This window comes from Boleophthalmus pectinirostris, unplaced genomic scaffold (genome assembly GCF_026225935.1).
Source record: "Boleophthalmus pectinirostris isolate CB_2022bp ecotype Guang Dong unplaced genomic scaffold, ASM2622593v1 HiC_scaffold_14, whole genome shotgun sequence".
NCBI lineage: Eukaryota > Metazoa > Chordata > Actinopteri > Gobiiformes > Gobiidae > Boleophthalmus > Boleophthalmus pectinirostris.
In genome coordinates, this window is record NW_026571047.1 from 32,056,558 (window position 1) to 32,200,736 (window position 144,179).

At 41.1% G+C, this 144,179-nt stretch overlaps 4 protein-coding genes across 4 annotated transcripts; 2 read left to right on the forward strand and 2 right to left on the reverse strand.

Annotated features, from left to right (window-relative positions):
- Positions 1–6,471: 6,471 nt before the first annotated feature.
- LOC110169104 (cadherin-related family member 1) lies at positions 6,472–78,206 on the forward strand. Its single transcript, XM_055150244.1, has 17 exons — positions 6,472–6,532; positions 8,681–8,776; positions 11,118–11,263; positions 13,608–13,658; positions 15,495–15,584; positions 16,974–17,060; positions 36,409–36,525; positions 41,745–41,888; positions 45,033–45,111; positions 45,451–45,551; positions 48,216–48,419; positions 48,633–48,785; positions 49,980–50,144; positions 55,730–55,797; positions 64,253–64,481; positions 66,481–66,735; positions 77,643–78,206. The coding sequence occupies exons 1-17, from the start codon at positions 6,472–6,474 to the stop codon at positions 78,204–78,206; spliced, it is 2,610 nt and encodes an 869-aa protein (XP_055006219.1).
- Positions 24,052–26,525, forward strand: LOC129407863 (telomere-associated protein RIF1-like). Its single transcript, XM_055150245.1, has 8 exons — positions 24,052–24,120; positions 24,629–24,684; positions 25,404–25,540; positions 25,625–25,703; positions 25,781–25,877; positions 25,957–26,088; positions 26,169–26,263; positions 26,342–26,525. The coding sequence occupies exons 3-7, from the start codon at positions 25,425–25,427 to the stop codon at positions 26,240–26,242; spliced, it is 498 nt and encodes a 165-aa protein (XP_055006220.1). The 5' UTR covers positions 24,052–24,120; positions 24,629–24,684; positions 25,404–25,424; the 3' UTR covers positions 26,243–26,263; positions 26,342–26,525.
- A 20,139-nt stretch (positions 78,207–98,345) lies between the features above and the next one.
- On the reverse strand, positions 98,346–104,165 carry LOC110169108 (leucine-rich repeat, immunoglobulin-like domain and transmembrane domain-containing protein 2). Its single transcript, XM_020934623.2, is given in 4 exon segments — positions 98,346–98,773; positions 98,776–99,111; positions 100,586–101,367; positions 104,131–104,165. Coding segments are annotated over 3 exon segments (1,533 nt in total). The 5' UTR covers positions 101,355–101,367; positions 104,131–104,165.
- A 10,841-nt stretch (positions 104,166–115,006) lies between these two features.
- On the reverse strand, positions 115,007–130,237 carry lrit1b (leucine-rich repeat, immunoglobulin-like and transmembrane domains 1b). The gene is made up of 4 exons (XM_020934617.2): positions 130,119–130,237; positions 125,364–125,821; positions 117,399–117,704; positions 115,007–116,034 (listed from the first exon to the last, which is right to left on the reverse strand). The coding sequence occupies exons 1-4, from the start codon at positions 130,235–130,237 to the stop codon at positions 115,007–115,009; spliced, it is 1,911 nt and encodes a 636-aa protein (XP_020790276.2).
- Positions 130,238–144,179: the final 13,942 nt, after the last annotated feature.

The following is a 144,179-nucleotide window of genomic DNA, read 5'->3' on the forward strand; positions in this document are numbered from 1 at the left end:
GTGACCAGTTCACCAGGATGACCTTCGACCTTTGACCTTTGCGGAGATTACATAATGGACTGAACGAGAGCGTCTTCACCGCAGATCTGACGCTGTGGACTCAGCACGTGACATGTGACAACAAAAGTACTTATTAAATCAATGAATTACTCTAAAGTTTTCATGAATTTCTTTTTTGGTCTAAATCAGAAATGTCAAACTCAGGCCCAGGGACCAAATCTGCCCCACAAAATAATTATATTTGATCGTACGACTACTACTACTACTACTACTACTACTACTACTACTACTACTGCTACTGCTACTGCTACTGCTACTACTACTACTACTACTACTACTACTATTACTACTACTACTATTACTACTACTACTACTACTACTACTACTACTACTACTACTACTCCTACTGCTACTACTACTACTACTACTACTACTACTACTACTACTACTACTACTACTACTACTACTACTACTACTACTACTACTACTACTACTACTACTACTACTACTACTACTACTACTACACTACTACTGCTACTACTGCTACTGCTACTACTACTACTACTACTACTACTACTACTACTACTACTACTACTACTACTACTACTTGCTACTACTACTACTACTACTACTGCTGCTACTACTACTACTTACTGCTACTACTACTACTATACTACTACTACTATACTACTACTACTACTACTACTAACTACTACTACTACTACTACTGCTACTGCTACTGCTACTACTACTATACTACTACTACTACTACTACTACTACTACTACTACAACTACTACTCCTACTATTACTACTTACTACTACTACTACAATTCTACATCTGCTACTATACTACTCACTACTACTGCTACTACTTGCTACTTACTCCTCTGCTACTCCCCCACTGCTCCTACATAGAAACGCCTCCTCCCTCCTCCTCCTTACGCCAGAAAGTCCTCATCGCTGCACATAACTTTTAAACAACTAACTACAGTGTTGGTTAGGCAAGACGGAGAAGTGAGGAGCGGGGGAGGGGTGTGCGACATTTCGTGCGCAGAGAAGAAGTGAGGGCAGGAGAAGAGCGGAAAGGGAGCGAGGAGAGGAGCAGTAAGGGGTGCAGAGATTCAGTGCGAATGAAGCTACTACTACAACACACAGCAGCAAGCGGACTCTTTCTTTGCCTTGAAAATTACGTTTTCAGACATAGGATATCACATTTCGTGTCCTGAAAAAACATTTGTCTCTCTTGGAAATAAAGTACGTTTTCATAATAAGCAGAAGTTTCCTGTCCAGGAGTAATTTATGGACCAGTGCGTCAGTCTTTAGACCCTTCGTCTGCTTCAGTCGCGCCATCGCTGGAATGAATCTCCAAGAATCACCTTAGTTTGGCTTCGCTGCTTTTCCCCTTGTCTTCTTCTTTCCGCGACCTCAAAAACTGACTTTCTTTTGCGGCGAACTGCTCCTGGATTCTTGTCGCCATCTGCAACAAACTTTGTGTGAACTGCGAGGAAGATATAGGTCAAAAAAAAGCCGCTAAGAACTGTTGCGTTGGTGAGTAAACAGCGTCTGTGCGTCTTGCGTCTGTGGACTGCGTGACAGTCGTACGTAAACCACGTACCGGCGGCGCAGGCAAGTCAGTTACACTAGAAACGTAGGGAGTTTGATTGACAGCCTGTCAGCTCACAGATAACGAGGCAGTGTCGTTATCTATTGGCAAATGTTTAGCCCCACCACGTCCAGAGTTGATGAGTTTTTATTCTCTTTTTTTGGTCATCATAATTACAAGGCTACTGCATCTTTATAATCTATCACTGACAATTTGAAACAAAAAAAAATCCTCCATACAACCTTTAAGTGTTTAAATCAAGTGTTATTGGACGTGTGGCGTGTTTTTCGGTCACAGGTGAGATGACGTGTGTGTGTGAGTTGGTTTGTGGACCGGAGTCTCTGGTGTGAGTGTGAGGAGCTCTGATCCACTGACCTGATTCAGTCTCAGCGTGAATCAAACAACAGACGACTCGACTTTAATCCCAAAGACACAAAAAAAAAAAAAAACACTCAGAGGAATTTAGGACAACGAGGTCAGATTAAACTGCACCAGGAATGTCCCAGAGTGAACTTTTTACTACTACTACAAGTATCACTACTACTACTGCTACTGCTGCTACTACTATTACTATTACTATTACTATGACTGCTACTGCTACTACTACTACTACTACTACTACTACTGCTACTACTACTACTACTTACTACTACTACTACTACTACTACTACTGCTACTATTACTACTAAATACTACTACTGCTACTATACTATTACTAACTACTGCTACTATTACTACTACTACTACTACTACTACTACTACTACTATACTACTACATACTTACTACTACTATACTATACTACTACTACTACTGCTACTACTTACTACTCTACTACTACTACTACTACTACTTACTACTACTTCTACTACTACTACTACTACTACTACTACTACTACTACTGCTACTATTACTACTACTACTACTGCTACTAACTACTACTATATACTACTACTACTATACTACTACTACTACTGCTACTACTACTACTACTACTACTACTACTACTACTACTACTACTACTACTACTACTACTACTACTACTACTACTGCTGCTATGGCTACTACTACTGCTTCTACTACTGCTGCTATTACTACTATTGCTATTGCTACTACTACCAAAACTACTACTACTACTACTACTACTACTACTATTACTACTACTACTACTACTACTATTGCTACTACTACTACTACTACTACTACTACTACTACTACTACTACTACTACTACTCCAAAGCTCCTACTACCAAAATTACTACTACTACTGCTGATACACTGTGTCTACTACTAGTACTACTAACATTACCCCAGTCAGTGTTACTATTAGATTCACAAACTTGATTAATCCACAAGTAGTTACTTAGACATATACTACTACTACTACTACTACTACTACTACTACTACTACTACTACTACTACTACTACTACTACTCCCACTGTTACTACTGCATTTTAGATTAATCAGATTAAGTGTGACATAATCACATTTTGTCATGATTCATTTTCTGAACTGTTCAGACTAAAACTCGTGTCAAAGACTTTTATAGAACAAACACAGAGACATTTTTAAATCAAAATGTCAACATTTAATAAATAATTCTCAATTTCTACCAATAATTTACAGCAATACTTTAAAATATATTTAAATCTCACTGTACAATAGACATACTTGTCTGACTAGTGTACTAACTACTACAGTACTTCTACTCTATATTACTGCACTCCCTGTTGTTGTGCATCATTTGTATCAGACTGAAAAAACGTCACTGTGTATTTTTAAACGTGTGAAAACAGGAAGTGTCATCATCATCATCATCCTCATCGTATACTATGATACTACTACTGCCTGTGCAATCATAGACTTGATATGTACATTATGACTAATACTACTACTGCTATTAACAGTACTACTACTACTGCTACTACTACTCCTTTACTACTGCCTGTACAAACACAGACCTGTATGACTAATACTACTACTACTACTACTACTACTACTACTACTACTACTACTACTACTGCTACTACTATACTACTACTACTACTACTACTACTACTACTACTACTACTACTACTACTACTACTACTACTGCTACTATACTAACTGCTACTACTACTACTACTACTATACTACTACTATACTACTACTACTACTACTACTACTACTACTACTACTGCTACTACTACTACTACTACTACTATCTGCTACTGCTACTACTACTACTACTACTACTACTACTACTACTACTACTACTACTACTACTACTACTACTACTACTACTACTACTGCTACTACTACTACTACTACACTACTACTACTACTACTACTACTACTACTACTACTACTACTACTACTGCTACTACTACTACTACTGCTACTACTACTACTACTGCTACTATTACTACTACTACTACTACTACTACTACTACTACTACTACTACTACTGCTGCTATGGCTACTACTACTGCTTCTACTACTGCTGCTATTACTACTATTGCTATTGCTACTACTACCAAAACTACTACTACTACTACTACTACTACTATACTACTACTACTACTACTACTACTACTACTGCTACCTACTACTACTACTACTGCTACTACTACTACTACTACTACTACTCCAAAGCTCCTACTACCAAAATTACTACTACTACTGCTGATACACTGTGTCTACTACTAGTACTACTAACCTTATCCCCAGCCAGTGTTACTATTAGATTCACAAACTTGATTAATCCACAAGTAGTTACTTGGACATATACTACTACTACTACTACTACTACTACTACTACTACTACTACTACTACTACTACTACTACTCCCACTGTTACTACTGCGTTTTAGATTAATCAGATTAAGTGTGACATAATCACATTTTGTCATGATTCATTTTCTGAACTGTTCAGACTAAAACTCGTGTCAAAGACTTTTATAGAACAAACACAGAGACATTTTTAAATCAAAATGTCAAAATGTAATAAATAATTCTCAATTTCTACCAATAATTTACAGCAATACTTTAAAATATATTTAAATCTCACTGTACAATAGACATACTTGTTTGACTAGTGTACTAACTACTACAGTACTTCTACTCTGTATTACTGCACTCCTGTTGTTGTGCATCATTTGTATCAGACTGAAAAAACGTCACTGTGTATTTTTAAACGTGTGAAAACAGGAAGTGTCATCATCATCATCATCCTCATCGTAGACCGGATATGTATGACTAATACTACTACAACTAATACTACAAATACTTCTACTACTGCCTGTGCAATCATAGACTTGATATGTACATTATGACTAATACTACTACTGCTATTAACAGTACTACTACTACTGCTACTACTACTACTCCTTTACTACTGCCTGTACAAACACAGACCTGCTATGTATGACTAATACTACTACTACTACTACTACTATTACTACTACTATTACTACTATACTACTACTATTACTACTATTATTCCTATTCCTATTACTACTACTAACTCCTACTAATGCTACTACTACTGCTAAATACTACAGTACAAATACTCCTACTGCCTCTACAAAGATAGTTGTTTAGTCCCGGTTCAGTCCTGGTTTAGTCCTGGTTCAGTCCTGGTTCAGTCTGGTTTAGTCCTGGTTCAGTCCTGGTTCAGTCCTGGTTTAGTCCTGGTTCAGTCCTGTTCCTGGTTTAGTCCAGTTTGGTTCAGTCCTGGTTCAGTCCTGGTTTAGTCCTGGTTTAGTCCTGGTTCAGTCCTGGTTCAGTAGTCCTGGTTCAGTCTGGTTCAGTGGTTCAGTAGTCCTGGTTTAGTCCTGGTTCAGTCCTGGTTCAGTCCTCCTGGTTCAGTTCTGGTTCAGTCCTGGTTTAGTCCTGGTTTAGGTCCTGGTTCAGTCCTGGTTTAGTCAGTCCTGGTTTCAGTCCTGGTTCAGTCCTGGTTCAGTCCTGGTTAGTCCGGTTCAGTTCCTGGTTTAGTCCTGGTTTAGTCCTGGTTCAGTCCTGGTTCAGTCCCTGGTTCAGTAGTCCTGGTTCAGTAGTCCTGGTTTAGTCCTGGTTCAGTCCTGGTTCAGTTCTGGTTTAGTCCTGGTTTAGTCCTGGTTTAGTCCTCAGTCCTGGTTCAGTCCTGGTTCCTGGTTTAGTCCTGGTTCAGTCCTGGTTCAGTCCTGGTTCAGTCCTGGTTCAGTCCTGGTTTTCAGTCCTGGTTCAGTCCTGGTTCAGTCCTGGTTTCCTGGTTAGTCCTGGTTCAGTCTGGTTCAGTCCTGGTTCAGTCCTGGAGTCCTGGTTCAGTAGTCCTGGTTTAGTCCTGGTTTAGTCCTGGTTTCTGGTTCAGTCACAGTCAGTTTAAGTCACGGAAACGAGACACATTATCTGTTTTTTTTTTTTTCCATTATTCATCGAAAACTAAAAAAACGAAGGCGTTTGGAGTTTAAAAACACAGTGGAGCTCTTCCTGCATCACCACATGACATCACGAGGTGGAGCGGAGTGTTTGCGACGAGGAAACGTTTAAAAACAGCGTGAAATTGGCTCTTTAATATTTTCCCTCGTCTCTCTCTCCTGGTGGTGTGACTCTCCCTCTCTCCCTCTCTCTCTCTCTCTCTCCTAGCTCCTATTTCCTACCTCCTCGCCTCCTTTCCTTCCTTCAGAGACGCGGTGAAGTTCAGATCTCCCCCGCTCCTCGAACGCACCGCGCCCGAGTCTCCGAGGCTGCGTCATGGATTAGTCCTCGGAGCTCCTATCTCTATCTCTCTCTCTCGGCTCCTTCTCCAAACTCCTCGCAAAACAATTTTCATTTCAAATTTCAACTTTTTTTTTTAAAATTTTTCTTCTCAAATTTCTCAATGGTCTTCCTCGCCCTCCCTCCAGGATGAAGAAAGAGAAGAAAACGCGCGCTCTGTTGCTCATTTTGTTGGTTCATTTTGGCTCAGGTAAGACTGGAAGGACTTGGGTGGACTTAGACTAATCCCGTAGCGTGAGAATAAGGCGTCTCAGAGTGGCTTTATTTTTATTCACGTTTAAACATTTTAAAAGTGAAAAATTTGAGTTAATTGCCTTATTTTTTTTTATTTTTTTGGTTCTGTTCATGCCACTTCTGATGTCTTATCCTCCCCGTGTGGTGTGACCGAGAGTTTCTATTCTAGATGTGATTTTACAGAGAAATAAATGGTGTTTTTAAAAATCTAAATCAGGACTAAAACAAGACTAAACCAGGACTAAACAGGAATAAACCAGGACTAAAACGAGACTGAACCAAGACAGAATCAGGACTAAACCAGGAATAAACCAGGACTGAACCAGGGACTAAACCAGGACTAAAGCAAGACTGAAAGGACTAACCAGGAATAACCAGGACTAAACCAGGAATAAACCAGGACTAAAACGAGACTGAACCAGGACTAAATCAGGACTAAACCAGGACTAAACACATGAACAAACAGGACTAAACTAGACTAAACCAAACTAAACCAGGGACTAAACCAGGACTAAAGCAAGACTGAACCAGGACTGAACATGGACTAAACAGGACTAAACAACTACAGGACTAAAAGGAAACCAGGAATAAACCAGGACTAAAACAGACTAACAGAAACCAGGACTAAACCAGACTGAAACCAGGACTGAACCAGGACTAAAAACCAGGACTAAAACAAGACTGAACCAGGACTAAACAAGGACTGAAACAGGACTAAACGGACTAAAATGGAACCAGGACTAAAACCAAGGACTAACAAATAAAGAACTAAACCAAACTAAACCAGGACTAAACCAAAACTGAACAAGGACTAAACCAGGACTAAATTAGGACTGAACCAGGACTAAAACAAGACTGAACAAGGACTAAACCAGGACTGAATAGGGACTAAACCAGGACTAAACCAAGGACTAAACCAGGACTAAACCAGTGTTAAAATGAGACTGAACAGGAACTAAACCAGGACTAAAATGAGACTTAACAGGGACTAAACCAGAACTAAATCAAGACTAAACCAGTGTTAAAATGAGACTGAACAGGAACTAAACCAGGACTAAACCAGGTCTAAACCAGGACTGAACCAGGACTAAACCAGGACTAAAACGAGACTGAACAGCGACATGTAGTTGTTATGTTGTTTCCTCCTCAAAAACAGACCTGCAGTTGTGTTTTGTTTTAGTCTGTTTACATCTCCAGAGCTCAAAACGTTCTGTTCCACCTTGTGATGTCATGGAGTTGTAGTTTTCAAGTTCACAGCTCCTTTTACCTTTTGTTCAGTCGAGATTCCAGGCAATTCCAGGACTGAAATGATCCAAATGATTCTAGTGAAGGTGTGTGGAGTTTAAAAACACAGCGGAGCACTTCCTGTATCACCACATGACATCACAAGGTGGAACAGAGTGTCTTCAGTTTGAGAAAAGAACTCAGTCTAAATATGCAGGGTTTGTGTGTTAAACGTGTGAAAAAAAAAAAAAAAAAAACACACACAATTCCAGGTCTGTTTGTGATTTTAAACATAAATCATAAATAAATAATAAATAAATAAAAAAATATATGTAATAAAATTTAAATTATAAATAAAAAATAAAAACATAATAAATAAATATAAATAAACAAATAAAAATAAAATCCATAATAAATAAAATCATAAAATAAAATACAAAACAAATAAATATAAAAAAATTAAATCATAAAAAAATTAAAATAATAAATAAAATCGTAAATAAACAAATAATCATAAATAAATCATTCCCTTTAAATGTGCACTGTGTAACTTTTGGGGGTTTGTCTGCCGCCTGCTTGTCTCCACGGCGATATTACTGCTTTGCTTCGAATGTTCCACAGTACGGCATTTGCTCTATTACACGTATTTTGTTTGAGAAAATCAGAAAATCCCTCCACAGATCTGACCTGTAACTTGTCTTGTACCTGCGTGTATCTCCGCCGAGGAAACGAAACATTTGACGCCAAAGAAAGAAAGAAAGAAATGACATCATCTCCATGGAGACAAGCACAAGCAGAAAAGTTACATCTTTAAATGAAGTCGTGTTTTAAAATTCTGTCACTAATTATTGTTTTATTTATTTTCTTTTTTTTCCCAAAGGACAAACAGATTACGCTCCATATTTTTACGACAATGGACCGAGCAGCAACAACGGAAACATGGCTCTGTTCAGTATTTCAGAAGACACGCAAGTCGGTAAGAAAAAACAAAAAATTAAGTATTAATTTAGAGAATTTGAACACATTTTTATTGTATTTTCACAATATTTGGTAGTTACGATTAAAACTTTGTGTGTAACTTTTTTCTGATCTTGTTATTCCATCAAAAACCTGTGGAAAAAACGTGTCTTTACTGTGCGTTGGCTTGCCTCTCCACAGACCTGACTCTTATTTGGCCTGGAGGAGGTTATTTTCCTGCTTGTTTCCATGGAAATGTTGTTCTTTTGGCTGTAATGTTCCACAGTGTGACATAAAACTGAAAATCTGTCTCCGTGGACTTGTTCAGTCCTTCTTTGACACTGGTCCTAGTCCTGGTTTAGCCCTGGTTTAGTCCTGGTTTAGTCCTGGTTTAGTCCTGGTTTAATATTGGTTTAGTCCTGAGTGAGGTCTGGTTTAGTCCTGTTGTTGATCTGGTTTAGTCCATGTTCAGTCTTGTTTTAGTCCTGGTTTAGTCCTGGTTCAGTCTTGTTTAGTCCTGGTTTAGTTCTGGTTCAGTCCATGTTCGGTCTTGTTTTAATTCTGGTTTAGTCCTGGTTTAGTCCTGAGTGAAGTCTCCTTTAGTCCTGCTGTTGATCTGGTTTAGTCCTGGTTTAGTTCTGGTTTAGTCCCTGTTCAGTCTTGTTTTAATCCTGATTTAGTCCTGAGTGAGGTCTGCTTTAGTCCTGCTGTTGATCTGGTTTAGTCCTGGTTTAATCCTTGTTCAGTCTTGTTTTAATCCTGATTTAGTCCTGAGTGAGGTCTGCTTTAGTCCTGCTGTTGATCTGGTTTAGTCCTGGTTTAATCCTTGTTCAGTCTTGTTTTAGTCCTGGTTTAGTCTGGTTCAGTCCTGAGTGAGTCTTGTTTTAATTCTGGTTGAGTTCTTGTTTAGTCCCTGTTCAGTCTTGTTTTAGTCCTGGTTTAGTCCTTGTTCGGTCTTGTTTTAATTCTAGTTGATTTCTGGTTGAGTTCTGGTTTAGTTTTGGTTTAGTCCTGAGTGAGGTCTGCTTTAGTCCTGCTGTTGATCTGGTTTAGTCCTAGTTTAGTCCCTATTCAATTTTGTTTTAATATGGTTCAGTCTGGTTTAGTCAGTCCTGTTGTTTTAGTCCTGGTTTAGTCTGTTTAGTCTGGTTTAGTCCTGGTTTAGTCCTGGTTTCAGTCTGGTTTAGTTTAGTCCTGGTTTAGTCTGGTTTAGTCCTGGTTTAGTCTGTTTAGTCTGGTTTAGTCCTGGTTTAGTCCTGGTTTAGACCTGGTTTAGACCTGGTTTAGACCTGGTTTAGTCCTGGTTTAGACCTGGTTTAGACCTGGTTTAGACCTGGTTTACCTGTTTAGTCCTGTTTTAGTCCTGGTTTAGTCCTGGTTTAGACCTGGTTTAGTCCTGGTTTAGTCCTGGTTTAGACCTGGTTTAGTTTAGACCTGGTTTAGACCTGGTTTAGACCTGGTTTAGTCCTGGTTTAGACCTGGTTTAGACCTGGTTTAGACCTGGTTTAGACCTGGTTTAGTCCTGGTTTAGTCCTGGTTTAGACCTGGTTTAGACCTGGTTTAGTCCTGGTTTAGACTGGTTTAGTCCTGGTTTAGACCTGGTTTTAGACCTGGTTTAGTCCTGGTTTAGACCTGTTTTAGTCCTGGTTTAGACCTGGTTTAGACCTGGTTTAGACCTGGTTTAGACCTGGTTTAGACCTGGTTTAGTCCTGGTTTAGACCTGGTTTAGACCTGGTTTAGACCTGGTTTAGTCCTGGTTTAGACCTGGTTTAGAGTTTAGACCTGGTTTAGTCCTGGTTTAGACCTGGTTTAGACCTGGTTTAGACCTGGTTTAGACCTGGTTTAGTCCTGGTTTAGTCCTGTTTAGTCCTGTTTAGTCCTGGTTTAGTCCTGGTTTAGACCTGGTTTAGACCTGGTTTAGTCCTGGTTTAGTCCTGGTTTAGTCCTGGTTTAGACCTGGTTTAGACCTGGTTTAGACCTGGTTTAGACCTGGTTTAGTCCTGGTTCAGTCCTGGTTTAGTCCTGGTTTAGTCCTGGTTTAGACCTGGTTTAGTTCTGTTTTAGTCTTGGTTTAGACCTGGTTTAGACCTGGTTTAGACCTGGTTTAGACCTGGTTTAGTCCTGGTTTAGACCTGGTTTAGTCCTGGTTTAGACCTGGTTTAGACCTGGTTTAGACCTGGTTTAGACCTGGTTTAGACCTGGTTTAGTCCTGGTTTAGACTTGTCTTGGGGAATGTTCTGATGTTTCTTTTTCCGTGGATTCTTGCAGAAAGTTACAGAGTGTTGCTTTATTTTCACATTCAGTTCTTTGTGTTGAAAACTCTTCTTCTCTCAGTTCTTGTTTTTTTCGTGTGTTTTTAGGAGCTCTGATCTACGTGTTGAACGGCACAGACCCGGAGCAGGATCCCGTCAGGTTCGGTCTCTCCTTCGACAAAGGAACAAAAGAATATTTCAGAGTCGACCCCAAATCTGGAAACGTGACTCTGATTCAGGAGCTGGACAGAGAGGTACAGAAAACTCACTTTTACTCATTATTCAGCTCCAGTCAAATGAAGCTCATCGAGGCTCACAGTTAAAGGGGTAAATTTGGAGCCAGTTCTTTATTAGGAAGAGGGATTTATTTGCAGACAAAATAGCAAAATAAAAACCCCAGGATCATGAAGAACATACAACATTTTAAGACCAAAATAAGGATCATTCTGCTGTTTTTATCTTTTGTATGTGAAGCACTTTGTGACCTATGTTTGTGAAAAGTGCTGTATAAGTAAACTTTACTTAAGGCTTAGTCACAATAACCCACAAGGGCGATTGACCTGTACAGGTGCTGACATTATCTTGGCCCGTGGGGTTGTGTAGAGGAGAGAGAGTTTTCTAAGTGCTTCGTAGGGGTGGTGCTAGTGCGGCTTGTGGGATCCTGGGAGAAATTTCAGCAAAGTGGGGCATGCGAGTGTCGTGCAGGTCTTAAGACTGTCGTGAGGCAATAGTTCGCCAAACTTAAGGGCCAAACAAGGGTCACGTACAAGTCAAAATCTCGTACGGGCCACTTGCAACGCACTCTAGTCGTTTGTACGAGGAAAGTACAGGCCTCTCACGTGGCTCGTGTGAGAGTCTGAGGAGATGTGGCTCTTATCGCCGCGCTGTTTAATACTGGGCTCATCATCAACACTTCATCACATGGTTGGACCATGGCGATGCCAAGACGCTCTTACAACATGAGGGTCGTCTCCTTCCCTGTGGCCATCATGTTGTGGCCTCGTCTCTGATGCCTCCTCCTCCTCGGCCCGGGGACCTGCTGTGGCTCCTGCTCCTGCTGCAGTCTCCGGGCCCTCGGTGTCATGGCCCTTCCCCGTCCTCTTGTCCTTTTCCTTCCCTTTGGGCGGCATCTCATCGGCGAAAACTTGGTGCGTACAGTACGGCTGCTACGACTCGTGTGCGTCTGCACGGGCATCGCATCAGCTGTTATACAGGTTGTGTGACCCTGGCAGCTCGCACCAGGCATGTGACCCATAGGAACGACACAACTGGCCCGTCCGGGACCCGTGTGTGGGCCGCAGGAATTCAGGGCGTGAGAAAATGGAAAAACCTGTACGACACACCTGCGTGACGCACACTTGACCCGCACTTCCCCCGTGAGTGTGAGATACGTGTTTGCTACGAGCTGCCGCCCGTAGGCCGCACGCAGGAAAAAATGTGCATGAACATTTCCTCCCGATGAGCTCGGCGGGCGTCTACGAGCTCAGGGGGCGTCTACGAGCTCAGGGGGCGTCTACGAGCTCAGGGGCGTCTACGAGCTCAGGGGGCGTCTACGAGCTCAGGGGGCGTCTACGAGCTCAGGGGGCGTCTACGAGCTCAGGGGGCGTCTACGAGCTCAGGGGGCGTCTACGAGCTCCGTCTACGAGGGGGGCGTCTACGAGCTCAGGGGGCGTCTACGAGCTCAGGGGGCGTCTACGAGCCAGGCGGGCGTCTACGAGCTCAGGGGCGTCTACGAGCTCAGGGGGCGTCTACGAGCTCAGGGGGCGTCTACGAGCTCAGGGGGGCGTCTACGAGCTCAGGGGGCGTCTACGAGCTCACGAGCTCAGGGGGCGTCTACGAGCTCAGGGGGCGTCTACGAGCTCAGGGGGGCGTCTACGAGCTCAGGGGGGCGTCTACGAGCTCAGGGGCGTCTACGAGCTCAGGGGGCGTCTACGAGCTCAGGGGGCGTCTACGAGCGACGCTCAGGGGCGTCTACGAGCTCAGGGGCGTCTACGAGCTCAGGGGCGTCTACAGGCGTCTACGAGCTCAGGGGGGCGTCTACGAGCTCAGGGGGCGTCTACAAGCTCAGGGGGCGTCTACGAGCTCAGGGGGCGTCTACGAGCTCAGGGGCGTCTACGAGCTCAGGGGGCGTCTACGAGCTCAGGGGGCGTCTACGAAGTCTCGGCGGGCGTCTACGAGCTCAGGGGGTCTACGAGCTCAGGGGGCGTCTACGAGCTCAGGGGGCGTCTACGAGCTCAGGGGCGTCTACGAGCTCAGGGGGCGTCTACGAGCTCGGGGGCGTCTACGAGCTCAGGGGGCGTCTACGAGCTCGGAATCTTGTACGAGCCACTTGTGAGCCCCGTATGGATTTGGCCAAAACTCGCCCGTGAACTTCCTGTGGGGACCTGTGCCAGTTATTGTGACTAAGGCTTTACTTACTAATTGTTTTTTGTTTTGTTTTGTCTTATTTGGTTGTTTTTTGTTTTTGTTGTTGTTTTCTTACCAAAATCACGCAGCTCTTTAACTGTGCTTTACACTGGATTGAAACTGTAAAAGAGAATTTACATCTTCACTGAAACCATCTGTTTTACTGTGTTTTTGTGTTTTTGTGTTTTTCAGAGTCAGGATGAGATCTCTGTGTCTGTGAGCATCACAGACGGACGCAACAAGGTGAGATTCGTCATTAAACGTGTCATTCACAGATTAAAAAAAACAACAACACTTAATTAATTAAAGTCCTGGAGGAGCAGGAAACAAACATCCAAATGTTCTTAAACACAATCTACAGTATAACAGAGGGAGTTCAGTTTAGTCCTGGTTTAGTCCTGGTTTAGATCAAATTTAGTCTAAGTTTAGTCCTGGTTTAGTCCTGGTTTAGATCAAATTTAGTCTAAGTTTAGTCCTGGTTTAGTCCTGGTTTAGATCAAATTTAGTCTAAGTTTAGTCCTGGTTTAGTCCTGGTTTAGATCAAATTTAGTCTAAGTTTAGTCCTGGTTTAGTCCTGGTTTAGATCAAATTTAGTCTAAGTTTAGTCCTGGTTTAGTCCTGGTTTAGATCAAATTTAGTCTTGGATTAGTTCTGGTTTAGCCTCGCCCCAGTTCGCTCTTGTTTTAATACTGGGTTAGTCCTGGTTTAGTCCTGGTTTAGTCCTGTTGTTGACCTGGGTTAGTCCTGGTATAAATCGGGTTTAGTTTTGGTTTAGTTCTGGTATAGTCCTGATTTAGTCCTGGTTTAATCCTTGTGTTGATCTGGTTTAGTCCGGTTTAGTTCTGGTTTTTTCTCGCCCCAATTCACTCTTATTTAATACAGATTTATTCCTGGTTTGGTCCTGGTTTAGTCCTGGGTCAGGTCTGCTTTAGTCCTGGGTTAGTCCTGGTATAGATCGGGTTTAGTCCTGGTTTACTTCTGGTTTAGCCTCACCCCCAATTTGCTCCCAATTTAGTTCTGGTTTAGTCCTGGTATAGATCGGGTTTAGTCCTGGTCTTGACCTAGTTTAGACCTGGTTTAGTCCTAGTGTTGACCTGGTATAGTCTTGGTTTAGTCCTGGTTTAGTCCTGGTCTTGACCTAGTTTAGACCTGGTTTAGTCCTGGTATTTACCTGGTTTAGTCTTGGTTTTGTCCTGGTTTAGTCTTGGTGTTGTCCTGGTTTTAGTCCTGGTCTTGACCTAGATTAGTCCTGGTTTAGTCCTGGTCTTGACCTAGTTTAGACCTGGTTTAGTCCTGGTCTTGACCTAGTTTAGACCTGGTTTAGTCCTGGTATTTACCTGGTTTAGTCTTGGTTTTGTCCTGGTTTAGTCTTGGTGTTGTCCTGGTTTTAGTCCTGGTCTTGACCTAGATTAGTCAGTGGTTTAGTCTGGTCTTGACCTGGTTTAGTCCTGGTTTAGTCCTTGACCTAGTTTAGACCTGGTTTAGTCCTGGTATTTACCTGGTTTAGTCTTGGTTTTGTCCTGGTTTAGTCTTGGTGTTGTCCTGGTTTTAGTCCTGGTCTTGACCTAGATTAGTCCTGGTTTAGTTCTGGTCTTGACCTAGTTTAGTCCTGGTTTAGTCCTGGTCTTGACCTAGTTTAGTCCTGGTTTAGTCCTGGTCTTGACCTAGTTTAGACCTGGTTTAGTCCTGGTTTACCTGGTTTAGTCCTGGTTTAGTCCTGGTTTTTCTGGTCCTTGGTTTTGTCCTGGTTTAGTCCTGGTTTAGTCCTTGGTCAGGTCTGCTTTAGTCCTGGGTTAGACCTGGTGTTGATCTGGTTTAGTTTTTGTCCTGGTTAAGATCTTGTCTAGTTTTGGTTCTTCAGAATAAATTGCCTAAATAAAAGTCCAAAAATTCCTCAAGTAAGAGCGAAAAACTATTTAATTAAACTCGTCCTACTCAAACAGGAGTAAAAGTCTCGTGTCTGGCAACTCGTGGTACAACTTCTGGTCACGTAAATGTAAAATCTGAACACATTTTGTCTGAAGTTTTGTTCTTTTTCAGTTTGTAAAATCTAAAATGTTTTTGTCTGTTTATGTTGAGGTTGTGGAAACGGCCAGAATCTTTGTCACTGACGCCAACGACGAAGCTCCAGAGTTTCAGAACCTGCCCTTCATAATCAGCATCCCAGAGGTAAGACCGGGACTTTAGACCTGGTTTAGACCTGGTTTAGACCTGGTTTAGACCTGGTTTAGACCTGCACTGGTTAAGATGTGGTTTTACTTGGTACCAGATTTAGTCATGATTTTTGTGATTGATGTTTCGTTATGATCCTGGTTTAGTCCTTTAGTTTATTCTGGTTTAGGATAGACCGGTTTACTAGTGGTTTAGACCTGGTTTAGTCGTGATTTAGTCCTGCTTTAGTCCTGGTTCAGTCCTGGTTCAGTCCTGCTTTAGTTCAAGTTAAGTTCTGCTTTAGTCCTGGTTCAGTCCTGCTTTAGACCTGGTTTAGTTCTCATTTAGTTCTTGTTCTGTTCTGATTTAGTCCTGGTTTTGACTTAGTTTAGACGTGGTTTAGTTGTGATTTACAGTAGTCCTGCTTTAGTCCATTTTTAGTCCTGGTTTAGTCCTGGTTCAGTCCTAGTTCAGCTCTGGCTTAGACCTGGTTTAGACCTGGTTTAGACCTGATTTAAACCTGGTTTAGTCCTGGTTTAGTCCTGGTTCAGTCCTGCTTTAGTCCTGCTTTAAACCTGCCTTAGACCTGCTTTAGTCCTGGTTCAGTTCTGGTTTAGTCCTGCTTTAGTCCTGGTTCAGTCCTGGTTTAGTCTTGGTTCAGTCCTGGTTCAGTCCTGCTTTAGTCCTGGTTCAGTCCTGGTTCAGTCCTGGTTTAGTCCTGGTTCAGTCCTGGTTTAGTCCTTGTTCAGTCCTGGTTTAGTCCTTGTTCAGTCTGGTTTAGTCCTGTTCAGTCCTGGTTTAGTCCTGGTTCAGTCCTGGTTTAGTCCTGGTTTAGTCCTGGTTTAGTCCTGGTTTAGTCCTGGTTCAGTCCTGGTTTAGTCCTGGTTCAGTCCTGGTTTAGTCCTGGTTCAGTCCTGGTTTAGTCCTGGTTTAGTCCTGGTTTCAGTCCTGGTTTAGTCCTGGTTTAGTCCTGGTTCAGTCCTGGTTTAGTCCTGGTTTTAGTCCTGGTTTAGTCCTGGTTTAGTCCTGGTTCAGTCCTGGTTTAGTCTTGGTTTAGTCCTGGTTCAGTCCTGGTTCAGTCCTGGTTTAGTCCTGGTTCAGTCCTGGTTTAGTCCTGGTTTAGTCCCTGGTTTAGTCCTGGTTTAGTCCTGGTTTAGTCCTGGTTTAGTCCTGGTTCAGTCCTGGTTTAGTCCTGGTTCAGTCCTGGTTTTCAGTCCTGGTTTAGTCCTGGTTCCTGGTTCCTGAGTCCTGGTTCAGTCCTGGTTTAGTCCTGGTTTAGTCCTGGTTTAGTCCTGGTTTAGTCCTGGTTTAGTCCTGTGGTTTAGTCCTGGTTTAGTCCTGGTTTAGTCCTGGTTTAGTCCTGGTTTAGTCCTGGTTTAGTCTCATTGTTTTCCCTCTTGTTTCCAGGACGCGGCTGCAGGGACCAGTGTTTACAAGGTGGAGGCCACAGACAGAGACTTGGGCTCAGGAGGAAGTGTCTCTTATTTTCTACAGGTAACAAACAAATCATGTAGAAACATTTATATTTTCATCCATTTAAATTTACTTTTTGGAGCTTTCTACCCAAAAAAAAAAAAAAAAAAAAAAAAAATCAAAAACACATCTGAAGTGTCTTATTTGTCATCCATGCATGTTTGAGTAATCTAGCGATCTCTTATGGCCCCTATTCAAACCCTCTTTATAATATGATTGTAGTAGTTTCAGTAGGGTGATTGTGTTGTGATAGCGCTCTGAAGGGGGAGTGACTTAACACAGAGAGCGAGAGAAAAAGGGATTCAGAGCGTTGTTTTTGATTAATATAACGCACCGTCTTTAAAGGTGACGTATTCACTCACTCAGAGTTGGATGTACATTATGTTTGAGTTATCCTGTATTGTCCTAAAAAAATCAGTTTTCACCTACCACCTATCCCACCCTCTGCTCTGTACTTAGATGTGACTATTCCAGATTTACAGAGGACGATGAAATTCACAAGATTTCTTAAATATTTGATCTTTGATGTGATGTGTGTACAGTTGTTGGGCAAGTGACTTTAAAACTGTCATGTGTTATTTTTATTTCTGACGTGTTTCTGTCATTTCAAAGTGATTCGTTACATTTCAATATTTCTGAGTTTAACATGTAAAACATGACACGACTGTTACAGCACTTTTAATTTACTCAGCAAAATAACTGTGAAGATGCTGAACTTATGCACCGTATATGGACTGAACCAGGACTAAACCAGGACTAAACCAGGTCTAAACCAGGTCTAAACCAGGTCTAAACCAGGTCTAAACCAGGTCTAAACCAGGTCTAAACCAGGACTAAACCAGAAACCAGGACTAAACCAGGAACTAAACCAGGTCTTAAATTTAAAAAGGTCTAAACCAGGTTTAAATCAGGTCTAAACCAGGACTAAACCAGGACTAAACCAGGTCTAAACCAGGACTGAACCAGGACTAAACCAGGACTAAACCAGGACTAAACCAGGTCTAAACCAGGTCTAAACCAGGACTAAACCCGGACTAAACCAGGTCTAAACCAGGACTAAATCAGGTCTAAACCAGGTCTAAACCAGGTTTAAATCAGGACTAAACCAGGTCTAAACCAGGTTTAAATCAGGTCTAAACCAGAGCTGAACCAGGACTAAACCAGGACTAAACCAGGTCTAAACCAGAACTAAACCCGGACTGAACCAGGACTAAACCAGGTTTAAATCAGGTCTAAACCAGGTCTAAACCAGAGCTGAACCAGGACTAAACCAGGACTAAACCAGGTCTAAACCAGGTCTAAACCAGGTCTAAACCAGGACTAAACCAGGACTAAACCAGGTCTAAACCAGGACTAAACAAGGTCTAAACCAGGACTAAACCTGGACTGAACCAGGTTTAAATCAGGTCTAAACCAGGTCTAAACCAGAGCTGAACTGAGGTCTAAACCAGGACTAAACCAGGTCTAAACCAGGACTAAACCTGGACTGAACCAGGACTAAACCAGAACTAAACCAGGACTAAATCAGGATTAAAACAGGACTAAATCCGGACTGAACCAGTACTAAAACAGAACTGAACTAGGATTAACCAGGACTAAACCAGGTCTAAACCAGGACTAAACCAGAACTGAACCAAAACTAAACCAGGTCTAAACCAGGACTGAACCAGGACCAAACCAGGACTAATATTGGACTAGAACTTGCAAGGTGTGATCGGGCGTCACCTGCGTTAGCCCTTTGGAGCGTGGAGTTGTGCGTCGGTCCTTTCGCCCGCGGTCACCAGACGGTCTACACGGGCGCGTCTCCGGCGTTTCACCGCTGCTGATGTCGCCGTGATTTTAGCGAATTTGTATGAAGAAAAACGAAAAACCCTCCACTTCAATCCAGGTTAAAAAAGCTTTGTGACACGTGTTACTCACATTTGTACCGAGTAAAATATTACATGTTTTTTCCCTGTAATGACTTAAAGGTTGTATAGAGGATTTTCCAAGGAACGAGAAATCCAGCGACTGTTTGTCCTTTTTCAAATGTTGCGCATGTGTGAAACCCCCCCCCTCCCCCACAGCTCCTACGTAGAAACACCTCCTAACCTCCTCCTTACGTCAGAAACAGGTTTGTTTACAGCCGGTGCTGCACATGACTTGTAAACAACTAACTACAGTGTTGGTTAGACAAGACGGAGAAGTGAGGAGCAGGGGGAGAGCAGAGAAGAGTGCGTGAAGATTCCATGCGAATGAACTAGCTACAACACGCAGCAGCAAGCGGACTCTTTCTTTGCCTTGAAAATGACGTTTTCAGACATAGGATATCACTTTCGTGTCCTGAAAAACGTTTGTGTAGCTCTTGGAAATAAAGTACATTTTCATAATAAGCAGAAGTTTTCCTGTCCAGGAGTAATTTGTGGACCAGTGCTTCAGTCTTTAGACCCTTCGCGTCTGCTTCAGTCGCGCCATCACTGGAATGAATCTCCAAGAATCACCTTAGTTTGGCTTCGCTGCTTTTCCCCTTGTCTTCTTCTTTCAGCGACCTCAAAAACGGACTTTCTTTTGCGGCGAACTGCTCCTGGATTCTTGTCGCCATCGCAACAAACTTTGTGTGAACTGCGAGGAAGATATAGGTCAAAAAAAGCCGCTAAGAACTGTTGCGTTGGTGGAGTAAACAGCGTCTGTGCGTCTTGCGTCTGTGGACTGCGTGACAGTCGTACGTAAACCACGTACCGGTGGCGCAGGCAAGTCAGTTACACTAGAAACGTAGGGAGTTTGATTGACAGCCTGTCAGCTCACAGATAACGAGGCAGTGTCGTTATCTATTGGCAAATGTTTAGCCCCACCACGTCCAGAGTTGATGAATTTTTATTCTCTTTTTTTGGTCATCATAATTACAAGGCTACCTGCATCTTATAATCTATCATTGACAATTTGAAACAAAAAAAATCCTCCATACGACCTTTAAATTACTGCGTTACAGCAAAAAGCAACGCATCACAGTAATTTGTTACTTTTATAACGCGTTACTTTCAACACTGCGTCTGAGTAATTATGTCATTTTCTCCATGTTGTTTACACTATTTTAGTAATTACACCTCTGGCTTTAGGTGATAATAATAAAAATAATTGCATCCATTTCCAGCTTTAGTTTATACTTTCTAAAGCTGAAGGATTAAAGCGTCTAAAAACCGCGTGTTATTATTATTATTTGTTTCTGCACGTGCTCAGTGAGGCTCTGACCTCTGCCGTTAGCGGATTAGCCCTGACGGAGAACATGTGCCTCCCGGACCTTTTCAATTATAAAAGTAACCCGGGGTCAGAGGTCAGCGCATGAAACCACTCTGAGTTTGATGAAAATTGAAAATGCGGAATGTCGTCGGAGGATTAAGGGTCTGGGACAAAAGGGCAGGTGCATTTCTCTGTTTGTGTTTTTGTTCTTGTTTGTGTTTTTCATGTATCTGAGATCTCGGATCTCTCAAACTAAGTCCACTGTGTTCTTCAATACACATAACAGAGGTAGTTCAGTTCAGTCCTGGTTTAGTCCTGGTTTAGTCCTGGTTTAGTCCTGGTTTAGTCCTGGTGTTGACCTGGTTTGGTCCTGGTTTAGTCCTAGTTTAGTCCTGGTGTTGACCTGGTTTAGTCCTGGTTTAGTCCTGGTTTAGTCCTGGTGTTGACCTGGTTTAGTCCTGGTTTAGTCCTGGTGTTGACCTGGTTTAGTCCTGGTTTGTTGTTGACCTGGTTTAGTCCTGGTTTAGTCCTGGTGGTGTTGGCCTGGTTTAGTCCTGGTATAGATCGGGTTTAGTCTTAGTTTAGTCCTGGTTTAGGCCTCGCCCCAGTTCACTTTTGTTTAATACTGGTTTAGTCCTGGTTTAGTCCTGGTGTTGACCTCGTTTAGTCCTGGTTTAGTCCTGGTGTTGACCTGGGTTAGTCCTGGTTTAGTCCTGGTGTTGACCAGGTTTAGTCCTGGTATAGATTGGGATTTAGTCCTGCTTTAGTCCTAGTGTTGACCTGGTTTAGTCCTGGTTTAGTCCTGGTTTAGTCCTGGTTTAGTCCTGGTTTAGTCCTGGTGTTGAGTCCTGGTTTGACCTGGTTTAGTAGTTTAGTCCTGTGGTTTAGTCCTGGTGTTGACCTGGTTTAGTCCTGGTATAGATTGGGTTTTAGTCTTGGTTTAGTTCTGGTTTAACCTCGCCCAGTTCGCTCTTGGTTTAAATATTGGTTTGTCCAGGTCTTGAGCCTGGTTTAGTCCTGGTATAGATTGGATTTAGTCCTGGTTTAGTCCTGGTTTAGTCCTGGTTTAGTCCTGGTGTTGACCTGGTTTAGTCCTGGTTTAGTCCTGGTATAGATCGGGTTTAGTCTTAGTTTAGTCCTGGTTTAGGCCTCGCCCCAGTTCACTTTTGTTTAATACTGGTTTAGTCCTGGTTTAGTCCTGGTGTTGACCTGGTTTAGTCCTGGTTATAGATTGGGGATTTAGTCCTGCTTTAGTCTAGTGTTGACCTGGTTTAGTCCTGGTTTAGTCCTGGTGTTGACCTGGTTTAGTCCTGGTTTAGTCCTGGTGTTGACCTGGTTTAGTCCTGGTATAGATTGGGGTTTAGTCTTGGTTTAGTTCTGGTTTAACCTCGCCCCAGTTCGCTCTTGGTTTAATATTGGTTTAGTCCAGGTCTTGAGCTGGTTTAGTCCTGGTATAGATTGGATTTAGTCCTGGTTTANGTCAAGTTAGGTCAAAGGATCAACCTGCACTTCCTGGAGTTTGACGTGGAAGATGACACCGACTGCCTGGCTGACTATCTAGAAATCTACGACAGCTATGATGATGTGACTGGATTTGTCGGCAGGTTAGTTAGGAAAAATCATAGGCTTCTAAATACATTAAAAATACAATTTAAAAATATAATATACCTATAATAAAAAATAAAAATAAATATAAGACATTCAAATTTAAAGTTAGCCAATGTAATTTTTTTCTGATGAGAGTACATCCCTTGTTTGTCTCATGTTATTGCTTTGCTTGAAATGTTCCAAATTAGCATTAAGATTAAATGTCGCCATGGTAATGGCATTGTTTCATTTGTGGAGAGGTGACCACCTCACAGTGAGAATGTTTGTTTTTCAAGGTTTTTTTTTTTTTTTTAGCAATAAAACCCCCTATGATTGAATAAAGATAAATATATTTTTGGACATAATGTGGGACATTTCACCCACTGCAGTAATATCTGTGGAGACAAGCATGTGGCAAACCCTCCACCAGAAAAGTTACATAGTGGAACTATTAAGGAACTATTGCATTATGGTCTTTTCTGCTTTCAGATTCTGTGGTGACTATCTGCCATATGATATTTTAAGCACAGGTGAGTTTCCACTTTTACATAATTATTAGTATCATCACAGATAGAGTAGGTCTATGACATTATCATACACACAGCCGCATGTATTACACATTTAACATTTAATCTTGTTAATAATGTTAATAATAATGTTAATTTGTTAATTTCTTTTGTTTAGGATGACAAATCTTTATAAACTGGTAGTAGTAGTAATAATAAATAATAATAATACATCCAATAATAATAACTGAAATATGTATTGATTTTTGTAATTAAACTGTAATAAAGCATATTTTTCTCTATTTTTAGGAAACGTGATGACATTGAAGTTTTTGACTGACGCTTCAGTCACTGGAGGAGGCTTCCAGCTACGCTATAAAGCTTTCAATGCATCACTGGTTTAACACAACTGATATTGTATGAATATGTAACCTACGGTGGTACTATTTAACTTTTTGTAGTCTATTTAATGCAAATGCTTACCCCCACTGTGCAAAGATTTGGACTGTGCAGGTTCCTATGCTCTATTAATAAAGACTTATTTGCAAAATATGGCTTCCTTATTCTTAAATTATGTAGTTTATTTTGGCCTGTTAAACACGGGGTGTTGTAACTGGTGCAAGTTTACAAAGCAGCAAAGTCTGTTGGGGCATCCCAATAAAGTTGAACACTACATCACACAACAGAATAGGCAATTAAAATGACAGAAATGCTAAACTATATTAGCAAAAAATAGATGCTAAAAGAATGTCACAAGAGAACTTCTGCAGAAATGTATAGTGTTTCCATAGAACTATAATAAAATAAAAGTTTTTCATTATACACTACTCACAATAAGTTAGGGATATTGAGAGAGAGTGAGTGAATGTCATATATACAGTGTTTGTTTCACTTTAGAAACTTTTGGGATAGGGGGGCAATTGTTTTGGGGTGATAGACACACCTTATTTTGTGTTTTCCACATAATGGTCTCACTGTGTACAGACCCAGGAGTGGAACCCCACGAGTGACAGACTGCAACGATGACCAGTACCTAAGGACCTATGCACTCAGACATCGTTATGCAACTGCCACACAGCTGCAGGCCTATTTACGAGATGTGAGGGGTACTAGGGGTTCCAGACAAACCATTTGCAACCGACTCCACAGCTTTGGTTTGAATGCCAGACTCCACTGACACCAAGACACCGCCATGAATATTTGCAGTGGGCACAAGAACATGTGACCTGGACAATGCAGCAGTGGTCTACCATCCTGTTCACTGATGAGTGTCAGGTCATCTTGCACTTGGAGAAGGAAAGGTGAGCGATATGCCGAGGTCAACATGGTCCCCAGGGCTCACTTTGGTAGAGAAGGTGCAACAGTCTGGGCAGGCATCACCAGTCAGCGCAAAACAGATTTGGTTATTGTAGAAGGCTCAGTCACAGACATCATAGAACCCATCATTATCCCCCAATTCCACCAGCACACCTCCAACTTTCTGTTCATGGATGATAATGCTCCACCACATCGTGCCAGAAATGTCACAGCTCGACTTCAGGAAGTCAGAGTGCCTCATATGGTATGACCAGTACTGACCCTGACCTGAACCCCATAGAGCACGTCTGGGACCAGCTGAAGCAGAGACTGGATGATCGTACTCCACCCCCACGTGACCTGGCAGAAACCGCGTGTAGCACGTGTGGAAGAGTGGAACGTATTGCCTCAGAACAACATCATGAGGCTCGTGAGGAGCATGAGACTTCGCTGTCAAGCTGTCATTGCGGCAAATGGTGAAAACACTCACTACTGACATTGTGAATTTTTGTTACTTGGGGCTATTTTTGTTATTATCTAAATTTTTGGGGTAGTAAATATTAAACTAATGAAAATGGTGTTTCTTCTCATTCGTTATTAGTAATATCAAAGGGAACGTTTACTTATTTCATTAAAATTCAGACCAAATAGGAAAAGCACTCATGTAAATAACAATATCCCTAAATTATTGTGAGTAGTGTAGATCCATGACTGTTTCATACACAGCTATGTTTTCTTCCTGAACTGTCTTGAAACTCTCCATATAAGGTAAAGTGGGCGGGGCCGTTTTGACGCTCCGGGGTCAGAGGTAACTTCGTACGTCGGCGTGGTGCTTTGGCGCCAGAGGTTTCGCGGGGGATCAACAGAACGACACGAAACTGCTAAAGGAAGACGCAATAAACACCACCAAACTGTTATTTATTCAAAACGATATTTCTTCCGAGAGCTTATCAGAAGTGGTGTTGTGCTTCTTTCTGCTTTTAGACTAGCAACACAGCGGTGGATGTTGCGTCGCATGTAGTGTTCCCAAAACAGCTCCTGTAAGTACCATGCATGCCCTCTCGCCACCCTTTAGTGCTGTATGTCACTTGATCCAAACTTTGCACAAATAATCACGGTGCTTAAGCATTAAAAAACATTCAATGGGCAACTGTAGATGTGTGTTATAACCCTCACAGTGACAGTTTTGTTCGCTGAAGCCAGGCATGCAGCCTGCTAACGCTGCTAAACACAGGCAGAACGCACCATGTAAACGCTTTCAGAAACTTTTGCAGTTTTTCAGTCAGTTTTTTAGCAGCATATGTTACTTAAAGGTTTCATGTAGATGCAGCACGAGTTTTAAACCGCACTTTGCTCAGACACTAGAAGGAAACGGTTGATTGTGAGATTTGCATTAGCTTGCTCTTGGGCCACAGGTCTTGTTCGATGTGATGGCCTCTTTCTTCAGTGAACCCATGGTTATTTCACTTGCACCAGAGAAGTATTATTTAGTGGTTGTCGAAATTGTTGCAAAATGTAAACAAATGCCAAATCTTGTCACTCCTTAATCTCATCGAAATGGCTTGTTTACAAAATACTTTGAAGTAGGTTCCTGAATTGCATTGGCTTATTGACTATTGTTTTGTGATTTAGCTTACACCAGTATGCAGCCATTATTACTTGTTTCATCAAATAATGACTTTCCAGAATAGATATACTCCTAATTTTATTTTGTCTATTTAACCATACCATTTATTTCTCTCTCTCTCTGCATTTTCAGGGTTTGTGGAGAGTAGTCATAATGATGGCGACAGCGGTCCCGCCAGGTAACTCCAGTTTCCTGCCTCTGCTTGAGTCTCTGGAGGACAACACTGCGGGACAGTCTAGTCAGACCGATGCTTACCTCACCATTGCCAAGTATGACCCCACATTGGTTGGAAAATATTACAGTATTACAACTGCTTACCAAATGTTCCAACAATTTTTGACAATTTTTTTTAGTCGATTGAGTGGAGAAGAAGGGCGCCAGTTTCTGCCTGCAGTTGAAAAGCACTTTTCCCGTTTGGGTAAAATTATTTTGGTAAGCATTACATTTTATATACATATTTAAGCAAAAATGGATTTTGCATATTTCTAAATTGTTTGTCTGTTTTAAAGGCTCATATAAGTAGTACGAATGTGGAGTTAAGCCAAGCTGCCCTTCAAGCTTTGGGCTTCTGTGTCTATCATTCAAATGTCGTCTCAGGAGCGTCAGGTATTGTATATAAACATATTTGATCTATTAATGTACAAAATCTCAAATTTTCATTCACCTACATGTTTTTCATTTCCAGAAACCTTAGCAGAAGAAATACTATCAGCACTTTGCTCATTGGTGGTGAAGTCAACAGATAAGAATACATGTACCAGAGCATTATGGGGTGATCTCCAAGCAGAACTTTCCTTCAAAAATATTAGCAGCAAAAGTAAGTGTGTATTTTGATAAGTATAATATATTATTTTGTGTTTTGTATTTAACTCTTAGTGATGCAACTTTGCTACATAGGTACCTTCAGTGTTAAGTGCATTGGAAAGTGTGTGGAACAGAGAGGACATCCAGTCTGTTGTAATGGAACATGAAGCCCTAAATGTTGTGATCAGGTGAAGTGGGCTATATGTAAATGATTAGATTATTTTTATTATTTATTTTTTTTTGTTAAACATCATGTCATTATACAGGATGTTGGAGCAGGTACCCACACAGATGGGAGAAGGGGCAGTGCGGTGGGCCAAGCTGATTATCCCTCTGGTGGTGCACTCTGCCTCTAAAGTGCGCCTCAGGGCAGCAGCTGCACTGGAGATGGGCATGCCTCTACTACTAGAGAAACAGACACAAGTGGCTGCTATCATTGAACCACTGATGTCCACTGTATGTGTTTCCATATATGAGATGTACTTTATTTTGTCCTACTACCTCTATATTATGAGATGCATTTATTTATTTTTTTAACAGAAAATTGATCCCAGAGCTGCAGAAGCTTTTCATGACCAAGAATGAAACTAATGTTCTAAAGCTTTGGCCTTTATTTGTAAGATTACTTGGAAAGGTAAGACCTTGTTTTCTTTTGTAATGGTGTTAATTGGAGCTTTTAATTAAATCACATTTTTATTGTTTTCAGCTTTTACATAAAGGAGGTCCATTTATAAACTCATTGCTACATTTGGAGGAGCTTGGTTTCCGTAGTTCATCTCCAACAATTAAAAAAATAGCTTTTCTTGCCTGGAAGAGTTTGATAGACAACTTTGCACTTAATCCAGGTTGGAGATTGTTTTGATTGGACAAATTGTTGTTATACAAATTTTTCCAGCCTGGCTTTTAATCTATATTTCTCAAAATATGAAGATATTCTGTGCAGCTCTAAGCGTATGAAGCTGCTGATGCAGCCTCTCTCGTCCATCAATGTCAGGACAGAGCCTCTGCTGCTTACTAAAGTGGAAGTCTGGTGGTACCTGGTTGTTCAACTTGGTCCAAACTTGGCTCCTAACTTTGATGTGGTCAGTAATATCTGCATTACAATGGCTGTCTCTTTACTCAATTACATTTTGAATACATTTGCTCTTCATGTAAAATTGATTGTATCATTAATGTTGTACAATATATCGTACTTTCAATTTGTAGGTTTCAGTTCCTCTGCTCCAAAGCACAATTGGCTGTGAATTCGTCACAGTTCCTGGAACTCCATCTAGAGGTGGAATTCCAAATGGAGGACATGCACCTGGCACTCCCAAGAATGGTTTGTACTTTTCTAATGACACGTAATGACTTTTTAAAGCTGCGTTTATAAAAGACCATTAATCTGTAGTGTTTCATCAGACTAAGGTACAGTTTGTGTGCTGTTTTTAGCAGGTGCCATGGTGCTGAACACCTCACTGGGAACTCCACGGATAAACCTGAACTCCAGCGTCAGCGCTCCATTTACCTTCCCCGCCATCCAGCTCCTGGGTCTGGAGATGCTCCTGCACTATTTGATGGGCCCTGAGGTTGTAGCTGCTGCAGCAAAGAACAATCTTAACCTCAGCCTTGGTACAAGATCAAGTATACAACAGGATAAATACAATTACACCCTCTGTCTAAAATCCTGTCTTGACCAGTTTAGCCTGGTTTAGCCTGGTCTGACTAGTTTAACCTGGTTAGTCCTGGTCTTGACTAGTTTAGACCTGGTTTAGTCCTGGTATTTACCTGGTTTAGTCTTGGTTTTGTCCTGGTTTAGTCTTGGTGTTGTCCTGGTTTTAGTCCTGGTCTTGACCTAGATTAGTCCTGGTTTAGTCCTGGTCTTGACCTAGTTTAGTCCTGGTTTAGTCCTGGTCTTGACCTAGTTTAGACCTGGTTTAGTCCTGGTATTTACCTGGTTTAGTCTTGGTTTTGTCCTGGTTTAGTCTTAGTGTTGTCCTGGTTTTAGTCCTGGTCTTGACCTAGATTAGTCCTTTTAGTCTGGTTTAGTCCTGGTCTTGACCTAGTTTAGTCCTGGTTTAGTCCTGGTCTTGACCTAGTTTAGACCTGGTTTAGTCTGGTATTTACCTGGTTTAGTCTTGGTTTTGTCCTGTTTAGTCTTAGTGTTGTCCTGGTTTAGTCTAGTCCTGGTTTAGTCCTGGTCTTGACCTAGTTTAGTCCTGGTTTAGTCCTGGTCTTGACCTAGTTTAGACCTGGTTTAGTCCTGGTATTTACCTGGTTTAGTCTTGGTTTTGTCCTGGTTTAGTCTTGGTGTTGTCCTGGTTTTAGTCCTGGTCTTGACCTAGATTAGTCCTGGTTTAGTCCTGGTTTAGTCCTGGTCTTGACCTAGTTTAGACCTGGTTTAGTCCTGGTCTTGACCTAGTTTAGACCTGGTTTAGTCCTGGTATTTACCTGGTTTAGTCTTGGTTTTGTCCTGGTTTAGTCTTGGTGTTGTCCTGGTTTTAGTCCTGGTCTTGACCTAGATTAGTCCTGGTTTAGTCCTGGTTTAGTCTGGTCTGACCTAGTTTAGTCCTGGTTTAGTCCTGGTCTTGACCTAGTTTAGACCTGGTTTAGTCCTGGTATTTTCCTGGTTTAGTCTTGGTTTTGTCCTGGTTTAGTCCTGGTTTAGTCCTTGGTCAGGTCTGCTTTAGTCCTGGGTTAGACCTGGTGTTTATCTGGTTTAGTCCTGGTTTAGTCCTCGGTCAGGTCTGCTTTAGTCCTGGGTTAGACCTGGTGTTGATCTGGTTTAGTTTTTGTCCTGGTTAAGATCTTGTCTAGTTTTGGTTCTTCAAAATAAATTGCCTAAATAAAAGTCCAAAAATTCCTCAAGTAAGAGCGAAAAACTATTTAATTAAACTCGTCCTACTCAAACAGGAGTAAAAGTCTCGTGTCTGGCAACTCGTGGTACAACTTCTGGTCACGTAAATGTAAAATCTGAACACATTTTGTCTGAAGTTTTGTTCTTTTTCAGTTTGTAAAATCTAAAATGTTTTTGTCTGTTTATGTTGAGGTTGTGGAAACGGCCAGAATCTTTGTCACTGACGCCAACGACGAAGCTCCAGAGTTTCAGAACCTGCCCTTCATAATCAGCATCCCAGAGGTAAGACCGGACTTTTAGACCTGGTTTAGACCTGGTTAGACCTGGTTAGACCTGGTTTAGACCTGGTTTAGACCTGGTTTAGACCTGCACTGGTTAAGATGTGGTTTTACTTGGTACCAGATTTAGTCATGATTTTTGTGATTGATGTTTCGTTATGATCCTGGTTTAGTCCTTTAGTTTATTCTGGTTTAGGATAGACCGGTTTACTAGTGGTTTAGACCTGGTTTAGTCGTGATTTAGTCCTGCTTTAGTCCTGGTTCAGTCCTGGTTCAGTCCTGCTTTAGTCCAAGTTAAGTTCTGCTTTAGTCCTGGTTCAGTTCTGGTTTAGTCATTTTTCAAACCAGGTTTAGTCCCACTTTAGTCCTACTTTAACCCTGGTTCAGTCCTGCTTTAGTCCTGGTTCAGTCCTGCTTTAGTCCTGGTTCAGTCCTGGTTTAGTCCTGCTTTAGACCTGGTTTAGTTCTCATTTAGTTCTTGTTCTGTCCTGCTTTAGTCCTGGTTTTGACTTAGTTTAGCACTGGCTTATTCATGACTTAGTCCTTCTTTAGTCCTTTTTTTTTAGTCCTGATTTAGATCTGGTTTAGTACTGGTTTAGTCCTGGTTCAGTCCTGGTTTAGTCCTGATTTAGTCTTAGACTTAGACAGACTTTATTGATCCACACAGGAAGCTCACACATCATATAAAAAAAAATGTAATAAACTTCTAAATACATGACAGTAAAAAAAATAGCAAGTCCTGCTTCAGTCCTGGTTCTGTCCTGCTTTAGACCTGGTTTAGTCCTGGTTTGGTCATTTTTTTAAACCAGGTTTAGTCCCACTTTAGTCCTACTTTAACCCTGGTTCAGTCCTGCTTTAGTCCTGGTTCAGTCCTGGTTTAGTCCTGGTTCAGTCCTGGTTTAGTCCTGGTTCAGTCCTGGTTCAGTCCTGTTTAGTCCTGGTTCAGTCCTGGTTTAGTCCTTGTTCAGTCCTGGTTTAGTCCTGGTTCAGTCCTGGTTCAGTCCTGGTTTAGTCCTGGTTTAGTCCTGGTTTAGTCCTGGTTCAGTCCTGGTTCAGTCCTGCTTTAGTCCTGGTTTAGTCCTGGTTTAGTCCTGCTTTAGTCCTGTTTAGTCCTGGTTCAGTCCTGGTTCAGTCCTGCTTTAGTCCTGGTTTAGTCCTGGTTCAGTCCTGCTTTAGTCCTGCTTTAGTCCTGGTTTAGTCCTGGTTTAGTCCTGGTTTAGTCCTGGTTCAGTCCTAGTTCAGCTCTGGTTTAGACCTGGCTTAGACCTGGTTTAGACCTGGTTTAGACCTGGTTTAGTCCTGATTTAAACCTGGTTTAGTCCTGGTTTAGACCTGGTTTAGACCTGGTTTAGACCTGATTTAAACCTGGTTTAGACCTGGTTCAGTCCTGGTTTAGACCTGATTTAAACCTGGTTTAGACCTGGTTTAGACCTGGTTTAGTCCTGGTGTTGACCTGGTTTAGTCCTGGTTTAGTCCTAGTTTAGTCCTGTTTAGTCCCTGGTTTAGTCCTGGGTTAGTCCTGGTGTTGACCTGGTTTAGTCCTGGTTTAGTCCTGGGTTAGTCCTGGTAGTCGGGTTTAGTCTTGGTTTAGTCCTGGTTTAGGCCTCTCCCCAGTCCTTTTGTTTAGTACCTGTTTAGTCCTGGTTTGACCTGGTTAGTCCTGGTTTAGTCCTGTTTAGAGTCCTGGTTTAGTCCTGGTTCAGTCCTGGTTTAGTCCTGGTTTAGTCCTGGTTCAGTCCTGGTTTAGTCCTCTGGTTTAGTCCTGGTTTAGTCCTGGTTTAGTCCTGGTTTAGTCCTGGTTTAGTCCTGGTTTAGTCCTGGTTTAGTCCTGGTTTAGTCCTGGTTTAGTCCTGGTTTAGTCCTGGTTCAGTCCTGGTTTAGTCTCATTGTTTTCCTCTTTGTTCCAGGACGCGGCTGCAGGGACCAGTGTTTACAAGGTGGAGGCCACAGACAGAGACTTGGGCTCAGGAGGAAGTGTCTCTTATTTTCTACAGGTAACAAACAAATCATGTAGAAACATTTATATTTTCATCCATTTAAATTTACTTTTTGGAGCTTTCTACCCAAAAAAAAAAAAAAAAAAAAAAAAAATCAAAAACACATCTGAAGTGTCTTATTTGTCATCCATGCATGTTTGAGTAATCTAGCGATCTCTTATGGCCCCTATTCAAACCCTCTTTATAATATGATTGTAGTAGTTTCAGTAGGGGGATGCATGCTGATTGTGTTGTGATAGCGCTCTGAAGGGGGAGTGACTTAACACAGAGAGCGAGAGAAAAAGGGATCCAGAGCGTTGTTTTTGATTAATATAACACAGCGTCTTTAAAGGTGACGTATTCACTCACTCAGAGTTGGATGTACATTATGTTTGAGTTATCCTGTATTGTCCTAAAAAATCAGTTTTCACCTACCACCTATCTCCACCCTCTGCTCTGTACTTAGATGTGACTATTCCAGATTTACAGAGGACGATGAAATTCACAAGATTTCTTAAATATTTGATCTTTGATGTGATGTGTGTACAGTTGTTGGGCAAGTGACTTTAAAACTGTCATGTTTTTATTTCTGACGTGTTTCTGTCATTTCAAAGTGATTCGTTACATTTCAATATGACTGAGTTTAACATGTAAAACATGACACGACTGTTACAGCACTTTTAATTTACTCAGCAAAATAACTGCCAAGATGCTGAACTTATGCACCGTATATGGACTAAACCAGGACTAAACCAGGACTAAACCAGGTTTAAACTAAACCAGGTCTAAACCAGTCTAAACCAGGTTAAAACCAGGACTAAACCAGGCTAAACCAGGTCTAAACAGGACTAAACCAGGACTAAACCAGGTCTAAACTAAACCAGGTCTAAACCAGGACTAAACCAGGACTAAACCAGGTAAACCAGGTCTAAACCAGGTCTAAACCAGGTTTAAACCAGGACTAAACCAGGCTAACCAGGTCTAAACCAGGACTAAACAGGACTAAACCAGGTCTAAACCAGGTTTAAATCAGGTCTAAACCAGGTCTAAACTAAACCAGGCTGAACCAGGACTAAACCAGGACTAAACCAGGTCTAAAACCAGGTCTAAACCAGGACTAAACCAGGACTAAACCAGGTCTAAACCAGGTTTAAATCAGGTCTAAACCAGGTCTAAACCAGAGCTGAACCAGGACTAAACCAGGACTAAACCAGGTCTAAACCAGGTCTAAACCAGGACTAAACCAGGACTAAACCAGGACTAAACCAGGACTAAACCAGGTCTAAACCAGAGCTGAACCGAGGTCTAAACCAGGACTAAACCAGGTCTAAACCAGGACTAAACAAGGTCTAAACCAGGACTAAACCTGGACTGAACCAGGTTTAAATCAGGTCTAAACCAGGTCTAAACCAGAGCTGAACTGAGGTCTAAACCAGGACTAAACCAGGTCTAAACCAGGACTAAACCTGGACTGAACCAGGACTAAACCAGGACTAAATCAGGATTAAAACAGGAGTAAATCCGGACTGAACCAGTACTAAAACAGAACTGAACTAGGATTAACCAGGACTAAACCAGGACTAAACCAGGACTAAACCAGAACTGAACCAAAACTAAACCAGGTCTAAACCAGGACTGAACCAGGACCAAACCAGGACTAATATTGGACTAGAACTTGCAAGGTGCGATCGGGCGTCACCTGCGTTAGCCCCTTTGGAGCGTGGAGTTGTGCGTCGGTCCTTTCGCCCGCGGTCACCAGACGGTCTACACGGGCGCGTCTCCGGCGTTTCACCGCTGCTGATGTCGCCGTGATTTTAGCGAATTTGTATGAAGAAAAACGAAAAACCCTCCACTTCAATCCAGGTTAAAAAAGCTTTGTGACACGTGTTACTCACATTTGTACCGAGTAAAATATTACATGTTTTTTTCCCTGTAATGACTTAAAGGTTGTATAGAGGATTTTCCAAGGAACGAGAAATCCAGCGACTGTTTGTCCTTTTTCAAATGTTGCGCATGTGTGAAACCCCCCCCCTCCCCTACAGCCACAGCTCCTACGTAGAAACACCTCCTAACCTCCTCCTTACGTCAGAAACAGGTTTGTTTACAGCCGGTGCACATGACTTGTAAACAACTAACTACAGTGTTGGTTAGACAAGACGGAGAAGTGAGGAGCAGGGGGAGAGCAGAGAAGAGTGCGTGAAGATTCCATGCGAATGAACTAGCTACAACACGCAGCAGCAAGCGGACTCTTTCTTTGCCTTGAAAATGACGTTTTCAGACATAGGATATCACTTTCGTGTCCTGAAAAACGTTTGACTAGCTCTTGGAAATAAAGTACGTTTTCATAATAAGCAGAAGTTTTCCTGTCCAGGAGTAATTTGTGGACCAGTGCTTCAGTCTTTAGACTCTTCGTCTGCTTCATTCGCGCCATCACTGGAATGAATCTCCAAGAATCACCTTAGTTTGGCTTCGCTGCTTTTCCCCTTGTCTTCTTCTTTCAGCGACCTCAAAAACGGACTTTCTTTTGCGGCGAACTGCTCCTGGATTCTTGTCGCCATCACAACAAACTTTGTGTGAACTGCGAGGAAGATATAGGTCAAAAAAGCCGCTAAAAACTGTTGCGTTGGTGGAGTAAACAGCGTCTGTGCGTCTTGCGTCTGTGGACTGCGTGACAGTCGTACGTAAACCACGTAAACGGCGGCGCAGGCAAGTCAGTTACACTAGAAACGTAGGGAGTTTGATTGACAGCCTGTCAGCTCACAGATAACGAGGCAGTGTCGTTATCTATTGGCAAATGTTTAGCCCCACCACGTCCAGAGTTGATGAATTTTTATTCTCTTTTTTTTGGTCATCATAATTACAAGGCTACTGCATCTTATAATCTATCATTGACAATTTGAAACAAAAAAAATCCTCCATACAACCTTTAAATTACTGCGTTACAGCAAAAAGCAACGCATCACAGTAATTTGTTACTTTTATAACGCGTTACTTTCAACACTGCGTCTGAGTAATTATGTCATTTTCTCCATGTTGTTTACACTATTTTAGTAATTAAACCTCTGGCTTTAGGTGATAATAATAAAAATAATTGCATCCATTTCCAGCTTTAGTTTATACTTTCTAAAGCTGAAGGATTAAAGCGTCTAAAAACCGCGTGTTATTATTATTATTTGTTTCTGCACGTGCTCAGTGAGGCTCTGACCTCTGCCGTTAGCGGATTAGCCCTGACGGAGAACATGTGCCTCCCGGACCTTTTCAATTATAAAAGTAACCCGGGGTCAGAGGTCAGCGCATGAAACCACTCTGAGTTTGATGAAAATTGAAAATGCAGAATGTCGTCGGAGGATTAAGGGTCTGGGACAAAAGGGCAGGTGAATTTCTCTGTTTGTGTTTTTGTTCTTGTTTTTGTTTTTCATGTATCTGAGATCTCGGATCTCTCAAACTAAGTCCACTGTGTTTTTCAATACACATAACAGAGGTAGTTCAGTTCAGTCCTGGTTTAGTCCTGGTTTAGTCCTGGTGTTGACCTGGTTTAGTCCTGGTATAGATCGGGTTTAGTCTTGGTTTAGTCCTGCTTTAGTCCTAGTTTTTTGACCTGGTTTAGTCCTGGTTAGTCCTGGTATAGATCCTGGGTTTAGTCCTGGTTTAGTCCTGGTTTAGTTCTGGTTTAGTCCTGGTTTAGTTCGAGGTCAAACTAAGTCCACTGTGTTCTGTCTGAATCTGATTATAAAGCACTTTAATGTCTGGTAATCAGGAAATGCGCGTTAGCATGCTAGTTATTGTTAGCTTCATAGTCACAGAAAAAGTTCTCTTAAAGTCGTGAGAAGCTTTTATAAACTCATCATCGTGAGTCTTTAGGCTCTGGACGCAGAAGGAAAAGGTGAGGAGGAACTCTGACCACGACAAACTCTTTAAATGAACTGTGAAAATAAAGTACAGTGTTTTTAATTTGAAACGGTAGATGAAAAATAAATATTTAAACTGTTTAAATGTAACTGGTGAGGAGGAGGAGGAGATGGAGAGACTGAGGAGGCTGATGACTCTGCTGCTGTCACCATAGACTGTATAGAAATGGACATCGTTAACCCACTAGCCGCTGTGATCCAGACAGGAAGTGAGCATGGGGGCACTTCCGGCTCCAGTTGACTTTATATTGAAAAATATACCCCCCCCCCCCCCCCGTACCTGCTGCCGTGAGCCTCGTCATTTTGGTCTTAAAATGTTCATATTAACTTGCTCTACATCAGGCATGTCCAAACTACGGCCCGTGGGCCAAATGCGGCCCTCGGACAAATCCCTCAGGCTTCCAGGTGCTTTGGCCCAAATTACCTTGCATCAATTAAAAATGAATTTTTTACTGCAAGTTTTTTTTTGAAAATCTACTTTGATAAAGCCATTATTGAAGATTTAATGTGTAGGATTTTAGAATGACTGATGGCTCATTCTAACGTGTTAAACATGCACATGTTTCATTTATTCACTGTATTGAGTTCCAGTCTGTGGCCCTCGATCGGCCTCTGCTTCATCTGTGTTTAGAAATGTGGCCCTTGATGAAAAAAGTTTGGACACCCCTGTTCTACATGATCCTGCTGTTTTTATTTCACTATTTTGTCTGTTGATAAATTCAATAAATTCATATTCCTAATATGGAGCTTGACTCCAAATTCACTCCTGTAACTGCCAGCCTCGGTGAACTTCATTTGACTGGAGCCAAGCTCTATGTTATGAATATGATTTATTTTTATTATTATTTATTTTTTTAATGCAAAAAAACCCACCAGGGTCACGTGTCAAGGGTTAATACGAACATTTTAAGACCAAAATGAGGAGGTTCACAGCAGCAGGTACAGAGAGATCTGCAGCCAGAGTCAGAAGGAGCCAGAAGAGCCGTATCTGAACTGCCTATTTAACTTGCCCATTTCTTAATACAGTTTATGGCTGTAAAAGACGTAAAAGGCCACATGGATGATGGATCATTCTGGAACCTGCCTGTACGACAGAGGAATTACTCAGATATAAGAGCACCTCCTGATTTAAAAGCAAAACCTAAGTTGAAACTGGTATTTAAAAACACAATTAGTGTTTTTAATCATCATAGTCTATTTTTTAGTCTGGAAATGGACTTTGACATTTTAGTCTCATGATAACATCACAATAACAACACATCTGTGTGTGTGGAGACCAGTTAGAGTTTATTAGACACACAGGACAATATTTCAAGTCGTACGTGTTTGTTTCAGGCGTCGTCTTCTGTCCCGTTCACCATCGACCCTCACAGCGGGATCCTCCGAGTCCGACCGGGAGAAACTCTGGACTACGAGACCACGCCCACCCACTTCATCACCGTCATCGCCAAGGTAACCAACCAAACAGAAATATTACGGAAATGTACGTCAAATATTGAAGTATTTTTGCTCTGGTTTTAGTCTGATTTAGAATTGGTTTGTTCTTGGTTAAAGACTTTTCTAATCCTGGTACAAGCTTTGTTCTTGGTATTTTTTAGTGTTGGGTTAGATCTGGTTTAGACCTGTTTATATCCTGGTTTAGACCTGGTTTAGACCTGGTTAAGTCTTGGTTTAAACATAGTTTAGACCCGGGTTAGTCCTGGTTTATAGATGCCCTGATTAAAAGTCCAATCCTAGTTTAGTCCTGGTAGAGTCCATTGCTTGTCAAGTTCTGGTTTAGACTTTAGACCTTATTAAGTCCTGGTTTAGTCCTGGTTCAGTCCCAGTTTAGTCCCGGTTTAGACCTGGTTTAGTTCTATTTTAGTCCTGGTTTAGTCCTAGTTTAGTCCAGTTTTAGTCCTAGTTTAGTCCTGGTTTAGTCCTTGTTCAGTCCTAGTTTATTCCTGGTTCAGTCCTGGTTTAGTCCTGGTTTAGTCCCTGGTTTAGTCCTGGTTTAGTCCTAGTTTAGTCCTGCTTTAGACCTGGTTTGGTCCTGGTTTAGTCCTGCTTTAGACCTGGTTTAATCCTGGTTCAGTCCTGATTCAGTCCTGGTTCAGTCCCAGTTTAGTCCTGGTTTGGTCCTGGTTCGATCCTGGTTCAGTCCTGGTTCAGTCCTGGTTTCAGTCCTGGTTTAGTCCTGGTTTAGGTTCAGTCCTGGTTTAGTCCTGGTTTAGTCCTGGTTTAGTCCTGGTTCAGTCCTGTTTTTAGTCCTGGTTTAGTCCTGGTTCAGTCCTGGTTTTCCTGGTTTTGGTTTTAGTCCTGGTTTAGTCCTGGTTCAGTCCTGGTTTAGTCCTGGTTCAGTCCTGGTTTAGTCCTGGTTTAGACCTGGTTTAGTCCCGGTTTAGTCCTGGTTCAGTCCTGGTTCAGTCCTGGTTTAGTCCTGGTTTAGTCCTGGTTTAGTCCTGGTTCAGTCCTGGTTTAGTCCTGGTTTAGTCCTGGTTTAGTCCTGGTTTAGTCCTGGTTTAGTTCCTAGTCGTATTTCTCTTTCACCAAACCATCTGTCGGTGACACTTGTGCACCTGTGTAACCGGCGGCCATTTTGATCTTGTCACTTCCTGTTGTCCCTCGTCGCGTTTCCACGGCGACGCGGCCATGATGTCGTGAGGTGTAAAGTTGTGATGCACAGAGTGATTTTCACCTCACGACATCACACGAGGAAACAAAACACAAGCTACAAACGAGAAAAGTGTCATTCCCCCGTCTGGGTCGCTGCCGGATCTGCGTCGCTGCCGGATCTGCAGATCTGCGTCAGTCACACTCCACCTTCATTTCACTTTAATTTCACAATTTTACTCACCAGAAACGGTTAAATTTATTGATTCAAGTTAAAGGCGCACTGTGTAACCTGCTTGTTTCTATGGATACGTCATTGCTCTGCCTGGAGCGTTACACAGCAGTGGTCCCCAAACCTTTTTCTGCACCACGGACTAGTTTTACAGCAGACGATATTTCCTGCTTTTAGACCTTGTTTAGACCTGGTTTAGATCTGGTTTAGTCCTGGTTTAGACCTGTTTTAAACTTGATTTAGTCCTGGTTTAGTCCTGGTTTTGTTTTGGTTTTAGTTCAGGTTTAGACCTGGTTTGGACTTGATTTACTCCTGGTTTAGGCCTGTTTTAGACCTGATTTAGTCCTGGTTCAGTCCTGGTGTAGTCCTGGTTTAGACCTGGTTTAGTCCTGGTTTCATCATGGTTTTGTTTTGGTTTTAGTTCTGATTTAGACCTGGTTTAGACCTGTTTTAGACCTGGTTTAGACCTGGTTTAGTCCTAGTTTAGTCCTGGTTTAGTCCTGGTTTAGTTCTATTTTAGTCCTGGTTTAGTCCTAGTTTAGTCCTGGTTTAGTCCTGGTTTAGTCCCGGTTTAGTCCTGGTTTAGACTTGGTTTTGTCTTGGTTTAGACCTGATTTATTCCTGGTTTAGTCCTAGTTTGGTCCTGGTTTAGTCCTGGTTTAGACTTGGTTTTGTCTTGGTTTAGACCTGGTTCAGTCCTGGTTTAGTCCCAGTTTAGTCCTGGTTTAGTCCCGGTTTAGTCCCGGTTTAGTCCCGGTTTAGTCCTGGTTTAGTCCTGGTTTAGACCTGGTTTAGACCTGGTTTAGACCTGGTTTAGACCTGGTTCAGTCCTGGTTCAGTCCTGGTTTAGTCCTGGTTTAGACCTGGTTTAGACCTGGTTCAGTCCCGGTGTTTGGGGACATTAAACATTTCTACTTTATATTTATTCAAATACGTTTCATTTTAAAGCTTTAAAATACATTGAAAAACAAACATTCTGACTGTCAGTGGGGTCGCCTCTCCACAGATCTGACCTGTAACTTGGTCTGGTTTGATCTCCATGAAGATAGAAAGGTTTAATACCACACTGACACCTTTAAATAGAGTTCACGAAGAAAGTTTCATAAGGTTTATTTTTATTTCTGGTAAAATCCTGTATCGCTGTAATTACAAAACACTTGAAATATCACACTCAGATCAGGCAGCCTCGACGTTTCTCCGCGCTCGTCTCTTTGCTCGAGTTTTTTAGCTGTTAAATTTGGTGTTAACATGATTTACTCCTGGTTTAGGCCTGTTTTAGACCTGATTTAGTCCTAGTTCAGTCCTGGTTTAGACCTGGTTTAGTCCTGGTTTTATCATGGTTTTGTTTTGGTTTTAGTTCTGATTTAGACCTGGTTTAGTCCTGGTTTAGTCCTGGTTTTGTTTTGGTTTTAGTTCTGATTTAGACCTGGTTTAGTCCTGGTTTAGTCCTGTTTTGGTCCTGGTTTAGACCTGTTTAGACCTTTTTAGACTGGTTTAGTTTTCCTGGTTTAGTCCTGTTAGTTGTTTTGGTCCTGGTTTGGTCCTGGTTTAGACCTGGTTTAGACCTGGTTTAGTCCTGGTTTTATCATGGTTTTGTTTTGGTTTTAGTTCTGGTTTAGTCCTGGATTGGTCCTGGTTTTGTCTTGGTTTAAACCTGGTTTAGACCTGTTTTAGACCTGATTTAGTCCTGGTTTAGTCCTTGTTTGGTCCTGGTTTAGTCCTGGTTCAGTCCTGGTTTAGACCTGGTTTAGACCTGGTTTAGTCCTGGTTTTATCATGGTTTTGTTTTGGTTTTAGTTCTGGTTTAGTTCTGGTTCGGTCCTGGTTCAGTCCTGGTTTAGTCCTGGTTTAGACTTGGTTTTGTCTTGGTTTAGACCTGATTTATTCCTGGTTTAGTCCTTGTTTGGTCCTGGTTTAGTCCTGGTTTAGTCCTGGTTTAGACTTGGTTTTGTCTTGGTTTAGTCCTGGTTCAGTCCTGGTTTAGTCCTGGTTTAGTCCAGTCCTGGTTTAGTCCTGGTTTAGTCCTGGTTTAGACCTGGTTTAGTCCTGGTTTAGACCTGGTTTAGTCCTGGTTTAGACCTGGTTCAGTCCTGGTTTAGTCCTGGTTTAGGCCCGGGGGTTGGGGACATTAAACATTTCTACTTTATATTTATTCAAATACGTTTTATTTTAAAGCTTTAAAATACCTTGAAAAACAAACATTCTGACTGTGAGCGGGGTCGCCTCTCCACAGATCTGACCTGTAACTTGGTCTGGTTTGGTCTCCATGAAGATAGAAAGGTTTAATACCACACTGACCCGAAAAGTTACACAATGCACCTTTAACACCTTTAAATAGAGTTCACGAAGAAAGTTTCAGAAGGTTTATTTTTATTTCTGGTAAAATCCTGTATCGCTGTAATTACAAAACACTTGAAATATCACACTCAGATCAGGCAGCCTCGGCGTTTCTCCGCGCTCGTCTCTTTGCTCGAGTTTTTTAGCTGTTAAATTTGGTGTTAACACGAACTCTGGGCTCAGATTTAACGGAAATTAAACATATTTAATTAAAGATATAATAAAAACAGGCATTATCATTATCAAGTATTTTTAACAGAAAAACAACCGGTCGTCTAGATCAGTGGTGCTCAATACATCGATCTCAATCTACCAGTCGATCGCCAAGGTCGTGTGAGTAGATCGCCGTGTCTCGTCTCGGACTCGCGTTTGGACTCGGTCTTGTCTCTCACTCGAGGTCTGACACTCAACAAGTGTGATCATGTTTCATTCCGGCCGCTGCTGTTGGTAATAAACTTGTAGCGGGTGCAGGAGCGTGTGGGGCGTCTCAGTGCAGCCTGTGCGCTCATTTGAAACCCGCGGAGACTCTACGGCGCATCACAAACACACACGCTCCCTACGCACGGCTCGTCTGCGACAGCGTGTGCCCTCGTGTACCAGCGTGCATCACAGGGCAGGTTCAACTTCCTAAACATCCTACCTGTCCATCTGCCTCACGTCAGCACGCCGCCCCTCGCCTTTTCACGCTCTCGCTCCTTCCTGCGTACAGCCAACACAAGCCCCTCCCACAGTGCGGCTGATTAGAAGAGCAAGACCAAACGTGAAGCAAAAACCAGTCGAAATTTGTGTTCCAGTGTTGGCACAAAGCAGGTCTGGTCTACAGCATAGAGCGGATCTACAGAACAGACCTACTGCCACATTTGGCTGAAGTTTGTCTAACAAAAGTGACAAATGCATCTGTGTTTGTCACGATGTGCGTTTGGTTTGGTAAAACGTGCAGAGGCTGGTAAATATCAAGACTGCAAAACCAGAAAAGAATGAAACTCCAGTTTGGAACTTTAAAAAAAACAGGTTTAAAAAATCTTCCTTCACTTTTTTCACAGTTTTGTGTAAAGTGCCAGAGGAAGAGGTTCTCAAACTGTGGGGGAGGGTCCAAAAAAGGGGCACAGAGTGTTTCAGTGCAGTTTGTTTGACTTTGTATTAGGTCGATCATTTCGACTTGGTCATTTTGTAAGTAGCTCACATGTTGAAAAAGTGTGAACACCCCTGGTCGAGACTTTAATCATTTTAATTGTAACAGGATGTTTATTTTATATTTTACAATGAACTGACATGTGACAAATGATTCTACTGAAGATGTATGGAGTTCAAAAACACAGTGGAGCAGAGTGTTTTCAGTTTGACAGAAGAACTGCAGGATTTGTGTGTTAAATGTGTGAATGAAACAAAACACAACTCCAGGTCTGTTTGTGATGACGAAACTACATCCTGAAATAGATCAGTAAACAGTGAAATACTAGAATTCACCTTTAACCCCCTGATGTTTTGTTGTTGTTGTTGTTGTTTTTCAGGACGGAGGAGGGAAGTACAAAGGGAGACACCAGGTCCTGTCGTCCAGCGCCACGGTCACAGTCAATCTGCAGGACTCCCAGGACACGCCCCCTGTGTTTGTGGGCACGCCTTATTTTGGATACGTGTACGAAGTCTCTGTCCCGGTGAGACTTTGCACACTAATGCTTCATATGTGTAAATAATATGTGTATTTCCTGTAGTACTTTGTAGGGCTGCACAATATACTGAAGAAATACTGATGTGTGATACAATAATATAAAGGTTTTTTTAAATTCAGTGGTGGAAGAAGTGCTCGGTTTTGTTACTTAAAGGTTGTATAGAGGATTTTCCAAGGAACGAGAAATCCAGCGACTGTTTGTCCTTTTTCAAATGTTGCGCATGTGTGAAACCACCCCCCTCCCCTACAGCTCCTACGTAGAAACACCTCTCCTCCTCTCCTCCTTACGGAGGCTGTAAACAAACCTGTTTTGTGGAAACAGGTTTGTTTACAGCCGGTGCGCTGCACATGACTTGTAAACAACTAACTACAGTGTTGGTTAGGCAAGACGGAGAAAAGTGAGGAGCGGGGGGAGGGTGTGTGCGGAGATTCCGTGCGCGGAGAAGAAGTGAGGAGCAGCTGGAAGAGCGGGCAGCGGGGACAGGAGCAGGAAAGGGGTGCAGAGAAGGTTGCGCGGAGATTCAGTGCGAATGAACTAGCTACAACACGCAGCAGCAAGCGGACTCTTTCTTTGCCTTGAAAATTACGTTTTCAGACATAGGATATCGCACATTCGTGTCCTTGAAAAACGTTTGTGTAGCTCTTGGAAATAAAGTACGTTTTCATAATAAGCAGAAGTTTCCTGTCCAGGAGTAATTTGTGGACCAGTGCGTTCAGTCTTTAGACCCTTCGTCTGCTTCAGTCGCGCCATCGCTGGAATGAATCTACAAGAATCACCTTAGTTTGGCTTCGCTGCTTTTCCCCTTGTCTTCTTCTTTCAGCGACCTCAAAAACGGACTTTCTTTTGCGGCGAACTGCTCCTGGATTCTTGTCGCCATCGCAACAAACTTTGTGCGAACTGTGAGGAAGATATAGGTCAAAAAAAGCCGCTAAGAACTGTTGCGTTGGTGGAGTAAACAGCGTCTGTGCGTCTTGCGTCTGTGGACTGTGTGACAGTCGTACGTAAACCACGTACCGGCGGCGCAGGCAAGTCAGTTACACTAGAAACGTAGGGAGTTTGATTGACAGCCTGTCAGCTCACAGATAACGAGGCAGTGTCGTTATCTATTGGCAAATGTTTAGCCCCACCACGTCCAGAGTTGATGAATTTTTTTCTTTTTTTTGGTCATCATAATTACAAGGCTACTGCATCCTTTATAATCTATCATTGACAATTTGAAACAAAAAAAAATCCTCCATACAACCTTTAAGTGAAAGTACATACACCACAGCAAAAAAAAGTACTCAAGTAAAATTAAAAGTATGACATGAAATATCTACTTAAGTAAAAGTATTAAAGTACATGTTTAAAACTGAAGGGTAAAAAAGTAAAAAGATTCCACGCAGGTTTTTGGATCTAATAAAGCTTCAAATGTAGATATGTGCTAAAGAGAAAAAAATGAATTCATATTTCTTTTTTTCCTTGCAGTTTTAATTTGTCATTTGTGCTCGTTCAAACTACAAAGCTGTGTTAAAAACAAGAGATAGAAGTACTTTTTACTTTTCACTCCTGATCAAAAATGTAGTGGAGTAGAAAGTACAAATACCTGCTGAAGTAAAAGTTAAAAGTATCCAAGTATTCCATGTTTTAATATACAATGTGAAACAGGAAACTTTTTTGTCATATTTAGCCCCGTTTAAATAGCAGACAAAAGCAATAATATTAGGAGTGTGCAAAAATATTGAAATATCGATATATCGTACTGTTTAATGTGATGATACAGTATCGATATCATGGGCTGCTGTAGCGATATATCACCAAGAGTATTTTTTGGTTTATTTTACTAAATTATTTTCTTACAGCTATAGTTTTGTTGTTTGTTTAGATCCAGGAGGTGTCAAACTCATTTTCTGGTCCGGGGGTCGTGTCCAATCCGACTTTGATCCCAAAGAGGCCGGATCAGAAAAACTCATGGAATATAAACCTCAAAAATAACAATAAGTTCAAATATTTGTGCAGAGAAACACAAATCTATTACAGAAATCTTTTTAAACTTGATGAACTCTTTCTTTTACAAAAATATGATATTATTATGAAGAACCTGAAACTTTAAGAAAAATGTAATTTCAACACAATATTTTAACATGAACTTGTATGTAAACAGGAATAAGTCAATTTTTCTTGTAAAATTCTGCACTCGGCTCCACTTTTCTCATGTTGGACATTTTTCTGATGAGGGTGTCACGGTCAACAGTCAAAACGATCGTCCTTTAAGAGCGTTTGGAAAGAGACAAGTCTTCATTTGTGCTGCTCTGGTGGGAGGGGCCACGTACAGAGACGCTGGAGACCAATGTTTTAATTAAAATATTTAAGTTGAAAATCAACCAAGGGCCAGATTAAAAGGTCTTGCAGGGCCGGATCTGGTCCCCGGGCCTTATGTTTGACACCTGTGGTTTAGAGGAAGGAAACTCGTTGATGTGACACATTTGACATTTTCACTGTTTGAACTTTGCACAAGAAGTGATTTAACAAAGAATTTTATGGCCTGTTTACACGAGAAGACTTGCGGGTAAAAACAACAAAATATTTTATCAGAAGTGCCTTTCGTTTAGTCGGTGACGCCGTTTTTGGGGCTTAAAAACACAAAAATCTGAAACCTCCCTCCAGAGTGGAAAAGTTGAACTCGCTCCGCTGTAGTGTTTCTGTTTACACGGCCCAAGACGCAAAACTCTGGTCAGATCTGCTCACATCACATAATCATTTACATCACATACATACAGAACACAGAAATTTGGCATGTATAACCAATCGAATTCCACACACTTTTGCGTCACCGTTTCCTCCCGAAAACGCTTGTCTAAATGCGGAATGAAAAGTGAAGACGCCACTTTTGCGTCTTTTGTTCAGGCCGTCGTCATGTAAACGTAGCCTTTGTGTCACAGCCAGGATTTAGCCTTTATTTTTTATTGAACCGTATCGAATCGCCAGCTCATTGTATCGAGGTATGAATCGTATCAGCAACATCTGTATGATACCCAGCCCTAAACAATATATTTGAACTTCTTTATAATATATTATTTATAGCTCCTGTAACTTATGTATTAATCAATTAACAGATTTTGTCAATTAAACCTTTTGTTTTTCTTTCAGGGCTCAGAAGTGTTCACAGTCTCTGCCAGAGACGGAGACCAGGGCAACCCCAACCCAATGCACTACCAGATCCTCAACGGTGAGAAGCTCGTTTGAAACAGTCCAAATATTAGTCCAAATATTTCTGTGGTAAAGCTGCACTGTGTAACTTTTCAGATACACAGACAGACAGATTCCACCTGTAAATAAAAAAAAAAAAAAAAAACTAAACGGTGGCATCTCCTGCTTGCCTCTTTGGAGATCGATGGAGTTTAATGCCATACTTTGGAACACTGCTGCAAAGTAATAACATCTCCATGGAGACAAGTAACTGGCTTGAAAGAAAAGTTACACAGTGCACCTTTAAAGTCTGGCATCTTTAAAAAACCTTTAAAGTATGTACAGTTTTACCAGAGTAAGTCTTGTTGTTTGGTTTCAGGCAGTGACGGTGTTTTCGACATAAACAGCACGAGCGGGTGCATCACTCTGAACACTTTCCCCACCGCGCTGAAGAACGAGCTCTACGAGATCATCGTCAAGGTGAAAGAGACACTTTTTCACTTGTATTATTTTGAAAAACAAACCTTAAAAAATGTTAAACGTAGCCAAAAAAAAGTGATACTGATATAGGTTGTGAGTATTTCAGGAAGTCATCATTTCAGGTGGAGATTCACTATTTTTGAAAGAAATCTACAAACGTCTGACCCACCAATGTTCAACTTTAACCTTAAATATTTGTTTGGGATCAGCTTCACAAACTCTTCATATTAATCTGATCGTTTAAAGTCCATTTCACAACGCTCAAGTCTTTTGGGTTGAATAATGGGACCACTTTCTGAAGCAAAATAATATAAAATAAATCTCACTTTTATTCATTTACACTGGCAGAGAAGACTGTTAAAGAATCACTGGTCGGACCCAAATATGCAGTAACAAAAGTATTTATTAATGAAAAAAGTCATGGACGGGGGGGAATAGATTCCAGGGGAGGTAGGGTCCAGGTTGGCTGAAGTGCAACGGTGAAGAGGCTGACCAGAGGCTCGCGAAACAGGTGGTAACGGGATGAGGCTGGCTCCAAAACGGTTGAACTGGGGAACGGACAAAAGTAAACAGATAAGAGTCAAAAACACAAAAAGCCTGAGTAGTTCACCACTTGGTTGACGGAACGATCCGGCACTGGAGAGCAGGTCAGCAGGTCTTTTATTGCCGGAGATGATTACTGACGAGGATCAGGAGGTGAGATGATTTGGGGACCCGCCCAGGAAAAACCAAATAAGGTGAGAGAAGCGAAGAGGGAGCAGGGAAAGAACAGGGAAGGGAGGGGTAGGAGGGGCAGGATGAAACCCTCACAAAGACGCTGAACATTGAACCAGTACCTGGGGGCAGTGTTGGGAAGGTGACTTTTAAAATGTAATCCCCTACAGATTACAGATTACACACCCCAAAATGTAGTTTGTAACGTAATCCATTAAATTACTTAAAGTGAGTAACGTAATCTGAATACTTTGGATTACTTGATATTGTCATGTTTTTTTAAACGTAGCAACCACATCCTGAAAATTCTTGTTTGTTGTCTTCAAATTGTCTGAGCCCAAGTCTCCATGAATAAACAACTGTTTACTGTAGAGAAACAAAGACCACGAGATCTTAATATAAGAGGTTTTGTCTGTTAAAAGACAATAACAAGATCAGCCTTTCCTTAATATTAAAAAATATTATTGATAGAGAAATTATATGAGATCACCTTAAATTATGTCAACCTACTGTTAGGTGTCGTGTTGTTTAGTCCTGGTTTAGTCCTGGTTTAGTCCTGGTTTAGTCCTGATTTTTAGACCTGGTTTACTCTTGATTTTAGACCTGGTTTAGACCAGGTCTAGACCAGGTCTTTAGTTCTGGTTTAATCGTGGTTTAGTCCTAGTTTAAACCTGGTTCAGTCCTGCTTTAGTCCTGGTTTAGTCCTGGTTTAGTCCTGGATTAGTCCTGGTTTAGTCCTGGTTTAGTCCTGGATTAGTCCTGGTTTAGTCCTGGTTTAGTCCTGGATTAGTCCTGGTTTAGTCCTGGTTTAGTCCTGGTTTAGTCCTGGATTAGTCCTGGTTTAGTCCTGGTGTTAGTTCTGGTTTAGAGGTGCACAGGAGGAAGCTCAGTTTACGCGAGAAAACACAGTCCACTCGCGGCGCACGAGACGTCGGTGTCCACGCAGTAACTACGGAAGGAGACGTGGTCCGCGGGTTCTCAGGTTGATGACGATGATGAAGGTGTTTGTGTGTGTTTGTGTGTGTGTTGTGTGTGTGTTGTGTGTTGTGTGTGTGTGTGTTTGTGTGTTGTGTGTGTGTTGTGTTGTGTGTGTGTGTGTGTTTGTGTATATGACAGTAGTGCAGGTTGTTTTTCACCGGTGCCAGTAGCTCCTGTTTCACATTTAAGTTGTAGGTGATTTTATATTTGTTTATATATATATATATTTATCTCACATCGGGAGAAGAATTTCCAAGACACAAATGCGTTTTTACCAATGCACTGCTGCTTCCACTGTGTGACTGACACCGCCAACTTTAACATGACGTTTACATCGCTCTTATTGTCGCGTTCTGTTTGGGCTTCAGGCAATGAGTGGAATTACCGAAATAAAAAAATAAATAAATGGGATGTAGCACAAAATGTGAAAACAGGAAAATACCGCCTTGTAATCCACTTATTTCAGCAAAGTAACTGTAATCCAATTACCACTCATTGAAACAGTAACTGTAACGGAATACAGTTACTCATAATTTTGTACTCTGATTACGTAACGGCGGTACATGTAATCTGTTACTCCCCAACACTGCCCGGGGGGTATTGGAGGGTGGGGCAGAGAGGCGAGTTGAGGACCGCCGCGCGACGACCGTCATTTTGTGAGGATTCATGTGGTTCGGGGGGACATAGTCAAATCGGGGGTAAATTGTTGTGGAGGCGGCCTTCCTAACTATAAATCGCTGCGGGAAACACTGCCCCAGTCACGGACGAGTTCCCTCATGAATATTAAAGAGCCGAGTCTCCGTGTAGCTGCACATGTACTGGAATATAAACACACTTAAATTGCGTGAACTCACTCGTGCACAGCCCTGCACCGAACCGAACGTCCCGGACTGAAACAGTTCTGCACGAGTACATGTACCGTTACACTCCAAGTATCCGCCCTCATAACGTCCCCTGTCCCTCGTCTCTTAGGCCTCGGAGTTGGGCGCGGGGGGTCAGCTCCTGGAGTCTGACCTCACCGTCGTCACCGTGCGGGTGGTGGATCTGAACAACCATCCTCCCACCTTCTACGGCGAGAACGGACCTCAGAGCAGGTTTGAACTGACCATGACGGAGCACCCGCCTGCAGGAGAGATACTCAGAGGCTTCAAGATCACGGTCAACGACTCCGACCAGGTGAGGAGGCGTCTGGTACAAGTGTCTGGTGTCTCTGATTTGCTACAAACCCAAATACAAAGCAGAGGATGAAGAGAAGAGGGTCAGAGAAGCTGGATCACTAAGACTAACCAGACCTGGTCCTGTTTCTTCTGAGCTCAGACAGTAAATCCATATACATGCAGATATGAGGATGTTTTATTCTTCTGTCTTGTCTCCTCGTGTTTTCTGCAGGGAGCCAACGCAAAGTTCAAGCTGCGTCTGGTGGGGCCCAGTCACATCCTGAGGGTGGTTCCTCAGACGGTTCTGAACGAGGCTCAGGTCACCATCATCGTGGAGGACACCACCGGGATCGACTACGAGAAAGGACCCACGCTCTCCTTTAAGGTCAGGAAACTTTTACTCTACTGAAGTGAAGAGGAGAGAAAAGGAGAGGGTCAGAGGATGTGTTTATCATTCGATTTTCAAGATAAAACCAAAACACTTTTCTTCATTATTTGTCTCTAAAACCAAAATGAAAAAAACATTTTGTGTTTAAATGAATAATGGAAAAAAATGGATAACGACTGTTTCCCGTTTACTGACTTGACTTGTGACTTAAACTGAATCAGGACTAAACCAGGACTAAACTGGTCTCAGTCCTGGTCTGGTCCTGGTCTCAGTCCCCGTCTCAGTCTGGTCCTGTTATCGGTCTCAGTCCTGGTCTTAGTCCTGGTCTCAGTCCCAGTCTCGGTCTCGGTCGCGGTCCCGGTCTCAGTCCCGGTCCTGTTACTGGTCTCAGTCCTGGTCTCAGTCCCAGTCTAGTCTTACTCTCAATGCCGATCTAGTCCCGGTCTCAGTCTCGATCTAGTCCCAGTCTCAGTCCGATCTAGTCCCAGTCTCAGTCCCGATCTAGTCCCAGTCTCAGTCCCGATCTAGTCCCAGTCTCAGTCCCAATCTAGTCACGGTCTCAGTCCCGATCTAGTCCCGGTCTCAGTCTTGAGCTAGTCCCGGTCTCAGTCCCAATCTAGTCCCGGTCTCAGTCCTGATCTAGTCCAAGTCTCAGTCCCGATCTAGTTCTGGTCTCAGTCCCCGTCTCAGTCTGGTCCTGTCACCTGTCTCAGTCCTGGTCTCAGTTCAGTTCTAGTCTCGCTCTCTGTCGCAGTCTCAGTTCCCGTCCCAGTCCTGGTCCTGTTACTGGTCTCAGTCCTGGTCTGGTCCCAGTCTCAGTCTGGTCCTGTTACTGGTCTCAGTCCTGGTCTTAGTTCTGGTCTGGTCCCATTCTTAGTCCCGGACTGGTCTGGTCTTGGTCTCAGTCCTGGATTAGTCCTGGATTAGTCCTGGTTCAGTCCTGGTTCAGTCCGGCATCGCAGTTTAAGTCACGGAAACAGGAAACGGCCGTTATCCTTTTTTTCATTTTGGTTTTGGAGACAAATAATGAAAAAATGGGCTGTTTTTTTCATTTTCTTATTTTTGTTTTTTTCTTGAAAAACGAATGAACGAATGACACACAGATTTCAGAGCAGCAGAGGATGAAGAGGAGAGGAGCAGATACAGCAGAGGAAGCAGGAGATATATTTGAACACATATTTTCCTTTCCAGCTCTTGGCGGTGGAGATTGACACTCCGGAGAGGTTCAGTTCGACGGCGGACATCCTGATAAACCTTCTGGACACAAACGATAACACTCCAAAGTTCACCTCGGAGTATTACATCGCCCGAGTCCCGGAGAACTCTCCAGGAGGCTCCAGCGTGGTGTCTGTCAAGGTGAGAAGAACGAAATATTTACAAATCATGTTTATTTTAAAATCTTTATTTTGAATCAGAATCTTTATTAATGGGCACACAGACACTTTGGTTGTGTTTGGTTTTTGTACATTTGAAAAAGAAGCTCAAATCAACTGTGCATCACAAACAGGAAAAGCACAGTAGTGATGATGATGATGATGCTCATTATTATTATTATTACGTTATATTATTATTAGTGCTGTCATGCGATTAAATTAATTATGATCTGTAATTAATTAATCTAATTAATCTCATTTTAATCTCACCTAAAAATTGCTGAGAAAAGCTTCAATTTGAGGTATTTTCATTTAAATTCATTATTACATTATTGTGGCAGATCAAAAGACTGATATAGAACAAAAAAAGTGACTTTATAAAGTCATTTATTGTTTAACAAATCTCTCCAAATTGTCTGTTGAGCCCAAGTCTCCATGAATAAGAAACTGTTTGTTGTAAAGTAGCAAAGACGAGGAAATCTGAACATAATAACTTTTGTCGACTTAAAGACAATAAAAAGTCCAGTCTTTCCTTAACCATATTAAAAATATTATTGATAGAGAAATGCTTTATATATGAGATCACTGGTTTTAGTCCTGGTTTTAGTCCTGGTTTAGACCTGCTTTTTAGTCCTAGTTTAGTCCTGGAATGGATTAGTCCTGGTTATAGTCCTGGTGTTAGTTCTGGTTTAGTCCTGGTTTAGTCCTGGTTTAGACCTGGTTTTAGTTTTAGTTCCTGGTTTTTAGTTCTGGTTTTAGTTCTGGTTTTTTAGTTCTGGTTTTAGTTCTGGTTTAGTTCTGGTTTAGTTCTGGTTTAGTTCTGGTTTTAGTTCTGGTTTTAGTTCTGGTTTAGTCCTGGTTTTAGTTCTGGTTTTAGTTCTGGTTTTAGTGGTTTTAGTTCTGGTTTTAGGTTCTGGTTTTAGTTCCTGGTTTTAGTTCTGGTTTAGTTCTGGTTTAGTCTGGTTTTAGTTAGTCCTGGTTTTAGTTCTGGTTTAGTTCTGGTTTAGGGTTTTAGTTAGTTCTGGTTTAGTTTAGAGGTTCAGTCTGGTTTAGGAGTTCTGGTTTTAGTCAGTAGCTGGTTTTAGTTCTGGTTTTAGTCGCCAGCGGTAGCGAGAAAACACGGTTTATCCACACGCGGCTCACAGGGAGCACGTCGGTGTCCACGCAGTAACTACGGAAAGGAAACGTGGTCCACGCGTTCTCAGGTTAATGACGATGATGAAGGTGTTTGTTTGTGTGTGTGTGTGTGTTGTGTGTGTTTGTGTGTGTGTGTGTGTGTGTGTGTGTGTGTGTGTGTGTGTGTTGTGTGTGTTTGTGTGTGTGTGTGTGTTGTGTGTGTGTGTGTGTGTGTGTGTGTGTGTGTGTGTGTGTGTTGTGTGTGTGTGTGTGTGTTTGTGTGTGTGTGTGTGTGTGTGTTGTGTGTGTGTGTGTGTTTGTGTGTTGTGTGTGTGTGTGTGTGTGTGTGTGTGTGTTGTGTGTGTGTGTGTGTGTGTGTGTGTGTTTGTGTGTATAGGACAGTAGTGCAGACATCATGAGTCTATGCAGGTTGTTTTCAGGTGATATTATATTTGTTATTTTCTTTTATATTTCACGTCGGGAGAATAATTTCCAAGACACAAATGTGTTTTTACCTGTGCACTGCTGCTCTGTTACGTCGCTCTTACTGTGCGCGTTTTGTGTGGGTTTCCGGCAATGAGTGGAATTACCGAAATATAATGTATAAATGTGTTTTTTGTGTGTGTGTTGTTGTCCCAACAACACATAAAAACAGGTTTTATAATAAAGCAACTCGCATACAAAAACACTAAAGTTAGAGATTAAAAATGAGATTAACGCGATTAAAAAACATAACGCACTAAATATGACTGTAATTAATTAATCGCAATTAACGTGATAATTTGACACCCCTAATTATTATATATTTATTGTAATCATACAGGATATATTATTTGTTGTCTCCTGTCCCAGACTCTCCATTATAAATATTAAGACAACTCATCATTTTATAATCCGGCAACCAAAATTCTAGCCTGATTCATCAGCCGGTTTCACTTTGTAGAAACCGTCTGACCTCGCAGTGTTAGGATTCGTTTGTTCCACAGTAGGCGGGTACTTTTTTTATTTAATCAATCGCTGCTATTTGGTCGTGATGTTTGTAATGCGCCGCTAACGGGGCTAACTAGTATATTAAGCTTTTCCCAAATCCCGTACGTAGAAGGACACTAACGTCTTGATAAAATTCAGCAAACATTCTCTTTGTTCCGGTTTTAAATCCTCGATCTTGGGAATCGTTGCCAACACAGAATGTCTGACTCTTCTCCTACTCCTAGACCTTTGAACCAACTCACCTCCACTGCCAGGGCCAAAGTGTCAGACCTCAGCTAAACACAGAGCAACTGCTGTTTTCTGGTCATATTTAGATTTGTTTACAGCTCAGTTTGACACTTTGCAGGCAGGAGAGGGATAAAATATCACAGATGCACACGTGAGCGGGACTGAAGAACTGTTTTCATTGCGTCCAAACACAATGAAAACAGTTCATACTACCGTCATTTTCAGACTATAAGCTGCTCCAGCCAAAAAATGCACAATGAAGAAGAAAAAACATATATAAGTCACACTGGACTATAAGTATAAGGGTCCGGTCAAGTGGTAACGGAGGGAAACAGGCAGATTTTTTACATTCAAATGTCTCTTATTCAGAAACTAGAGGAACTATTGAAATAAGTAAAGTATCAGAATGTAGGAAAGAGTTACACTCCAACAGGGTCAAGTTAAACCTGTGAGATTCTTTCAAGTTGTTGACAAAAAATGAAAAAACTCATGTCGGTAACGGAGGGAATGAAATATGCAGCACTTTTTGGGCAATAAATCCAAACAGTGATAACTCTTGGTTCTCACTTACATATCCTTAACAAACTGGTTTGAATATTTGCTTCATATAGTTTTCTACCATATGGTACAAGATTAGGTTGAAAAACCTCTTACTTTTTGAGTCATGAGATTTTTTATTAAGAAAGTTCATGGTAACGGAGGGAAAAGTAACGGAGAGAAAATTGTGCAAACAAGTAGAAGGTGCAGGATTTTACATCATTTGTGACTTTTTTCTTCCGAATACTTTAATATTACTTCAAAATGAAAAGAAACTGTTTCTATAAAATATGTCAGTCCTTCCAAGCAAATTTTTATCTTTTTTTTTTTTTGAAAAATCATGTACCTTCATCAACAGTTCAAAGATGGAATAACACAAGATATGATGAAATACATCCATTTATTTACATGATTTTTGGGTCTTTGAAATTTGGGAAATAATTTTTGTTCCATGTTTCATACATACATAGAACCAAAAATGGTCCAGAAAAAAGGTCAACAGTTTCATAAACTAGAGTACATATGTATCTGTTCAATACATTTTTATATCAGATGAATTAACTTGAATTTTTGGTCTTGTTGTTTACTTCTGCTTGACCAGGCCATAAGTATATAGACTATACACTTTCTGGGGGAAAATGTATTGTATAAAATCAGGGACCAGGAACCGACATTTTATCTTGAAAGGCAAGTTCTCGTAATAACAATAGAATAAAGAACAACAGGCTGAATAGGTGTTAATTTGAACGTAACATATTAACAGTTATTGAGATAAATATAGAAGAAAATAGTTGTTTTTTTCATTTTCTTATTTTGGGTTTTATTTTGAAAAACGAAAGAACGAATGACACACGGATTGAACTCGACTGTTTTTGCATTTCTTTATGTGTACGTTTTACTTTCAGGAGATGCAGCGTCTCGGCTTTGCTCCGTTGTGTTTAAGTTTAATCTGCAAATCTCCTGTCACCTCACAGTATGGACCCCCCCCACCCATCTGTGTCTCTGTGTCTCTGTCCAATAAAAGGCTTTGTTTGGTCCAAGGATAATCCCGCTGACCTCTGTGTTGTCTTTATAATCCAATCCCACCCTCCTGTTTAAAGTAATGAGTGAATGGACATCACTGCTATAGACTCATGCTACAGAAGAGACGCACAAACAACAAACAAATCACTCACACACTGCACATTTCTCTGGTCTGGTCATGATTTTCAAACTTATATCAGGTTATTCATCTTGTTTTCAGATTTATTACTAGTTCTGAGATGATTAATTCTCGTCTAGAGGTTGTTTATTTTAAGATTACTCAAGTAAAATTATTTTGCTGCATGGACAGATCATTTCTAGTCAGTCTGGCGCCACCTAGTGCCTCCGCTCAATTTAATTTCTCTCCAGGAATCAGATACACTAGACCAGGGGTGTCAAACATACGGCCCGGGGGCCAGATCCGGCCCTCCAAGACCTTTAATCTGGCCCTCAACTGATTTTCTACTAAAATATTTTAATTATATTTTCTATTAAAATCTTGTTAATTTTCTGTGGTGTTTATCACAGCAGCGTCTCCAGCGTCTCTGTACGTGGCCCCTCCCACCAGAGCAGCACAAATGAAGACTTGTCTCTTTCCAAACGCTCTTAAAGGACGATCGTTTTGACTGTTGACCGTGACACCCTCATCAGAAAAATGTCCAACATGAGAAAAGTGGAGCCGAGTGCAGGATTTTACAAGAAAAATTGACTTATTCCTGTTTACATACAAGTTCATGTTAAAACTTTGTGTTGAAATTGTCTTTTTGTTAAAGTTTCAGGTTGTTCATAATATTATAATATTTTGTAAAGAAAGAGTTCATCAATTAAAAAAGATTTCTGTAATAGATTTGTGTTTTTCTGCACAAATATTTAAACTTATTGTTATTTTTGGGGTTTATATGACATGAGTTTTCTGATCCGGACACTTTGGGATCAAAGTCGGTTGGATACGACCCCCGGACCAAAATGAGTTTGACACTCCTGGTCTAGACGGTTCACAAAAACCCCAGAAGTGCGAGTTCGGGCACCACCCAATCAGAGAAGAGCCAAACATTTCCCGTTTACGTGACTTAAACTGCGATGTCAGACTGAACCAGGACTGAGCCAGGACTAAAACAGGTCTAAACCAGGTCTCAGTCCTGGTCTGGTCCTGGTCTCAGTTGTAAACTGACAAAATCAGGACTAAACCAGGACTGGTTTGCATAGATGGTCAGGTGATCAGAACAGACCGGGACCATATAAGGACTGAGACCAGGACTGAGGCTCAGACTGAGACTGATTTAGACCTGGTTTAGTCCTGATTTAGACCTGGTTTAGTCCTGGTTCAATGAAACAATGAAACAATGAACTGTTTTCATTGTGTTTGGACACAATGAAAACAGTTCTTCAGTCCCGCTCACGTTCGCATCTGTGATATTTTATCTCGCTCCTGCCTGCAAAGTATCAAACTGAGCTAAAACTTAAACAAATATTTGCAAAGCTGTGTGGATAGGGAAGGCTCGCGGACACAGAAACAACGTGTCTGGACGCAAATTGTTTCCAATACAGTGATTTGTTTCAGTGTAAACGTAACCTTAGATGGTCTGAAAGCTAAAGAACAAATACAAAATAGATGTGAAATTGAACAGAATGGTCGTGTTGTTGCCTGAAAAAATGAGCTGTTGTGTTTTTCAGGCTGAGGATCCAGACTCGGGGCCGTGGGGGGACGTCTCCTACACCATCTATGGATCAGGAGCAGATCTGTGAGTCAAACTACACTCTGAACTTTTGCTGCTGCTGTTGTTGACGTAACGCACTGAGTCTTGAAGGTGGAAATGCGTTGTACAAAAATGTGCGGCCGTTGTTGTCTCGCTCATTCCAAACTTTCTTTCTGCTGCTCGATTACCGTTTTTGGTTGAGTATTTCACGACTTGCAGCAAGACAGAGGCTCTTTCTGCAGGAGACATGCGCAGTAGAGCCAAGTGACAGTGGTACAGGAGGAACAGGAGCAGCAGATACTCACACACAAGACTAGAGCGCCCCCTCATGGTTGTGAGTGTGAAAATAAGTCCCACAGTATAGTTAGTTAATTAGTTATTTTATTTCAAACCTGCACATGGGTTCGGTCAAGTGGTAACGGAGGGAAACAGGGTCAGATTTTTGACATTCAAATGTCTCTTATTCAGAAACTAGAGGAACTATTGAAATAAGTAAAGTATCAGAATGTAGGAAAGAGTTACACTCCAACAGGGTCAAGTTAAACCTGTGAGATTCTTTCAAGTTGTTGACAAAAAATAAAAAAACTCATGTCGGTAACAGGAGGGAATGAAATATGCAGCACTTTTTGGGCAATAAATCCAAACAGTGAAAACTCTTGGTTCTCACTTACATATCCTTAACAAACTGGTTTGAATATTTGCTTCATATAGTTTTCTACCATATGGTACAAGATTAGGTTGAAAAACCTCTTACTTTTTGACTCATGAGATTTTTTATTAAGAAAGTTCATGGTAACGGAGGGAAAAGTAACGGAGGGAAAATTGTTCAAACAAGTAGAAGGTGCAGGATTTTACATCATTTGTCGCTTTTTTAATCTGAATACTTTAATATTACTTCAAAATGAAAGGAAACTATTTCTATAAAATATGTCAGTCCTTCCAAGCAAATTTTTATCATTTTAAATCCTTTTTTTTTTTTTTTTTTTTAAATCATGTCCCTTCATCAACAGTTCAAAGATGGAATAACACAAGATGAAATACATCCATTTATTTACATGATTTTTGGGTCTTTGAAATTTGGGAAATAATTTTTGTTCCATGTTTCATACATGGTCTGTTTAAAACGTATGGAACTTTAGAACCAAAAATGGTACCAGAAAAAAGGTCAACAGTTTGATAAACTAGAGTACATATGTATCTGTTCAATACATTTTTATATCAGATGAATTAACTTGAAGTTTTTGGTCTTGTTGTTTATTTCTGCTTGACCAGGCTCATATACAATTCATAAGTCGCAGGAAACACCCAAACCATGAAAAAAAGTGCGATTTATAGTCAGAAAAATATGTTAGTTTAATGCCATATTGTGGAATATTACAGGCAAGGCACTAAAATCTCCATGGAGACAAGTAAGCGAGCAGAAAAGTGCATTTAAATGCAATGTCGTCTTTCCATTCGTGCATCTTTTTGCATATCAGTTGTTGCTAGGCAGATTTCACGTCGTCACGCCACTTCACTCCTCCATCTTGTTCTGAGTCATGCTTGTGGGTGTGAACTCCGCGGGACTCAGGTCAGCGCCGCGATTGGACGATCCGCCTCCATAACAACACCTTGGCTCTTTAAAATGGCCGCCGCTGCGAGACCCGGCCGCCTAATCTCCTAATTGGATGAAGCGGGTGTAAAAATAGCCGCGCTGTGACGGAGAGGAGGCCAATTAGCATCTCGGTGACAGGCTACGAACGCAGACGTGCAAATTTGTACCTCAGCAGCCTGGTGCCAAAGTTCTCAGCTGCAAAGTTGTGAATTTTCGCAAATAAGAAGAAGCAGCAGACAGGAGTGTGGAGACACGGAGAGAGAGCAGATGGAAGTATAATTACTAAACTAAATTGTATCTGTGGTGTTTTCCCTCTGATCCGTAGGTTGGTGGTTTGAATCCCACTTTCTACGTAAACATCATCAGGTACAACGGTCAGAAACAGATGAATACTGCCGTTGTTGCGTCTTTGGGCAAGACACTTAATCCAGAGTGGTTCCTTAACGTAAAGCACTTTGAAAATCTTAAACAGGTTTCCCACTGTCATGGAAATCCTGTAAAAAATAATTGTCCAGGCCTGGAAAAGTGATGGAATTTTGTAAAATCAATGAAAGTTTGGAATTTTAGTATTTTAAGTTGATTGATTGATTGATTGATTGATTGATTGCATTTCTATAGCGTCTTTCAAGATCCCCAAAGTGTTTTACAGTTCATTATTCAGTCACTCCACACTCAGTGGTGGTAAGACTGTAGCCACAGCTGCCCTGGGGCAGACTGATGGACGTGAGGCTGCCAATCTGCGCCATCAGTCCCTCCGACCACCACCAACACTCACGCACACTCCACTTTCATACTAGGCAATCTGGGTGAAGTGTCTTGCCTAAGGACACAATAACAGTTATTGCCACTGGCGCCACTGTGGCACCTGGACGACCTGGTGTCTCCTGGTCCTGCCCAGGCTCCGCCTGTTCAGCCTCTGGGATCTGACGGGATCAGGCTTTGACAAGCTGCTATGGCCAGTTGTTGTTTTGCAAGTCTCGAGTCTTTGACCTCAAGTCCAAGTCCCAAGTCAAATACAGACAAGTCCAAGTCGAGTCTCGAGTCACTGGTCCATAAGTCCAAGTCAAGTCCAAGTCGTCTGATTTGAACTTCAAGTCATTTCAAGTCTTTAACCAAAACACCAAATGTGTCTTAGATTTTTGCAGTTTATATGAATTTTAAACTAAATTGTACTTAAAAAGTCACAGTATATTTATATATGAGTATTTATAGAGTTTACAACAGTTGTAGAAATTAATTTAGTTAATTTTTCCTTTTTAAATGTCTTCTAATCTTAGAGTGAATCATGACAGTCAGAATAGAAAGAATTCAGATTTAAAAGAGCTTCTCAAGTCACTGACCTTCAAGTCCAAGTTGAGTCCCAGGTCTTAGTCAGTTTTAAAGTCTCACATCCTAAAAATAGTGACTCAAGTCTGACTTGAGTCCAAGTCATGACTTGCACGTCCCCATCTCTGCTTCAGTGTTCTGTCAAGTTCTCATTAGGTTATTACGATTATTTCCAAACGTCTGAGCCTTTTGTTTAAAAGAGACGACAGTAAATGCACTGACAGGATTTGGAATGTTCAAAAATTCAGTTGTTCAAAAATCTATTCTACACATTTAGGAGCCGTAACGTCATGGAAAATTCACTTTAGGTCATGAAAATTGTGGAAAGGTTTGGAAATTTTGTCAGTGAAAAAGAGTGGGAACCCTATATATAAAAACGTGACCATTTACCATTTTTGGGAACCTCAGTGCAACCTCGGTAAATATGTCGTTGTGTCCTTGGGCAAGACACTTATCCCACCTCGCCCCTCGTGTTTGCGTACGCTGGTGTGTGAATAGGTGAGTGGTTCCTTGTTGTAAAGCGCTTTGAGTGTCTTGAAGGTGGAAAAACGCTGTGTAAAAATGTGCAACTTTTTGTATTTTGTATTTTATTATTACTGGCCTATGCGACTTCCAGTAGTTGGTGACATCACACAGAACTGTCCTGATCACAGCCGGGTGTTTGTGATGTTAAACTAGTCGAAAATGACCAAACAAGTTCCTGGTCAGATCTGTGGAGAGGCTCGCTCACACTGGAACTTTCCACGTTTGTTTTTAGCAACACAACATTTGTAATAACAAGTTGTAAAAGTATAAGTGGACGTCTGAATTTTGTTTCCCGCTTCTCCAAATTTTAGCAATTTACCTTTTTGTTGTCGTCATTTTATGTTTCATGTGCAGCACTTTGGAAATTGCTTTGGGTGTAAAAATGTAGAAAAAAATAAATGCTTTTCCAGACGCTAAAAGTCGTAGTAAAATAGACTTTATTAATCCAAAAGGGAAATTATTTGGACACAGAAGCTCAAACGTCACAATATCATATAATAACAAAAAGTAAATAAAAATATATATAAATGGTAATAATCTGGTAATAGTATTTATCGTAGCCACAGCTGCCCTGGGACAAACTGACAGAAGTGAGGCTTTTAATCAACACTTATTCATCCTCAGTGTTGAGAAGTAATCCCCTACAGATTACAGATTACATGCACCAAAATGTAGTTTGTAACGTAATTCATTAAATTACTTAAAGTGAGTAATGTAATCTGAATACTTTGGATTATTTGATTTGCTGTAGAGAAACAAAGACGTAACATAAGTTTTGTTTGCTTAAAGAAAAAGAAAAGCCCAGATTTTACTGAACCAGATTAAAAATATTAATGATAGAAGAAGAGGAGACACAGTCCACGCTGCAAGGTTTAGTCCTGGGTTAGTCCTGTTAAATCCTGTTTTAGTCCTGGTTTAGTCCTGTTTTAGTCCTGGTATAGACCTGGATTTAGTCCTGGTTTAGAACTGGTTAAGACCTGGTTTAGTCCTGGTTTTAGTTCTGGTTTTAGTCCTGGTTTAGACCTGGTTTTAGTCCTGGTTTAGACCTGGTTTAGACCTGGTTTTAGTCCTGGTTTAGACCTGGTTTTAGTCCTGGTTTAGATCTGGTTTAGACCTGGTTTTAGTTCTGGTTTTAGTCCTGGTTTAGACCTGGTTTAGACCTGGTTTTAGTCCTGGTTTAGACCTGGTGTCCTGGTTTTAGTCCTGGTTTAGACCTGGTTTTAGTCCTGGTTTAGACCTGGTTTTAGTCCTGGTTTAGACCTGGTTTTAGTCCTGGTTTAGACCTGGTTTTAGTTCTGGTTTTAGTCCTGGTTTAGTCCTGGTTTTAGTCCTGGTTTAGACCTGGTTTTAGTCCTGGTTTAGACCTGGTTTTAGTCCTGGTTTAGACCTGGTTTAGTCCTGGTTTTAGTCCTGGTTTAGACCTGGTTTAGACCTGGTTTTAGTTCTGGTTTTAGTCCTGGTTTTAGTCCTGGTTTAGTCCTGGTTTAGACCTGGTTTAGACCTGGTTTAGACCTGGTTTTAGTCCTGGTTTAGACCTGGTTTTAGTCCTGGTTTAGACCTGGTTTTAGTTCTGGTTTTAGTCCTGGTTTAGACCTGGTTTTAGTCCTGGTTTAGACCTGGTTTAGTATCCGGAAATGAGTGGAATTACGAAAAAAAAAAAGAAAAAAAAAAAGGGGGATATAACCCAAAATGTAAAAACAGGACAATCCCTCTGTGTAATCCATTTATTTCAACAAAGTAACTGTAATCCAATGACCACTCACTGAAACAGTAACTGTAACTGAATACAGTTACTCATCATTTGTACTCTGATTACTCTGGTACATGTAATCTGTTACTCCCCGACACTGCTCATACTACATTTATACTTAAGACAAAGTGGGTGAAGTGTCTTGCCCAAGGACACTGTTTAGGCTTCAGGAGATCGGGCGTTGCCGTGGCGCCCGTCCAGTCGAGGTAATGTCACAGTGCGGAACATTCTGCCGGTGTTTTAATCGTCGGGGCCGTGAGTCACTCCGATGTGATCTGCATATTATAAAAAAAAAGAAAAAAAAAAGAGTGAAAGTCGTGAACACGGATCCGTTTTACTGGAGTTCTCAGTTCTGAAGGTGCGACCGTGTTACAGACAGAGAGAAAGAGAGAGAGAGGGAGAGGGGGAGGGAGAGAGAAAGAGAGAGAGAGAGAGAGAAAGAGAGAGAGAGAGAGAGGGAGGGAGGGGAAGAAATGAGGAGACTGGGAGAAAGAGAGAGACAGAAAAGAAGAGAGAAAAGAGACAGAGAGAGAGGGAAGGAGAAAGAAAGCAAGAGGGAGAGAGAGACAGAAACAGAGAGACGGAGAGAGAGAAAGAGAAAAAGAGAGAGACAGAGGAGGTGAGGGGGAGAGATAGAGGGAGGGTGAGAAAAGAGACAGAGAGGGAGGGAGAGAAAAAGAGAGGGAGAGGGAGAGAAAAGAGACAGAAGGTGAGGAAGAAAGACAAAAGGAGAGAGGAGAGAGGGAGGGAGTGGCTGGATGGAGAGAGAAACAGAAAAAGAGAGAGGGATAGAGAGGGAGGAGGGAGAGAGAAAGAAAGCGAGAGGGAGGGGCTGTGTGAAAGAGAAAAAGAGAGGGAGAGAGGGGTGGGTGGGAGAGAAAAGAGACACAGGGAAAGAGAGGGGGAGAGAGAGAAATAAAGAGGGAAAGAAAAAGAGAGCAAGACAGAGAGGGGAGGCAGGGGGAGAGAAAAGAGACAGAGGGAGAGAAAAGAGAAAGACAGAGAGAGAGAAAGACAGAGAGAGAGAGAGAGAAAGACAGAGAGAGAGAGAAAGAGAGAGAAAGACAGAGGGAGAGAGAGAAGAGAGAGAGAGAGAGAGAGAGAGAGAAAGACAGAGAGAGAGAGAAGACAGAGGGAGAGAGAAAGAGAGAGAGAGAAAGAGAGAGAGAGAGAGAGAGAGAGAGAGAAAGAGAGAGAGAAAGACAGAGAGAGAGAGAGAAACAGAGAGCAGGGAGGTGAGGGAGAGAGAGAAAAAACAGGGTGAGGAAGAAAGACAGAGGGAGAGAGAGAAAGAGAGAGAGAGAAAGACAGAGGGAGAGAGAGAAAGACAGAGGGAGAGAGAAAGACAGAGAGAAGGAGGGAGGGACTTGGTGAACAAGAAACAGGAGAGAAAAAGTGACAGAAAAAGAGAGAGAGACAGAGAGAGGGAGAGAGAGGACGGAGAGGGAGAGAGAGGATGGAGGGAGGGAGAGAGAGAGAGGACGGAGAGAGGGAGGGAGAGAGAGAAGGAGGTATATTTGGATCGGCTCGAGGGCTCCAGGTTTAGCACCAGATGGTTTAGAGGAGCTGGAGTTTGTCTGCAGATGAGAAAGAAGAAGAGAGAGAAAAAGAAAGAAAGAGAGGGAGGAGAGAAATGGGGAGAGTGTGGAAAGCGATAGACAGAAGAGGAGAAAGCGAGGGAGTGCAAATAAAAATGAGGGCTGGAGAGGGAGAGAGAAAGAGGGAAGGAAAGAAAAAAGGTATAGACAAGAAGAGAGAGAGCGGGAGAAGTTCAGAACAGAGTGAGAGAGAGAGGGGGACAGGACAGAGAGCGGAAGAGAGAGAGAGAATGAAGAAAAGATTAGATGCATGGAGAGAGAGAAAGAAGAAGAAGAGGAAGAGAAAGAAAGAAAGAGAGGAGGAGGAGAGAGTGAACAACATGCGTCAAACTTCTGTGTCTTTTTTAGTTTTGCTGTTGTCAAGATGGAAAAAAACCAAGAGACTTTTGTGCTGTGAAACAGGGACAGTGATTCAGAACAAGTGAATTATCACATTGTTTGTTGCTATTCGTGTTGTTGTGTCCTTTGGCAAGACACTTCACCCACCTTGCTTGGTTTGGCTGCGGTGTGTGACTGGTGGTGGTCACATGGTGCAGATTGGCAGCCTGGTTTCCATCAGTCTGACCCAGGGCAGCTGTGGAGTAAATAAAACTGGAAAGAAACTTTGCGAGGTCGATTTCATGCCGCTGGTTTGATTATTTGGTTCACACCAGAAAATAAACTAGTTCTTCTGTAGCATCTAAACTCCAGCATGTTCCACTTTCACACTGTTAGACGTGTTCTATCAAAAATGACTAGACTCAATCAATTTAAATTACAAAAATGTTTCCCCTGCAATCCGTGTATCATTCGTTCATTTGTTTTTCAATATAAAACCAAAAATAAGAAAACGAAAAAACAACAGTTTTCTTCGTTATTTGTCTCCAAAACCAAAATGAAAAAAACGGATAATGATTCGTTTTTTCAGTTTGATATGGAGTCAAGTGGACTGAGACCATCACTTTTTTGAGAACTCAGTCTGTTTAATTTAGTGCAGACTCGAGTGTGATTGATGCTTTCACACCAACTAAACGATTCCATGGAAATAGAAAGTTAAAACAATACTTCAAGATACATTTTATGCCACACTGTGGAATATTATTAGTCGGGCTGGCGCCACCTACTGCCTCCGCTCAATTTAATTTCTCTCCAGTGACTAGGTCAGGAATCAGAATACACTAAACAGTTTGCAAGAACCACAGAAGTGTGAGTTCAGGCACCAGCCAATCAGCGAAGAGACAGACATTCTGTGTTGGCAACGATTCCGGAGATCGAGGATTTAAAGCTGGAACAAAGAGAATGTTTGGTGAATTTTATCACTTAACAAAACGTTATTGTCCTTTTTCCTATGGGATTTGGGAAAAGCTTAATATCCCAGTTAGTCCCGTTAGCGGCGCATTATGTACATCACGACCAAACAGCAGCGATTGGTTAATAAAAAAATAGAAAGGCTAGAATATTATAGCCAAAGGAACATTTCCATGGATACAAGCAGGAGAAGACCCTCCTCCAGGTCAAATAAGAGTCAGGTTTGTGGAGTATGTTTTTAGTGCATTTAACACACACAAAACATGCTTTAATTTTTGTATTTCTGTCCCAAAGTTGCACACTGTGGCTTTAAATGACTAATTCACAAACTTTATTTACAGTTGTTGAAAATGTGCTATAAAAATCAAATATATTATAATTACGTCACCAAAAACTCTCCACTGTCTTTTCTTTCTCCAGGTTTGTGATCCACCCGAACTCCGGCCTCATCTCCACTCAGCCCTGGACCAGCCTGGACGCAGAGGTCCGGTCCAAGTATAACTTCTACGTGAAGGCGGAGGATTCAGACGGGAGGTACAGTCTGGCCGAGGTCTTTGTGAGCGTCGTGGACATGAACGACCATCCCCCCGAGTTCAACGACAGACTGGTGGAGAAGACCATGATCATCGGCTCCCCGGTCAAAGTGGAGGTGAGGGCTTTGTCTGGGGGAACGTGTGGATCTGCAAGTGTAATTTAGCTCATTTAAAGGTGCATTTTGTGAGTTTTCTGGTGGAGGGTCCTTCACCTGCTTGTCTCCTAAAAAAAATGTTTTGCTTTGCTTGAAATGATCTAGCCAGGCTGGTCCCACCTGGTGCCTCCGCTCCATTTCATTCTCTGCAGAGAATTGGAATACACAACACAGTCAGCAAAAACCCTGTAGTTGTAGACCGCGCACCGACCAATCAGCTGTGAGCTGTGAAGTCATGACGTCAAACTCGTCACCTCTGTCTGTGTCCCTTTTGTGGAACAGCACAGCGAAGCAAAAACTAATCTAAATGTATGTTAGAGTGTTGGCACAGAGGACGCCAGCAGCACAGAGCAGACCTACCGCGACATGTGGCTGAAGTTTGCCTAATAAACGTGCACAAATACATCTGTGTTTGTCACGACGTGTGTTTGGTTTGGTAAATGTGCAGAGGTTAAATCCCACTGTAAAACTAGTAAGGCAAGTTTATTTGTACAGCGCAATTCGTACACAAAGTAATTCAAAGTGCTTTACAGAATAAGAAATACATTAAAATCATAATAAAAACAAATCAAAACATAAATAATCATGAAGATTAAAATTAAAAAAGAAGAGTGCGGAATGAAAACCTTTCAGTTATTTGCACAGTTAAACAGAAATGTTTTGAGTCTGGATTTAAACAGCGTCACAGAAGAGTCTGTCTCACATGTTCAGACTGTTCCAGGTTTTAGCTGCATGAACCTGAAACTCTGACTCCCCTTGTTTAGTCGTGACTCTGGGCACCAGCAGGAGTTGGTCCCTGAGCTCCTCAGAGTGTGAGATGTTCATATGACACTAACATGTCACAGATGGACTTTGGTGCTCGGCCATGGAGACACTTGTACAAGCAGAGCTGCTTTAAAGTCTCTGAGCCACAGGAGCCAGAGCAGAGACCTGAGCACAGGACTTATGTGCTCGTTTCCTAGTTCGAGTGTTTCTTGGATGTTCTGGATGTTCTGGATGTTCTGCAGCGTCTCACAGCTCGTTTGGAGAGACCAGTGAGCAGAACATTACAGTATCTAACCTACTGGAGACAAACGCATGGATAAGTTTCTCCAAGTCTGATTTAGACAGTAAACCTTTGATTTTTGCTATGTTTTTTTAGATGGTAAAAGGCTGCAGATGTTATTGATTTGATGTGGCTGTTAAAGTTCAAGTCTGAGTCCATTATTACCCCTAGATTTCTTGCCTGATTTGAAGGTTTTAGAGAGAGAGACTGGAGGTGACTGCTGACACTGTCCCTTTGTTTCTGTGGACCAAACACTATGACTTCAGTCTTGTCAGAGTTTAGCTGGAGAAAGTTGTTTTGCATCCACACACTGATCTGTTGGATGCAGTGACCAAGTGACTCCACTGGTCCATAGTCTCCTGCTGCCAGAGAGACGTAGATCTGAGTGTCGTCTGCATAATTGTGGTAGGACACGTTATTGCTGCTTATTAACTGGCCTAATGGCAGCATGTAGAGACTTGAACAACAGGGGGCCCAGGATTGACCCCTGAGGCACCCCACAGGTCAGGGCCATGTGATCTGAGACACAGTTTCCAATTTCAACAAAATACTTCCTGTCTTCTAGATAGGACTTTCTTAGTAAGTAACTACTTAGTACTAACCATGTAACTCCAGTTAGGAACTTGAAAAAACAGGTTTAAAAATCCTAATCACTGTCTTCACTTTTTTCAGTTTTCTGTAAAGTGCGATTGAAAGTTCTCTTAAAGAAGGGGTTCTTAAACTGAGGGAGAGGGTCCAAAAAAGAGGCGCAGAGTGTTTAAGTCCAGTACAGTTTGCTTGGCTTTGTAGTCGGTCGATCATTTTGACTTGGACATTTTATAAGTAGCTCGCATGCTGAAAAAGTGTGGGCACCCCTGGTCTAACCCAAGTCTAGACCAAGTATAAACCCGGACCTTTACACCGTTTTCTCTCCAGGCGATAGACGAAGACGCAGAATCCCCCAATAACCTCATCGAGTACTCCATAATGAAAGCGGACCCCGACAACGCCTTTGACATCAACTCGGAGACGGGGGAGATCTACCTGAAGCCTTATATAAAGTCCATGGAGATCGTGCAGAACATCACCAGACAGAAGGACTGCACCTGGTCCCTCGTGGTCCAGGCCAAAGACTTAGGATCCCCGTCCTTCAGCACGACGACGGTGGTCAACATCGACATCACGGAGGCGGTGAGTACAGAGCCGGGCCAATCCGGGCCAACGCTGTAGATAGGCCTCTGCTGTGCTACTGCTGCTGCTAATACACAACACACTGGTTCATTTCAAGAAAGCTGTTTTGTTTTGTTTTTTTTTTCCCAAAGGATAGCACTGGTTATTTGCAGTTGGTTATAATTTAATATTTACATCTATTACCAGTTACTTACACTTTTATATTTTTGCTCTTCCATATACATTTTAATACAGGGTGTCCCAAAAAATTTGACATCATTTCTTAAGCCAGTAATTTTGGCAGTTTTTGTTGAAATAATCTCAAATTTTCACAGAATGTACAGAAATAGATCAAGATTTTATATGTGATGTTTTACTTTTTGTTCTGTTTTCAAGGTTGAGCCATTCACTCCCAAAGAGAAGTAATTCTGTCCTTAACATTATTTTAATTTGACTTGCAAAACTCATATGAATTACATTTGTTTGGGTAGATGCGCATTTATAGCAAATACAATGGGACCTACGAGTGAACCCTGAGGAACCCCACAGAACAGAATTAAGATTTCGCAAATTAAATGTTACAATTTTTTCGAATCCATGTATTATTTGTTCATTTGTTTTTCAAAATAAAACAAAAAAAAAGAAAACGAAAAAAGAACTATTTTCTACTTTGTCTCCAAAACCAAAATGAAAAAAAAAAAAACAGATATTGATTCATTTTTTTCAGTTTTCGATTTTGTGTTTAAATGAAAAATGGAAAAAACAGATAACGGACTGAACCAGGACTGAACCAAGGCTAAAACCAGAACTGAAACTGGTCTCAGTCCTGATCTGGTCATGGTCTGGTCCTGGTCTGGTTCCTGTCTCAGTCCTTGTCTCAATTCCAGTCTGGTACCGGTCTCAGTCCCGGTCTGGTCCCAGTCTCAGTCTCGTCTCAGTCCTGGTCTGGTCCCGGTCTCAGTCTCAGTCCCAGTCTCAGTTCTGGTCTGGGCCCAGTCTCAGTCCTAGACTCAGTCCTGATTTGTCGTGGTCTGGTCCTGGTCTGGTCCCAGTCTCAGTCCCCATCTCAGTCTTGGTCCTCTTCCCGGTCTCAGTCCTGGTCTGGTCCTGGTCTCAGTCCCAGTCTCAGTCCTGGACTCAGTTCTGGTCTGGTCCCAGTTTGGTCCTGATCTCAGTCCTGGTCCTGTTCCTGGTCTCAGTCCTGGTCTGGTGCCAGTCTCAGTCCCTGTCTCAGTCCTGGTCCTGTTCCTGGTCTCAGCCCTGGTCTCAGTTTGGTCTGGTCCCAGTCTCAGTCCCAGTCTCAGTCCTGGACTCAGTTCTGGTCTGGTCCCAGTTTGGTCCTGATCTCAGTCCTGGTCCTGTTCCCGGTCTCAGTCCTGGTCTGGTGCCAGTCTCAGTCCCTGTCTCAGTCCTGGTCCTGTTCCTGGTCTCAGCCCTGGTCTCAGTTCTGGTCTGGACCCAGTCTCAGTCTCAGTCCCTGTCTTAGTCCCAGTCTTAGTCCTGGTTTAGTCCTGGTTCAGTCCGTTATCCGTTTTTTTTTTTTCCATTTTTCATTTAAACACAAAATCAAAAACTGAAAATCAAATCTTTACTTTTATTTTCATTTTGATTTTGGAGACAAATAATGAAGAAAATTGTTGTTTTTTCGTTTTCTTATTTTTGGTTTTATTTTGAAAAACAAATGAAGAATGAAACACAGATTTTTTTTCTTATGTATCTGCAGAAGTATTTACAGACATTTGCACAAGTCAAATTCATCAAAATAAACCACTGCTATCCTTTATACATATAATTTAACACATTTTATCTTTGTTTTTATCATTTTTTCATTTGTTGATTTTGCCATAACCCGCCTTGTCTCTCGTTCTTTGTCTTTGTCTCGTGATTTGTGGCTGTTTTCAGATCAAGGGCAGAATTATCACGTACTTTCGAGGCCTCAGCAAACGTCCGCTCACGGTGTTCGGGATCTGTTTCAGCATCCTCACCTCGTTCATTTTACTCACCGTCTGCATCTCCACCATTTTGTACTGTAACTCTGTGAAAAAGTCCAGAATCAACCCCGAAAGTAACTATATAAAAGTGATCCGGAGAGCCAAGTGATCACGGCGTGGACCATGTGTTCAACCAGCGGATTTTATAAGACTTGAAGAGACTATTTTTATAAGGTGTTGATTGAAAATGTCGTGAAGTATTTATAACTCTGAGTCCGCGGAGCAAAGGAGGGAGGCTGCTCTAGCTGAGGAACTTCACGGACTTTTTTCCCTAATAAACATTATGTACATTTACTGCAGGGTTGTTCCGATATCGGTGCTCGTATCGGCGAAAGCTCCGATACCTCACGTTTTTCAGGTACCAGTATCAGCAAGTACTCAGACCACTGGTGCGATACTACTCCGTATTTTCCACAGTGAGGACCTGTAGATGAGAACAAGTAGAAGGTTAAATGTAAACTATAAAAACTAAAAACACGTTGATAATGACAGAAAAGACATTTATCATTTGACACTCTTTGATACGTTCATTTAATCTTTAGTACAGGGTCCTGCACAGGGTCGGGCACCTGCAAGGACGAGCAAATAGTTGCTGAAAAAGGCTGGTTTTAACGTTCTGGAATTTTACAGGGCGGGTAGAGATTACACACGGGAGGGTCAGGACTAAACCAGGACTACACCAGGACTCATCTTGGACTTAAGAGAGAGAGAACCCCAAGCGAGAGAGAAAGTGCGATCGTGCATTGGCTGTACTTACCTCCGTGTGCGCGGAGATCTGCTCCGGTCCTTTCCATTGCGGTCACCCGACGGTCTACGCGGGCGCACCTCCAAGCCCGTCCCGACAGTGAGTCCTGGTTCAGTTCTGGTTTAGAACTAGTACAGTCCTGGTTCAGTCCTGGTTCAGTCCTGGGTTAGTCCTAGGTTCTCCTAGTCCTCTCCAAAAACAGACCCGTGCAGGACTTTAGTTTGGACGCTGAATTTAGTTAAAAAACTGCGTTATGGAGAGTGCGGCCTGTGAACAGAGGTAACAGCGGGGTCAGCTCTATGTTCCCTTATTTCTAAGATTTAAGTAAGTAAGTTTATTATTTATATAGAGCTTTACACAGACATTTGTCACAAAGAAGCTTTACAGTTCATTATTCATTCACTCCACACCCAGTGGTGGTAAACTACTATTGTAGCCACAGCTGCCCTGGGACAGACTGACTGAAGTGCGGCTGCCAGTCTGCACTATCTGTCCCTCTGACCACCACCATCACTCACGCACACTCCACTTTCATACTTGACAATGAGGATGAAGTGTCTTGCCTAAGGACACAATGGCAGTTTTTACGACTGTCGCCCTCCTGTGGCTCCTGATTTTCCCAGTGTCTCTCATCCAAGTCCAGATCAGGCCCAGACCTGCTGAGCCTCTGAGATCTGACGGGATCAGGATTTGACAAACCGGTGTGGACAAAATTAAACTCTAAGTCAAGTCATTTTTATTTTTACACTGCATTTAAAGAGATGATTCAGAGTCATTTCAACCTGGAATCCTCTGCACCGTGACCTCTACATTACATCTGTATTCATCTGCTGCTGGAGAATAGTTTGGGTGTAACTGACGACCAAAACTGGGAGAAATGGGGATAAATTCTGATACAAATTGATGATAAAGGAAATGTGGGAACATAGACGCTGGAACACAGACACACTCCTGCAACAGCACTAACTCGGACTTTGTTTACTCTGTCCATATCCATGCTCTCTGAGGATGAGCGTCTTTTTACAGGCCTCCCTGTTGGTTTTATCCACACTGTGATAGAAAGTATCAGACGTTTGGAAACATGTGATGAAACTTCCGGTGTAGTTCCCGACTCTGGGCTCGTGATCAAACCCACTGAAGTAAATGTGATCAGCGGTAAAACGAAGACTGCAGACGTATGTGCTGTTTAGAATCATTTTGAATTTGTCGCCTCGTCTCTTCTTATCGCATGTTCCCAGTGCACTCAGAGTCGTGTGTCGGTGGGGAAATGATGAAACCTGAGGTCTGATTGGAATTGTTGATTCGCCGAACATAACCGAACACTACAATGACCTGGAGATGAAGAAAACTGGGACATTTTCAGATTTTTCTTAGATTTCGTCAGAATTACTACACAGAATCCAAACAAAGTCGTCATCGCGTGTTTCCAAACGTCTTCCTGGTTTGTGAGCGTGAATAGAGTTTATTAGAAAAGTATACATCAGGGTTATGACTTTTTGAACTTTTTTTTCCAAAATCAAAGTCCTGCATCATGATTGGATGAACTTTTTGGTATTTGAAGAAACCAAACTCCATTTTCAACACTCTTTTAAAAAAGTTCCCCCGAAACCAAAAAAATACTCAATACACATTACAGCCGATGATATGAAATGCAAAACCGTGCTAAGTTCTCACAAGGGTCATGACAAGTCCATTTGACTGAAAATGGATCAATAATAAGTTGTACTGCCGTCAGAATATACTGGAGTTTCACTTTCTATTCTTGCTTTCACTTTATAAACCATTCGATTCGTCGTTGCTCAACCAACACTGACAATCATCATGTTTGGACTTTTACTGGCCTATTTTATATGATCTTTATTTGTTCCTGTGTGATTAAAGAGAAAATTGCCTTTGGTTATTTTACGATTGAACAGATATTAACCTTCTAACAAACTTTTTCACTCGAGGGCCACAAAGGGTTCTAAAATTTGATGGAAGGGCCGAACCAAGAGCAGATGGATGGAGTTTTTTGGCAATCCACCTCATAAGAGAAAAAATAACATGGGATATGTAGAAACTATGTCCCATGTTATTCAAATATCCCATAATTGAAAATCATTACAAAGTTCTACAACTAAATATCTGTCTTTCAAGTCCCATGGTATTTACTATTTATTGAAAAGAGTTTGAAAAACACTGAAAATTATTATTATTATTATTGTTCTTAAGAAGATTAAAGGGCCGCATATGGCCCCCGGGCCGTAGTTTGCCCACCCCTGTTCTAACAGTTTTATTCTGGTTGTTGGTCGGCTTTACCAAAACTTCATTTTGAGTCCGGGGAGACTTTTTTCAAAAATATGACCAACTGCAGGTCAGTTCTTTTCATTACTAGCAAAAGTTCATCAAAATATGATACAGGGTCTAGAGGCTGTAAAAAAAAAAGTTATAACACTAGTAAACATGCTTCAATCAGATCTATTTATGGTCAAAAAACGGTATCGGAACAACACTCATGTACTGAATTGCATTTGGTCTAAATTAATATAGATTTGGTCAGGCAAAATTAGCTTTTTTTGCTGACAACCAGTAGCAGGGATGTAACAATAACCAAAATATCCTGATATCGTATCGTCAAAAAAAGTCTCACAATAATATCGTGGCCTGTCACAATATATCGAATTACAAGTTCCTTTGCTTAAATGCAGATTTTATAGCAGCAACAGCTTATGAACATCGGGAACTACATTTCCCATGATTCATTTCAGCGCAGACAACATGAAGAAATATGTTTTTTACTTGAATTCTCGGGATTATAACAGAACTAATTCACACCAAAATCTTGTCAAGGTATTTTAAAAGTAAAAAAGCGTCTTATCTACTATTATCTTAGCCTCTTTAAAATATCGTACCGTGAGATTTGGATATCGTTACATCCCTAACCAGTAGTATTTCATATTTTTTGTGACAGACATTAGAATCAGAATCATAAGTTTCATTTCCATTGTCACTGAACAAAATTCACAGAGTAGGAACTTGCTAAGACTAAATGTATTTTATCGTGTACCTTTTGGAATAAGCCTTTAACTCTCTGTAAATCAAATGTCTCAAGGTCTACATTAACACGTTTTTAACACGTTTTACACTGTGAAATAATTCATGTAAAAGACGTGAGATGGAAGAGTTCTGTTCAAACAGTTCTTATAGATCACAGCTCAGGTCATGTGTTTATGTTTGTGAGCTCAAATTGGTTTTTGTGATCTCCAGGCCGCTCGCCCTTCGCACAAATTAACTCTTTTGTTGTTACTGTATAAGATCTAAAACTGGTATTTCAATTTCTGGTGCAAATCTGAAAATAAAGAACCTTTTTTTAACGGTAGAAGCATTATAAAGTCATTACACAATCCCAACAGGAAACTAAAACTATGGAGTAATTAAGCTTTCAGAAATGTTCGTCTGCGTAGGATCGAAATCGGTGAATATTTGGCTGTAACTGAGCGTAAAATAAATATTTATAAACTCTAGAATGAGTCCAGTCGTACAGAAAGTGTGTTCTGTGTGTTATCCAGCGGAATAAGAGTGGAAAAGTTAAGAATTACAATCACGGAATGAAAATTTAAGATTACGTTTTCTTCAGAACGAATACAAATTCACGGACGCGACTTTACTGTCCTGTCCTGGTTTAGTTCTGGTTTAGTCCTGGTTTAGTCCTGGTTCAGTCCTGCTTCAGTCCTGCTTCAGTCCTGGTTCAGTCCTGGTTTAGTGTTGATTTAGTCCTGGTTTAGTCTTGGTTTAGTCCTGGTTTAGTCTTGGTTTAATCCTGGTTCAGTTCTGGTTTAGTCCTGGTTTAGTCTTGGTTTAGTCCTGGTTTAGTCCTGGTTTAGTCCTGGTTTAGTCCTGGTTTAGTTTTTAGTCCTGGTTTAGTCTTGGTTCAGTCCTGGTTCAGTTCTGGTTTAGTCCTGGTTTAGTCTTGGTTTAGTCCTGGTTTAGTCCTGGTTTAGTCTTGGTTTAATCCTGGTTCAGTTCTGGTTTAGTCTTGGTTTAATCCTGGTTTAGTCTGGTTTAGTCCTGGTTCAGTCTGGTTTAGTCCTGGTTTAGTCTTGGTTTAATCCTGGTTCAGTTCTGGTTTAGTCTTGGTTTAATCTGGTTCAGTTCTGGTTTAGTCCTGGTTTAGTCTTGGTTCAGTCCTGGTTCAGTCCTGGTTTAGTCTTGGTTTAATCCTGGTTTAGTCCTGGTTTAGTCTTGGTTTAATCCTGGTTCAGTTCTGGTTTAGTCCTGGTTTAGTCTTGGTTTAGTCCTGGTTTAGTTTTGGTTTAATCCTGGTTTAGTTCTGGTTTAGTCCTGGTTTAGTCTTGGTTTAGTGTTGATTTAGTCTTGGTTTAGTCCTGGTTCAGTCCTGGTTTAGTCTTGGTTTAGTCCTGGTTTAGTCCTGGTTTAGTCCTAGTTTAGTCTTGGTTTAATCCTGGTTTAGTTCTGGTTTAGTCCTGGTTTAGTCTTGGTTTAGTCTTTGTTTAGTCCTGGTTTAGACCTGGTTTAGTTCTGGTTTAGTCCTGGTTTAGTCTTGGTTTAGTCTTGTTTAGTCCTGGTTTAGTCCTGGTTTAGTCCTGGTTTAGTTCTGGTTTAGTCCTGGTTTAGTCTTGGTTTAGTCTTTGTTTAGTCCTGGTTTAGTCCTGGTTTAGTCCTGGTTTAGTCTGGTTTAGTCCTGGTTTAGTCTTGGTTTAGTCCTGGTTTAGTCCTGGTTTAGTCCTTATGCGGCAAAAAAGTCCAGCATCTCGATCAGTGTTTCTTCTGCTCGATAAATTCTGCCTGTGAAGTGATGTCGTATTTTTGACCGTAAAGTCGCGTGTGTGAATTTTTATTAATTCTGAAAAAAAAAAAAAATAAATCGTAATCGTACATTTTCATTTCATGATTGTAATTCTTGACAGATAAAATACACACAATATATTTTCTGTACGACTGGACTCATTCGAGAGTTTACGAATATTTATTTTATGCTCAACTACAGACAAATATTCACCGATTTCTGCCAAAATAGTTGTAGTTCTGTGTTTCTCCACATCACTGCTGCACTATTTTTATTCGTGTTATTTTGTTAACCTACTAAACCTTTGGGATTATGACTCTACTAAAGAGATCTCAGGTTAATCCACGAGTCTTAATAGGGTTAAAGTGTCCATGTGTCGCCCATAAACAAACTCTGAATCCATGTTGTTGTTTTTTTTTTATTTATCTTTTTGTCTTCCTAACGTGCTACATCTCTGTGTATTATTTCTACATTTAGCTTTTGCTCTTGCTTCGCTGCTTTGTCATAAAACATAATAACATTAATACAGTTTAAGCTTTGTCAAGGTTCTAGATCTGAGTATAGAGACTTTGCACCGTCACGTGACCCTATGACAACAGTACCTACGCCGCCATGACACCGGGTACGATATGTCACTGACTTCAGCAGCATCGGAGAAACGTGGGCAGGTTTTGTTGTGTATTTGGTTGTTCTAAACGCTCTGAACGGGATAAAACGATTTGTTTCTTCACTGTTCCTCTGGAAATTACTCATCAGGATCAAACAAGGAAATTATCGAAAAAAACAAACAGGATTTATGGCTAGAGAACATAACCCGCGAAGAGATTTCCAATGTTACCATCAAGACTCACTCCCGTCACTTTCATCAAGGTATTTACTATTTAAATGGTTTCATAGTTTATTTAATGAGAGAAGCACATTTACTGAACTAAAATGTAAAAAGAAAACATTTGCAGTGTGAGCGGCAGTAGAAACTGTATCTTCCAGCACATATAAACATGTCACTCGTCGTAGGACCAATGTTTTCTTTATTGTCTTGTTTATCCACAACTATGTCTTCTAGAATTAATCTCTTTTTGTGAGTGGATCTTTCTAACGTTCGCGAGGATCTTTTCATGGTCGATTCTTTCGAGGTTCGGCTCACAGACTCTTCGACTTGTGCGTCATGTTGATCACAGGAGCCCAGTGTGGGTTCGTTGAATCGTAAACTAGTGCAGGTTTTCCTGGATAAATTAATGAAATTTTAGTTCAGTAAATGTGCCTCTTTCATTAAATAAACTATGAAACAATTTAAATAGCAAATACCTTGATGAAACTTCAGGTGTCTTGATGGAACCATTGGAAATCTCTTCGTGGTTTATGTTCTCTAGCCATAATCCGCGTCTTTTTTTCGATAATTCCCTTGTTTGATCCTGATGAGTCATTTCCAGAGGAACAGTGAAGAAACGATTCGTTTTATGTCTTTCAGAGCGTCTAGAACAACCAAATACACAACAAAACCTGCCCATGTTTCTCCGACGCTGCTGAAGTCAGTGACATATCGTGCCCGGTGTCATGGCGGCGCAGGTACCGTTGTCATAGGGTCACGTGACGGTGCAAAGCCTCTATTAAAGGTGACCAGATTTTTCTAAAATAAAAACAGGGACACTCCCAGTTTGTGGTGGCTGGTAATAATAAAACTGTGAACAGAGTGTAAATAAGGAAAATAGTTCTGTACTCGGCCGTTCATGACTAACGTGAGTCAGGATAGTCACATTTTCTTTGTGTTTTGGTCGTTTTTAAGCAGCTTTTCTCTATTTTACCAAAACAAATGACAATGTATGTGTCTGTTTACTGTTGTCAGGGGTCAGATTGGTCAAAAATAGCGACACCTGGGACATTTCTTGGACAAAACTTGGACAAATTAGTAGTTTTGGAAAAATCTACTGGGACTTTTTTGATGATTAAAATGTTTGTGTTTCGTATGAACTTTGTACAAGAAGAGGTTTAACAAAGACTTTTAGTATCACAGTCATGATTTAGCCTTTATTTTTTTATTGAACCTTATCGAATCAGTTTGACATATATCGTATCGAAGTGAAAGCTCACTGTATCGAGGTATGTATATCGTATCGGCAAATTCTTAATGAAACCCAGCCCTGTTTGATATAAATAAAATTGTAAAAATAGTGAATTACATTAATCCATGTATCATTCATTCATATTAGTTTAATATAAAACCAAAAATAAGAACAATTTTCTTCATTATGTCTCCAAAACCAAAATGAAAAAAAAAAAACAGATAATGATTTGTTTTTTCAGTTTTCGGTTTTGTGTTTAAATGAAAAATGGAAAAAAAAAAAAAAAAAACGGGTAACGGCCATTTCCCATTTACGTGACTTCTGTGACTGCGATGTCGGACTTCTGCAAAGCACACGGACTGAACCAGGACTGATCCGGGTCCAGGACCAGACTGGAAAGCAGAGTGGAACCAGAGCTTTGACTCCGAGCTTTGACTCCGAGCCTCCGCGGGGTCCGAGCCTCAGCTTCGAGCTCCGGTCCTGCCGTGGGTCTCGGTCTGGTCTCAATCTGGTCCCGGCCTGGTCCCGGCCTGGTCCGGCCTGGTCTCGGTCTCAGTGCTGGTCTCAGTCCCAGTCTGGTCCCGGCCTGGTACTGGTCTGGTCTCGGTCTCAGTCCCGCTCTGGTCCTGGTCTGGTCCCGGTCTGGTCTCGGTCTCAGTCCCGCTCTGGTCCTGGTCTGGTCCTGGTCTCAGTCCTGATCTCAGTCTCGGTCTGATCCCGGTCTGGTCTCGGTCTTAGTCCCGCTCTGGTCCCGGTCTCAGTCCCGGTCTGGTTCCTGTCTGGTCCTGTACCTGATTTAAGTCCAGCATCACAGTTTAAGTCACGGAAACGGAAAACGGTCGTTATCCGTTTCTTTTCCATTTTTCATTTAAACACAAAATCGAAAACTGAAAAAACAAATCTTTATCTGTTTTTTTTTTATTTTGGTTTTGGAGACAAATAATGAAGAAAATAGCTTTTTTTTTTTTTCATTTTTTTATTTTTGGTTTTATTTTGAAAAACGAATGAACGAATGACACACGGATTGACATTGTCCATTCTCGACTCATTTTGGGATTTATGTCTTTTTTTGCCTTATGGTCAAGCGTGGATTTTCTGTATTTTAGCTAAAGAAATGTATTTATTGTTGGCGGGTATCAAATTGTTCAAAAATAGGGACAACTGGGACATTTCTTGGACAAAATGAGTGGGTTTGGATAAATCTGCTGGGACATTTGGACACAGGGTTCAAAACTGGGACTGTCCCGGGTAAATATGAACGTCTGGTCACCTCACACATGCTTCAGAATCATATCCACAGCTCCTGTCATTTCGTTCCAAACTAAATGATCCATCTTGTGTTGCAGGATCACCTCAAAGGGCCGATGGCGGCTTTTTTAATGCGCAGTAGGGACAATCCGGTGAAGGCCGTAGTCATGGTAATCGCTATAATCAGTATTTTGGTAGGTGTGACCGCCATGTTGTCCGCAGCTTTGTTTTTACGCAACTCCAAGTCCAATAAGATCACGCCAGCCCGACGCGTCATCAGAAGACGACCGCCGGATCAACGGCAGCGACAAACCCCACGGATCTCGACGTGGAGGCTGAACATGCCGCTGTTCACGCTGTCAACGCCGGGGGAAAAGTTTCTCGTCGAAGATAACGACGGTGTGGGCGATTGCGAAGCCGGCGCGGTGGGTCCGAGGGGTAAACCGACGCCCCCTTTGCCTCCGCCGCCGCCGTGCGCGAGCCGGGCGGGGGACAGGCCCAGAGCCGTGCCCACCATATCCGGAGCGCTGGCAACGAAGGCGTCGATGAAAGCTAAAGCCAACAGACGTAAAGAAGGAAACATCAGCTCGGCTTTGGTGTCAGAGCTGAAAATGAAACTGGAGCAGAAGATCATTGAGAGTAATAAAGGGTATTATTGTTGAAATGTTTGGTTCGTATTAAAGAGACTCTTGCCACGTTTACATGAGAGCTTTAATTCCGAATAAAATTAATTTAATTCTGAATAAAAATTATTAATTCTGAATAAAAATTAATTCTGCTTTAAAAAGACCAAGTAAACACTTAATTCCTACTAAAAATGTTTATTCAGAATTAGAGCCCGACCGATATGGATTTAGTTGTGGCCGATATGAAACCGATATAATGGGAGTTTTGAGCTGCCGATATAATCACCGATATATTTAGTGATGTAAAAATTCACTGTAAATCTTGAATTGTTTAAAAAACGTAGGTTTGGCTCTGGTGGATTTTAAATTGGGTTTATTTAGGCAACATTTATTGTTATTCTGACTCTTTACGTCATATTTACAGACAGTATTTTGGACTAATGGTATTTTTGCATCACATTCTAGACACTAGTGATGGGGATTCCAGTTCTTTTTAGAGAACCGGCTCTTTTGGCTCGGCTCACTAAAAGCTGCCGGCTCTTTTGACTCCCAAGCGGCTCTTCAGATTGTTTTGTTGCAGGCAGGACTAAACCAGAACTGAACCAGGTCTAAACCAGGACTGAAAAAGGACTAAACCAGGACTAAAACAGATCTAAACCATATGTAAAACAGGACTAAACCAGAACTGAACCAGGACTGAGCGTCGGGACTCGGTCTCTATCTCTCTCCGTCTCTCGAGTCCAAAATTAGTCCTGGTTTATTTATTTCTGAGAGTTTCGTTTTCAGCCGCTGCCGCTGTCAAACTCTCACGAGTCTGCACGCGGCGTGAAGAGAAAAAAGGTGAGAGAAAGAGAAAACACGGCTCCCAATCTATTCAGAATTAAACTTAATTCCGAAGTAAGTGGGTGGTTTGTTCAGATTTTGAAGCCGAATGAATTTATTCCTCGATAATAAATCCGTGTATCATTCGTTCATTTGTTTTTCAAAATAAAACCAAAACTGAGAAAACAAAAAAACAAAAATTTTCTTCATTATTTGTCGCCAAAACCAAAATGAAAAAAACAAATAATAATTAGTTTTTTCAGTTTTTGACTTTGTGTTTAAATGAAAAATGGAAAAAAATGCAATGTGGGATTTTTGCGCCACATGTGGACAGAACCAGGACTGAACTAGGTCCGGTACTACACTGGAACCAGACCGGGACTGAGACCAGGACTTAGACCGGGACCAGACCAGGACTGAGTCAGGAACTGAGACCGGACCGAGACCAGGACCAGACCGGGACTGAGACTGGGACCGAGACCAGGACCAGACCGGGACTGAGAACGGTTTAGTCCTGTTTTAGTTAAGTCACGTAAACGGGAAACGTCCGTTATCTGTTTTTTTCCATTTTTCATTTAAACACAAAATCGAAAACTGAAAAAACGAATCATTATCTGTTATTTTCATTTTGGTTTTGGAGACAAATAATGAAGAAAATAAAGTTTTTTCGCTTTTGTATTTTTGGTTTTATATTGAAAAACGAATGAATGAATGATACACAGATTCTTGATCATGTGAAAGTTTATTTTTCTTCAAAATAATTCCGGTCGTTCAGTTCATGCTCGTTGTGTCGCCCTTCGATCCGGCTCCACCAGTCGTGGCTTCGGACTTTCCTCCACGTCTCTTTGGATTTGTGAGCGGGATGTGGGAGTGGGCTGAGGTAGATCAGCCTCACGCTCAGTTTGTCTTCTTCCTCTCTTCTCCGACGCTCTTCCCTTCTCCTCCTCAGCCGACAGACGTAAAGTGTGATGAGACAATTCTCCAGCTGCTGCGCAATTATCATCTTAACCACTGCGGGAAAAGTTTGGCTCGTGTTTGTGTCCGTGGAGTAACGACAAACCGAGATGACAGAAAAGCCGGGAGCAGCTGAAGTGTTTGTTTTCTTCCGGTCGACGTAAATACGTTTGTGTCTCTGTCCAATCAGAACCTTCCCCACCTCCAGACGCTGAGCGGAATTAAATAAAGACGATTTAATGTGTTTTCATGTAAACGTCAAGTCAGAATTATTATTTCCATGTGAACTCGAAGGAGAATATTTTAATTCAGAACAATTAATTCGGAATTAAAAAACATCCTGTAAACGTGGCCATTACAATCCTACATGACACTTGCAGATGACACGTCTACAGTAAACGAGACAATATTTAAAGGTTGTATAGAGGATTTTTTTAAGGAAAGAGAAATCCAGCGACAGTCCTTTTTCAAATGTAGTGCACGCGTGACACCACCTTCCTCCTCCTCAGGTCCCTCGAGAAATAATGTAGAGACCGACACCTCAGTTTTTAGACCCCTTCGTCTGCTTCAGTCGCACAATCACTGAAAGGAATCTCCAAGAATCACCTCAGTTTGTCTTCGCTCCTTTTCTCCTTCTCTTCGTCTTTCAGCGACCTCAAAAACCGACTTTCTTTTGCGGCGAACTGGTCGTGGATTCTCGTCCGACGTCGCAACAAACTTTATGCGAACTGCGAGAGAGCCACAATTAGAAAAAGCCTCTAAGAACCGCTGCATAGTTACCTTAGAAACGTAGGGAGTTTGATTGACAACCTAACAGCCAATAGAAAATGAGGCAGCCTCGTTTTCTATTGGCTGATGTTTATCTGGCCTCAACACGTCCACAGTTGATAGATTTTCATTCTTTTTTTTTTTGGTCATCATAATTACAAGGCTGCTGCGTCTCTGTAATGGTATTTTAAACTTTCATTGACAATTTGAAACAAACAAAAAATCCTCCATACAACCTTTAACCTCTAATTTAACCTTGTGGAATAACAGTCCAAAGGCTAAACTTCTGTCCTTATTGATACTTTGCAGATGATGTCAACATTCCCTGGGGGTGTGATGCTAACTGTAAACTCTGAACTTTAATCTGAGCTTTATTTTAACACAATCTGACCATAAAGAATTTACTTGACTGGAGCTACATCAGTTGATCTGATCTGTGCTGTTAAAAAAGTCTCTGAGAAAATTAGTCACGACCAACGGTTTTTCAGTGAGTCACTCTCACCTTTTTGTTGAAAATCAAACTCCTAAACAGGAAGATGAGCGCTTGTACTGATCCCAGGCTCTTTTTTGACCGTGTGGTGTGGTAACTGCTAGGAGTGTAATGGTACATGTATCCGTGTTGAACCGTTTCAGTACAGGACGTTTGGTTCGGTGCAGTTTGTGTGTGTTTACATTCCACCTCTACATGTGCAGCTGCAGAGAGGCTCGGCTCTTTAATATTCACGAGGAAACTGGTCTGTGATCGGGGTGGGAACTGTTTCCTGCTGCACTTTATAGCACTTTGCATTTATTTTATTTTCCCATTTGTATAATGTTGATACAAATTGTTGGTTTAATAAACACACAAATGGTTTTGCATTTTGTTCGTACACTGTACCACAGGGGTGTCCAAACTTTTTTCCTCGAGGGCCACATATGTAAACACAGACAAAGCAGAGGACTGATCGAGGGCCACAGACTGATGCTCAATACACTGAATCATTGAAACATGTGCCTTGTTTAACATGTTAGAATGATCCATCAGTCTTTATTCATGCTAAGATTCTTAAAACCACACACTAAATATTCAATATCAGCTTTATCAAGGTAGATTATCAAAAAACCTGCAGTAAAAAGTTCATTTTTAATTGATGTAAGGCAGGGGTGTCAAACTCATTTTGGTCCGGGGGCCGTATCCAACCAACTTTGATCCCAAAGGGGCCGGATCAGAAAACTCATGTCATATAAACCCCAAAAATAACAATAAGTTATTTAACAAATATTTGTGCAGAGAAACACAAATCTATTACAGAAATCTTTTTTAATTGATGAACTCTTTCTTATTATAATAATATAAGATTATGAACAACCTGAAAATTGAAGAAAAATTCAATTTCAACACAATGTTTTAACATGAACTTGTATGTAAACAGGAATAAGTCAATTTTTGTTGTAAAATCCTGCACTCGGCTCCACTTTTCTCATGTTGGACATTTTATTGATGAGGGTGTCACGGTCAACAGTCAAAACGATCGTCCTTTAAGAGCGTTTGGAAAGAGACAAGTCTTCATTTGTGCTGCTCTGGTGGGAGGGGCCACGTACAGAGACGCTGGAGACGCTGCTGTGATAAACACCACAGAAAATTAACAAGATTTTAATAGAAAATATAATTAAAATATTTTAGTAGAAAATCACCCAAGGGCCACATTAAAGGTCTTGGAGGGCCGGATCTGGCCCCCGGGCCTTATGTTTGACACCTGTGATGTAAGGTAATGGGGCCAATTCATCTGGAAGCCTGAGGGCCAAGAAAAAATTGTAGTTTGGACATGACTCCTGTACCGAAAATGAACCGAACCGTGACCTCAAAAACGAGGTACGTACCAAACTGTGATTTTTGTACCGTTACACCCCTAGTAACTGCTAAATATTTCACAGTTAGAGATACATGAAGAGAACCCCCAGTATGATGTCACTGCAAAGTACAAATAAAAGCACTGTTCATGTTTTCTGGTGGAGAGTCCATCACCTGAATGTCTCATGAAAATCTTATTGCTTTGCCTGGAATGTTCCACAATGTGATTTTAAATTTATTTGTCTATAATTTGTTCCATGTGAGTGATTTGTTGTATGCACCTGCTTGTCTCCATGGAGATCGTTAAGTTTTATTCCATTGTTAGGTTTATCTAAACATTGTAAACAAGAAGAAAGACAAGAGATTAATTCAGTTTTACTCGCGAGGAGAACGGGCAGAGAGTGGGCATCAAAACCAACAGTCTCCACACGTTCTGATGACTCAAGGCCGTTCTCCTCTTTTTATTTCATTAGGAGGCCCTAGTTACAGAATGATAATTCTCAAGGGGAAACAGCAAAGACATAATAAGAAACTGATGCAGCTATGCATAGTACAAACACATAAAACATGATTAACAATCAGGAGGTGCCTTAGGTCAGACACCATCATAACTCTTGCATGTGTGACAGTGGGAGTTGGCTTCATGTGAGGAATCATCTGGAGGTTCACTAGAGCGACAGGACACTGCACACAGTTGTCAAACACACAGAGGTTATTCAACAAGTGACAAGTGATTGGTACATTATAGATCAAAGAATTGTAGTACATAAATAGTTAACTCATAGGCATAGAATATCACACAAGTATTTAGCAAATATGGGATAATAAAATTATTCTGACATCCATTTTTGTGAAACTTCCCAGGCAAAGCGAAACAAAAACATCTCATGATCTCAATGATTTCAGACTCTCCATCTCAAAACTGACATTGTGCTCTTTTACTCCTCAAACCAAGACAATCTTTGCCCTGTTTTCTTTTCTTTTTTTTCTTGCTTCTCGCTCCCTGTCGTCTCCACACGAGTCCTACACTGCCACCTTCAGGCGGAGGATTACACTATCTTAAACTCTCAGAGAGGATTACAGTGATTTACCGTCTCTTCAGTGTCCCGCCTCCTCAAAAGTGCGGCGGTTTTTATATGCAAATCCTCCCAAATTTCTGTCCTCAGTGCAAAAACTCTGAAGCGCAGATGATGTGTGGTAACTAGGATGAGGTTTGGACTGACAATGTGCCACTGGAAACTGTTTATGAAGCAAAATTATGAGAGGAAATGCTGATTTGAACGGATTATATATTGTATGTGTGCAAATGCAAGGCCAAGAAGTAGACGTAGGGACACTGGGCGAGTTGGTTTCAAATTATCAAGCACGAATAATATAAAATCTGTATTATTTATGTCTGTATTATTTCGTGCAAATAAAATGACAATAATGACTAAGAATTATAAAGCTTAAGATGTAAAAGACTGATTTTGTGCTCATTTTGAACTGAAATTTTCAACAAATTATCAAAAAACCTTCCTGAATTTGGGTTGAAATAAACATCAAAACTCTGAACTGTAAAGTAAAGCACTGTATAATACAAACTTAATATTGTTAGGTTGGACAATAATATCATTGTCACAGATAATACGTCATAAGAAATGCGCTGTACATGTACATAAAAGTTCATTTTGTACATAATATTTTGTAAACAGTTTCCTCCGTATTGGATCTGTTTGAATCTGCTCCAGCGCCTTCATATACAGGTACAGGCAGTCATATTAACCTCTGTAATATTATTTATTATCATTATTATTATTATAAAACGTGTAGAAAAATGATCTCAAAGTGAAACTGATTTAAATCTATGACTTCTGTTCATTTTGTCTTTGTACTGTCCTGATTTTGAATAAATATTTGAATAAAAATCTGATATCTTTATTGTTTTTCTGTCTCCTCTGGTCTCATTTATATATTTACTTTTTTTTTCGCAGTTGGACTTGAAGGTCGGTGACTTGGGACTCGACTCGGACTTGAAGATCAATGACTTGGGACTTGACTCGGACTTGAAGGTCAGTGACTTGAGATTCGACTCGGACTTGAAGGTCAATGACTTGGGACTCGACTCGGACTTGAAGGTCAGTGACTTGAGATTCGACTCGGACTTGAAGGTCAATGACTTGGGACTCGACTCGGACTTGAAGGTCGGTGACTTGGGACTCGACTCGGACTTGAAGGTCAGTGACTTGAGGACTCGACTCGGACTTGAAGGTCAATGACTCGGGGCTCGACTCGGACTTGAAGGTCAATGACTCGGGACTCGACTCGGACTTGAAGGTCAATGACTCTGGACTCGACTCGGACTTGAAGGTCAGTGACTTGAGACTCGACTCGGACTTGAAGTTCAATGACTTGGGACTCGACTCGACTTGAAGGTCAATGACTTGAGACTCGACTCGGACTTGAAGGTCAATGACTTGGGACTCGACTCGGACTTGAAGGTCGGTGACTTGGGGCTCGACTCGGACTTGAAGGTCGGTGACTTGGGGCTTGACTCGGACTTGAAGGTCGGTGACTTGGACTCGACTCGGACTTGAAGGTCAATGACTTGGGACTCGACTCGGACTTGAAGGTCAATGACTTGGGACTCGACTCGGACTTGAAGGTCAGTGACTTGAGACTTGACTCGGACTTGAAGGTCAATGACTTGGGACTCGACTCGGACTTGAAGGTCAATGACTCGGGGCTCGACTCGGACTTGAAGGTCAATGACTTGAGACTCGACTCGGACTTGAAGGTCGGTGACTTGGGGCTCGACTCGGACTTGAAGGTCGGTGACTTGGGGCTTGACTCGGACTTGAAGGTCGGTGACTTGGGACTCGACTCGGACTTGAAGGTCAGTGACTTGAGACTTGACTCGGACTTGACGCCTGTGACTTGAGAATCACTTTAAATTCAGAATTTTTTTTTTTCTCAACTAGAACCATAAAATTGACCTTAATCTTAATTTGGAGGATTTATTAATCTAGAAATTATGGCTCACCGCAGTTGGAACTAAACTGGGACTGAACCTGGACTAGATCAGGACTAATCCAGGACTAGAAGAGGATCAACCAAGTCTACATAAGGACTAAACAGGGAGCAGGACTAAAGCAAGTGTGAACGCAGCGTAAATATGAACTAAACCAGGATTTAATCAGGCCTAAACCAGGTCTAAACCAGAACTAAACAGTCCGAGCTCCGGACTAAGCCAGTACTAAAGCAGGACTTCAGCAGGACTAACCCAGGACCAAACTGGGACTAAACTAGAACTAAATTAGTGATAAACCCCAGGACTGAACCAGAACTAAACCAGGACTAAACCAGTATTAAACCAGAACAAAAACAGCCCAAACCCCAGACTAAACCAGGACTTAATCAGGACTAAAGCAGAGAACTTATAGTTTTAGAGGAAATTTCAAATTGCCCAATGTTTTAACTACTTGTAAAAGTTTGTGTGTCGATATGTGGTGTAAAACTCTGGAACAGTCTGGATTCACGTCTCAAGCAACGCCAAAATATCCATGAAAGAAAGTTGTTCTATAAACAGTAAATAAAGAAAGTCTTAATATTAGAACAATGCCTCATCTGTCCTGCTGCTTTATGCTCGTTGTTTTCTTTTTCTTGTGTCTGTTGTTTATTTTCGTTGTTTGTATCTTTAATTTCCTCACCATTGTTTCCTCGTCCTTATGTACACTATTATTAGGACTTGACTTGATAAAATTGAGTAAGACTTGGGACTCGACTTGGACTTGAAGGTCAATGACTTGAGACTTGACTCGGACTTGAAGGTCAGTGACTTGAGACTTGACTCGGACTTAAAGGTCAGTAACTTGGGACTCGACTCGGACTTAAAGGTCAGTAACTTGGGACTCGACTTGGACTTGAAGATCGGTGACTTGGGACTCGACTCAGACTTGAAGATCAGTGACTTGGGACTCGACTTGGACTTGAAGGTCAGTGACTCGGAGGCTCGACTCGGACTTGAAGGTCAGTGACTTGGGACTCGACTCGGACTTGAAGGTCGGTGACTTGGGACTCGACTCGGACTTGAAGGTCAATGACTCGGGGCTCGACTCGGACTTGAAGGTCAATGACTTGAGACTCGACTTGGACTTGAAGGTCAGTGACTCAGGGCTTGACTCGGACTTGAAGGTCAATGACTTGAGACTCGACTCGGACTTGAAGATCAGTGACTTGGGACTCGACTCGGACTTGAAGGTCAGTGACTTGGGACTCGACTCGAACTTGAAGGTCAGTAACTTGGGACTCGACTTGGACTTGAAGATCGGTGACTTGGGACTCGACTCGGACTTGAAGGTCAATGACTCGAGGACTCGACTCGGACTTGAAGGTCAATGACTTGAGACTCGACTCGGACTTGAAGGTCAATGACTTGAGACTCGACTCGGACTTGAAGATCAGTGACTTGGGACTCGACTCGGACTTGAAGGTCGGTGACTTGGGACTCGACTCGGACTTGAAGGTCAATGACTCGGGGCTCGACTCGGACTTGAAGGTCAATGACTTGAGACTCGACTTGGACTTGAAGGTCAGTGACTCGGGGCTTGACTCGGACTTGAAGGTCAATGACTTGAGACTCGACTCGGACTTGAAGATCAGTGACTTGGGACTCGACTCGGACTTGAAGGTCAGTGACTTGGGACTCGACTCGAACTTGAAGGTCAGTAACTTGGGACTCGACTTGGACTTGAAGATCGATGACTTGGGACTCGACTCGGACTTGAAGGTCAATGACTTGAGACTCGACTCGGACTAGAAGATCAGTGATTTGGGGTTCGACTCGGACTTGAAGGTCAATGACTTGAGAATCACTTTTAAATTCTGAATTTTTCTGTTCTGACTGTAATGATTCACTCTTAAATCATTAAAATAAACACATTTTAAAAAGAACAATTAACATTTCTACACCTCTTACTCTATAAATACTCATCTATAAATCTACCATGACTTTTTCAGTACAATTTATCTTAAAATTCATATAAATTGCAAAACATCTTTGGTTTATAAACTTGAAATGAGTTGAAGCTCAAAACAGATGACTTGGACTTGACTTGGACTTATGGGCCAGTGACTCGAGACTCGACTTGGACTTACCTGTTTTTGACTTGGGACTTGACTCGGACTTGAGACTTAATTGAGACTTGTAAAACGACGACTTGGTCCCACCTCTGGTCATTGCCCTCACATGTAAATAGTTCATATAGTTTAATGTAAAAATGTTTGAAAAATGCAAAAGAAAGCTCATGTTCACTCCTTTTTGGGCTTTTTTTTTGGGTTATTTCTACTATAATTTGTTACATGTTCCATCGTATAAGAATCTAAATCTCTTCCTTGCCCAAAATAAATACACAAAATAAAAAATAGGCACTTTAAAATCCTCCACATAAACAGGGGGATAGTGACCTGTGAACGTAAACATATCATGTGTAAGTGCAGATGGGCTCTAATCCTCTTATGTTTGTATGTATAAATGTAACAGAAACACACTTATGTAACGCGCCCACCACGTCCTCCTCGCTCAGGGCCCACGCGAGCACGACGCTCCTCTTTAATCCCACTTATTACAGCACAACATTGTAAGAAACACAATACAAAACATGGATTCAGTAGCGTTACACTGAGCGACGCGCGGGAAAATTACAAAAGACAAAAGAGAAAGAAAGAAAATGACGTACAATCCTTTTTACAAGCAATATTTACAATGAACAAAGTCTTTCAGTAAATAAAGACAAACACATTCACTTCAGAAAGTAAAGTGGAGCTAGAATCGCATTGTGAATCTGTCCTCCCTTTTTAATACATCCATCACAAATTTCGGACTTCCGGTCATCGCGCAAAACACACTGGGAAGGATCCTCCGAAAAAGTGAGCATCAAACCTCCATGTTTGATTGCATCTATTGTCAAAGTCGATCTTTTCAAGTCTTTTGAACCAAATCGCTTTTGTTTCTGGTTCTGATATTGTCAAATTTTAGTTTTGGGATTTGGACATTGTAATTGTGCGGTTGTTGGATCCTAACAGCGGAAAACGTTTGCAAACTCCATAAATGCAAAAGTGAATCAGATGTGTGTGACTCAAACCTCTGTTCAAACTGTTTCTCTTCCCAACGGAATTGAAAAATAGTGAAAGGTGAAGGCGATGGGCAGGATTGATCCACAGGAAGAACCAAAAAGGAAACATTTGAGTGTCTAAATCAGGCATGTCCAAACTACAGCCTGTGGGCCAAATGCGGCCCTCGGACAAATTTTTCTTGGCCCTCAGGCTTCCAGGAGAATTGGCCCACATTACCTTACATCAATTAAAACTTAACTTTTTACTGCAAGTTTTTTGAAAATCTACCTTGATAAAGCTGATATTGAAGATTTAGTGTGTGGTTTTGAGGATTTTAGCGTGAAGAAAGATCATTCTAAAGTGTTAAACATGCACGTATTTCTATTATTCACTGTATTGAGCATCAGTCTACGGCTCTCGATCGGCCCTCTGCTTCGTCTGAGTTTAGAAATGTGGCCCTTGATGAAAAAAGTTTGGACACCCCTGGCCTAAATCATCCAGAGTTTGCAGAGAACATTTTGTATGTGGAGCGCCAACAAAGCAACCAACCTTTCACTATTTTTCAATTCCGTTGGGAAGAGAAACAGTTTGAACGGAGGTTTTCAGTCACACACATCTGATTCACTTTTACATTTATGGAGTTTGCAAACTTCTGAATCCCGTTTCTTGAGCCGTTTTCTGGTGTTAGGATCCAACAACCACACAATTACAATGTCTGAATCCCAAAACTAAAATATGACAATATCAGAACCAGAAACAAAAGCGATGTGGTTCAAAAGACTTGAAAAGATTGACTTTGACAATAGATGCAATCAAACATGGAGGTTTGATGCTCACTTTTTAGTTTTAGTTATGGAGTTATGGAGTTCGCAAACTTCCGAAGCCCGTTTTCTACTGTTAGAACATTCAACAACCACACAATTACAATGTCTGAATCCCAAAACTAAAATATGACAATATCAGAACCAGAAACAAAAGTGATATGGTTCAAAAGACTTGAAAAGATCGACTTTGTCAATAGACGATAGAGATGCGCGGATGGCGGTTACAGCCGTGGAATAAAAAATAATAGTTTAATTAAATTTGGGCGGGTGGCGGTTTCACTACTCAAATAAAAAACTCTGAACTCGGAGCGACTGGGAGGAAACCGAGCGGACGGCGGGCGGGTGCGGTTTTGAAAACTGGTCAAAAACTGTGGTTGCAAATGGACAGCGGGCGGATGATGAGTTTTGTGATGCGGTTGCAGATGAAAAAGTCGCCCACCTCACACACATCCCACTGGGAAAACAAACACGGTGGTTTGATGCTCACTTTTTCAGAGGATCCTTCCCAGTATGAATTGCACAAGTCGTGATGCATGTGCAGTGTTGGGGAGTAACAGATTACATGTACCGCCGTTACGTAATCAGAGTACAAATTATGAGTAACTGTATTCAGTTACAGTTACTGTTTCAATGAGTGGTAATTGGATTACAGTTACTTTGCTGAAATAAGTGGATTACAAGGCGGTATTTTCCTGTTTTCACATTTTCTGCTACATCACATTTATTTATTTTTTTATTTCGGTAATTCCACTCATTGCCGGAAGCCCAAACAGAACGCGACGCAATAAGAGCGATGTAAACGTCATGTTAAAGTTGGCGGTGTCAGTCACACAGTGGAAGCAGCAGTGCATTGGTAAAAACGCATTTGTGTCTTGGAAATTCTTCTCCCAATGTGAGATATATATATATAATATATATAATATAATAAACAAATATAAAATCACCTACAACTTAAATGTGAAACCGGAGCTACTGGCACCGGTGAAAACAACCTGCATAGACTCATAATATCTGCACCACTGTCCTATAGTGACCTGCGACATGAGTGGACGCGCACACAAACACACACAAACACACACACACAAACACACACACACACACAAACACACACACACACACAACACACACACACACACACACACACACACACACACACACAACACACACACACACACAAACACACACACACACACACACACAAACACCTTCATCATCATCATCAACCTGAGAACCCGCGGACCACGTCTCCTTCTGTAGTTACAGCGTGGACACCGACGTCTCGTGAGCCGCGTGTGGACTGTGTTTTCTCGCGTAAACCGCACTTCCTCCTGTGCGCCTCTAAACCAGAACTAACACCAGGACTAAACCAGGACTAATCCAGGACTAAACCAGGACTAAAGCAGGACTGAACCAGGTTTAAACTAGGACTAAACCACGACTAAACCAGAACTAAAGACCTGGTCTAGACCTGGTCTAAAATCAGGAGTAAACCAGGTCTAAAAATCAGGACTAAACCAGGACTAAACCAGGACTAAACAACACGACACCTAACAGTAGGTTGACATAATTTAAGGTGATCTCATATAAAAAATCAATTTCTCTATCAATAATATTTTTTAATATTAAGGAAAGGCTGATCTTGTTTCTGTCTTTTAACAGACAAAACCTCTTATATTAAGATCTCGTGGTCTTTGTTTCTCTACAGTAAACAGTTGTTTATTCATGGAGACTTGGGCTCAGACAATTTGAAGACAACAAACAAGAATTTTCAGGATGTAGTTGCTACATTCATGTCATTTAAAAAAAAAGACAATATCAAGTAATCCAAAGTAATCAGATTACGTTACTCACTTTAAGTAATTTAATGGATTATGTTACAAACTACATTTTGGGGTGTGTAATCTGTAATCTGTAGGGGATTACATTTTAAAAGTCACCTTCCCAACACTGTGCATGTGTTATAAAGTAAATTTGTATGGTTATTAAAACGGGACAATGTCAAAACGGAAAATATTTAGTTAGTTTTTGCATTTCCTGTCCTAGTGTGAGGTAATTTAATGATACAAAAACACAAAAGATGGTTCTATAATTAAAGCAGTCGTCTAAATAAATAACAGCAGCAGAAATTAAGGAAGAGATCACCAGATTTTCTAAACTAAACTCCAGTGATGTTAAAAAAAAAAAAGCAAAAGGCATCTCCAGTTCAGGCGGCACTAGATGAAAGGAAGGTTAACTTTTAAATCTGAGTTTGTGTCTTTCGGTAAGACACTGTTCACTCCGGTGAGGAACGATAATGTCTGTAGCTATTGTGGGTTTTTCGGAAGGTTCAATGCGTGTCCCTAAAAAGAAGCACAGGAGATGGAGAATCCGAGAGAACAGGCCACTTTATTTCAGCATTTCCATTGAGAGAGATTCAAGTTGATTACCAAGTACAACTGCCACCCCGGAACGACGTCTCTCCAACTCAAGATCAGGGGTAGTTTTATAATCCGTGTATCATTCGTTCATTCGTTTTTCAATATAAAACCAAAAATAAGAAAACGAAAAAACAACAGTTTTTCTTCGTTATTTGTCTCCAAACCAAAATGAAAAAATGGATAACGATTCGTTTTTTTCAGTTTTCGATTTTTGTGTTTACATGAAGAATGGAAAAAACGGATAACGGCCGTTTCCCGTTTACGTGACTTCTGTGACTGTGATGCCGGACTTTTGCTCAGCATACGGACTGAACCGGGACTGATCCAGGTCCGAGACCAGAGCGGGACTGAGACCGGGACCAGAGCGGGACTGAGACCGGGACCAGACCGGGACCAGGGCGGACTCCGAGCTTTGACTCCGAGCCTCCACGGGTCCGAGCCTCAGCTTCGAGCTCCGGCCCTGTCATGGGCTCTGAGCCTCCGGTCTGGTCCCGGTCTTGTCTCGGTCTTGGTCTCAGGCCCGCTCTGGTCCCAGTCTCACCGCATACGGACTGAATCAGGACGGATCCAGGTCCGAGACCAGACCGAGACTAGAGCAGGACTGAGACCGGGACAGAGCTGCTCTGGTCCTCCGCGCTCAAGAACAGCGGCTGGTTCCGAGGTGGAGCAAAGCCTCTGACTGACGCTTTCACACCAATGAAAATGAATCGAACAAAGAGCTTTTTGTTCAAATGGACCAGGTCCGGGACCAGACCGGGACCAGAGCGCTACTGAGACTGGAACCAGAGCGGGACCAGAGCAGGCCTGAGACCAAGACCGAGACAAGACCAGGACCAGACCGGGACCAGACCGGAGGCTCAGAGCCCACGGCAGGGCCGGAGCTCGTAGCTGAGGCTCGGACCCGTGGAGGCTCGGAGTCAAAGCTCGGAGTCCGCCCTGGTCCCGGTCTGGTCCCGGTCTCAGTGACGCTCTGGTCCTGGTCTGGTTCCGGTCTCAGTCCCGCTCTGGTCTCGGTCTCAGTCCTGCTCTGGTCTCGGACCTGGATCAGTCCTGGTTCAGTCCGTATGCGGTGCAAAAGTTCGGCATCGCAGTCACAGAAGTCACGTAAACGGCCGTTATCCGTTTTTTCCATTCTTCATGTAAACACAAAATCGAAAACTGAAAAAAACGAATCGTTATCCGTTTTTTCATTTTGGTTTTGGAGACAAATAACGAAGAAAACTGTTGTTTTTTCGTTTTCTTATTTTTGGTTTTATATTGAAAAACGAATGAACGAATGATACACAGATTCTTTATACTACATCTTGACAAAACATTAACTTGTTGATTTAGCACATACAGCAAGAAAATGAACAATACTGCTGACCCAGTGCACCTTATCATGGGTGGAAACATGCCACGGGGTCCACATGTGTCAGTTTTTCTGCTTCGTGGCATCTCAAAGTACAGAAAAAACATGTTATATAGACGTATAGATAGTCATACGTGTTTTCCACCCTGTTGTCATTCCAAAGTCCATAATATTGGGTGAATTGGCATGACCAACACATAATATTTCCCACACTATTGAGAGTCTTAAAAGTAAAGTGTTGAAGGATGAGTGACTTAGTGTGGAGAGCAAAGGCAGGGGCAACTCTGAGCATCAAAAACATGAAACTTAAAGGTTGTATGGAGGATTTTTTTTTTAGTTTCAAATTGTAAGTAAAAGTTTAAAACACCATTACAGAGACGCAGCAGCCTTGTAATTATTGTTGACCAAAAAAAAAAAAAAGAATGAAATCCGTCAACTGTGGACGTGTTGAGCCAGATAAACATCAGCCAATAGAAAAACAAGGCTCCCTCTTATCTATTGGCTGTTAGGTTGTCAATCAAACTCCCTGTGCTTCTAGTCTAACTGACTCGGGGATTACGTGGTTTATGCAGCGGTTCTTGGAGGCTTTTTTAAACTGTGTAGCTTCCTCACAGTTCGCACAAAGTTTGTTGCCGACGGCGGCACGGAATCCACGACCAGTTCGCCGTGAAAGAAAGTCAGTTTTGATGTCACTGAAAAAAGAAGAAAAGGAGCGAAGCCAAACGGAGGTGATTCTTGGAGATTTCTTCCAGCGATGCCACGACTGAAGCAGACGAAGGGTCTAAAAACTGACGCGTCGGTCGCTAAATTACTTCCAGACAGGTCACTTCAACAGTGATTCTGAATGCGCACTGGCTGTAAACAAGCGTGATTTCTAGAGTTAAGAGGCGGGAGGAGACGTTTCTACTGAGGGAGCGGTGGAGGAGGAAGGTGGTGTCATGCATGCGCAACATTTGGAAAATTATTTCTCTTACCTTAAAAAATCCTCTATACAACCTTTAAGAAAAGTGAATACACTGCTTTCTGCAAATATATAATTTTCAAAACACAAAAAGGTAACACGGTGAGGTAAATATGTTATGTGTTACTCATAAATACCCATAGAAGTGTACTGTGCCTTGTTTAATATTCCACACAAAGCAATAACACTGAGACAAGCACATATAAGAGCCCCTACAGACCTTTTTCACAAGACTCCCGCTGTAGTTTTGCTCGGTATTTCACTAAAGCGTCGTCATTGTTCACATTTAAGTTTTCGTCTTTCTTCTCTTGATAGTTGTGGGTAAATTGTTCACGTTAGAATGTTTATCCTTTGTCGACTTTGTTGGTTGAAGATTTGGTGATGGGGCAGATTTATGAAGCTGCTGGAAAATACACCAGACATTATTACTAGGGATGGGCATGATTAGTCGATTAATCGATAATTGATCATTAAGAATTTCATGGATTATGTTCATTTTAATCGACAAACCGAATGTTATGTTGCTGTGTGTATCGTGACAAACAGGTGTGTACATGTGTCTCTGCATCAGAAGGAGCGAGACACAAACAGTGGGTCAGTCTGTAACGAACCGAAGCACAAATGTGGATTTAACGATGATTTGTACAAGAAATTCCACACTTTCCGTTGCGTTGGGACAAGTGTGAGTCCATGTGCACAGTGTATAAAGCAGCACATATGTTTCTGTGTCCAGTGGGAAAAAGTTTTTCCAGGTGAGAGTCGCTCAATGTGGATGACGAGGCCCCGCCCCCCTCCCCCCGCCCGCCGTCCTGGTTTTAACAAAACAAATCTGGTCACACTAACCTGTATTCACCTGAGTCATGTCTTTTAACTCTTTCCCCCCTGGACGCCGACTAGGAACAACCCATACATGTGTTACTAGAGCTACCCATAGAGCATAACTGCATAAAAGAAAACAGACTTCCACGAGTGATTATAAATGATTTTTACACTCATGAACTTAATTGTAACACAGACATATTTGATCTCTGGAAACTTTAGACTCTGAACTCTTCATTTATGGATGTTAAATGTGATTCAACTCATTTACAGGTTTATAACAGCTCACTGAAAATGAGAGTTTACCTGGTCAGGTGCAAACTCGAAAACAAAAAAACTACATTCAGCATTTGATCTATACATGTTCTGAGTACTGTATTCATAAAAAATAAAATATATGCTTTGTCAAAGTATTTAAACACATTTCATATCACCAGATACAGTATAGCCAAGTGTGCACCTGTTTTTAACCTGTTGTCACCTGTGTGCACCTGATTCATTTTTTCCATTAAAACTTATTCAACTCATTTTAAACTTATTCAACTCATTTTAGCTTATTATAATAAATAATATAATATAAAACTCTTCCCGTCAGTGGTCCAGTATTTGTCATCTTGGTTATTTTCTCGTGTGCAGAGCTCCGCATACTAAGCGTTTTTTTCTGTAGATTCTGTTATACATCACATCTTGGAAAAAAAACTGAAATATTTTAAAGGACTAACCTGAGCAACATCCAGATTTCAGAGCAATTTTGTTCATAATCGAGTATAAAAGCTCAGATAGTTTGTTGGGACATCGCAGGACTCCACACAGATGCATCAGCGCATCTCACCTTCTCCCGAAAGTCCGTCGCTGTCGCTGTTTTCCACTTTATAATCAACTTCAACATCATCACTTTGAAATCTATAAAGTCCTTTCTCTAAACTTATCCATAAAATACGTCCGCCTCATTATTTCTAAAACTATGCCCGCGATCTATTCCATTGCTCGTGTTCGTGTTGTTTTTTTTCCGGAAGCTACAATCATCACTACTTCGATTACTTCGGAAAAAAACGGCGAAAACATATCCTTGAATCCTATGGTCAGTCTAGTGTGGTTGTAGTGGCCCGAAATCACAGTCTCTGTTTAAATGTGAAAAACGAGCCATTTCTAAAGGTCTCAAATCACGTCTTTAGTGAAACAGCGGAGGTGTTAAAAGTCGTCATTAACGGAAACGGGGGGTCGTCAAATGTCGTTTCATGGGGGAAAGAGTTAAACTACAGAAGTTGACCACATCAGCGACACAAGAGCTGCGTTTTATCTTCACTTAGTTTATGTAATTAGTGATGTGGTTTTAAGTTTGTTTCATGTGAGATTTGAACAACTGATTAAACACATTATAATGTCAAACGGGCTGATGTGGCTCTAGAGTCGTTACGGTTTATATGTCGTAAAGTTGAATTTATTTATGCAGATTAGTGCAGATAGTAATAACAATGATGATCATTTTAATAAAACGTTAATGATTAATCGATAATCGATCCTTAATTCTTCCGACGATCGATTAAGAAAATTTCATCGAATGCCCATCCCTAATTTACACAGATATTAATAGAAAAAGAATTAACCGGAAGTTACGCAAACCTACAGCGTTGTGAAAAAGGTCTGTCAAAAAAGTTACAGAGTGCACCTTTAAATAACAATTTGTAAAACTAAAATAAGACTGAAAATGCAGTGTGACATTGTGATTTATTTATTTTTTTCATTTTAACATTATATCCATTTAACATAAAAAAAATAACAATAATAATTAGATTCAAAATTGAAAAACCTAAAATAAACAGGGATGGGACAAGATCTCGCGAGACAAAATTGCCACAAAACACTTGAGGAAATTATTTTTTTCCACTCATATTTTTGCACTTAGTTGAGTAACTCCTCTTCAAAAGCTGTAGTTCTTTTTTTATGTAATTTTTGCTACTTATTCAGAATTTAGTCTTACCATTTATATTTTTGGTCTTTGCGTTCAGACTGCAGGGAGGAAATCTCAGTTTGGAAATCCAATTCTTTTGCAAGGTCATTCACATTTCCAGTTAAAAGCGACTTGTTTGTGAACTTTAATGTCCCGTATCTGCACTGGAGGAAACAACCACGACGTCACACACAGCGAACGTGCTCAGTGTTTGTGGAAGTCGCCTAAACTCTGGGCTCGTCTCCCAAAATCTGGTCCAGTTGTTGGTAAAATGTTCAGGTCACACGTCCACGGTCGCTTCGTTTGTTTGACTCTTTATCCTCCTTGTATTTGTGTCGCAGGCTCTTTTATTTTTCGTTGACATTGAAGCCAGGAGCGTCTGTCTTCATTATTTGTCTCCAAAACCAAAGAAAAAAACAGATAATGATTTGTTTTTCTGAGTTTTGTGTTTAAATGAAAAAAACAAAACAAAAAAAAACGGATAACAGCTGTGATTTAAACTGTGATGCCAGACTGAACCAGGACTGAACCAGGACTGAACCAGGACTGAACCAGGACTGAACCAGGACTGAAGCAGGACTGAACCAGGACTAAAACAGGTTTGGGACCAGACAGGAACCAGACTGGGACTGAGACCAGGCCTGAGGCCAGGACCAGGACCAGGACTGAGACCGGGACTTGAGGCCAGGACCAGGACCGTGAGTGAGACCAGGACCATACCGGAACCAGACTGGGATTGATATCGGGACCAGACCAGGACTGAGACCAGGACCAGACCGTGATTGAGACCAGGACCAGACTGGGACTGAAAGCGGGACCAGACCAGGATTCAGACCAGGACCAGACTGGGACCAGACTGGGACTGAGACCCGGACCAGACTGGGACTTGAGACCAGGACCAGACTGGGATTGACACAGGGACCAGACTGGGACTGAGACCAGGACCAGACTGGGACTGAGACCAGGACCAGACTGGGATTGACACAGGGACCAGACTGGGACTGAGACCAGGACCAGACTGGGATTGACACAGGGACCAGACTGGGACTGAGACCAGGACCAGACTGGGACTGTGACCAGGACCAGACTGGACCAGACCATGGGACTGAGACCAGGACCAGACTGGGACTGGACCAGGACCAGAGACCAGACCTGGGATTGACAGGGACCAGGGAAGTCTGGTTTGTCCAGGACTTTCAGTCCCATAGGGAAACGGGTTATTTAACACAAAATCGAAAACTGAAAAAACTAATTATCCGTTTTTTCAGTTTAGTTTTGGAGACAAATAATAGTTTTTTTCATTTTCTTATTTTTGGTTTCATTTTAAAAACGAACGAATGACCCACAGATTCTCGTCCCGTCCCTGACAAACACATAAACAGAGTCAGTACAGTTGAGCGGCGCTTCCTCCTCTGGCCGTGTCCTTGGGTCTTTCGTCTCTACAAAGCGTCTCGCTGCTCGCCGCCTGGAGACTGTCGAACGTCCCCTGTCGCTCCATCTCCTGCATGTCCCCGTGTCTCTTCCTCCTTTTCAAAAACCGCAGACACTTCCCAGCGCACCCGGCCCTCGTCTCCGTCGTGCACGCGTACATCCCGGCCGGCACCGCCAAAACCATCGCGCAAACCAAAACGATGATGTGGATCAGCCTCTCCCTTTGCTCCATTTCGCTCACGTCGTTCCCGGTTACGAAAACGACGCACTGACCTTCTCGCGGCGGGTGGTTCTTCAAGGCGACGCAAACTTCGTATTTCGTGACGGGAAGCAGATTCTCGACGGAGTAAGAGTTGATTCCCGGCCCGATGTACGTCATTCCTTTTTCGGCGAGTCGTATTTTCCGAAGTGGATCGTGTACCAGGTTTCCGTCGGGTTTTCCGTCGCGGCGAACCACTCCAGCGTGATCCCGTAGACGGTTTGTTTGGCGATGCGGATGTCGACGTAAGGGTTTTCGTCGGAGGATAAGATGGGGACGGGCGGCGGGAGCGGGGAGGACGGGGAGGAGTTGGGGTTGTTGATGGCGACCAGGACGCTCGCGGAGGAGTTTCCGATGAAGTTGTTGGCGGAGCACGTGTAGAGTCCGCGGTCCGCCAAATGTAAGGACGGGATGAGCAGGTGAGAGCTGAAGGTGTCCTCGTCAATTTGGGTTTCCATGGCTACAAAAAGAAAACAGAAAATAGATATTAAAATAATAATAGGTGGAGTGTGCATGTCCTGGGGTTAGACTCAAGGTTTGTTTTTTTCATTAGGGAAGAATTCAAAGTAATTTAGGCCCATTAAGTCTATGTTGATGCTCTGTTGTACTCATCATATTGTTCCTGTCCAGTTACTGGTACTCAGTTACATTTATTGGAGTAACTTTTTTGTAAAATTGTTCTTCTCTTTAGGGCCCCAAACTTTAACTCCTACTTGAGTATCATTGTACAGTGTAACAGTACTTGAGTAAAACCTTTGTGTTTCTTACAGATATGATTTTGTTTGTCCAATTTTTTGTCTAGCCTCTGAAAACACCAGTTTTCGTGCATTATTTTTTAATTTGCCCTTCCAATTACATTCATTTCATATACATTATACTAGTGTTGTAGTCAACACCGCACTAATCGAGACCAAGAAAAGCCGAGACCACAGGGTCCCGAGATCAAGACAAGACCAAGACCACTGAGGGTCAAGACCGAGACAAGACTGGCCCATTGAGACCAAATCGAGACCATCTTTGTCATTTTCGGCATTTATTTGTATTTTACAGTTACTTTGACACATACATGTCTTTGTTTTTATAAATCGATCTCCAGTTGATCTGGTTAATGTTAATTTAGGCGTAAAATAAGCCAAGCAAACTGATTGCACTGAAACACTCTGTCACCTACAGTTTGAGAACCCCTTCTTTAATCTGATTTCCACTGGCACTTTACAGAAAACCACTTCAAAGTGAATGAAGTCGTTTTTTTCAAGTTCATAACATTTACAGTTACATAATCTTACTAATTTTGCAGTGATATTTAGTCTCTGCACATATACCGGCCGTAATGAAATATAATCGCACTTGTCAGACCTCGAGTCTGAGACCAAGACAAGACCGAGACAAGACCGAGACCAAGCTCCATCAAGACCAAGACAAGACCAAGCTCCATCAAGACCAAGACAAGACCAAGCTCCATCAAGACCGAGCCTAAATGCGCTCTAATATGAGACGAGATCAAGACCGTAAAAAAAGCCTCGAATACTATGACACTGTATTGTACATTACACATTTCACATTATAAATCAGACTTTTTTCAAAATACCTTTTATTGTACTGTACTTTTTACTTTGTACTGTCACTTGACTAATATTATTTTGAAGTAAGAGTACTCTTACTTAAAGCCCCTGTACGTCACTTTTTAATAATTTTTTTAATGGCTAAAAAGTGGGCTGTGAGTGGGCTTGCAGCTCCACACACCTGACTTTTATTTGGTTTTTGGTCTGGAGGAGGACCTCTACGTGACAGTATCTATGGAGATGTTGTTTTTTTGTCTACAATCTTCCACCCTATGGTATAGCACCTATCTATGTCCACAGAGAATGTTCCCAAGTGTGGTTTTAACTCTGTATTTCCATCGAATCATGCAGGTTCAGACAATAAATACTTACCAGTGAATCCTCGTATCATCTTCAGGTTGTAGGTCCACTGGATGCTCGGCTCTGGTCTGGCTTTCACTAAACACGTCAACGTCGCGTTCGATCCCAGAGGTAAAGTGACGTTTGCATCCGGAGAGCTGGCGTTCGGTTTCAAGCACGTTTTCAGCTGGATTTCGTGGAAAAACCTGCCGACTTTCGACTTGGGGCTTTGGCACATCAGGTACGAGTTCATCAAAATTATGGGCGGGTTGACCGTTCGGATAAATTCAACGAAACCTTTTAATCTGCAATCGCATTTCCATGGATTGTCGTGCAAAGCTAGGACCACATTCGAAACGATTCCTTCTTTGCTCCATGTTTTTTCCGTTTTCTGGTACAACGGCCAGTTTAGGAACACATCTTTGGAAATTATGTTAAGATTGTTGAAGGATAAGTCCAAGTAAGTAAGTCCTGGGAGATACCTCAGAGCATGTTCAGGTAAAACGTCTAACTTGTTATGTTTTAAATCCAAAATTTTGAGTTTCGGAGTGTCCTGGAAAGCCGTCCACGGAATTGTCGTAAGCTTGTTCCCTTGTAAACGTAACTCCGTGAGGTTGGCGAGACCGTCCAGACTTTTTATGTTCATTAATGTGATTTCGTTGAAGTTCAGCCACAAAAACTCCAAATCGCCGACAGAGGAGAAGGAGCCGGCGGGTAGTTCGGTTAAGTGGCAGTTTTCGATTCGGATTTTAGTGAAGTTGTGCGGGATGTCGTCCGGGATTTGGGACATCGGTGCTTCCATACATTGTAAAGATCTGGAAAAGAGAAAAAAGACAAAACAAATGATTAGGTCCTAAAATTGACTCTTGTGAACAGTAAGGCAAGTAAAAATACAGATGAATAAAATTGAAATTTGTTTTACTAAGGCTACATTCAGACTGCAGCCTGAAGTGACCCAAATCTGATTTTTTTTTTGCCCCTATGCTCCTGTATCTGATCTTTTAATGACAGTTTGAATGAAACAAATCCAATTTTTTCACATGTGACCCAGGCCACTTGGATATGTGCTCCTAAAACCGATACATATCTGATCTTTTGACATGCGACTTCAGTCTGAACGATCAGGTCACATTCATCCTGCTGCCGTACCAGCTTGTCAAAGCCTGATCCCATCAGGTCTCAGAAGCTCAGCAGGCCGGGCCTGGGCAGGACTTGGATGGGAGACCAGTAGGTAGGTGCCACAGGAGGCGCCAGTGGCAAAAAAAACTGTCATTGTGTCCTTAGGCAAGACACTTCACACACATTGCCTAATATGAAAGTAGGGGACCAGACCGGGACCAGACCAGAGACTCAGACCCCACGGAGGCTCGGAGTCAAAGCTTGGAGTCTGCTCTGGTCCTGGACCTGGATCAGTCCCGGTTCAGTCCGTATATGGTGCAAAAGTCCGGCATCACAGTCACAGAAGTCACATAAACGGCCGTTATCCATTCAATATTCCATTTTTCATTTAAACACAAAATCAAAAACTGAAAAAACAAATCATTATGTTTTGTTTATTTTGGTTTTGGAGACAAAAAATGAAGAAAATAGTTGTTTTTTCATTTTCTTATTTTTGGTTTTATATTGAAAAACAAATGAACGAATGACACACGGATTAAACTGTTTTCCAATTTTATAGTTTTTTGTTCTTAATTGAAATTCAAAAGAACAAATGGTACAAGGACCAATTAACAGTGAGCGTTTCTGTTGTTGTTGTTGTCGTTAGTTTCAGGAGCTTGGAGAACACTCTGTGCTCTGTGACACATATCAGGGTTTTACACCGTAAATACCCAATAAAGTAAATAAAAGTAGTAGCAGTAATAGTAGTAAAGTTTATTCAATTAGGGAAGGTAACGAAATGTTTATTATGCAACTTTTAAAAATGTAATTCAGCCGTTTAGTTTCTTAATTTCCAAGTTTTGAAGTTACGTAAACAAATGACAAATCTTAGACTTTTCAGTTGGGGTTCGGTCACCTTCTTGTTTCTATGGATATGTCTGACCTGTAACTTGGTCTGGGTTGGTTTTCGTGAAAATAGAAAGGTTTAATGCCACACTGTGAAACATTCCACGCAAACTGACAACATCTCCATGAAGAAATGCGTTTGACGTAAAAGCTAAACACGCGCCTTTAAAGATTTCTGCTTAAAATCGTCTATTTCTTTTGTGGAGGCGTCAGTCAAACAGTTTTATTTATTTAATTCACTTTGAGCGTGGTTGTTGTTGGTGTTTGTTGTTAGTTTCAGGAGTTTATTTTGAGAGCACTCAGCCTAATTAGCTCTGTGACACATATTAGCTAATGGGCTAACAAGCTAACAGGCTAATGTTTATGTTTCCAGTCTGGCGCTTTAGGTTTGACACGAAATTGGTCAACCTACACAAATTTAATGTAACCAAACGTGTCTATTTACCCGAGACAGTCCCAGTTTGGAGTCCTGTGTCCCCTGTCCCAGCAGATTTATACAAAACCACTGATTTGTCCCAGTTTTATACAAAAAATGTCCCACGTGTTCTTATTTTTGACCAATCTGATCCCTGCCAACAGTAAACAGAGGCATAAACTGTCATTTGTTTAGGTAAAATACAGAAAAGCTGCTTAAAAATGACCAAAACACAAAGAAAATCTGACTATACTGACTCACATTTTCATCCTGAATGAGCCAAGTGCAGAACAATTTTCCTTAATCAAGCACTGGTTTCACAATTTTATTATTACCAACTAGAGAACTTAGAGCAGACATGTCCAAACTACGGCCCGTGGGCCAAATGCAGCCCTCAGACAAATTTTCTAGGCCCTCAGGCTTCCAGGTGAATTGGCCTAAATTACCTTAAATTAAAAATGTACTTTTTACTGCAAGTTTTTTGAAAATCTACCTTGATAAAGCAAATGTGTGTTGTTTTATGGATCTTGGCATGAATAAACGCACAGTACATACATGCACAGTTGGAACTAATGGACAATACTTAGTTAAAGCTGCATTGTGTAACTTTTCTAGTGAAGGGTCCGTCAGATGTTTTTGTTTTGTTTGTTTTTTCTTTGGAGATGTTATTTCTTTGTCTGGAATGTTCCACAGTACGGCATTAAACCTTTCTATCATCGCAGAGACCAAACCTGACCAAGTTACAGGTCAGATCTGTGGAGAGGCGACTCCGCTCACAGTCAGAATGTCTGTTTTTCTCTGTATTTTTGAGCTTCAAAACCACCTGTAATTTAATAAACATAAGGCAGAGCTGTTTAATGTCACACTGTGGAATATTCTAGACAGAGAAATGATATATCCATAGAAACAAGAAGGTGACGGACCCCAAAACAAAAAGTTACTTAGTGCACCAATATATCTATGTAAAAACAACAAAATAAACAATGTTCATTTCTGTGTTATTGTTCTTTTTCGGAAACGGGTTATTTCTAAAAACGTTCAAAGGTTCAAACTTTTAGCTCTCCAAACGCGGACTGTCTTTGGCACTGTTTTAAAGTAGGCTAACGTTAATCAATAGCACAGCGTGACGCTAAGTGGCTAACGGTAACCGCAGCCTCACCTTCCCAAGTGGTCGTCCGCGCACGTGCATCCGGGTAAACACATCAAATCCGCGGGAGAAACCAAAGAAACCACCAAAACGATCTTAAAAACGCCATAAAAGTCGTCCATTTTGTTGTCCGTGCATCGGGAGCGGCGGAGACGGCCCGGGACAGCTCCATAGACTAAACCCATTAAGCTAATCTCCGTGACGTAACGCTTAAGACAACAAATAACCGTGCAGAGGAAAGTGTATTCTTAGTGTTTCTTGTCTGCACATTTGAACAGGCATGAGCTAAATGTTGCTGAGAGATAAATATAGAAATGCAAAGTGTCTGTAACAACTAGAAACTGAAGGAAACGGGGCTGTACTTTTTAATTCGAGTACAAGTGTAAACTGAGATAATGATTTAAATCAGAGGTGGGAAATTGTTTGTTCCATGGGGCCACATGAGAAACAGAAAATATTGTAACTCAATTCTGCGTAATATTAATTGTATTTCTTTATAAAAAATAAAAAAAACAGTAAATATTGTTTTGACGAGCTTGTAAGAGTTTATGTTATGACTAAGCGACGAAAAAGTGAGGTTGCATTACGAAAAATGTCATTAAAAAACAGCTCTAAAATTAAAGTGATACAGTTTTAGTCCATGCATGAGGTAAAATGATAAAATATGTTTATTTTGTAATTCCAAATGAGTTTAAACAGGTCGGTCAGAGTCGACCATGTGGCCAGGGAGATGTACAATGCCCAGGTCCGATTTAAATAGTCTAAGGCTGCGTTCAGACTGCAGCCTGAAGTGACCCAAATCCGATTTTTTGGCTTCTATGTTCCTGTATCCGATCTTTTAATGTCAGTCGGAACGACACAGATCAGAATTTTTCAAATGTGATCCAGGCCACTGTGGTTTTTTTCGGAAGGTTCAATGCGTGTCCTAAAAAGAAGCACAGGAGATGGAGAATCCGAGAGAACAGGCCACTTTATTTCAGCATTTCCATTGAGAGAGATTCAAAGTTATTACCAAGTACAACTGCCACCCCGGACGACGTCTCTGACCAACTCAAAATCAGGGGTAGCTTTATACTACATCTTGACAAAACATTAACTTGTTGATTTAGCATTATACAGCAAGAAAATGAACAATACTGCTGACCCAGTGCACCTTATCATGGGTGGGAACATGCCACGGGGTCCACATATGTCAGTTTTTCTGCTTCGTGGCATCTCAAAGTACAGAAAACATGTTCTTTATGGCACTCCAGGTACAGAAATAACATGTTATATAGACCTATAGATAGTCATACGTGTTTTCCACCCTGTTGTCATTCCAAAGTCCATAATATTGGGTGAATTAGCATGACCAACACATAATATTTCCCACACCACTTGGATATGTGCTCCTGAATCCGATACATATCCGATCTTTTCACATGCGACTTCAGTCTGAACGGCCAAAGCTCATCCATCCGACCTACACGTCATTAACAAGCGACAAACGTCACTATTCTGCGCTGAAGCAGGCGGAAACCGGAACTGTAAAATCTCCAGGTGCTCGATGCTCGCGACCATGTTTGGACAACTTCCGTAAACACAGAGCACGATCGCTGCGGTTGACGCATGGGGTTGACGTCATCGTGTCTCCAGTGTCACATGCGGGACACTTTCGGGCCGTTTACCGTTCACACTGAAGTCACAGACAAGACGCATTTAATTGGAAATGTGAACGACCTCGAAAAAACATCGGATTTCACAAAAAAATCGGAATTAAGCATTAAGCCCTGCAGTCTGAACGTAGCCTAAGTGTATTTTAAGTTATGGAAGTTGTTTGTTTTTTGATTTTTCATTTAAATAATTTACGTGTTTAGTTATGTATAAAGCTTAAATGTTGAGTAGATTCATTTCAAATTCAACACAAAATATCGATATTAAATTAATAATAAGAATTAGAATTAAATACACTGGGTAAAACAGACGCTCATAAGATCACGTGCATTAGGAAAGTTGAAACTGTTGATGTGTTGTGTCCTCATAAAAATGTTTGTACGGAGTCTTAATTTGACGGATGATGCTGACGATGATTGAGATTATTCTGTAAACCTTTTTCCCAGAGGTGGGACCAAGTCGTCGTTTTGCAAGTCTCAAGTAAATCTCAAGTCTTTGACCTCAAGTCCGAGTCAAGTCCCAAGTCAAATACAGGCAAGTCCAAGAGTCTAGAGCAAGTCTGTCAAACATACGGCCCGGGGGCCAGATCCGGCCCTCCAAGACCTTTAATCTGGCCCTCGGCTGATTTTCTACTAAAATATTTTAATTATATTTTAAAACCTGAAGACAGAATTTGCAATTTTTCACACACCATTCACAGTCAAAACCTCTGATGTGCCCACAGACAAGCAACAAGAAATAACAGATTTACAGTTACTAAAAGATGCTAAGTTTTAGGAAAGCAAAAGCAAAAAGAAAGTGTGACTAAATTCTATGAAATACATACAAGTGAATGTTAAAACATTGTGTTGAAACTGCATTTTTCTTAAAGTTTCAGGTTGTTCATAATATTATAATATTTTGTAAAAGAAAGAGTTCATCCATTAAAAAAGATTTCTGTAATAGATTTGTGTTTCTCTGCACAAATATTTGAACTTATTGTTATTTTTGGGGTTTATATGACGTGAGTTTTCTGATTTGGCCCCTTTGGGATCAAAGTCGGTTGGATACGGCCCCTGGAACAAAATGAGTTTGACACTCTTTGTCTTGAGTCACTGGTCCATAAATCCAAGTCAAGTCCAAGTCGTCTGCTTTGAGCTTCAAGTCATTTCAAGTCTTTAAACCAAAGTAACTTAGATTTTTGCAATTTATGAGATTTATTAATTTTAAGATAAACTGTACTTATAAAGTCATAGTATATTTATATATGAGTATTTACACAGTTGTAGAAATGCACATTTTTCCTTTTTAAATGTCTTGTCAAGATGTTAGAGTGAATAATTACGGTCAGAATAGAAAGAATTCAGATTTTAAAGTCCTTCTCAAGTCACAAGCTTCAAGTCCGAGTCAAATCCCAAGTCTTAGTCCATTTTATCAAAACAAGTCTCAAGTCCTAAAAATTGTGACTCAAGTCTGACTTGAGTCCAAGTCACGACTTACAAGTCCCACCTCTTCTTTTTACATTAAAATTAATTTTCTAACTCTGAGGTTGAGTTGTCCTTGTTTTGTTTTGTTTTGTTTTTATGTACACAACTGGCAAATAATTTGTAATTATGATTTCATAATGTACAAAAAATGAAATTAAAAACATATTTATTATTTGTCTACATCTCCAAAGCTCCAAACGCTCTGTTCCACCTTGTGATGTCATGAAGCTGTAGTTTTCAAGTGAACATCTCCTTTTACCTTTTAGTTCAGCCGAGATCAGAAATTCCAGGTCTGAAATCATTCAAATGATTCTAGTGAAGATGTTTGGCAGGGGGCACCAGGTCGCCTCCAAGTACTACATGAGTTGTCCACAGTCCGGTTCTAAAAAATAGCACAACTCATTAGTGAGCTGCATCTACAATTTAATTTTATTCTGTTGCTGTTCTTTTTTAATCACCCTTGATTTTAAATCACCCCTGCATTTAAAAATATGTTCATTATACATAAAGTTTAGATCAGCGATTTAAGTGAGTGATCAGTGCAGTTTATGCAAATGAGACGTTCAGTTTTAAAGGTTGTATGGAGGATTTTTTTTTGTTTCAAATTGTCAATGATAGATTATAGATGCAGTAGCCTTGTAATTATGATGACCAAAAAAAAGAGAATAAAAATTCATCAACTCTGGACGTGGTGGGGCTAAACATTTGCCAATAGATAACGACACTGCCTCGTTATCTGTGAGCTGACAGGCTGTCAATCAAACTCCCTACGTTTCTAGTGTAACTGACTTGCCTGCGCCGCCGGTACGTGGTTTACGTACGACTGTCACGCAGTCCACAGACGCAAGACGCACAGACGCTGTTTACTCCACCAACGCAACAGTTCTTAGCGGCTTTTTTTGACCTATATCTTCCTCGCAGTTCACACAAAGTTTGTTGCAATGGCGACAAGAATCCAGGAGCAGTTCGCCGCAAAAGAAAGTCCGTTTTTGAGGTCGCTGAAAGAAGAAGACAAGGGGAAAAGCAGCGAAGCCAAACTAAGGTGATTCTTGAAGATTCATTCCAGCGATGGCGCAACTGAAGCAGACGAAGGGTCTAAAGACTGAAGCACTGGTCCACAAATTACTCCTGGACAGGAAACTTCTGCTTATTATGAAAACGTACTTTATTTCCAAGAGCGAGACAAACGTTTTTCAGGACACGAAAGCGATATCCTATGTCTGAAAACGTAATTTTCAAGGCAAAGAAAGAGTCCGCTTGCTGCTGCGTGTTGTAGCTAGTTCATTCGCACTGAATCTCGCGCGCCCTTCTCCTTCTCCTGTCTCCCTGCTCCGCTCTTCTCTCTGCTCCTCACTTCTCGTCCGCGCACGAAATGTCCGCACACCCTCCCCCCGCTCCTCACTTCTCCGTCTTGCCTAACCAACACTGTAGTTAGTTGTTTACAAGTCATGTGCAGCTCACCGGCTGTAAACAAACCTGTTTGTGGCGTAAGGAGGAGGCGGGAGAGGAGGCGTTTCTACGTAGGAGCTGTAGGGGAGGGGAGGTGGTTTCACACATGCGCAACATTTGAAAAAGGACAAACAGTCGCTGGATTTCTCGTTCCTTGGAAAATCCTCTATACAACCTTTAAGTTTAGTTTTTGTAAAACATAAACAAATGTGTCAACGCTCCTTTAAACACATTATAATGTCAAACGGGCTGATGTGGCTCTAGAGTGGTTATGGTTTATATGTTGTAAAGTTGAGTTTATTAGATGACATAGATGATTATCATTAATAATTCATGTATAACTAAAGTCAAACTGAACACATTTGTTGTTTCAGAAGAGCGTATCAAACTGTTGCCTTTCGTACGACTCAGTACTCATGACGTTGCTCTCAGTTTCAAAAAGGTTGGTGACCCCTGGTGTATGGAGTTTAAAAAGTGGAGCACTTCCTGTATGACCACATGACAAGATTAAATCCTCCCAAATCGTTCCCAGGTGAATTCCCGCTTGATCCCAAAAGCTTCATTCACTTAATGTCCCACAGAGACAGAGACCGGAGCATCGGAACAACACCCCATCTGTGTTAACCACGGATTATACCAGAGAGAGGGAGAGAGAGAGGGAGGGAGGGAGAGGGAAGAGCAGAAAGAGATGGAAGGAAGGAGTGAAGGAAGAATAGGTTGAGCGCGAGGAGGAACAGACAGGATAGAGAGGAAGAGAGAGGGAAGGAGACAGAGAACAGGAGATATAAGAGTGAGACAGAGGAGGAAGAGCGAAGGGGTTAGACCAGGAGTGTCAAACTCATTTTGGTCCGGGGGCCGTATCCAACCGACTTTGATCCCAAAGTGTCCGGATCAGAAAACTCATGTCATATAAACCCCAAAAATAACAATAAGTTCAAATATTTGTGCAGAGAAACGCAAAACTATTACAGAAATATTTTTTAATTGATGAACTTCTTTTACAAAATATTATAATATTATGAACAACCTGCCTGAAACTTTAAGAAAAATCCAATTTCAACACAATGTTTTAACTTTAACTTGTATGTAAATAGGAATAAGTCAATTTTTCTTGGAAAATCCTGCACTCGGCTCCACTTTTCTCATGTTGGACATTTTTCTGATGAGGGTGTCACGGTCAACAGTCAAAACGATCGTCCTTTAAGAGCGTTTGGAAAGAGACAAGTCTTCATTTGTGCTGCTCTGGTGGGAGGGGCCACGTACAGAGACGCTGGAGACGCTGCTGTGATAAACACCACAGAAAATTAACAAGATTTTAATAGAAAATATAATTAAAATATTTGAGTAGAAAATCAGCCGAGGGCCAGATTAAAGGTCTTGGAGGGCCGGATCTGGCCCCCGGGCCGTGTGTTTGACACCTGTGGGTTAGAGACAGAAATGAAAGAGAGGAGGAACAGACAGGAGAGGGAAGAAGGAAAGGAGAGAGAGGAGAGATGGAGGAGCAGAAAACAGACGGAGGGAGTAAATAAGGAGAGGAGGATACGGAAGGAGGAAGAGGAGGAACCCGGAGACAGATGGCTGTAATCTGACCTCTTTAATCCCGAATGTGAGAAGACGAGGAGAGGATGTGTTTACACTCGACTCAGACTCCACCTGTGACAGATCTAAGTCTCTGTGTTATTCCAGTTCACTGTGAAGATCCGTAAAATCACAGTTAATTTAAAACCAAACTAGTTCATTTAAAACAGTTTGTAGTGGTCTAAAGTTCTTCCTCACTCACCTTCTGCTTTCAGAGTTTGTAAGAGCTTTTCACCATTTTTAGAGACCTACCATCATTTCCACACTTGAGCGCATCTGAATAAAAGCCGCATCAACTAAATTTTAACTAAATTTTGAAACTGTACATATATCGGCCGCACCTGAATATAAGCCGCAGGTGTCCACGTCTTCAAAAACGTTTTCAAGTTTGAGCCGTCTGCTTTTATCGCCTCTGAAAGCTTTTGTCGTCTTTTTGCGTTGAGTCATTTTGTCGCTGCCGTCGCCAAAATCTCACCATCGACTCGTAGATCAGTCGCCTTTATCTTAAAAGCTGCATTATCTGTACTTCTTCGTGTGTTTTCCCTGAGGAGGGTGTGTGTATGAAACCAAATAAATGTTCAAAACACAAACAAAAAGCATCTTCCTCAGCGCATCATCTCTTCTGTCTGTCTCGCTCTTGCACCCGTCACTTCTCGCTCTACTGCTCATGTCTCCTGCAGAATGAGTCTCTGTTCTGTCTGTATCGTGTCGGTGTCTTGGAGGATTTCAGAAGATTTCAGACTCTCTCGGGGCGGAGATAGATTTATCGATCAGGTATGAGTGGATGTCCGGCTACTGACGTTTGAGACGTTTCTCCTGAATTAGATTCAAACCTGCAGCATTTATTTCATAAGTAAGTATTAAGTATTTATACGTGTAAGTATTACTCAAAAATACCTTGAAAAATGTGCATTAGTGAGCGGGCTCGCCTCTCCACAGATCTGTTAAAGAAGTGGATAAATCACTGACCTCCAAGTTCATTTGTCTCTGGTCGTGGATATGAAACAAACAAACTTCAGTGTGTGCAAATGCAAACACATGAAAAGTGTTTCAGCAGAAGAAACACGACTGCTGCTCTGATGCTTCATCATCATCATCATCATCAGAGCTAAAGGGAAACACTGGTCACACTTCTGGCGCATCAACTCTTAACCCTCTCAGGCTCAAATTCATTTTTAGTATCAGGAAAAATCTGATATTTGGGGAAAATTATCATATGGGGTAGTAATATACAATCCTGACTTTTTTATCCTTTGTGAACAAAAAAAGTATTTTGCACTTCTGGCAGGCTGTTTGTGTGTAGTCGTTCTTGCACAGTCTGCATTGCCCATGTTTATCAGCATGGATGGAGAAAAGGCTCCTGAGTAAAAAAAGCTCATAAAATATGGATGTGGAGTAAGTAGATAATTGGAATTTAGCTGTTGCTAATCTGCAACGCCTGCCTGGAGAGGGTTAAAACTCTGTTTATCTCACTTTACACTCTAACGCCAAATCATAGTTTTCCAGAATCTTGTTGTGGCAAAAATTATATATCTCCTGAAGATAAATAATGAATCCATTTGCAAAGCCCGATGAGTTTTTGGAATATAGACCAAGGTTTATTCTTGTTACAGCAGATATGGACAGGGCCTAGGTCTCCTCTGACCACAGACCAACAGCCTCTGTCCTCTGTCCACCAGCAGAATGTCCCTACCACATCTACCCTAAAGCACTTTGAATTACTTTGTGTATGAATTGTGCTATACAAATAAACTTGCCTTGCCCCCATCTCCAAGTATCTGCCCAAGTATCTGCCCCGTATCACCTGCTCTGAGTATTTATACAGAAATACAAGTCACATATCAAAGCAAAGTGACTTTGGTTTCAGAGGCTGGTGCTAAATGAACATACAGCTGAGGACAACAAAGGGTTTCCTGAAGGAGGAGACAGTTGTGTCTTATGAACCTTTACACATGTTCATGACGGCTCTGGGTTTCAGGTACAAATCACATTCATTTACACATAGACAGACTGAAAGAAATCTTTCCACAATCTAAATTTCTATCACAATCTCCTCTCTAGTCAGAGTTTTTAGAAAGATTCATTTTCAGAGACACGTTGTTGTGTTTTGTATGTTTTTAAAAATACCCGTGTCTGTGTAAACGGGGCCTAAGAACATTTGGAGACTCTAGTAGAGTTTTGGAAAAATAAGTCATTTTTGTTTGTAATGTTCCGTAGTATGACTTTATCTTTCAGAGCTGCTGAATGTTCAAACATAAAAGCACACATTTAAAGTTGTTTTGTATAAAAATATTTAATTCCATAAATGACATGTGTTTTACTTCATAACAAACCGTGTTCAAAATGCCGGCACGTCTCACTGTTAAAGACCTACTCACATGTGTACAGAACATACACAGTAAATATGCAGAGAACAGGAAGAAAACACACAAACTTAACTTCACATTTCCCCTCTGCAAAGTACAAAGTGCAAGAAGACAAAAGTTTAAAACATTTGTACAGATTTACAAACCAGTGTGAAGCAGGTTTCCCTTTTGGACGACTGTGGGTGAAAAGGCCAAAGAAGATTCTGTTTCAACACGACGTGAGAGTAAATCTAATGCTGCGTTCAGACACTTCTACTCAGAGCTTTTACATTTGACAACATTCGCCTGAAACTCATCGAGGGGTTGTAAATTTCGCAAAAAAATTCAGATTTTTCAGCTCTACCGTTTGACTCCTGGGACATGTACATAAACTTTACACGTAAAACAGTTTGAATGTGGAAATGCCAGTAAAGTGAAACTGCACTGTTGTATAAAATTAAAAAATAAAATTGTGTTTTTAAAGAGCCATTAAACACCCTCCTGAAGCTTTACTCTGCCTCAAGCAAAATCTTAAAAATCCTCCAGAGTGGGCAGTGCCCGGTGGGTTGGGGGGAGCAAAAATCCAACACGGCACGGACCGGTGCGCTCCAAACTTTGTAAAACAGAGCGGACATTTGTGCTCTGATCACGCTGGTTCCCTTTTTTCCAGACACGGTGGGACGAGGTGGTGCCCAGCGGTGCCAGGTCAACCGCCCGTAGACGCCAGTGTCTGTGCTCGTCTCCTAATAACCTGCGTCTGTCTCATTGGCAACTGTTAGTCCAACCAAAAAACTCAAATATCCAGGCCGTAGTTGATCCTAAAGAGTCCGTTACAGACACGACTTTGACCCAAAAGTCTGATTTTTAACAAATATGCACTAAAACGCCAAAATAAGGTCAGGGATAGAGATACACTTCTATTTTAGACCCATTTACACAGCTAGTAGAAAAAAGTGATTTTGGTGTTTTAGTGGCTCTTTAAATGAGAATTAGCACCAGCTGTCAAACATTCTACATGCCTCCAACCAGCTGCAGCTCTGTGACTTCGTATGACAGCATCGTCCCTGTCAAATAAATAGATAAATAAATAAATAAATAAAGTGAATAAATGCTTTTTTTGTTTTGTCTGAATGCAGCATTAAAGTCTTAAACATATGTCTGTGTAAAGTCCCTGTATCCCACTGAGGCCATGAAGTGGAGAAAAAGTCCAATTCTGAGCCAGACTTTGGTTTGACTGTAAAAAGAGTTTATGGCCATGAGTTTTATGTAATGACCGAAAAGACGAGATCGCAGATACAAGCGGATGAAATGAGTTTCCTCTGCAGGGTGTCTGGGTGCTCTCTTAGAGATAGAGTGAGGTGCTCGGAGTAGAGACGCTGCTCCTCCAAGTCGAGAGGAGCAGCTGAGGCTCGGGCATCTGTTCTGATGCCTCCTGGACGCCTTCCATGTCCCACCAGGAGGAGGCACCAGGACAGGCTGGAGGGACTATGTCTCTGGGCTGGCCTGGGTTCGCCTCGGTGCTCCCCTGGAGGAGCTGGAGGAAGTGTCCAGGGTGAAGGAAGTCTGGGAGTCCCTGCTCAGACTGATGCCCCGGCGACCTGACCCCGGATAATCAGAAGAAGATGAATGAATGGATGGATGTAAAAGGAGTGAACTGGTGGGACGGCTTCTCTTTCAAATTATTCCCAGAATTCTGATTCTTGTTCCCTCATCAAAACATATTGTCATCTACGTTTGTTTCATTTAAGGATGCACCGATCCGATACTGGGATCAAATATCGGCTTCCAAATATCAGTTCAGCTTGATATCCTGATTTTGCACATACATTTGATGGAATAAGACGACTTACTGGTCGTACTTGTACTTGTCATACTCGCTGTTGTTGTTACTATTGCAGAGAGATAAATAAAAGCTCCATAACACGTTTGGATCAGTTTTGTCTTAAGTATAATTTTAGTTTTAAAGAAAAAAAATCTGTTTTCAGTCCCAGCATTTGTATCATATTGTAGTTAACATCGAGTATCAGCAGTTCAGATCAGCAGATTCTTAAAGCTATAGCATCGGAATCGGTATCAGAAACAAAAAAGTCGGATCGGTGCATCCCTAGTTTCATTCACCCTGTTTTCACGATTGTCGATTATCGCTGAGCCTCGGAAATCACCGTGTTTCAGTTGTCCCCCATACGTAAAAGGTTCGAAATCCTTCAGCGAATTCGTTCTGAGCGTTTCTGTCGTCAAACTGTGAACAAAAACGACAAGTGGATGGGGTGGATTCATCATTTTAACTTCTGAAATTTAAATAAAGGATAAAGTTGCATTGTTTTTCCCGTTGCAAAGTCATATTTAGGCAACATTAATGTCTCTCTCCGCTCTTCAGCCCCCTCCTGCGGACTGTCCTCAGCAGAAGTACTCGTTGGGCGGTCCCTCCGTTCGGGCCGTCGCCTCCGAATCCACGCTGGACCTCGCCGAAAGCAGACGATTCGACTCATCCAGACGCGTCAAAAAATCGGTTTCCAGTCCGGTTTTCCCCTTTCCCGCTGGTCCCAGAGTCTCAAACGTCACGTAGGAATCCTGAATATCTTTGGATTCTCTTCCCAATAACTTCTGACACCTTTTCTTCAACGCTCCACAGCAGACGATTAACGTTAACGGCACGGCGATCACGCAGGCGACCGTGATCACGACGACGTTGATGAGCTTCTGGGTGCCACTAGCGCTCGCGGCTTCGTCCGTCGAAAATATTACGCATTGCTCCTTTTTCGGGATTAACCCTTTCACGCAAATGCAAGCGATGTATTTCGTTTTCGGTACAAGTCCGTCGATAGTTATCCGATTCTTTCCCGCGCCGACGTTAATCCTTCGCATGTCTCTTTCGCCAAAAATCGCATACAGAACGCTAAACTCGGTCGTGTTTGTAGCAGTAGGCGCGCGCCAATTTAAAGACACGGTGTGGTCGGTGTCGCCAATGACTTTAACTGATCGTACGATGCGTTTTTCCGGAGCTTGGAGCGAAGATGCGTTTGCGGCAATGTTACTCAAAGCATCTTTATCCGACGGCGTGCTTTTAGCGTCTTCGGAAACGCTGTAACTTTCGATTTCGTACTTCCCGGTGACGGCGTTTTTGTTGAGCGGTTCGATGACGGGTTGGTTGGGCGCGGCGGTCGGGGGCGGGACGTATCGGGCGATGAGTTTTTCTTGGTAGGCGGCTCGTCCGATCCCGTTCTTGCGTCCGCCGCGGTTGCGTTTGGAGGCTCCGCCCATCTCCTCGGAGCGGAAGGTGTCGGTGATGACGAGGGAGATGATGGCGTCCGCTGTTCCCACGAAGTTTGTGGCTTTGCAGATGTACTTCCCCGAGTCTTTGTAGGAAACAGCAGGAACGCTCAGGATGGACCAGATGATTCCCTCTTTGGAGATTTCCTGTTGAACTGGAACAAGAAAGAACAAAAACAATGTTAGAACAATATAATTACACATGGACGCTAAATTGGGCAGAGAAATTTACTTTTTTAAATGAATGCCATAAATAATTCACTAAAAGTTTATAAGCTTGTATTATAGTTCTGGCTTGATGTTTGTAAAATCCCTCAGTCGTCCAGGTAGAATCCATGGCAAATTCAATTTGTCAACTGGACAAATGTTTATTTAGGTCGAAATAAACTAAATTGACCTAAATAAATTAAATATACATTTGTCCAGTTGACAAATCGAATTTCTCCTTTGCCATGGTTCTGGCATAATAAAGTTGTCCCCTTCCACAATTTGTGATCATCTACAAATAATCAAATCTTTTTTGATGTATTGATCAAAATTGTGGAGATATTTTAAAATGTGTGTAAATCCATAAGGATGTAGGCTGTGGCTGTATAAATAAATTGCAAATTTTCAAACAATAATTCCAAATGTGATTATTTTGGCCAAATATGTTTTATAATCAGGATTTCCTAACCCTAATACAAGAATTTCAGTTTCAGATGTTTAACTACTATTTTGTTGTCTTTTTCCAGGTAATTATTTTATCTTGATCCAAATGAAATAGTTTGTGTTTTACAAACATTAATCTACCAAAAATCTTTGAGCAACAAAATACCATAATTGAATAAAAATGGGCAAGTTTAATTAAACCATGGATCTCTGACCTTTTTCTCTCCTGTGAGCTACTTTCTGTGAAACGAAAATGCCAGAGAGCTTCTAGTTTTAGCCGTTACCACAAACAGAGGAAATATAAAAGCCACAGTAAACCTCAGACGAGCTACAGTTACAGATCTACAAAACCTAAAACATTATCCAGTGATCAGTTTACAAAGTTAGGCTTGAAAATGATACTTTTACAATGGAAATAATCATTTAATCAATCAAAGTTTAGTTATTCAGTGCAATATGTGTCATTCAGAAATCCCTTGGTGAGCGACGTGGAAGAGGGTGGAAGAGCTACTGGTGTCTGTCGAGCTACAGGATGGAGACTCCTGACCTAGAATGTTCCACAGTTCTTAAAGTCATATCATCTCCATGGAGACAAACAGGTGGAAAACCCTCCACCCAGAAAGTTCTATTTTCCACCTTTATGTTTAGCGTTTAAAAAGTAGATTACATCCATTCTAATTGTCATTAAAATCCAATATTTTCTTGCTAAATAAAAGGGTAAACCCCAACCCTAAACCCTTTTATTTCTCTCTCTCTTCTGTCTCCCTCTTCTCTCATCTGTTTTCCTCACTCTTTCTCTCTTCTATCTCATTCTCTCTCTTCTGTCTCTCTCTCTTTTCTCTCTTTCACACTCTTCTCCTTCACTCACTTGTCCCGTTGACCTTCTTCCCGTCGGCTCGGCTCCAGCTCAGTTCAGGGATGGGAACGCCGATGGTCCCACACCGGAGCAGGACGTTGTTGCCCAGAGAGCTCCTGACCCTGGCCACGGCCGTGTGCACCTTTGGGCCCTGGCACCTCTGCAGCTCCGCCTCCGAGAACAGCACCCCCGCCAGGCTGTCTGGGGAACTGCACTTCAGCCTGGTGTCTATGAGCGCCACCGAGGAGGACGGAGACTTCTGGAACTGCACCAGGTCAAACAGACGGCAGTCGCACGTCCAGGGGTTGTCATGGAGACCTGAGGAGGAAATGAAAATGTAATGTCACGTGATATAGCAGGAAAACAACGTCAGAGCTGTTTTTTGCAAAATTATGTTGCAATTTCCCAATTGACAGTAAAGGCAGTTTTCATAACTTTCATTCTGAAAGTTATGTTCTTGCAGCTTGGGCAACCAACAGTGACTTTCTCCACATCTTTTTTCCCACATATTGACTACAAATGTTTAAAAGGCCCATATGATGCTATTTTCTGATCTGTTCTAATGTAGTTTCCTCATCAAACAGACCTGGAGTTGTGTTTTGTTTCAATCACACATGTTTAATGCACAAACCCTGCAGATTTACAGTGAGGCTACATTTACATAGAGCCCGGTTTTTTGAGAAATGAATATTTCTTTCTCCATTTTCCAAAATAACATCGTGCATGCAGCATCACTTTCAAAAAACGTTTTCGTTTACATTAACCCACATAAATACGACATCAAGCGCCGTCATAACTACACGAAACCTCTGGACGGGGCCTGGATTAGATTCAAACCTGTAGCATTTATTTCATTACAGTTGTAAGTTTTACTCACAAATACTTTGAAAAACGTGCATTAGTGAGCGGGCTCGCCTCTCCACAGATCTGTTAAACAAGTGGTAAAATGCCTGACCTCTGGTCATGGATATGATCCATCAGCTGTGTGCAAACTGTGACTGCTGCTCTGATCCTTCATCATCATCATCATCATCATCATCATCATCATCAGAGCAAAAGGGAAACACTGGTCACATTTAACGTCAGCACCTAAAACTCTGTTTTTCTCACTTTACACTCAAACGCCAAACCAGAGTTTTCCAGAAGCTCCACTCTAGTTGGAATTTTTAGACAGATTCTTTTTCGGAGGCAAATGCCTTTTGCATGTAAAAGATGGAACAAACGAAGGGAAATGTCTCTGTTTTTAAATATACCTGAGTACTTCTCTCAGACAACAAACAGAAGTGCTCCACTGGGTTTTAAAATGCCACACATCTTCACTAGAATCATTTGGATCATTTCAGACCTTAACTGAGGAGAGGCACTTAGTCTCCTGGTTTTTCTTGATACATTTTGATCCCTCAGACTAATAATAAAGAGTTACTCAAACATGTGAATGAAACAAAATACAACATTAACAGGTAACAACATTAACGAACAACACGACTTAAAGCTCACAAGAGTTAATTTTGTGTAATACAGGACCTTTAAACAAGCACAAAATTCGCTGGTTTGACTATTAGGTGTTTCCATGTGGAGTTTGAATGTTCTCCCTGTGTCTGGTGGGTTCCTCTGGTTTCACCTCCATCACTAGAGCAAATCCTCCTGCTAAAATAGTCCTGACCAAGACTAGACCAAGATCTGGAGATGGACTCACTGCTCCTGACACATTTCACTGAAGGACGGGTCAAATTCTAGGCCTGTATCTTAGCACTGCTCTACCTCCTCACTTTTAAACAATGAATCCAGTTAAAAAAGCACAATGTCAGGTCAGATCTGTGGAGAAGCGACCCTGCTCACATACAAATGCAAATAAAAGCCTCAATTACATTTTTTAAAATATATATATTGTTAAGAAGTGCCGTAAAAAACAAAAAACATGCATTTGTATTGTGAGCGGAGTCGCCTCTCCACAGATCTGACCTGACATAGTGCTCCTTTAACAACATAAACAATATATAAACCTGTAATTGAATAAATGTAAGATCAGACACGCACATGATAATCCCTCCATCAGAAAAGTCACATAGTGCAGCTTTAATTTAGATTTAATTTTATTGCACTGCAAAAATTCAAAATTTTGCCAAGTTAAGATGACTTGAATTAAATAAGTTTATATGATTTGAGTAAAGTCAGATCTGTGGAGAGGCGACCCCACTCACAATACAAATACATGTTTTGTATGGTACTTCGGAACAATAAATAAAAAAAATGTTATTGAGGTGTTTTTTTAATATTGTTCAGAAGTGCCATAAAAAACCTGTGTCAGCGAGGATCAGACAAGCACATGTTAATCCCTCCACCAGAAAAGTCACATAGTGCAGCTTTAATTTAGAACAAAGTCCCGACGCGTTTCAGGCTGAAACGGTTTTTTGCATCTTTAAATTTTGTTTGATTGTACTGCAAAAAAAATAATAAATAAAAAATCTGAACTGGAAAAAAAACAATGTCTAGGTAAGTTAAAATGACTTAAATTAAGAACATTTGACTTTATTTGAGTCGATTTAATTGACAAATAAAATTATGTACAAATGGAATAAGTGTGTTTTACTTTATTCAAGCAACATTTAATGGTTTTGTTTCTTATTTTAAGTGCAAAAATGTGTTGTTTTTCTTATTTTAAGTGCAGCCAGATGTAGTTTCATATTTTACGTACAAAAAGTCTTGTTCTACTCGGCAGATAATTTTACTTGTCAAGTGGAATTTACTCACATCCTTCAGGTCATCTTAACTTGACTAGATTAAATTTTTTTGTAGTGTACCCAAGTTAAGATGACTTGAATTTAAAAAAAAGTTTTATTTATTATGATTTGAACACTTAAAATAAGAAACAATATTAACTTGAATTAAGAAAAAACACACTTATTCCACTGGTAGATAATTTTACTTTTCAAGTTGAATCAAATCAAATAAAGTAAAATGTTCTTAATTTAAGTCATTTTAATTTAACTAGATTTTTTTTTTTTTTTTTCCAGTGTGCGTGGTTGTTTTCTCCTGCTGTGCTTGAACTTTGCGCTGCAACACTGTCATTTCTTCACTGGGGAACAGGCTTATCTTATTTTTATTTTATCTTTAAGGTCGTTAAAGGAAGGCTCTTTCTCTTTCTCCACCATTGCGGGATAGGTCCGTTTTCTTTCTGTGCTTTCGGTCCACTGAAGCTAATCTGAAAACAATGCGTCACTGTTTTAATCTGAACCTTTTCGTGGAACTTGTGACGCTTCAGTGACACATATATTTAGACTAATCCCTGTTCTACCTTTTACTTAAACCGACACACACGCACACACACACACACACACTAACACACACACACACACACAAATACACACACACACACACACAACACACACACACACAAACACACACACAGGGTTTAAGTTCACTGTACTTCGAGTAATTTTATTTTGAAGTGACAGTGCTCTTACTTTAGTTAAAATCCAACTTTAAATCTTACGGTTGAACTTGAAAATATGGATTTAAGTTACATTTACTTAATTTACACAAGTGATGTTTAAATAAAATGCAAAAGTAGCTGTATTGCTTATTTTATGAACTGCCTTTACAGCTTGAGTAATATTAATTTGAAGCAACAGTGCTATTTCTTTAATTAAAATCCAACTTTAAATGTTATGATAAAACTTGAAAACGTGGATTTAAGTTACATTTACTTAATTTACTTAAGTAATGTTTAAATAAAATGCACAAGTTAGCTGCTTTGTTTACTTGAGTAATATTATTTTGAAGTGTCAGTGCTCTTACTTTAGTTAAAATCCAACTTTAAATGTTATGATTAAACTTTGAAAACATGAATTTAAGTTACATTTACTTAATTTATTCAAGTAATGTTTAAATAAAATGCACAAGTAGCTGTTTTGTTTACTTTATCTAGTACCTTTTCAGCTTGAGTAATATTAATTTGAAGCAACAGTGCTATTTCTTTAATTAAAATCCAACTTTAAATGTTATGATTAAACTTTGAAAACATGAATTTAACTACATTTACTTAATTTATTCAAGTAATGTTTAAATAAAATGCACACATAGCTGTATTGTTTACTTTATAAACTGCCTTTTCAGCTTAAGTAATGTTATTTTGAAGTGGCAGTGCTCAAAATGCACAAGTAGCTGTTTTGTTTACTTTATCTAGTACCTTTTCAGCTTGAGTAATATTAATTTGAAGCAACAGTGCTATTTCTTTAATTAAAATCCAACTTTAAATGTTATTGTTGAACTTTAAAACGTGGATTTAAGTTACATTTACTTAATTTATTCAAGTAATGTTTAAATAAAATGCACAAGTTAGCTGCTTTGTTTACTTGAATATTATTTTGAAATCACAATACTCTTACTTTAGTTAAAATTCAACTTTAAATGTTATGATTAAACTTTGAAAACATGAATTTAAGTTACATTTACTTAATTTATTCAAGTAATGTTTAAATAAAATGCACAAGTTAGCTGCTTTGTTTACTTGAATATTATTTTGAAATCACAATACTCTTACTTTAGTTAAAATTCAACTTTAAATGTTATGATTAAACTTTAAAAACATGGATTTAAGTTACATTTACTTAATTTACTCAAGTAAAGTTGAAATAATATGTATTTTCAAGACTGGTCTTATTACATAGTTTTTACCTTAAGTTGAGTAATATTATATCGCTGTAGTTTATTCTAACTCTAGAAGTGAGACTAGGACACTGATTTAATTTACTTAATTTACTAGTAACAGTTAAATAAACCTGTGAAAATGATTTAATTGTAAACTTCTACTACTATTACTACTTTAACTTCAGTAATATTGTTATTGAGTTACAATGCTCTTACGCCAAATGTTTGTTAACCTAACGTCTTTGCCATGAATGTTCCACAGTATAGTATTAAAATTGACTATCACCATGGAGACAACCAGGTGGACCAAGTTAGAAGATCTGTAGAGACTGGGTGACACCACTGATAGCAGAATGTATGTGTTTCAGCAATTAAAACACATGCACAATAGATGTGTTTAATGTCATTCTGAGGAACGCGCAGGTAAAGCAGAAACATCTCCATGGATACAAGCATTTGGCAGACCCACCTTTAAAAAAGTTCCATAATACACCTTTAAGTATTTAGAAAGTGAGACAAAGCCTGCACACTTACTCCCAAACTGCATGTAACGAATGACAGCGTTTGGTTGAGTGGATCTTCGTCAGATACACCAGTGATGTGTGTGTTTACCTGTACCTTTTATGACGTCTTTAAGTCTGTAATGGTTCATGTATTCGCGCTAAACTGTTTCAGTACAAGACGTTTGGTTCAGTGCAGGACTGTGCGCAAGTGAATTTGTGTTAGGGATGGGCATGATTAGTCGATTAATCGATAATTGATCATTAAGAATTTCATCGATTACGTTCATTTTAATCTGCAAACCGAATGTAGGTTGCTGTGCGTAGCGTAGGGAGACCAAACGGGTCCGAAGAAATTCCACGCTTTCCGTTCCGGTCGGGACAAGTGTGAGTCCATGTGCACAGTAAAGCAGCACATATGTTTCAGTGTCCAGTGGGATAAAGTTTTACCAGGTGAGAGTTGCGCAATGTCGATGACGAGGCCCCGCCCCCCTCCCCCCGTGTCCTGGTTTTAACAAAAGCAAATCTGGTCACACTGACCTGTATTCACCTGAGTCGTGTCCTTTAATCTGACAGAAGTTGAACTGCATCAGCGACACAAGAGCTGGAGTTTTATCTTTGCTTAGTTTATGCAAATTAGCGATGCTGTTTTAAGTTTTGTTTCTGTGAGATTTGAACAAAACTGAATTAAACACATTATAATGTCAAACAGCTGATGTGGCTCTAGAGTCGTTACGGTTTATATGTCGTAAAGTTGAATTTATTTATGCAGATTAGTGCAGATAGTAATAATAATGATGATCATTTTAATATAAAAACGTTAATGATTAATCAATAATCGATCGTTAATTCTTCTGACGATCGATTAAGAAAATTTCATCGAGTGCCCGTCCCTAGTTTGTGTGTGTTTACATTTCACCACGACATGTGCAGCTACACAGAGGCTCGGCTCTTTAATATTCACGAGGAAACTCGTCTATGATTGGGGTGAAATTGTTTCCCACAGAGTTTTATTCTCAGGGCGGCGCCTCCACAACAACTGGAAGACGTTACAATGTCCTGACTATAAAGCAGCACGGTTAGGGCCCACGGCGTCTGTAACAAAGACCCACGCAGTTCAAGTCAATGTGGGGATGAGTTTGAGTTTGACAGTTGTTTTAGCCAATCATATTTTATTGAGTTATGGACAGGATCATATCACCACATCTTCTGGACCTTCACAAACACGACTTTCGATAAAAATAAATTTTTGTTCTATTTACTTTCTGTTGTACATAGAGTTGCTTTTTTTCACTCATTTACAAATATAGGTGTGGTGATGATCAAATTCAGAGAGATTTGTGTATATCTTATGATCCTGGATTGTACAGTACGAATGCTGTCTGTGTGTTGTGTGAATATTGTCTTTGTCTTTCGTTCTGTTTTGATTTGTTTTTTCTTTCTCTTCTGTAATTCCTGCTTTTGTAAATGTATTAGGACCCAATCACAAACGAGATGCTACATCTCAAGGGGCTTCCCTTATAAATAAAATAAATACCAAACAGCAAATATAAGCGAGACCACAGCGTCAAAAGAACTCACTGTCCATCGAGATCCATCCATCTGTAAATGTTCAACAGGTTATTTATTATGATTATGATTATTAAACAAATATATGAGGGAAGTGAATGTGTGATTTGCTTCATTTAGTTTTTTTTTTATTAAATTATGTCATGACAGCAGTTGGTCCCAGTGAAGACCCAGGGTCCAGATCCACGGTTCGCCACTGAATTTCATACATTAATTGTTTATTTGAGAACATTTTATTTAACTTATTAGTATTATTAGGCAGCACTTTGCATTTATTTTATTTTCCTGTTTGTAAAGGTAACACCCTGATCATCAGAAGTCCCACTAGTCAGAAAATCATTCCCTCTTCTATTGGTTTGTCAGCAACATTTCTCTTGAACAATTGAATGTTTATTTGATGAAAGCAACAGGGAATAATCCCTGGATCAGGGAAGAATGAGTAAACTTTTGGATGTTTACCAATTAAAAATGGCTGCAACATCAACATTTTTAGAGATATTGACATGAAAACACATAATCATGAATAACAACATTAGCTAAGGCCAGAATTACTTAATTTGTTGGTTTACAAACCCACCAATGCTGTATTAAAAGAAAAAGATTTAAAATAAAATTGAAATGAAGGTTGTAGAGCTCGAATTACTGAACATTTTGCAAGTTGTTGCCTGAAAATCAGACAATTATTAACCCTGTTCCACTTAAGACAAACATTTCCACCCAAATCATTATTTCCTCAAACATTTTTGCTGTATTTTAAGGGTTTAATATATTTATTACTTTTAATATTTACTTTTTAAAATATTAAAAACTTGAAATACAATTTCATTTGTAACAATTTGTAACACGACCTGAACATGGATGTTCTGACTAGAGGCTCTTCTGATGATAAGACTCACCCCGTTTGTAAAATGTTAAAACAAATTGTTGGTTTAATAAAAACACAAATAAACAACAAGCAAATGGTTTGACATTTTGTTCCCAAACTGAACCGAACCGTGACCTCAAAACCGACGTATTTACTGAACCGTGATTTTTGTTCACTATTACATCCCTACGTTTAAGTATTTACCTTGGTTTGTTATTGGACTGACTGAAGATGCAACCGCACATCTTTATCCCACTGGTCAAACATTCCCAAATCAAGATGAATACAACTGTCCACAGATTTCAGAATGACTCTCAGCTTGGAGATTCACAATATAAAACAAAATGTTACATCTTTTGTTTGAACTGGAAGAAGTTTTGTTTTTTTTCTTACCTAGAATAAGTTTGGACTCTGTTTCTTGCGCTGGTTTCACCGTGAGCCACATCGCCAAAACATTCCCAGGAACAGTCCCCAAATTATTACTCGACAAATCCAGGTACGTGATGTTCTTTATGTATCCAATCGCTTCGGCCGGGATGGAGTTCATCTTGTTGTTGTGCAGATCTAAAAGTCTCAAATTTGGCATATTATTCAGAGATTCCCACGGGAAACTTGTGAGAACGTTCCCGTCCAGTCTCAGCTCATTTAAATTGTTCAGTCCTCGGAAACTGTCCTGGTTCAAAGAGGACAGGGAGTTGAAGGACATCCACAGAAACTCCAGGCTGTTCAGGTAGTGGAAGTTATCGCTGGAGATTCGGGTTATGGCGGTTTTTTCGATGCGGAGTTTGGAGGTGTCCGACGGGAAGTTGGAAGGGATGACGGAGATTTCAGGATCGTTGCAAAGCACGCTCCTAGAAAGACAAATACAAAAAAAAAAAAGTATATGTATTTGTGGTTCATATGACGTTGTTTTCTGATGTTCTAATGTAGTTTTCTCATCGCAAACAGACCTGGAGTTGTGTTTGTTTTGTTTCATTCACACATTTAACACACAAACCCTGCACATTTAGTTTGAGTTCTGCCCTGAAATGGAAAAACTGTTCAATACTGCAAAAAAGCTGGACCAAAATGTAAGATATAAACAATTAAATCTATCAGAAAATGATTTAAAAGCAGTGAAAATTATCTGTTCGTGCAGCAAGATCATTTTACATGACAAGTTATCTTCAAATAAAACTACAGACTCTACAGACCACAGGTGTCAAACATAAGGCCCGGGGGCCAGATCCGGCCCTCCAAGACCTTTAATCTGGCCCTTGGCTGATTTTCAACTTAAATATTTTAATTAAAATATTGGTCTCCAGCGTCTCTGTACGTGGCCCCTCCCACCAGAGCAGCACAAATGAAGACTTGTCTCTTTCCAAACGCTCTTAAAGGACGATCGTTTTGACTGTTGACCGTGACACCCTCATCAGAAAAATGTCCAACATGAGAAAAGTGGAGCCGAGTGCAGGAATTTCCAAGAAAAATTGACTTATTCCTATTTACATACAAGTTCATGTTAAACAAGTTCATGTTAAACATTGTGTTGAAATTGTATTTTTCTTAAAGTTTCAGGTTGTTCATAATATTATAATATTTTGTAAAAGAAAGAGTTCATCAATTTAAAAAGATTTCTGTAATAGATTTGTGTTTCTCTGCACAAATATTTGAACTTATTGTTATTTTTGGGGTTTATATGACATGAGTTTTCTGATCCGGCCCCTTTGGGATCAAAGTCGGTTGGATACGGCCCCCGGACCAAAATGAGTTTGACACCCCTGCTCTAGACTCTAGACTACAGGGTTCCCACGGTCATGGAAATTTAAAATGTAATCTTCCCGGCCAGGAAACGTCATGGAACTTTGTAAATTCAATGAATATTTTGAAAAAGTCAGTCTGTTCCTGGTCTCTGATTTTATAAAATGAATTTCCCACAAAAAGTGCGACTTGTATATGTTTTTTTCTTCTTCATTACACATTTTTTGGCTGGTGCAATTTTACTCCAGAGCGACTTATATTCTGAAAAATACAGTAAATGCAGAAGTTTCAGTGGATGAGATACTTTGAAATGATAGAAAATCGAGTTCGCTTTTCCATCAGACGTTCTTCCTTTTGACCGAAAAATTACTGTAACTATATTTCTCACAAACCTTTTATACCAGGGATGGGGAATTATTTTTTCCATGGGGCCAAATTAAAAACAGAAAATATTGTGGACGCCAAAATGCTTATTAATATTAATTGTATTTCTTTATTTAAAAAAATCTGTAAATATTGTTTTGACGAGCTGGTGAGACTGGGAAGAGTTTATGTTATGTCTAAGAAATGAAAAACTCAGGCTGCCTTATAAAAATGTAATAAAAAAAACACTTGTGTGAGGTAAAACAATAAAATATATTTATTTTGTAATTCCAAATGAGCTTCAGCAGCCGGACAGAGCCAACCAAAGGTCCTTATGTGGCCCCGGAGTTGGACAATGCCCAGGTCTGACTTATCCTGTATCTTCCCTGTTGATACATTGCAGTGACACCACGACTGGGGTGTTCTACATGTATATCTGTGGTGAAATTTTCAGCAGTTACCATAGTGACACAAAACAGTTTTAAGAAAAGCTCTAAACGCTCGAGAAAAAATACAAAATGGATTTAAACGGTACATTTTCAGGAGCCTGTGATCGGTCCGAGCGTCCGTTTACTCTGCGCTTTAAAAGACGTTTTGTATTTTTTCTTGTTCAGTTAATTCAACTTCCTCTAGTGTCAATTCAACTCCAACTTTAGTGTTAATTTAGCATCTCCCGCCCACCACTTCAAACTCCCACCAATTAGAACAGTTTTGTACATGATTTCATCTTAAATTAACTGAGAACGAGAGCCTCGCACATCAACTACTAGAGACGGTGCGTTGGAGGAGAGGGAGCAGCCCCAGAACATAAACACACAAAAATCCCGCACATCTTCTTACTTACAACTGTGAAATTTATTAGGACAAACCGTGCAACGTTTCGGCACTAGGCCTTCGTCAGGCAAACAAACCGTTTACTCTCAAAACATTAATTTAACTCTTGATTTCGGGGTTAAACAGGAACTTTGGTCCAGTGTTACTTAATTAACATTTCCAAAAAAAGTTAAACTAGAAAAGCAGTCAGAGAGCGCAGACCTCCGCCAAGGACTACCCCCATTTTTTATATAAATTGCGATAAAATCAGTCTTCTGGATCTTTCATATTCCAAAGATCAGCCTTTGGAATATGAAAGAGGATCCCATTGTCCATCCCTGAGTCAAATTTCATGGGGTTTGGTCAATAATTAACCGAGATATTGAGAAACAAAATTTTTGGCCCCATTTACCACAATGTTAACTAAAATTTCAAAGTGATCCAGAATCCAGGATTTCTTCCGGATCACCCCCAAAATGAAATCAGTTCTTCCTTTTCACATTTCCAACAAATCCTGAAAATTTCATCAAAATCGGTCCATAACTTTTTGAGTTATGTTGCTAACAAACAAACAAACAAACAAACGCCGGCAAAAACTCCTTGGCGGAGGTAATTATCTCTAGAACAGACTGGACTCATATAAACCCTGAGAAAATGTTAAAATTGATTCTGTGAGAGTCAATTTTAACACTCCACTTTTTGCTGTGTACCCATGGATTACAAAATTATGAAAAATTACAACTGTTTCCATAGTGATTAACTATATAAAATAAAATATATTTTAAAAAGTCTAACCTAGAGTACGTCTACACACTTTACTGTTTTGTACTTATTGACTGGTCCTGTCTAATGTCTGTGTGCATGCTGGATTTTGCAAATTAAAATGAAAAAAAACATGGTAACTGCTGAAAATTTCACCATAGATATACATTTAGAACACCCCAAGCGCGGTATCGGTGCAAAGTATCAACAGGGAAGATAGAGTATAAAGGGTTTGTGAGGAAATGTAGTTACAGAAATGGTTTAGTTAGAAGTGGGTTGGGAATCATTCAGAAGTCGCCGATACGATACACATCTCGATACTGTGCACTTTCGATTCAATACGATATATTTAAAATCAATTGGAAACAATTCAATGAAAAATGAAGACTAAATCATGACTGTGACACTAAAAGTCTTTGTTAAACCACTTCTTGTGCAAAGTTCATATGAAACACAAACATTTTAATCATCAAAAAATGTCAAATGTGTCGTGTGTCATTCGTTCATTTCTTTTTCAATATAAAAACAAAAATAAAACGAAAAAAACAACAATTTTCTTCGTTATTTATCTCCAAAACCAAACTGAAAAAACAGGTAACGATTTGCTTTTTCAGTTTTCGATTTTGTGTTTAAATGAAAAATGGAAAAAAACGGACTTAAAAATGACTTAAACTGTGAACCAGGACTAAAACAGGACTGGGACCAGGCCGGAACCAGACCAGGACTGAGACCAGGACTAAGACTGGGACCAGACCAGGACTGAGACCAGGACTAAGACCAGGACCAGGACTGAGGCCAAGACTAAGACCAGGACCAGAACTGAGGCCAAGACTAAGACCAGGACCAGAACTGAGGCCAGGACTAGAACCAGACCGTGATTGAGACTGGGAACAGGACCTGGACTGAGACTAGGACCAGAATAGAACCAGTCTGTGATTGAGACCGGGACTGAGACCAGGACTGAAAACAGTTTAGTCCTGGTTCAGTCCGTGTGCGGCGCAAAAGTCCAGCATGACAGTTTAAGTCACGGAAATGGGAAAAAGCGAATCATGATCTATTTTTTCATTTTGGTTTTGGAGACAAATAATGAAGAAAATCGTTGTTGTTTTTTTTATTTTCTTATTTTTGGTTTTATTTATTTATTGAAAAATGAATGAAAGAATGACACATGGATTAAAAAGAAAAGCAAATTTAACACACTGAAATCCAACGACAATCTGTCATTTTTGGTTTAGAATTTTCCAAACGATTCAAAATAATAATAAACGTTTTAAAATTTTCACATTAAAGTCTGAAAGTCCAACTCCACGACACCGTTTGTTAGAAAAAGCATCGTACCTGCAAAGAAGATTAGCACGAGTTAATCCCGGGCTATCTGCAGAAGCTAAGAACGCTCTACTCAGAATCGTTATTTTCAGGCAAATTATTTTTAAATTTCAATGCCGATTTAAAATATTTCATAAAACTTACCTGGCCTTGGACCCATCGCTCAACTTGTGGAAGAAGCAGCTGCACTGGATCGGGCAAGAACGGACGAAAACGATGTTCAGAGCTAAAAAAGTGAAGCAGAAGGAGAAAAGAAAACGCATTTTTACCGGTTGGCGAGATTCTAAAAAAAATTTAAAAAACGCTAAAACTAAACTAAAGCGTTGGCGTTTGCGGGTTCTCTAACGGGACGCGGTGTTCGTGATGGACGAAGCATCATCCCAGCTCCATATGTCGATAAAACGGAGGGAGAGAAGGAGGAGGGAGAACAGACAGAGAGAAAGAGAAAGAGGGAGGGAGGATTAGAGGAGAGGAGCAGGTCCATTCACACGATTACACGGGAGAATGCAGCGCTCTGATTGGACGGAGGGCGGCTTGCGTCATCGCCGTGCGGGTTTACGCCGACGCTCTGCAGCTGATGTTCCCTCTCTGGGTGTGACGCTAACTAGAGGCACTGCTCCGTCTGTAATGATGAAAAAAAAAAAGATTGATATAAAAACACTTAAATCTGTCTGAAAATGAGCTGTATCAGTCCGTGTATCGTTCGGTCATTCATTTGTTTTTCAATATAAAATCAAAAATAAGAAAATGAAGAAAAAAAAACAGCTATTTTCTTTGTTATTTGTCTCCAAAATCAAAATGAAAAACAGATAATGATTTGTTTTTTCAGTTTTCGATTTTGGGTTTGGGTAAATGAAAAATGGGAAAAAAAGGATAACGGCCGTTTCTTGTTTACGTGACTTAAACTGTGATTCAGGACTGAACCAGGACTAAAACAGGTCTGGGACCAGACCAGAACCACACCAGGACTTAGACCGGGACCAGACCAGGACCAGGACTGAGACTGAGACCAGATCAGAACTGAGACCAGGATTGAGATCGGGACCAGACCGGGACTGAGACCAGGACTGAGATCAGGACCATGATTGAGACCAGGACTGAGATCAGGATGGAGACCGGGAACCGGACCAGAACTGAGACCGGGACCAAACCGGGACCAGAACTGAGACTGAGACCAGATCAGAACTGAGACCAGGATTGAGACCGGGACCAGGACTGACACCAGGACTGAGATCGGGACCAGACCGGGACTGAGACCAGGACTGAGATCAGGACCAGGAATGAGACCAGGATTGAGATCAGGATGGAGACCGGGAACCGGACCAGAACTGAGACCGGGACCAAACCGGGACTGAGACCGGGACCAGACTGAGACCAGACCATAATTGAGACTGGGATCAGACTGGGACTGAGACCAGGATTGAGACCGGGAACTGGACCAGGACTGAGACCAGGAACCAGACCGGGACTGAGACCAGGATTAAGACTAGGACCAGGATTGAAACCGGGAACTGGACCAGGACTGAGACCGAGACCAAATCGTGATTTAGACCGGGACTACACTGGGAACAGACCAGGACTGAGACCAGGACCAGACCGGAACTGAGACTGAGACTAGACCAGGATGGTTTAGTCCTGCTTCAGTCCTGGATCACAGTTTAAGTCACGTAAACAGGAAACGGTCTTTATCCGTTTTTTCCATTTTTCATTTAAACACAAAATCAAAAACCGAAAAAACAAATCATCATCTGTTTTTTTCATTTAGGTTTTGGAGACAAATAATGAAGAAAATAATTTGTTTTTTCATTTTCTTAATTTTTGGTTTTATTTTGAAAAACTAATGAAAAAATGACACTTGTATTTGTATTGAGCCAATCTGGAGAAAGAGGGAGGGAGGATTAGAGGAGAGGAGCAGGTCGGGAGAATGCAGCGCTCTGATTGGACGGAGGGCGGCTTGCGTCATCGCCGTGCGGGTTTACGTCGACGCTCTGCAGCTGATGTTCCCTCTCTGGGTGGGACGCTAACTAGAGGCACTGCTCCGTCTGTAATGCAATGTGTAAAAAAAAAAGATTGATATAAACAATTAAATCTGTCTGAAAATGAGCTGTATTCATCCCGGTGTCGTTCGTTCATTTGTTTTTCGATATAAAACCAGAAATAAGAAAATGAAAAAACAGACAATGATTTGTTTTTTCAGTTTTCGATTTTGTGTTTAAATGAAAAATGGAAAAAAACGGATAACGGACGTTTCTCGTTTACATGACTTAAACTGTGAACCAGGACTAAAACAGGACTGAATCGGGACTAAACCCTTTTCAGTCCTGGTTTGGTTCCAGTCTCAGTCCTGGTCTGGTCCCGGTCTGGTCCTGGTCTGGTCTTGGTCTCAGTCCCGGTCTGGTCTTGGTCTCAGTGCCGGTCTGGTCTTGGTCTCAGTGCCGGTCTGGTCTTGGTCTCAGTGCCGGTCTGGTCACGTTCTGGCCTCAGTCCTGGTCTCAGTCCTGTTCGTGTCCTGGTTTCAGTCCCGGTCTTTGTCCTGGTCTGGTCCTGGACCTGTTTTAGTCCTGGTTCAATCCTGGTTCAGTCCTGGTTTAGTCCTGGTTTAGTCCTGTTTTAGTCCTGGTTCACAGTTTAAGTCACATAAACAGGAAACGGCCGTTACCCGTTTTTTCCATTTTTCATTTAAACACAAAATCGAAAACCGAAAATACAAATCCTTATCTGTTTTTTCATTTTGGTTTTGGAGACAAATAATGAAGAATTTTTTTTGTTTTAGTTTTTTTTTTTTTTGTTTCTTATTTTTGTTTTTATTTTGATAAATGAATGAATTAAAGCTATACCTCACAGGCGATGAATAACCTGATATAAGTTTTAAAAAATCTTGGCCAGATCAGAGAAATTTGTGAAGTTTTGTTACTTAAATTAGAACTTTACCTGAGTTTTATTTTAACACAATCTGACTATAAAGAACGGATTTATCTGAACTACAACTCCTAATTTGTGCTGTTAAAACAAGTATCTCACTGTCTTTTGCATAAAAATAACAGTCACAAGTTTTTTTTATTTTTTATTTTTTTATTACCTGGTACCTGGTTTTGTGTTCATCCTGTGTGTCTGTGTCCACCTGCGATAATTCCACCATTTATGGACCAATTGTCACCAAATTTGGTACGTGGGTCAAGCCCCCGTGCCCAAGGCCAAAAAAAAAAAAGTTTGGTGATGATCCGAGGTCATTTCAGGTCACAGGGGTCAATTGAAAGGTCACGCCATTATAAAGGATAAAGGCAATTTTGGCAATTTCTGAACCATCTGCGGCCTAAAATATTCACTCAATCATCACACAAGTTGACACACACATAACCGAGGCACACTGGATGTTACAGGTTGAAACTGGTCAAGGTCATTTGAAGGTCAAGGTAACCAAGGTCAAATATGCGTTTTTGGTCATAACGCCGCAAAGGATCGAGCTCGAGTAACAGGAGTGTCTCAAAGTCTCAGAAAAATTATGATCTATTTATAATTCTATGCATTTGTATAGTCAAATATTACTAGTTTTCGAGATAATCACTAATTATAACAATTTCTTTCTCTTTCAATGTTTGCTGTTAAAATTCTAATTGGAACAAAAATAATTTCCATTTCTTGTTTTTCTGGTGAAACACAACACACTGATCTACAGTCACACAACTAACACACACACAACTCATGAAAAATGACATTTTTGTTACACACTAGTAAACACAGACATTCTCATGTGTGACCAACATCACACTAATGTTCATGGGCCTGTACAGATACACACATTACATTGTGGATATAATGATCATGTGATATGGACTGGACTCCTCATAAACTGCTTCTGTGGTGATGAACCGACCCACCGACGCCTCATGGGGACAAGGTTGATGTCTCTGATTGCTCTTGTTAAAGGTTGTATAGAGGATTTTTTTAAGGGAAGAGAAATACAGCGACAGTCCTTGTGCGCATTCAGAATTACTGTTGAAGTTTCCTGTCTAGAAGTAATTCAGCGACCGACGCGTCAGTTTTTAGACCCTTCGTCTGCTTCGGTCGCGCCATCGCTGGACGAGATCTCCAAGAATCACCTCAGTTTGGCTTTGCTCCTTTTCCTCTTCTCTTCTTCTTTCAGCGACCTCAAAAACAGACTTTCTTTTGCGGCGAACCGGTCGTGGATTCTCGTCCGCCGTCAGGACAACTTTGTGCGAAATGCGAGGAAGCGACAGTTCGAAAATGCCTCTAAGAACCGCCGCGTAAACCACGTAATCTCCGCGCTCCGACGAGTCAGTTACACTAGGGAGTTTGACTTGACAACCCAACAGCCAATAGAAAATGAGGGAGCCTCGTTTTCTATTGGCTGATGTTTATCTGGCCTCAACACGTCCACAGTTGATAGATTTTCGTTCTTTTTTTTTTTTTTTTTTGGTCATCATAATTACAAAGCTGCTGCGTCTCTGTAATTGTATTTTAATCTTTGACTGACAGTTTGAAATAAAAAAAAATCCTCCATACAACCTTTAAGAAATTTTTTATAAAAAACAAACAGATTTTTTCCCTAAATTCATAGGGGTGGGTTCAGTAAGTCTTTCTTTGGAAGTCTCGAGTCTTTGGTCTCAAGTCCATTTCGAAATCCTGAAATAGTTTGACTAGTTTCATTAGGTCTGACTTTAAGAATCACTCCTTTCACGGTTTCACAACAAATTACCAAATTACTGATATTGTAAGAAAAAAAGAAAAAGAAAAGTGGGGACGGACATGAAGAATAACACATCTATCTTTATTATTTATATATTTAATTTTATTTTTTTGTCTTAAGTCAAAGGGCTCAAGTCCAAGATGAGTCCCAATGTCTCAAGTCATCAAAACAAAACTTTCTTGTATTTCTGCTCTCTTTCTCAGTGTCGTTGTGACCCTGTCCTTTTGTTTGGTTCCTGGTTTGGGACAGTAACAGCTGAGGACGTCCCAGTGGACCAGACTTTACTATAATCCTTAAATCCACTCATCTCTCCAACCTTATTATTTATACAGGGAATCCAAATGTCCAAAATAAAACACCGTCCACTATTATACTGTACAATATAACAGACAAAAACATAATATCACTTCTTTCATTTTGTTTTACCACTGAAAATAAAAAAAGGTCACTGGATTTGCATTAAAAAAATATATGAACAGCGGTTGCACTGAAAAAAATCACTTCTGTGGGCAATAAAATATATTAAATCAACTGTGGTCATTTTTACACAGAAATAACATAATTCTGTGAGAACTGCAATAGACAAAATGTACTTGTTTTACTCATGTAGTCAAAGTTTTGTGTTTAATGAATATGTTCATCACCAGTAGGTTTGAAAGGTTTTACAGTCACTCCTCACTAGCACAGAAATACTGACTAAGACCAATGTCCTTCTGGATAAATTCCTGCACTCGACGGCTACGGATTTGGTGCTGAGGTGACAGTGGCTCAGTTGGTAGAGCTGTTCACTGATCTGAAGGCTGTTCATAAAAAACATCACTGGTTGAGCGGTCAGAGTTTGGAAGTGCGATTCCAGCTCCCACAGATGAATGCTGTTATTGTGTCCTTGGGCAAGACACTTAACCCACCTCACCCCCAGTGTCTGTGTGCACTGGTGTGTGTGAAAGTGTGAGTGGTTCCCATAAAACTGTAATAAAATCTGAAAGGTGAACCCAAGATGGAGTTGTATTGTTTTCAGTGGCCTGTGCTCATTACTGCATGGGCAAAAAAACATAATTTTCTCTTCCACATTTACTTCCTCTATCCAAAATCTGACCTTTGTGAAAGCACAATGTCCCGTCAGAACATGCGCAATTTGAATTCCGAAAAAATACATTGTGCTTCTGTGGGAGAATTGTTTCTCTGCTCAAACTCCCGGGAGCTGCAGTACCTGGAGTGGCCACTAGTCGGTCTTGAGCCTTGTCTTATCCAGTTTTTATTATAGATCTATGGTGGTTCCTTGTTGCAAAGAACTTTGAGCCTTGAAAGTGGAAAAGTGCTACATAAAAATGCACCATTTATTATACATCAGCAAATACAGATATATGATATTTAGTTACTTATTTCACCACAGCAGTGCAATTAATTGAAATTAATAATATTTTACTTAATTTATTCACATAAATATCACTTCTAACTTAACTCAGTAAATTCATGACTGGTAATCGTACTGATAATACAAGTGTACCTGATATTACAGCTGTAAAATGTTCTTAAAGAGTGCTAGGGCAAATGGTTAAAAGTTTCTTGTAAATCTTAAAAGTTACACATTACCTTATCATGAAAATTTGCCTTTTTTATGTTTTTAATTTTTGTGTATAATCAAATTCTGTCTACACAGTTATTTTAACACGCAACATCAAATGTCCTTAAATGGGTTTAAAGTAAAAGAATACAAAAACAGTTTCGTTTTCCACAGTTCTGTATCGTCTTAAACAGAATCAAACACACAGATTCATGCCTCATTAAAAACACATCTGAAGAGATTTTAGACTCATTCATGCTTGTGTAAGTAATTTAGCGATCTTTCCTGGGCCCTATTCAAACCCTCTTTACGGTTAACTGTAAGATTCTGTACGAGGCTCTGCCCACAAGCTCCCACATGACAATTCCCCATAAATACACAAAAACGTGACACAAAATTGTACACAACTTCAACTTCTCCAACCTGATGTGATGTGCAGTAGTTTTATGAGCTAAAAGCACACCAATTGTATTGTGAAATCACTCTGAAGAGGGTGTGACTTAGCACAGAGAGCAAAGGGAATTGCTTTTGGCAAATACGGCATTTTCAAAACAATAAAAAGTAACGCAGTGATCTATGTGATGTCTTAGAAGTTAATACCCCATAAAAGTTAAATACCCCATCTTTAAAATCTGCATTGACTTATTTTTTCTGGTGGAGGGTCCTTCAAGCATACTGTATTTTTCAGACTATAAGTGGTACTTTTTTCTCATGGTTTGGGTGTTTCCTGTGACTTATTCTCCAGTGCGACTTCTATATTAAAATGTTTGAGTGAAGTGTGGAGAGGTTCTAGTCTTGTGTGTGAGTATCTGCTGCTCCTGTTCCTCCTGCACCACTGTCACTTGGCTCTACTGCGCATGTCTCCTGCAGAAAGAGCCTCTGTCCTGTCTGGATCATGTCAGTCGATCACAACATTACTTCTGCACCACTGAACAATTTAACATTTAAACAAACTTATAAAGACAAAGACTGAGAAGACTGAACACAAATGCCCCGAAAAAGAAAATCAGATTCTGCAGATTACAAACTGCAAGTCGTGAAATCTGCAGCTGAAAACGATAATCGAGCAGCAGAAAGAAAGTTTGGAGTGAGAGAGAAACTTGTGACACTGGGAGGATGTAACATGAAACTTTCCTGAAGTCACTGGATGGATGGACAAAGTCTGGACTTCAGTGACACCGAAACCATCCTGTCGGGATTCAGAAAGACCCGAATAATTCTAACTGGAACTGATGCTGAGTCTGACGACAGCGACACAGAAGAGTTTGCGTCGCTCTGTTTACCTCCGGAGGTCGAGGAGTTGTTCAGAAGTGACACCGAGGATGAAGAATTGAATGGATTTAGTGATTTTATAGAATATATTTGCCCCAAAAAGTTCAAACTTATATGTTTTTTTCTTTTTTATTACACAATTTTTGGCTGGCGTGACACTCCCAAGCAACTTATACTCCAAAAAATACAGTAATTACTTTGTCTAAAATGTTCCACAGTGTGGCTTTAAACCTTTCTATCTTCACGGAGACCAAACCAGACCAAGTTACAGGTCAGATCTGTGGAGAGGCGACCCCGCTCACAGTCAGGATGTTGTTTTTCGATGTATTATTTGAGCCATAAAACCACCTGTAACTGAATAAATGTAAGGTAAAGAGCTGTTTAAAGTTACACTGTGGAACATTCCAGGCAGAACAGACAGAAACAAGCTCAAACTAAAACTGAAACCACAGATCAGAGTCACTTGCTCAAACAGTGCAGTTCATGATTTTGTGTTTTGTTTGTGAGTAAAGCTGCGGTGTTTGAGCTCCGGTCTCCACACTGGCACCTTTGTCCGGTTTCAACAGCAGCAGATTAACATGGACTAATTCAGTGTGTGCCAACGCAGACCTGCAGCTACGGGCTAAAAGTTATATAACCACGATTATTACTCAAACTGAATATTTTCATGTTTTCAAAGCTCTGATCCAGATTTTTTTTGGTCTTGAAAACGTGAAAAACATGTTCTGTATTTCACAAAACTGACTCTTGTGAGCTTTAAGTCGTGTTATAATGTTGTTACGTCGTCAGAAACGGACCTGGAGTTGTGTTTTGTTTCCTTTACACGTTTGAGTAACACTTTATTATTAGTCTGTCAACATCTCCAAACCTTAAAATACTCCATTCCACCTTGTGATGTCATGAAGCGGGAGTTTTCAAGTGAACAGCTTCTGTATGTTTTACTTTTAGTTTAGCAGAGACCGACGATTCCAGATCTGAGTTTGTGATTCTGGCGAAGGTGTGTGGAGTTTAAAAACACCATCGGAGCACTTCCTGTATCACCGCATGACATCACAAGGTGGAACAGAGTGTTTTCAGTTTGAGAGAAGAAGGGTTTGTGCGTTAAACATGTGTGAATGAAACAAAACGCAACTCCAAGTCTGTCGTGGGCCTTTTAAACAGTTTGTCATTTTCACAACTTTCAGAGACCAGAGCCGGGTTTCACTGTCACAACAACTAGCATGCTAACAGTGCACCAGGTTTACTTCCTAGTTCGTGGACAATTAAAAACGGTTTATATTTAGATGCAGAGAGGATACAGCAGTCGCAGTGCAGCGTTTAGGGACACTTCTCCTGATGCCGAGTGAACTTCATCAGCCATTTGTGCATTTATTATTAAAATCTATTGAAATGTTACTTCTCTTTTTTCAATATTTGGAAAAATAAAATTTTGAAAAAAACAACTATCTTTCTTCAGCAGTTTCCATTTGTGCTACAGGCACACCAAGCAAATGAGAAAAAACCCTCCAGAGGAAACATTTGATTTTCTGTTTTTCGATTTTGAACCGGAACTAAAACAAGACTAAATCGGGACTAAACCAGCCTCAGTCCTGGTCTCAGTTCCGCTCTCAGTCTCAGTCTGGTTACTGAGATGGTCTGGTCCCGGTCTCAGTCCTGATCTTGACCCGGTCTGATCCCGGTTTCAGTCCTGGTCCCAATTCCTGGTCCAGGACAAGTTCTGGTCTCAGTTCTAGTCTCAGTCCTCGTCTCCGTCCCAGTCTGGTCCTGGTCTGGTCACCGTCTCAGTCCTGGTTTGGTCCCGGTCTCAGTCCTGATCTTTTTCCGGTCTAGTCCTAGTCTCAGTCCTGGGCCCGGTCTGGTCCCGGTCTCAGTCCTGATCTTGTTCCAGTCTGGTCCCGCTCTTAATCCTGGTCCCACTCTCAGTCCTCCTCACTCTCAGTCCGAGCTTTCAGTCCCTCGATCTCAAGTCCGCCGATCTGGTCCTGAGGGTGGCTGGGCCCCCTTAGAGACTCAGTCCTGGAGCTCAGTCCCGGTCCTCAGTAGAGCCGCTGGTCCAGTCTGAGAGGAGCCAGTTGAGCTGGTCTTGGTCCTGTCCTGACTCCCGGTCTCAGGAGGTGTTCCGGACATGTCCCACCAGGAGGAGGCCCCGTGGAAGACCCAGGACAACACTGGAGGACTATGTCTCTGGTTTGGGAATCCTGGTTTAGTCCTGGCTTTAGGTCCTGGGGTGAAGTTCTGGGAGTCCCTGTTTAAGTCTGCTGAACCCGTTATCCTGGTATTTTCCATGGTTTTATTTAAAACGAAAATGAGACAGATGGTGTCTTCAAAAAACAAATCGTTATCTGTTTTGACATTTTGGTTTGTGAGACACATAATGAAGACACTAGTTGTTTGTTTTGTTGACACTTGTTCACTATGTTTGTTTCATTAAAAAAAAACGAAAGAAAAATGATACCGCTTCCTCAGCAGCATTGACACAGCGCGGGGCTCATTCATTCAGACACTTGAGACGAATATTTGTGATAGTCGTGTTGCTGCATATCCAACAAATTAAAGCACTGATCAAGGTGGTAATGCAACCTCATGTCATTAAAGCAGCGTATTGTACAAAACACTCATGTACTCATACTTTCTTTATCTTGAAAATGTGAAGGTGAAGTCCTGAAAAAGCTCTGAGGAGGTTTAAACGAGGTCAGATCTGTTGAAACTCTCCGGTGGCGGTGGTCGGTCTGTTGACCAATGCCCCGTGTTTCCTCATAAGCTCTTAGATTATCAGATTGAGTTATTAAAACTTTTACATTGTGAAAGTGATTTGCTCAGGCCTCAGATTTGGAGATTTGTTCTGGATTGTAGTAAAACACAGGAGAGGGAGAAAGCCTGACCCACAGAAAACTACTCATGGGGTTTGGCTCCTGTTTTTGAGGATTTTTCACCATTTAAAGGAGAGAATATTTTGCATTTAGTTGTTTTTTATTTATATTTTTGGTATTAAATAGTCAAAACAACAAGGAGGACATTGGACAGAGAAATTATATCGTAATAAATTCATAATCACAATCACTTTAAGTTGTGAATACTTAAAGAAACGTCTTGGTATCAGAATCAATATTGTTTTTAGTTCAGTTCATTAATCCTTCATATTTATGTTACGTTTGAGAGAATTTAAGATCTAAAAAAATACAATATTGTGATTAACTGATGTAATAAAATGATTAGTTTTATATTTTTTGCTGAAATGTCAGGAAAAAAACATGTATGCAGGTGATGTGTCCGCTACAGAAATGTTACACAGTGCTGCTTTAAGAGAGAAAAAGACATAAAAGAAAGATAACAATAATATTTGGGGGGAGGGGTCATTTTTATTTATTTTTTGGATGCATTTGATTAAAGTCGTTGTGTCCTCTGTGAGTCGGTGTGATCCTCGTTTGAACGGTCGGTGGGAGAAAAGGAGTCGCAGGTTTCATCTGAACAGTTTTTGAAATGGAAACACTTCAGCTTCCATTCGGCGTTTTGAATCTGAAGGAGCTGGATCAGGCCGGACTAACTCCGCTCAGGGCAGGAGAACTTCCACCTTCAGATTAAAATGAGCTCTGGATGGAAGTGAAACATTTCGACTTCAAAAGTGTCCAGATGATGAGCCCTGCACATGCTGTGCCCCACGAATGCACCTTAACCCTTGCCCTAACTCCTAAATTAACCCTAACCCCCTTACATTAATCCCTAACCTTACCTGAACTCCTATCTGCCCTAACCCAGGCCTAAATTTAACCCTCGCCCAAACACTACTCCCAACCCAAACCCAAACCCAAACCCTAACTAATCTGAACCTTACCCTACCACTTTTCTCAATTTCTGTATGTGCTGATTTTTTTTTTTTAATCCAAGATGGCAGAATTCTGGTTCTGGAGGGGGGCGTGGTCACAATATACTTTTTTGTTCCTATTCCCCTGGTGCATCTGTGTACCAAATTTGGTTTGCGTACGTCAAAGTTTTTGTTGGGACGTCCCATTGGCGAGGGCCGATGTTTGGCCTGTTGCCATGGCAACACGATTGGAAATGGAGTGGGGTCATCGATGACTTTTTTGATCGAGACCATGTCACGAATGTGTGTACCAAATTTTGTATGTCTATGAACAAAGTCAATTTTTGCTCTTCCACGCAATTTCCCTAGAGGGCGCCATCGCATCCATGTGAGGTTGTCTTATATGAATCTGTTCTTTTTGCGTGCGCTGTCCCCACTGCTGAACAATAACAACAGGCCCTACGCCACCCATGGCGCTCGGGCCTAATTCTCAACATAATGTTCTGTTGGGTGAGTGGCCGTCCCCGAGTCCTTGGAGACGGGATATTTAGTTTTCAGTCGAGGGGGTTAGATGTTCTCAAGTAGGATTGTCAAGAGTATTGAAAATCAGACTCTAAAACTAGTATCAAAACCAGATAATAGATCAGGGGTCTGCTGTAACAATGTCAGCAGTCACAAAGAAACTGAGTAAATATAAGATCCACGGCCTTAGATATGGAACAGTTTGATGCTTATAAAACATAAACTATTATCCATTTATCGGTGCACCAAGTTAGGAATCAAAATGACACATCTACACTGGTAATTAATCAAACTGTACTTATTATGCACAATATGTATAATTCAAAAATCTCTTGGCGAGCGACTTGGAAGAGGGTGGAGAGCTGCTGGAGATCCAGAGCTACAGGCTGGAGTCGACAAAGACGAAAACTTAAAGGACAATGACGACGCATTAGTGAACTACTCAGCAAAACTAATGTTATGGTCTTGAATAAACCAAAAGTAACTTGTTCACTCAGACTGATTCTACAATTAAAATTAAAAATCGATTTCATGATGTCGATATTTACATAGACAGAGAGATTTGTGCAGTTCGAAAGTTAGACATTTCTACTCTGCAAAAAACTAAATCTAGCCAAGTTAAGATGACTTGAATTAAATTGTACTTGTCACTTGATGAGTAAAATGATCTAACAATGGAATAATTGTACTTAAAGGGACAGTTCGGATTTTTTGACATAAATCTGTATGTCATCCCCGTCATCAGTGTTGTGCATCCACACCGACTTACCCCCGAAAGCGTCCGGTGAGCCGAGATACTGGCCCGTTTTGGTGCTGAGGAAAGTAGTTCGGCAAGTTGTGTGGGGACTGTTTACTAAAGCGTTTTTCTTCTCAAAGCAACATGTGTTCAAAAGAGTGACACATTTGCATCACAAAACCATCGTCGCCAAAAAAGTCAGATCTCATAATCGCTTGGCGCTATTTTCTCTCCGTACGTACCACTGCGCGCGGCCGCCAGGTGACAGCCGCGCACCGATCCATCACTTTCTTCAGTTGTTCGGCAGTGTTTACATGCGCAGACGCCGCCACGCGACATGGTTTAGTCCTAGTTCAGCTCTGATTTAGTCCTGGTTTAGTCCTGGTTTGTCCTGGTTCAGTCCTGGTTCAGCTCTTGTTTAGTCCTGGTTTAGTCCTGGTTCAGTCCTGGTTTAGACCTGGTTCAGTCCTGGTTCAGTCCTGGTTTAGTCCTGGTTTAGACCTGGTTCAGTCCTGGTTTAGTCCTGGTTTAGTCCTGGTTCAGCTCTAGTTTAGTCCTAGTTTATTCCTGGTTTAGTCCTGGTTTAGTCCTGGTTTAGTCCTGGTTCAGTCCTGGTTTAGTCCTGGTTTAGTCCTGGTTCAGTCCTGGTTTAGTCCTGGTTTAGTCCTGGTTCAGTCCTGGTTCAGCTCTGGTTAATCTAATCTGTCTAATTTTAATGTAACGAATCACTTTGAAATGACAGAAACAAGTCAAAAATAAAAAAATAACATATTACAGTTTTAAAGTCACTTGCCCAACAGTGACAGCGGGACACTTCTGGCTCTATATGGGTGAAGTGTCTTGCCAAAGGGCTCAGTTACAGGCGGACAACAGTTTTAATTCAATTTCTGAGTTAAGAGTTATTGGAAGTCCGGTCTTCGAGGTTCTGATAAAGTGTTGAGACTTTAATTCGCCCGTATTAGCGTTGACATTGTTCATTGTTGTTTAGTTGGAGCCGTGTTCGGTCAGAAGTGTGTCAGTGGAAACGAGGTCCGCCGAGTCCACGGGGACACGGGGACGCAGCGACGCGGGGATGCAGCGACGCAGGGATGCAGCGACGCAGGGACGCAGCGACGCAGGACGCAGGGATGCAGGGACGCAGCGACGCAGGGACGCAGCGGACGCAGGGACGCAGGGACGCAGGGACGCAGGGACGCAGCGACGCAGCGACGCAGGACGCAGGGACGCAGGGACGCAGCGGATGCAGGGACGCAGCGACGCAGGGACAGGGACTCGGGGCTGTGGGAATGAGTTTGTTTAATCTGACTCAGATTACGGCTCACGGGCCAGCGACACTGTTCATGAGCCTGGGGTCGAAGGTCAAGGCAGGAGTCGGGGGGGGTCGTGTGGTTCAGTCTCAGATCAGGAAGAGGAACAGTCCAGATGCCCCGACTGACCTGAATCTGTTCTGTGTCACAGACGGGATAAAAATGTGCCAAGTAACTGAAACATGAAAAAAATATGTTCCTTCAAATTAAAACTAGAAAAGCAGTCAGAGAGCGCAGACTCCGCCAAGGACGACAGTCCCCCTCATATTAATTGTGTTTTCCATAAATATTTGT

What these genes read in the sequence shown, in the direction of transcription:
- LOC110169104 (XM_055150244.1), top strand. Translation starts at nt 6,472, where the DNA reads ATGAAGAAAGAGAAGAAAACGCGCGCTCTGTTGCTCATTTTGTTGGTT. An exon ending in CGGTCAACGACTCCGACCAG is followed by an intron (nt 48,420 to 48,632) that starts GTGAGGAGGCGT and finishes TGTTTTCTGCAG; the next exon opens with GGAGCCAACGCAAAGTTCAA. An exon ending in TATGGATCAGGAGCAGATCT is followed by an intron (nt 55,798 to 64,252) that starts GTGAGTCAAACT and finishes TTCTTTCTCCAG; the next exon opens with GTTTGTGATCCACCCGAACT.
- LOC129407863 (XM_055150245.1), top strand. Translation starts at nt 25,425, where the DNA reads ATGATGGCGACAGCGGTCCCGCCAGGTAACTCCAGTTTCCTGCCTCTG. An exon ending in GTTTGGGTAAAATTATTTTG is followed by an intron (nt 25,704 to 25,780) that starts GTAAGCATTACA and finishes TCTGTTTTAAAG; the next exon opens with GCTCATATAAGTAGTACGAA. An exon ending in CAAAAATATTAGCAGCAAAA is followed by an intron (nt 26,089 to 26,168) that starts GTAAGTGTGTAT and finishes TTTGCTACATAG; the next exon opens with GTACCTTCAGTGTTAAGTGC.
- lrit1b (XM_020934617.2), bottom strand. Translation starts at nt 130,237, where the DNA reads ATGCGTTTTCTTTTCTCCTTCTGCTTCACTTTTTTAGCTCTGAACATC. An exon ending in AGAGTCCAAACTTATTCTAG is followed by an intron (nt 117,705 to 125,363) that starts GTAAGAAAAAAA and finishes TTTCCTCCTCAG; the next exon opens with GTCTCCATGACAACCCCTGG. An exon ending in GAAGAAGGTCAACGGGACAA is followed by an intron (nt 116,035 to 117,398) that starts GTGAGTGAAGGA and finishes TTCTTGTTCCAG; the next exon opens with TTCAACAGGAAATCTCCAAA.